This window comes from Xiphophorus maculatus, chromosome 4, assembly GCF_002775205.1.
Source record: "Xiphophorus maculatus strain JP 163 A chromosome 4, X_maculatus-5.0-male, whole genome shotgun sequence".
Taxonomy (NCBI): domain Eukaryota; kingdom Metazoa; phylum Chordata; class Actinopteri; order Cyprinodontiformes; family Poeciliidae; genus Xiphophorus; species Xiphophorus maculatus.
In genome coordinates, this window is record NC_036446.1 from 1,642,948 (window position 1) to 1,779,651 (window position 136,704).

At 41.4% G+C, this 136,704-nt stretch overlaps 2 protein-coding genes across 10 annotated transcripts; both read left to right on the forward strand.

The window, feature by feature from the left end:
- The first annotated feature begins 6,823 nt into the window (after positions 1–6,823).
- On the forward strand, positions 6,824–101,677 carry LOC102229383 (serine/threonine-protein kinase BRSK2-like). Of its 8 annotated transcripts, XM_023332331.1 has the most exons (22): positions 6,824–7,269; positions 58,053–58,147; positions 71,854–71,939; positions 74,134–74,274; positions 75,272–75,388; positions 77,998–78,031; positions 78,363–78,431; positions 80,410–80,556; positions 80,653–80,684; positions 81,412–81,576; positions 81,660–81,757; positions 82,297–82,450; positions 84,647–84,706; positions 87,762–87,822; positions 90,190–90,397; positions 90,950–90,998; positions 91,323–91,446; positions 92,337–92,517; positions 93,824–93,916; positions 95,798–95,836; positions 99,020–99,285; positions 99,513–101,677. In XM_023332331.1, the coding sequence occupies exons 1-21, from the start codon at positions 7,176–7,178 to the stop codon at positions 99,241–99,243; spliced, it is 2,271 nt and encodes a 756-aa protein (XP_023188099.1). In that variant the 5' UTR covers positions 6,824–7,175; the 3' UTR covers positions 99,244–99,285; positions 99,513–101,677. The 8 variants fall into 8 exon arrangements, with proteins under 8 accessions (XP_023188099.1, XP_023188098.1, XP_023188100.1 ...); XM_023332330.1 differs by having other exon boundaries at positions 99,020–101,677; XM_023332332.1 differs by lacking the exon at positions 95,798–95,836 and having other exon boundaries at positions 99,020–101,677.
- Positions 101,678–103,691: 2,014 nt separating this feature from the next.
- LOC111608475 (E3 ubiquitin-protein ligase TRIM21-like) lies at positions 103,692–106,247 on the forward strand. Of its 2 annotated transcripts, none has more exons than XM_023333014.1 (2): positions 103,692–103,699; positions 104,592–106,247. In XM_023333014.1, exon 2 carries the CDS (start codon positions 104,601–104,603, stop codon positions 106,245–106,247), a length of 1,647 nt encoding a protein of 548 aa, XP_023188782.1. In that variant the 5' UTR covers positions 103,692–103,699; positions 104,592–104,600. The 2 variants fall into 2 exon arrangements, with proteins under 2 accessions (XP_023188782.1, XP_023188783.1); XM_023333015.1 differs by lacking the exon at positions 103,692–103,699 and having other exon boundaries at positions 104,549–105,279; positions 105,340–106,247.
- The last annotated feature ends 30,457 nt before the right edge of the window (positions 106,248–136,704 follow it).

Sequence of the window (136,704 nt, forward strand, 5' to 3'; positions counted from 1 at the left end):
TTTTGTACCAGACAATATGTTTCTCAGGAAATCATTAAAGCAATTCCTTCTCAACGCTCTTCCTCCATTGCATAATCAAGAAACAGTTGTAAGTTCTCAAGGCTTATTACTTCTCTGTTTCTATGGTCCATGCTGAACTGGAAAAAAACTGCATTCGGTGGAAGACCTGTGAGTTGATCTCACAGGTCTTCCACAATTCTTTTTGCAAAATAATGTTGTAATTCCTGTAATATAATTTTTTCAGCTAAAATTAAGACTTATCCTAAATTTCTGGCTTTTAAAATAAGACAATTTCTGACTTTTTCTGGATATCTGGAACTTTTCTGATTGTTCTTGAAAATGTAGTGGTTGATTTTATTTTTTCTTTACCTTGTATTTCGTCTAATTCTTATTCTCGCAGCTTTTTGGATTCAGTTGAAGCAAACAAACAGATCAATACACTGAATAAAATAGAGAATAGGGTGAAATGACTACTTGATAGTAATGCTCTTCTGCAAAGTAACCACTAGATAGCAGCATCTTCCAGTTCTGCAGCAAACAAACAGGATTTTAGATTCATTTTACTTGAACAAGTGAGCACATTAGTTATTGTCTCCAGGTTTTGCTTTTTATTAAATGTATTCTAGTTTATGTTGCAACTTAACTAAATTTTACTGAATATATTTATCTAATAGCTATTATTATTTTATTAATACCAGCAGAAAAATGTCCAGAACCTCTTTAACATCAGAAGCATCACTGGATATTTGTTGTTTCCATGCAGTTTAGGAAGAGACTTAAAATATAAAGGCAGGTATTGGTGTTAAAAATTACATTTTTAAAGTATTGGTGTTTTTTTGCTTGTTTTTTTTTTTTTTAGATCTTTAGGTTCTGAGTTTAATGAAAACTCGTCCAGACCCGTTCTGATAAATAACTATTGGGCCTAGAAGGACAGTGGTTCTGCACCTTGTGAGTGTTGTTAGTAATTATAGCCCTTTGCCAGTTTAATTGCGGAGCTCTAATCTAAATAAGCTTACAGAGCAACGGTCTAATTTAGCAGTTTTATAATTACTACTGAACTGCATGCGTATCACTTCAGTCCCACTTAATTACCAACAATTTGCCTCTGGAAAATCTATTGTTGAGTTGCAGTAAAGCAGGAGGGAATTAGAACAATAGACTTTGTTTTTCCATTCATTGCTGCTGCAGCGTTCAGCCGAACATCAGCCACTCCTACTACCAACACCCAGAGAAAGACGGGCAAAAACCTCCAAATGAATTCATCTTTTACTGTTTCAACCTGAAATATTATTAAAACTCAACATTTAATAATCTGTGTGGTGGGATAACTGGTTTCAGCATCAGTTGGTTTTCCCCATCAGGATGTTTGACCCATCCTCTCTAGATGATCCAGTTTGTTTCCATCTCCTCTCCTCCAGCGGTTTTCATCATTATTTAGGTCTGAACTGAGACAGATGACGGTTGATTTGGTGTCTGATGAAGCATTACTGTGTTGATTTGGTCAAATGTTCTGGATCATTAACCTGCAGAACAACTCAATGATGAACCATGTTTTGTTTGTTATTTAGAGTCTGGTTATGTCTTAGTGTATGTACATGTTTGATCTGAAAATGGAGAAAATCCACAACAAAATACTTTAAAATGTTTTCAATGCTTCATTCTACCCTAGAAAACTGCAGAATTGACGACATTATTGCCGATGATGACAGATGGAAAAACAATGGAGAAATCATTTATCCTGTTCTGTTTTCACCACTGTTTGTTTGTCCTGCCACCTAATAGAGCCACTATAAATCATTTTTGGTTAACTCCAAACTTTTTAAATTTTAGAATGACAGTGGAATAATTTAGCACAAAAATGTTACTAATGAACTGATTTGCATTGAAATAATCTGGTGAAACACCCGGAGTTCAAATTTCAAACTGAATTTGTTCTTCACATTAATAAAACAAATCTAATTGAAATAGAGAAGATGAGCCAATCAGGTTCAAGTTAATTAAAACCAGCCTGGTTGTGGAAACAGAATGAGTTGGACTCCATCTTCTCTGATGAGTCTCAGCTGAAATATTGAGCCTCTTCATTTTTCTGCTGATGGAAAAAATATTCAAATCGTCGGCGCAGCCTGCATGGCGTCTCTGATTAATGTGTTGAGTGGAGACAGTCTGAGCAGCGCTGATGTTTCTGGGTAAAATCATTTCTCTAAAATAAACAGTTTCCTCCTGAAGTCAGAGACGGATCCTCGGACCTGGTGATTCATCGGCCGCCTGTCGGAGGAAAGGTTCTCCTGTTCGGTCCTGCTTCTCTCCAGCGCTGTGACTGAAGCGTTTGTGTGCGTCTGCATTATCCCGGCCTGTTGGCAGCAGCAGCCGCCGTAGCGCTGACTAATGCAGAAACAGACTGCAGGCTAAGCTTGTTTTTCCTGAAACGTCTTAAAAACTGAAGGCTGCGCTCTGTGGCCCGTTCCAATATTTATATCGCTGCTGCAGAAATGTTTCAGTGGCTCTGATGTGAAACTAATTATGAAAACATTTCATTTGATGATTTAATGCTCACATGTGGCACGCCCTGTTTGTTCTGCTGCTAATGGCTCCTTTAGATGCATCTCATTACGCCGAAGAGCTGAAAGAAACAGAATCAAAGGCAGCAGCAGACCTGATGATCAACAGACAGATCAATCTGTTAACAGAAAAATGCTAAATTACCATCATTAATTGTTTTAGTACTTGATATGAAAGGATGTTGAATTAAACTATTGTTCATAAATCAATCGCTCTCATAATTAGCCTCAAGGATTGCAGATTAAATTAAGAATCAGGAGATTTCTCTATACTTCTCTGGGTTGGTTCATTAAGAATCAACATTAAAATTAACCAACACATCAACTAAATAAGAAGAATAATGAGAACTATTCTGTCTCCACGACAACCAGTAGACCCAACATCCAAACTAGTTTCTTTTCTGTCCTACTATTACAAACATAAAGGGTGAATTTACTCTTCTCTACTGGGAATTTAATTGAGCTGCTGCTCCCACAGCGCCAAACTGGATGAAATGGAGGGGAGATGGACGGACGCACGGACGGATGGACGGGCGGGCGGGCGGGCGGGTGTATGGGTGGAGTGGGGTCAGTTGTTTGTTCAGCTCTTGAGAAATGACTTCCTGGAGGTGTGACCTCAGTTAAAGTTTTCAATTTTACCCAATTGCTAATGTTTTATAAGTAATGGGCCAAAGGAAGCTATGCTAAGAAGCTAACTGGAAACTGCATGCAGTGTGAGGTTTCACAGCCTCTACATATTTGTCAACAATAAAATGTCTTAAACATTCACAACCCACTGACGATTCATCGATTGGCCCGGTTGAAATTCATCCTGAGAAATTGAGCTTAATGGGAGAAATCGCAGACAGAGCAGTGAAGGTAGATGAGAATCGTGCAGAACTGAAGGCAATGGTCAGGTTACTTTTACTTCATCAATGACCTAAAACTATGTAAGTGAAAGTTTTAAAATGGTCCAAAAGACTAGTGAGTTGTGTTTTCTGTGCCAGAAACTGATTTAGTTTCTGTGCAGAACTAAAAATGCTCATAGATGGAAGGACAGGAACTAACAATCAGAGGAATCAAGAATCAAACTTATTGAACCGGAAGCAGATGTCAAATCACAGCAGTCGTCACAATATGTTTGTGCAGCAGGGCAGTCAGAAAGAACTTACTGGATGCATATTATGTTTCAAGTGTTGAGCATTTATACTCTGCAGATTTAAAACATTTTGATCACCTGGATTGACTCAAAATTTCCTTAATGTCTCCACCAGAGGTGAGATGTTGAGTCTCATGGAGGGATGAGCTTCACAGGACGCAATGCAACAGTAAAGAGCAGAGAAGTGTCTGTTTTAATAATCTATACCATCATTATGAGTTATGACAATAACATCACAATTCTGTAGTTTTCTTAAATCCTGAAGTTTGAAATCAGAGTATCAATCACCTGATATGTATTTAATGATTAAACTTACAAAACAAACAATGATTAGCAAACACAAAGATAATTACTCATCATTAAGACGAAAACAGGACAGATTTAAAGTTCTTCCACTTCCAGATGAAGCCCTCCATGTCGTCCTCCTGATCCTGGCCGATCAGCAGATTATTTCTCATGGAGCTGATCAGACGGTGTGGATTTACAGCCGCCCAGCAGCAGGAGATCAGATGGAGCAGATCTGATCCCACACAGCGGCACGAGGCGACCAGGAGGCGCAGGATGGATGTGAGGACGGAGGTCTTCCCCTCCTGAGCAGTTTCTGACGGAGGAGGGGCTCCGGTGGGCCCTCCATTAATTAACACCAACTAATATGAAGGAAATCTGTCCCACAGAGACCCCCACCACCCCGCTGCCTTTGTTAGAGGCCTGGCGGTATGTGTGTGTGTGTGGGTGGGAGTGTGTGTGTGTGTGTGCAGGGGGAGGACCAGGAGGGAGGCGGGGGAGGATGTGGGGGAGGCCATCTGCCGCTGAGCCTGCTGGGTCAGGAGGCTTTTGTTGTGAAGGAGTGATGAGGCTGATAGATGGTGGTTGTCACCTACTGCTGGTTTAATCAACTGAAAGTGTCCCAGCGTGTGACATGTTGGATTCTCCCACTGCAACACACACACACACACACACACACACACACACACACACACACACACACACACACACACACACACACACACACACACACACACACCTCCCACAGCGGCAAAAAACGATTCTCCACATTTACTGAATAATTTAAAGTTTGGATGAATAGATTGCAGCAGAAATGTAAAATCGATGAATGAGAAATGAGCAGCAGGATAAAGTTCTGGGTTTTATATTTGGGTTATTTTTAGATTTCCTAAAAAGAGCGGCATCCTTTCATCTCCCGCTGTCACCGCGACCCGAATTCAATCAGGGAAACAGAGAATACTGCGCATGCGCTTTAGCTAATTAAAGCTGCTGCGTCAAGCTGCATTGGAGGCGGAAATCAATAAAACTGACTTTCACAATAAAATCACTTTAATATCTATCTTTTAAAAAGCTTGAAGGCACAATTCAAAATCTCGATGACTTGTCACATCCAAGTCCTTCAACTTGAAATGAGCAGAATCAGAACATGAAATTAAAATTTTAGATAAAAACAATTGTTGAAATAATTTTAAAAAAAAATCTATTAAGGTAATGAGTTTCTTTTTGTTATAGTATGGGAATGTTTTGGTTTGAAATGAATTATTTATTAAATTCAATAAAAAATAAAGGCTTAGATGGTTTGCCTTTGGCAATTTGTTTTAAATAACACTTTGTGACAATATTTGTGACAGTATTTATTTTATTAATAAAAATTTAATTGAGTTGTTAACCTTGTAAGTTTGCATTAGAAAGCAGAACTTTGGCAATATTCTTGTTACAGTATATGTTTCTTCACATTTTTAAAATCAACTTGATTGTATCAAATTATATCTAACTGATTTTTCTCCTAAATAAACAGCCTTAAGTCTTGTTTAAATATTAAACAAGATATTAGATATTAGTGTCTTAGCTCTCACATGTCACACATAACGCCACCCATCAATCACTTAAATGGATTTGATAGCAATTAACCAATCAGCGATCACAATTTGTCCTGAAGTGCACGCCCCTTATCTGGAGGAACTGAACCTTCGTCATCATTGACAGGGTTCTTCATCGCTAACACTGCGGTCCAAGAGATTTCGAGGAAAATAATCGGAAGTACTGGTCCAATGTGTCAGTGGGGAACAGGTTATCCTGACAGCCTTTACCCAGAGCATTTAGAGAGCGGAATACAATTTATTACATTTTGAAAACCCAAACAGAATACTGCAAGAAAAGCATCAACGGCAACTTCCACATGTTCATCTACTCGAATGTAACTGGTAGTAAACATCCTGTTTTTGTCATAACAACACTTCTTGATAAGAGACGGTAGTTATGGTTGATTTTATGTGTAAATTCCAACGGTAGCATTGAAAACAAGTGCTGCAGTAACTGCGGTATTTACATTTAAGCACCTTTTTATGCTAATGTTTATTTTTAAACATTTTCCTGAAGGCAGATTTTTATTAGCCGTTATTATTTAAGTGGTTACTGACCTGTTTTGTACGTGAAAAATGCTTCAGACAGCTTTGAGACTCGCATCCAAAGAGATGCGCCTCATTGTTCCTCTGGCTGAGAAACACTTTGGCTTGAATGTTGATTTCTCCCGTTGTTTCTCCTGATTTAGGACTCGGAGAATTTTCTAGCTCGTCTTTGACTCAGTGTTGGCTGATAAGGCAAAAAATTATTTTAAAAATGTATTGAGTTCTATTACCTCTGCCATTATAACACTTGTTTGTTTGTTGAAGGTTTACTCCACTTCCGCATGGGGGCGCACCAACGTCATGTCAATTAATTGACTACTGAAGTTTACTTCAAGGTAAACAGCAATTAGAATATTGATGTAATAATAATACAAGAAGTAGATTTTTAAAATTATCATCATAACATATAACATACTTTTATATTGATTAGACCAAATGCTAAATATTATATTAATACAATAAAATAAATAATAAATATACTGAATATTACAAAATAATTAATTTGTAGTAGAAATAATGTAATCGAAAAAGAAATATTGCAAAATTAGCCATCAATAAATAACACTGATATTATAGATTAAAAATAAAGATAAAAAATAAAAGAATATTTCAGCTTCAGACAGACTACACATTTATTTCATCACCATTAAAAAAGCAGAGGAGCTGGTCGAGGCGTTTTATTTTGAAAGGATTCCCGGAAGTGTCTGTAATTAGAGAGTTGGAGCAGTTGGAGGCAGCTGGACCGGCGGCAGCAGTAGGTGCTGTCCCATCATCAGATCACACCCAACGGGGCCGCAGCGCACCGCTCCTCCGGCCGAACACCATGACACCCGGATCCAGGACCGCAGCCTGAGCCGCACCGAGGACCGAACCTCCGGAGGACCGCGGGCACACGCACACAGCCGCGCTCACACGCACGCTCACGCGCGGGTCAGCGGCGCCGAAGATCGCAGCGACCCACCGGCAGATTGACGGAGGGAGCCGCGGAGCTGCCGCTGCGGAGACGCGTCCCGCGACAGAATCCGGTCCGCGCGAGTTATTTCACGCCCACGCAGATTTTAAAACATGTCATCTTCGGGGAAGGACGCCAACAGCGGGCATTACGCCAACTATGTGGGACCGTACCGGCTGGAGAAGACGCTGGGAAAAGGACAGACAGGTTAGTGAAAACCGCACCTGCTCCGCACACATCACGCGTCCTGCTAACTGGCCCCAGTTTGGTGCTGCGTGTCCTGAATGTGCTGATGGATGCGGGAGATGCCTCCTAAATGCGGATACAGACTGCAGAGAGAGGAGCTGCTCTGCTCATGATGCTGCTGCTGATGCTGCTGCTGATGGTGATGATGATGGTGATGGTGATGATGGTGCGCCTTTAATCCTTGTTGTCAGGCAGACAGAGCGGGGTGATAATGGGCCCTTGTGAGGTTTGCGTGTCTTTTAGTTTCATCCATCTGTCACTGGGGCCTCTGCAGAAGAGGCAAAGCAGTGATGCTGCAGCTCAGGGTGATGCTGCAGCTTACGCTCCAATGCAGCACACTTCAGCTCTGTGTCTGCACTGGAACAGCAAGTTATCTTCAGGTTCTGATCCAGGCCCGCTCTGTTCGGGGACGGTCAGAACTCAGAGAGGACTTTCAGGTTTAGGATGGGCTCAGACACAGAAATCCTTTTCTGAAGTGGTAGAACCTGGATTCTCTGCATGTCTCCAGTAGAAATGAGCTGAATCAGGTCCTTTTACCGCCGAATGACATCAAACTTAGAGGATGCAGAGAGAAGCTGGAGCTTATTGGTCAGTTTTTAGATTTTTATTCATATTAACAGCATTTAAAAAGATTCACAAGAACCTTTGGAGACCTGATTAAATCATACTGGAGGATCTTTTTGACTTTTCAGCAATTCAAACAGTGCAACCTTCTTTTTATTGTTGAATTTTTAGAATTAAACTCATTAACTCATCAATATTAGGGAGAATCTGACTCATTGACATAGAAATGTAAATCATAAACAGGGTCGAAGGTCATACCAGCACAGATTTATTCATCATTATTCGGCCTGATGCTTTAAGAATCCCAGACTTAATAAAGTTAACCACACATTTATAAAACCATCACTAGATAACCTGTGTGTGTTCTGCATACGGTACGTCTGGAAGGCTGAGACAGGACAAGTGGAAATAAAAACTAAAATAATCATATCTGTCGTAGGAGAGGTTGTAACGGACGATGTAAATATTGGAAGAAGAGCGTTCTAAGAAGGGAGCCTTGAGGAACCCCGCATCGGATCGTTGCTGAGATTTTTAATTGCCAAATGACACAAAGACAACGTTCACAAAGCAGGCGAATGCCAACCACAGCTCAATTCCAACTTTCTACTGTAAAAAAACTTCATATGTGGAATTAAATCAGATATGAAGCCGATTCTTTTCAAAACATCTCCAGTCAGAACGGTCAGGTCACATTTTTCTAACTGTTACCTCATTGATGTGAGACGTGCATCATAACTCTGCAGCAGAAGAAGCCAGATGTGGATGTAAACAATGAGAGAAGCTGACTTATTAAAATCAGTTTCCTTTTAGTTTTGCTCTTGTGATGATGCTGTCAGTTCCTCAAGAACTTTAAAATCTATCCATAGACGGTAAAATGTGTGATGCTTCTGTGGATTCTGGTCACTGTGGGCCGTAAAATGTTCACACAGAACCCTGATTGCCGTCACATTTAATTAGTAGTATGGATAATCATGTAAAAAGTTGGATTTCAACAAAAAAATCAGAATTGAGCATCAATAATTCTTACGTGGATGTTGCCAAAGTTGTAACAGGCAGTGAGTTAAAGTGGCCCAAGAACGGAGCCCTGAGGAACCCCACATGTCATCTTTGGTGAGATTTTTAAATTACCATATGACCCAAAGTATTCTGAATCAACTTAACATTACAAACTGGTCTCCCTCTCCGATCAGCCAATCAGCATCCTGTAATCAGTTGAACGTTTCACTTGATGCAGAAGATTTTAGAACATTAGTCCAGTCGGCTCTCGCTCTGTTTTCTGTTGTTTTACAGGTTTAATCCTCTGCTCTCTTCTTTAAACTAACCATAAAACCACAGCTGGTTCTAAACTCCAGATCTTTATATTCTGGATTCTCTCTGGTAGTCAAACAGCAGCTGAGAGGTTCTGTTACGGCTCGGTTGGCTGAGTCCAGGTTCTGTTTTGGATGCTCCACCATCTGTGATCACACACGGCCAAGAATAATCAGGTCCAGCAGGTAAAAGTGATTCTCAGCTCTCTTCCTCTGCGGGTGAATAATTCATAGCCAGCCAATTAGCTCGTCTGCAGGCTCAGAGTTGGAGCTTTGCAGAACGTGTTGCCGCCATATTCATCACAGTTTCTCTGTTACTTCTTTGTTCTTCTGCAGAGAAACGGAGCACGACTAAAGGTTCATTTATTTTTAAACCTCCTCTGTTTAGACTGACTGAAGTTTCTGATCAGTTGCTCTCAAACACAGATCCAGGTGTAGCTGTTCCTTCATCCTCATGCTCTGTGTGGAGAGGAAGCAGCGATGCAGAACATCTGGAGTTCAGTTCCAGATGTTCCTCACAGCATCCAGAACCTGTTCTGGTTCTCCAGAAACGGGTTCAGTCTGTCTCTGTAGTTTATGGTCATGAGATAAAAGAACCGCAGATCATTAAATAATCATTTCTGGACCTGAAAAGTTACAAAAGTTAGAAGATGAAACCCAAGTGCAAATTTTCCTCCTGTAAGAATATTATTTGTGAATAATTCAGATAATAAAAATCTCTTTGATCTGCACGTCTTCAGATGACTCCACAGGCTTTAGAAGCTCATGCCTCAGCAGAAAGTGACGTCAGCTGCATGTTGGAGGAAGAATGAAGAGAAATCAGTTTCTACAGCTGAAGCTCAGCAGGACTAAATTCATCTCAGTTTCTCCTGTTTGAGACGCAGCGCCGCTGCAGACCAAACGCCTCGCAGCATCATCGCTCACTTTAATGCTGCAGTTTCTGTCCTCCTGCTGGATGATGGTGTGATTATGGATCCATAGAAGGTGCATTGATGCAGAAATGTGTCCGTGCTGCAGACTGAGGGAGGCGGTTAGCTTGCTGATGTTTTCATGCAAACCCAAAGAATCTGGTGCTGAGCTGTCAGACTGGGAACTCCGGGTATCATCAAACCTCCTACACGAGTTCAGGCTGAGCTCTCGCTGCTCTCGCTCTGCTCTCTCGCTGCTCTCGCTCTGCTCTCTCGCTGCTCTCGCTCTGCTCTCTCGCAGCTCTCGCTGCTTGTGGGAAACACTTGTCTGCTCTGTTAGCTGCTGCTTTATTCAGATGTTTGAGATTCTCTGCATTTTTTAGATATGAAAGGAAAGAAATGTTGCGATTGTTGGGGTCTTACAAGGTCAGATCTTTAAAAATGAAATACTTTGGGGACTTTTTCTGAAAAACCTTTTGCTTGAATAAAATCGTCTCTGATTCTCTGAATCTACATATGTTGCAGTTTTGCATTATTTTGTTTTATAAAACCACAAACCAGTTATTCTGTAGCACTTCTACATGACAAAACACTTTATATTCTGCTTGCATATCTCCTGTTAATTGTAGATATCAGTCCATGCTGTTATTGTAGGATCCGCTGTAAGCTTGATGAACTGAACAGAAGTTTGGGTCTGGAGGGCCCGGCCCGAGTTCTGCAGGTTTTCAGTGCATCTCTGCGTCATCACAGCTGATTCAGATCTGCTAATAAAGGCAGGAACTTTCCACGGAAGCATCAGTTCAATCAGAGGGAGAAAACAGGAGCAGGAATAAAATGTGCAGAACTTTTAGAACAGAAGTTGTGAACACAAAGTGACACATTTTCTCTTTTTGGTGCCAGAACTAAACAGAAATTTGCTTTTCTGAATTAAATTTGTTGTTAGTATTCTCTGAAATTATCTTCCCAGACATGTTCTACTTGGAGAGGAAATGAAACCTTTTAATTCTGAAAACTCACCATAATTAGCTTTGGATGTGACGTTAACGTTAGCTTGCTTGGTTAAGTCAGACTGCTGTATTCTTCATCAGCTGTATTTTCTGATTTAGTGTTCTCTTATTCTACTGCTGATGGATCACAAATTTATTGTAAATTTAATGTTCACCAATGGTTGTTAGCTTTGAATTTAATGATTTCATAAACAAGTATTTTTGCTTTCCAATATGCCTGACTAATCTCTGACTTGTGCTTTATGTTAATGATTCATTCTTTATGTTTATGATTCATTCTTTGCGTTAATATTTTGCCAAAGACGCCCACTTTGTAGTTTGGAGAGTCGGCCATGTTGGAAATGTGAATCTTCTTGCTGTACAGCAGAAGCTGCTTTTCCTCTTCAGTTTTTACTTTTAGCATATTTTCAATTACAGACTGAAATGCTTCAGTAAAAATTCCCAGCTGTAAATGAGCTCAGATGAATCTAATTTAAGTGCCACAGTTTTTAAAAGTTCCCCCTCTGAGCGAGGAACAATGGCTTCATGGTGTTGGTCCTGCGGAGTGTGAGGCAGCGCCGACTCTGAACAATTAGTTTGTGTTTGTGTGTGTGATTGTGTGTGTGGAGAGGGGCGTTATGGTAAGGAAGTCTTTTAAAGCGGTGCTGTAGCAGGCTTCACGCAGCGCTCATTCTCCAAATGTTGGCTAACAGTTTGGATGGTTGTCATGGTTTCAGCTCTCCTCCAATCAGAGCCTCCAATCTTCTTTCTGTCTTCACTGTCAGACTGCCGACTGCCAATGTTTTCCTCTTTTTGTTGTTTCTCCCCAGCCTCCCTGATCTGCTCTGAGTCGCTGTTGACGTGTTTTTATCCGATTTATTGTTTTTCTCCTGCAGCCGAACAATTTGAACAGGACATGTGAAAATATAAATGTTTAACTGTGGTCGGTATCTGCTTTTATTTAAACGTAATCAGCAAATAGTGGAGGTTTTTGATACTGGGCCTTGTGGGCGGTTGCCCAGGGTGGCATCTCGAAGGGGGCGCACATCCACCAGATGGATATAAATTCAAATACATTGGATTTTATTCTGTATTGTAACTGGTTGGAGGAACCATGAAGAACCGTCACTGTAAACACCAAGGTGAGAAACAAGTGAACAAGATTCACTGTTTTCTGTTTTTTGGTTGATTGCTTCAGTTTTAGATTTTAAGATTTGAACCTTTTGGTCACTAAATGAACACAGTCAGCTTGTTGGGGATTCGCTGCAGATTCTAAGCTGGTTTTGCAACCAGCAGCAATGATTCATCCTATGAGTTCAGGAGCTTTTAAATGAACAACTGAAAGATAGATGATGGGTCAGAGTTTGTGACTTTACTGAGAAAATACATCTCTGATAATTACTGACAGAAAGAAACAGGAAGTATTATTAAAAGAAGATAAAGGATGTTAATGTACACAGATGTCAAAGATAATGGAGGGAAAAAGTTTTTTATAGCTTTTAAACCAAACGGCAACTCTGAGACTTTCTAAAAGAATCCCCATTATTACTGGCAATGAAATCCAGTGGTGGCAGCATCATGCTGGTGGATAAAATTACAGTTACAAAAACCCGACAGTTTGACCAAAACCTTCAGTAGTTTGTTGGAAAGTGGAGATGAACGAGTCCAAACATGGATGCCGTCCCCAGAAGAGAAGTTTCCTCACGATCTGAGAGATTTGGAGAAGTTTTAGAAAGTGCAGCTTTTCTTTCTCACCTGAAGGTTCTCATCTAGACGCGGCTGCTGCTGCTGCTGCTGCTGCATGCAGGCGGTTCCTTCGCCTCCCGTCAGTCTGAGGATAACGACGCCGGCGAGACGACAGCGTTTAGTTTTATTTGTCATAACCTGTCGTCGGCTGTGTGCCCCAGCGTGCGCTCTAATGAAAGTGTCATGTTATTGACGGGACGGTCCTAAACGCCGCGGTCCCTCGGCCCCTGTAGCAGAGTGATGATGATGATGCTGAGGAAGGGGCAGCAGATGGCTGCCTGCCTTCAGGTGGCTGAAATACGGCTTCATTATCAGCAGGTTGCAGGTGGAGAGGCTCCCAGCAGGCTCAGCGCCATGCATTCATGTCTCTGTGTGTGTGTGGGTGTGTGTGTGTGTGTTTGTTCTTCTGGGTCGTCACCGTGTTTTATTAGACTTTGCTTCATTATGCTGCATTAAATGTAAAACTGCTCACATTAAATTTGCGGCGCTTCATTTGCATTCAGACGATAAAAGCTGGAAAACACCTGAAGTGTTTCTGGGTCTGAATCCATCATGAGTCCAAATCAGCTCACAGCCAAAGAAACACAAACTTCAGTCCAATTTTACTGGATTACAATATTTTATAAGAACAAAAACATGATTTTTAATACAGAAATATGTGTGTAGTTAAAGTCCTTGCCTGAATTACTGCGTTAGTGTGGCGTAGCACGGAGGAGCTCAGCCTGCGGTTCTGTTCGGTTCAGGAAGTCCAGTTTGTGTCCTTCAGCTCTTCTTCGTTGGTTCTGCTGTCTTTCCTCTTTCCAACAGCGTCCCAGAGATTTTCTTTGTTGTTGAATTTGTTTTATTTTAAAATCCTCTCCTCCAGTTATCTCCTTTGCTTGCTACACGTTTTTCTTCCGCTGAACTTTCTGTTAATATGCCAGGCTGCAGAACTCCAGATCCTTTTAACTGTGATGTTTGTGGACTCTTTAGATGATTTTCTGCTGGATCAGTGTCTTCCTGATCGTATCTGAACTAAAATCCTGTTTTCTTTATTTTTGATGTCTGGGAAACTAAAGTTTTGTTTTCCATCAGCTGTAAGTCAGAATGATTCAAATAAAAGCTTGAAATAAATCACTCTGTGACATCAGTTTGACTTTTTGAGTTTCTGTATTTTGTATCATTACTGCATTAGTAACGTGTTTAACATGGAACCTCTGCAACGTTTGGTCTGGTTGAGTTTTCACACGCTGCTGATTTTGGGTTTTTGCTGAACTTCATTTCATTTTCTCCTAAATGTTTGTGTTTAATAATTTGGAAAATAAAAACGGACCTCTATGTTGTTCTGGATAAGTTCTAGTTTAATGTGATTCAGACTGAAGGAATTCATCTGTTGTCATTTTAAAAGGTTAAAACAATCTTGCATGTTGACTCATTTCAGGTTTTCAAGCTTTTATTGTGAAACTTCAACATTTTGTTTTGTGGGCCACTGTTGCTATGCAACATGAGGGGCTATAGTTGCCTGATTATGTGTAAAATTAATTATTTTAAGAGTTATAACAAACTCTTTCTGATGCTTGAAAACAAACAGCTCAGGAAACCTGGTGGACGTCGAGGCCTAAGAAATTATTTCACTTATTTCTTTTTGTTGTTAGTTTTTCAGCTGATTTAACAGTTAAAAGTTAAATTTAGTCGTCAGTCACTGGGATGCAGACTGTGGTGAGGTTTGCATGTTGCTGGTTTCATGTCTGCAGATTTCATCTGTGATATCATGAGAAGTTTGATCTGATTTACGGTAAGACAGATTCAGCGCCGATATAACTCTTAGAAAACTGAGTTTCTTTATTTCCGTCTTCATGGACGTAAACTGACTGACTGAGGAGATTAAACTCACAAAATGACTTTATGAGGTTTTAAACCAACCCTGCGGTGAAGGACCGGGGACTAAAACTGAGCAGTTATGTCTAATATTTCTGATTTATTTTCTATGTAGAGAGAAAGAAGTGAGTCTGTGAATGTGTTGGTCTGCAGGTTGGTTTTAAAACGTGGCTGTAACTTTCTGCTCTGTTCAGGCTCCATGTCTTCAGTTTCATAATGAAGCTTCTACTAATGTCAAATAAACTTGATAATGGATCGTTTTTCTCCACTTCCTGTTTTATTTCCTGCAGGTTGCGTCATTTTTGAGAAGCTTGTTGTCTTTATAAAAGTTTCCTTCATTTTCTGTCTTCAGTTGGTTTCATCTGCCGGCTGTTTAAACCCGGCTGATAGCCGGTACTGATCCAAACCGGCCCGGGTCAGAGACTCACTCATGTTTTATATCTTCATCTCTATGTTTGCATTTATCTACATTTTCTCTTCCCTGTTTTGGCTGAAGTTTGACTTTTTCTTTTTCAATAATGTGTGTAAAAAGTTTCCATCAAGCTGCTGCAGCTGGAAGTCGATTTGAAACGGCATTTTCTAATTCAGTGTCTATTTTCCATCAGAGCCTCACATCAGCATGTTTACATGCAATTATATGAATATGATCCAATTGTGGTGCATTTAGTGACAGTCAGAAAATTAGAATTTCCCCTCCTATAGCTAGGAAAACCCCTGAACTCAGAGCAGAAGATGTTATTCTAATTTTTACATTAAATGCTCCTCTGAAGTTTTTTCTTTTTGTTCTCAAGTTGAGTGAAATATTTAAAGTCTCTCTGAGCGCCATGGACTCTCTAATCTGTTTGGCTGCAGAGGGAATCCATCCAACAGCCTGAACATCTTATTGCCATGCAGAATGTGTTTTTATGACACTAAGAATATGTCAACCAACAGATATCGCTTTGTAAACCGTCCTTAGGGGTATTATGATGATATATTTAATATATTCTGTTCCCTCCCTGTAACCAGCCTCAGTTTTATAGATTTATGAAGCTGTTTGTAGATGTTTCTGGATTCTGTGGATAAAGTGCTCCAGGTGTCAGCTGTCCTTTTCTGTCTGGGATTTTAGTCTTAGAATAATAAGAGCACGAATAGAAACGTCCAACTACCTGAAGAATTAACAGTCGATAGCTAAATTATTCAAAACAGATCAATAAATCAGTACTTAGGAATTTATCTGGAAAATTTTAACGGCGCTAAAGGAAAAATTAGTTCTGTTATTAGTTCATTAGCGTATTTGTGCCCATCTCTGGTTCTTGGTTTGCAGGACTTTAAAGTGTTTGTAAAGTATTAAAATAAAGTTTACATGTACACAACTGAAAAGCAGAAGGCCAAGTATCTAACCCTGAGGTACACCGATGTTGAGATGTTTCAGAAAACTGGTTGAACTTGTTGTTTTCTTTCAGTTTATTATAACTGATTTTATATTAATCAGGTTTGAACCTCATGATTAATATAAAATGTTTCCTTCAGGTCAGGAAATATAAGAAAACATTTTAGTTTTCTAACTTATAAATCCATATTTTTTGTAATCCAGATGTTTTTGCATCATAACCAACGTTCCCATGTTGCTCTGGTTTCTCTCAGCTTCATGGTTTTGGCACAAAAATAAAAACAAATCAGAGTTTTTAATTAGCTCAGAGGAGGAGGAGGAGGAGGAGGAGGAGGAGGAGGAGGAGGAGGAGGAGAGCTGCTGGGGGACTAAAAACCTGTTTCACTCTGCAGGGGGAGGGAGGGGGTAAGAGAGGTAACAGGGGGGTAAGAGCGGGAGCAGGGGGGTAAGAGAGGTATTTAAAATTTTGTCTGGTGTCAAACAGCCTCATTCTCCTCGTCCTCTGCCTCTCTTTTTTATCCACTTCATCCCTTTGGTTTGTCTCTTTACCCCCCACTCCATGCAGAGGGTCTCGGTTACCACGGTAACCGGCTGGTTGGAGGTATCCTCGCTCTTCATCATCCATCAGTCCCAGAAGGGGGGAGGTGGGTCTTTAGCTCGAGCCATTAAACAACGAGTGAGAAAGAAATCCCCCATCGCTGGCGCTCCGTCTCTCTACTGCCCCCCCACCCCCACCCCACCCCCCACCATCATCATCATCCTCAGAGTCTTCCTCGGTCTGTCTGAATTCCTGTCATTTCCATGAATCGTTATGGAGGCGACACGGTTCTCATCTCCTGATGTCGCTCCGTCCAGCAGGTTATCCACAGCTTCATCCAGCGACCTGAGCCCCCATTACCCCCCCATCCCCTACATACCCCCATAACCCCCCCCCAGGGCTCCCCGCCCCCCTCTGACCTCCCCAAACACCCTCCAGTCGGTCTCATGGAGAGGAGGAGGCAGGGAGAAAGCCGAGGGAAGTTGTTGAAGTTGGTGAAAGGAGCGAACGTCTGGCTGCTCCGTCTCTGTTGGAAGTTGATGTTTGTTTTCCCGTCGCCATGCAGACGGTTTGGAGGAGAAACTCTCCAAGTTCTCACTCAGTTAATGAAGAAGAGCAGCAGCTTTCAGATCAGATGAAACAGAAAGTCTGAAGTTGTGGGAACAAACGATGTCTGTGGTATGATTGGATGATCTGGAGCCATGTTTGTGTCAGACTAACGAGGCGCTTCAGGACTTCGTCCTCATCAGAGTCCAGAAATCCAGACAAACTGGCTTTTCTTTAATGGGGTTAGAGAATATAAATATATTGATATCATATAAAAGCATTTTTACAGCTGATCAGAGCTTCTCATCAGTAACTCGTGGCACCAAGGCCTCGTTCCTCGGCTCATGAATTATGTGCAGCGTTTCGTTGCTCACCTGTTGCCTTGACAGCAGGGCCGGCCCAAACCTTTTTGGGGCCGGGCCCAGAAAGGGGCCTGAAGTTGCTGGTTGGGAACATTAAGGATTTTATTTTTTCTCTGAAACTGTCGCACATAAAGTTCATCTGTAGGTTTAAACACGTCTACAGTAGTTTAGCCAGTTTTTGTCTTTCTAACGTTGATATTCATTTCTTCTACTGCCTGGATCACATGACCAAACATGCAAATTAGGTGATGACATCATGTAGCGACTTTCCTTTGCATCAGTGCTGGATCTTCCCAGAAAGAATCTGGGGAGCGTCACTAGAGAGAGGACTCTGGATTAACAGACAGACAGACAGACAGACAGACAGACAGACAGACAGACAGACAGACAGACAGACAGACAGACAGACAGACAGACAGACAGACAGACAGACAGACAGACAGACAGACAGACAGACAGACAGACAGACAGACAGACAGACAGACAGACAGACAGACAGACAGACAGACAGACAGACAGACAGACAGACAGACAGACAGACAGACAGACAGACAGACAGACAGACAGACAGACAGACAGACAGACAGACAGACAGACAGACAGACAGACGTTTGTCTCTCCTCCCGTCCTGCAGACAGGTTGTCCCTCTTTGTCCCTCTTTGTCTCTGCTCTCAGACTAAATGATGTTCGCTGCGTCTCCAGGGATTCCTCCCGTCTCTCTGAGCTCCATTAGCTCTGCTGTATGTACAGAGTCGTGTCCTGAATTTGTCTTCAGTCAATTATGTTTATAATGTGGAGTTTAATGAACTCCTCCAGCCTGTGTGCTGTTAGCAATGTAGCTGCAGCTGATTGTTGTAATGTTGTCTGTAAATCTTCAGGGGAAGTCGTGTGTGTGGTGTGTGTGTGTGTGTCCATGTTTCCTGCTGGTTAACGCAGCGTCGATGCGTTTCTCTCCGCTGGAAGGAAACGGGTCTGGAGGTCCTGCTGGGCGGCGCCATCAGTCGGCGTCAGAAACGCGGCTGGATGTTTGCTGCACCTGGAAACGCTGAGAGGAAAGAGGAGCAGCTGAAACACATCCACACTGTCAGATAAAATGGATCGTAGATAAAAACATTTTTTAACCAAACAGGACTGGAAACGTTCAGCTGAGACCTGCAGCCTCACTGAAACTTTCTCTGCCTGGATGAGCTGCTGCTGCTTTTCACAGTTAGATTTTAATCCCAATCTGGAAGCTTTTAAATCTGACACAAAGAAAAATGAAACTTCTTTATAAAGAATTGCTATAATTAAAGTCTACTCAGATGATTTAAACACATTTGTGTCTGACTGTTGGATATCCTGGTCAGCATTCGTCCACTGACTCGTCGCTGAGTTATTTTAACCTCTAGATTTCAGGTAGTTGAGGATTTGACTGAGCCGTTTAAATCTCTCTGAGCTCCACAGACGTCTCCTCTGCTGTAAACGGTCCCGCCCTTTTATTGCCACCTCAGATCACTGGACTTGACGTTCTGCTGTTTTTTATCAGACAGGTTTGAAGGTTCGGTCAATAGGCGGTAATCGGACAGGGACGGGTTCTGGCGCCATATAAGCCCGTCACCAACCTGCAGGCTTCTTCCTGCGGCCAAAAACTTAATGAAATTGAACATAAATCCTCCTCCTTTCACGCTCCCTCTCTCTAAAAAGTCACTTTCATCCTCTTCCAAAAGCAATCTGGACTTTTCCCCTGAGTCAGCAGTCGGATGAAGCCGGGGGAAATTATCCATTCAGGCTCTCTGATCCGGACTCTCGCCCACGCTCCGGCCCGCTTCGTTTCGGACCAAAATGAACTTTGAGGATTCTCATATGAGATAGATAAATCCTCCTGCCTTCGTCCCCTAAAAGGCCTGACTGCTGCATGTTGGGAATCGGACTCCGTCACGGATGGGAAGTCCGGTCCGGGTCAGAACCCAGAATGAAGTCAACGTTTTCCTGCTCATCAGTGCATGGAGAACCGGCTGTGGACGGAGATAGAGACGCAGCAGCGTCATCACAGCTGCAGGGTGAAACTTTATAAAGAAAATGATTTTACATTTTTATTAAAACTGTCACCGCTCTGATCCACAACCAATGAGAGCCAGGAGGCGGAGCTTAGTACTGTCAATCATCCTCATGTATTCACTGCTGAATGTGTTAATGGCGGAGAAGCTTATTATTACAGGAAAACTGTTAATGGCTATGCTAACTAGCCCTAGCATTCATGACAGTCTGTGCTAGCTGGAGCATAGCAGAGAGCAAAGGGCAGGATGAGCAGCGCCGCATGACTGACAGCGCTAAGTCCCGCCTCCTGGCTCTGATTGGTTGTTTCTCGTTAGCAGAGCAGAGAGAGGATCAGTTTCATATCATCCTGTCACCAAATTCTGACATTTCAACAAATATGTAATAAAATAATTTTATAAAGTTTCATTCTGCAGCTTTAAGTAACTGAACCGTACTGAGGATCTCTGGGTGTTTGAGGTGACGTGAACTTTGACCTTCCTGTTAGCGACGCCAGCGTTGCGCTCTCCTCTGGTCCAGATGCTCTGACAGATGTTCTGGCTCCGCTCCACCCAGATTATGCATCAGCACCAGATTATGCAGACGATGCCGCCTGCGGCTGCAGCCACAGCCAAGCATCCAATCATGTGGCAAAATCAGATTAAGGTGGGAGGGGGGTGAGAAACTCCATTAAACTGGTTTTACTGGTGTCACTGGCAGGTATCTGCTGTCAGCCTGGGAGCGTGTCAGGGTTACAAACGAGCCGAGATCTGGAGAGAGCGAACACACACATTTCACCACAGGGTGTGTGTGTGTGTGTGTGTGTGTGTGTGTGTGTGTGTGTGTGTGTGTGTGTTGTGCTGCAGAATACCCAAGGTGTGCTCGGTCTCTGGAACAGTAAAGCTGTTGCTGCAATACAGCAAAGGCTGGCTGCAGCCTCACTGCAGTAAAAACACACACACACACACCTGTGTGTTTCAGGTAGCTGAAGGGCTTTAAATCTGAAGCTCCTCCTGGAAGATGCTGCTGATCTCTGGGAGTCGATGCAAAGAGTCTGAATATTAGTTATACCTGAGAAAACGAGGTTGACTGAGCGGAAAGTTTCTGCTCTTGACAAAATCATTTTGATTATTTAGGACGATTAAAACCAAATTCAAATACACAATTACTCAAGATTTAAAACACTCAAGCAGAAGACTGGTGGGAGCTTCCTCCATAAAAACAGGACTTCCTCCTCAAAATCTAAAGTTTGACTCGTGTAACTTTGGTAAAATTAGACTGAGGTGGCAGGATTCTGCAGCAGCTGCAGCAGAGGCGGCACAGACAGGAGGAGTGGCCGGATATAAATCAAAAGTTTTTAGGTCTGTTAAATAAATCATACACTTGGATGTATTTAGGATTCTGTTTCATATTTAAAACCTGCATCAAATAAAAAGTCAAGATGTTGTAGTTTTGTAAGTGATATGGACTCAAACATCAGGGTTTTATGTTTTTCTCTCATTTAAATTCAAGAAGTTTGTTCCCATCCAGTCCAAGTTGTGCCGTGAAACTGGAATATCTGATTTTATCAGGAGAGCCGCGTGTCGTCTGCATAGCGGTGGGATGTAACTGTAAGCTGCAGGTTGTCAGAATGTCACTGATCTGGTTTGGAACCATAATATGCTGGACAAACTCCAGGCTTCTGTAAACCGTCAGATATAATCCGTTTATCAGAATTATTTTCAGTGTGATGATGAGGTTTCAGTCTGATAATGAGGTTCACTGTGATGATGAGGTTTGATTGTGATGATGAGGTTTCAGTCTGATGATGAGGTTTCATTGTGGAAAAGCATCAGAATGGAAATGATCCTGATCAATCCTGTAAATGATCAAACTTTGCGTTGTCTTGTTTTCTCGGCGCTCCTGGTGTTTTTGTTGTGGTGAAGAACGCTCCGTTTGCTGCTCTTGTTAAAATGTCAGCTCCGTAATGAGAATGAGGCGGGGTGACAGGAGGTCGTGACCCTCATTATCCCCCCTGACAGATGGTGTTACACCATGCCAAGTGTGTGTGTGTGTGTGCGTGTGCGTGTGCGTGTGTGTGTGTGTGTGTGTGTGTGTGGATGAGCTTTCACATGAACACAGGCGAGGTGATGTCACGGTGAAATACTCCAGCAGTGAGGAAGAGCCACAAAGCCTTGGTCTGCTCAGCACCAGTTAGCCACTGGTTTTACTGGTTTCACTTGATGACGTTAAAGAGGATTGGAGGAGGAAGATTCATATTTCATATTAACGATGTGTTTTGGTGATTGAAGAGAATGAAAGGTGTCCAAATGTTGGAGCTGGAAGAGCCATTTTTGGGGGTTTCCATGCCAACAGTTTGATTTACCAATTAAAAATGAATCTATTTTAACCCGAAACGGCTTTCGTCTTGAAACTCATCATCATGTTTCTGTCCCTCACCCCGTCCTCTGTCCTCAGGGACGAAACCTGAGCAGTGGGGCGGGTAATGGGGGCGGGACAGAGGTGGACAGATAAACCGAGTCCAGTTGACCCTCATGATGGCGGCGGGTTTAAAACGTGATTTCTGAGCAGCTGCATCGTCTCTTTACCTGATCAAAGCAGGAAGGAGCTTCAGGTCCAACATGTTTCATAACTAAACACAAACCGTCTGTGTAGGAAGCATCAGCAACTTGGTACGTTATTCATAGTGTTCAGAAAGATCCAGTCACTAATCAATAATCATGTTGAGTCTTTAAATCTGAACATTTAGATCCAGTTTGAATCTTTAGCGCCGACACCGACTCTGATTCAGGATTCTAATTATCATCTTTCTGACAGGAAGTGAGTCGAGCATCGATCAAAAATGAAAACGGTTTATTCTCCTCTTAATAATGAATGGAAATATATAATATATATAACTGTTTGAATGTTTCCTCTGGTATTTTGATCATTTATGCATCAGGATGAACTTAAAGTCTTTGAGGTGAAAGTTCTCGTTAACATCGAGGTAATCTTTAGCTGTAATCTTCACTGACTGTCCAATCAGATTCATGTCAGAATGCTAACTGAGCCGCGGCCGAACGTTTTTATGGCTTCCAGAACAAATAAACATGTTTTATAATCAATCACTTTAAACCAAAATCTATCAGGGGGTCCAATAGCTTTTGGTATAACCTGAAATTGTAAGCTAATGCCCAGTAGCATAACAACATGCTATGATAACATAATGTGTCTTAGCATAGTTTGGCACAGTTTCTTTGAGAACAGGTCATGAAATCCTGCAGCAGAGCAGCATCTGAGTGACACCATGTATTCTGAAAATGTTCCCTGCTGAGCCCTTTGCACATGTTGCAGCAACGACCTGATGACCCAGTTGTAGAAACACACAGACAGAACTCAGCTTTCCCCAGAACATGCCTCTCATTTTCTTCCTTCGTTACATTCGCTGGAGATGGCCTGAGGTTTTCCCTTCTGGAAGGTTCCTGAATCCTCCATCTGCTGGCATCAGATCTGAAACGTTCAGGTTCTGAACCTTCATCGACTCAGAGCTGCTGCTGTTTAAAACCACCTTAAACAACCACAGCTTCTAGTTTTCATTCTCCTAAAGTGGAAGCAGAGATGTTGGTCAGGAATTCAGAGAACAAGTTGCAATAAGAAACATTTCTGTTTTGAAACCAGCCTGCAGCTCCAGAGCTGCTTGTGACTCACTTTGGTTGGTCTTGGTGATTTTTTGACTTCGTTTTCTGCAACATTTTATGTTAGTTTGATAATTTTCTGGGTATTAAGACCTAAAAACAAAAGTGAAACAGTTGCTCTTTAGTTCAAAAACTGAAACAGATTTTGAATAATAGATGTTGTAAAAAATAAACTCATATGATATTTTGTGGCGTTAAACTAGTTTTGCTCAGAGCAGAAAATCTCTCTGTGTTGTAAAAGTTGCTGATGTTTGCAAAGTTCACCAATCAGAATGGACCAGTTAAATACCAGTTAAATACCAGTTAAACATTTAGTTGTTTTTAGTTTATAGAACATTAAAGCCTGGGACCAAAATGTGACGGTTTTTATTTGGATCAGAGCGACCGAACCATTACATCTGCCCTGCAGGTAGTGAACCTGTCTGGATAAACTGGACATTTCCCAGTGCTGCTTGTTTTCTCACCAGTAGCCGCGCTGGTGGTGTTGGGGCTGAGCGCCGAGGTCTGCAGCAGCGGGTCAGCCGGCGCCCCCGGGCCCTCTGAGGAGGAAACCCGGCTGAAAATCCGCCGTAAACCGGGCCTGCTTCCAGCCCGGCTCATCACAACCACAGCCACACGGGACGCAGACAAAGGCAGCGCCGCCAGCGGATCTGGGAGGAAGGAGGCGGGTGGGCGGAGCGCAGGGCTGGATGGAGAGAGAGGAGGGGGGGGATGAGGCGGAGGATGAATAGGAGCCGCGGGGGGAGGGGAAGGAGCGGAAAGAAGGGATGGAGGAGGGGAAGAAACACAGAGCTTTCTGGGAAAAACGAAGAAAACAAGCAGAACAAATGTGAAAGGTCGACAACAGAAGCTGGGATGTTAAAATGAAAGATGGAAAACGGAGTTCTGGATGAGCCGCTGAGTCCCAGCGGCGTCCAACTCAAACATCATCCAGCGATGATGTCATCACTTCCAACTGCTCACAACCGCTCAGTACGGGTTGGTTGGCGCCGTGGCACAGCCAATCAGACGGCAGGATGGGACAAAGGCGGCGAGCGGTGCCTAGTCCCGTCCTGTCAGGGAACACTGCAGGGAACTACTGGGAACGCTGGAGGGAACTACTGGGAACGCTGGAGGGAACTACTGGGAACACTGGAGGGAACTACTGGGAACGCTGGAGGGAACTACTGGGAACACTGGAGGAAACTACTGGGAACGCTGGAGGGAACTACTGGGAACACTGGAGGGACCTACTGGGAACGCTGGAGGGAACCCAGCACACTCCGGACCGCCATGCGGCTGCAGCTCCTGTATCAGTGCGAAAGTCGCCACATGCAACCAGGACAATTGTTTTGTGTCCAACTAAAACCACATTTTCCTAATCTGGTTTAAGATGTTCCCACTGGTTAAAATCAGACCATTTAGGATCCAGATCTACATTAATCTTCGTTTTTGTTTGCAGTTTTGTCCGACAGTTTAACACTAAAACGATTAAAGCAGAAAATATGCAGAGAATCTGAAACTGCTGAGGCCGACAGAAACTCCTCAGTGACCCAAATTCACTTTCAGCAGCCTGAGCCGCCGCTGAACATTTAGCTTATCGTCGTCGTCTTCTGGTTTTATCCCAGTAAAATGTCTGGACTCTGAACACGTTACTGGGTGATTCCTGTTCACATCAGAAACCAGAAGAGGTTTAATATAGAAACTGTTTTAACTGTAACAGATGAATCTGTCTGAAACACATTTTAATAATATTAAGACATAAAATTAGAGATGTGGAATCCATTCATTAACTAGCAGTTTGACTATTGTAAACAAAAGCTGAAGCTGCTAATTGTCTTGTTGACAATTATTGTCTTTTTTTCTTTAATAACTCACAGGACTTTGAATATGCTTTTGCAAAATGTTACTTACTGGTAAATAACAGTTATTAACATCCTAATTATTGATATTTTCTCTTAATTCATTCGTTAACCTTTACTTTTATTTTTACGTTTACGATCTTGGATCACTTGCTTAGTTTTAGGTTGCATTCACACCAGCTCTGTTCAGTCTGCTTTAATCTGACTCCAGAAAGTCCGGTTTGGTTGTGGATGTGTGAACGTTAATCGAACTCTGGTCCTTCAAACCTCGATTTGGGTTCGGCTGAAGTGAACTCTGGTTCAGTTTGAATGCATATGTGAACGCCAAGCGGACCAGAAACCGCCCCAAAGGAAGGAAGTGAACTACAGCACACGGCACTCTGGGTAAATACAACCAAAACAAGCATGCTAGCCTAGCGCTAGCAGGAGAAATGACTTGTGCATTTTAGCCAAAAACAGAAGAGAAATCCTCAAACCGCTAAAATCTGACGCTAAGCCATTTTAGTTTAAGTTTGTTGAATAAGGAAGATGTCTCAGTATCCTGTTTGGAGGTTTTCTTGTTTGCTTCAGTGGTTCCTGGCGCAGCGCCCCCACAGGTGTGGAGGGGAACATGTTGCTCAAAGGGTTTGGTTGGTTTGACTCAGCAGACAGAGAGAACCACGGCAGCTGGAGATGGAGCAGATGGGGAAGTTTTGAGAATCAAAGTTGCAACATTAGGCATAAAGTGTTTTTGGTTCACACCAATACTTGGAATACATTTCCTAAAATGTTGGTTTAAATCCATAAATGCTTCAGTTTTAATACAAGTGAAGTTAATTAATGTTGGTATTTCTGTCATATCATTTGATGAAATATTGCTGCATCTGTTAAATCTGTTGTTAAATATTGTTGATGTATTGTTTTTCTGGACCTGTGTGTTAAAGGCTGATTGATAGTGAAGCTTCCTGATAGTGACTGGCTGCTGAACCTCCTGACAGACGGGGTTTCCCTGAACTCCTCGTCCTCCTCAGTGATGAAGGACAACTGCATATGCTAACTGATGGCTGTTGGTTTTGTTAACTGTAATTGAGTAAAAGTAATGATGCCTGGTGACCAGATGGCAGCGATTATTTAAAGAGTGTTCAGTGGTGTGTTTGTTCTCCATCTGTCATCAGACCGTCGTCTCTTTGCTGCTGCGTTCGTTTCACCGCAGCCTGCAGAGACGCTGCTTTTCATTCGCTGGTGTGACTCAAAGTTGTGGCTCTTCTGGATAAATCTGTGGTTTGAGGCTGATTTCACCGTAACACATTACTGTGAAATGTGATGATGTAATTAGTTTCTGTTCTATCAGTGTTAATAACGTGGCTCTATTAAACAGTTTGATGTAAACATCAGTGCTGCAGGTTGAGTCACAGCGATATGACTGATGATGCAGAGATGATAATAGCAGAAATGTCTCACAAAACCAATAAAATATGCATCAGATCAGAAAGAAAACATCAGTTCTTCAACACAAAGATCAATAATTGGTGACTAGTCTGAACTCTGGTTCCTGTATGGCTGTGGTGCCTGAAGTGGGTCCTGGAGGCCCGGCAGCCTGCAGGTCTCCGTTCTCTCCCTGCTGGAAGTAACAACCTTTCAGCAGGTCGATGTTCTTCTTGGGCCTCTAATGATCCATCATTGGATCCTGGTGCGTTAAACTAAAAGATGCAGGACGCCGGGCCTCCAGGACCCACTTTGGGCCCCTCTGCTCTACGGCCTTAAAAGGTCTGGAGTATTTGATCATTTTCTGTCTAAATTAAGCAAAGAGAAAAGTTTGAATTGCCAGATTTTGTTTCCTAATGCCAGTAACTGAAAGATAAAAATCTGAATTTCTAACATAAATAAATAATTTTCTTTCTTTTTTTACATTGTTTCATTAATAGGTGTTTTTATGGCTCATTTTTGAGTGAAGGCGCTCTCTGTGTTTTTGTCTCAGATTTTGTTTCATCCTGTTCTTTTTAATCTGGCTCTGATTTAGATGTTGAATTTGTTAACTTTATTTTGTTTGAAAATAGTTATAAAAAATCCCAAACTCTCCTTTAAAGAATGAGATTTTAGTTTGGGACAAACCTGGCCAGGTATGTTGGTATCAAATGGATTTGGAAATAGTTGGTAACAAAATTTGAAATAGAAAACTCGGATTACCAGAAGGTTTTAACTGAAACACCTTCCAGTCTGAGCTGTTTTCTCTCTCTGCTCATTTTAAAAACAGAAGCCGGATATTTATGAGGGAATTTAAAAGATTAACGTTGCATCATTAAAATAAATGTGGACTTCAGGCTGAGACTGAAGAACCGGGCCGAACCTGTCAGGTTCCTGGGTGGCCGTCCTGCAGACACGTTCTGCCTCCAGCTCTTCATCCTGAGCGAAGACGCTGCAGAGAGATGTGATGAAGAGGTCGGTCTGCTGATGAAGAGAGACAGCCAGTTACAAATGGAGGACATTTCTCCAGACCCGTAGATTTGTCAGAGCGGAATCGGGACCGGAGGACGATGGATGTGACGGGGAGACGGGATCCGAGGAACGCCGACTTCATCTGCAGCTGTCAGGCTGATGGAGGAGCCTGAAAATGACGAAACAAAAATGGAGCCCAGGAATGAAACACACAGAACCTCGGGAGGTGACTAACTACTGGAGGCGACTAACTACTGGAGGCGACTAACTACTGGAGGCGACTAACTACTGGAGGCGACTAACTACTGGAGGCGACTAACTACTGGAGGCGACTAACTTCCCTTAGGCAGAGTGTGTGTGTGTGTGTGTGTTGTGTGTTTTGTTATGGACTGCTGACATGTTCAGATTGTCGCGATAAGCATTTAATCAATTAACTACATAGATTAAAACAACCAATCATTTCCATTTGAATGTTTTATTGTTTTTCTCTTTTCTTTCATAAACTGGATGATAAAGTTTCAATCTGGTGTTTTGCTCTCAAGTTCCTTTATTGAAGAACAATTTTGTTTACAGAGACTCCATAATTCATTTTATTTGTTGTTTTATTTATTTTGGTTATTTAAAATGTTTTCCGGTTCCATAGTTAAGTCTTCAATATAATTATTGGTCTTTGAGAATGTGATCTCGCATTATTTTGCCATTTTCATTATATTATTTGAAAATAATCTCAATACAACAATATTATTGTTTATCTCTCTGGGACGGTTTATCGTTCAGTATTGTCCTAGTCCAAGTGTCCTGCCGTCCCAGTAGGAACTTTGACTGTTTCGTCCAATCAGACGAAGGCGATGGCGGCCTCAGTCTGAAGCTTCCCTCCTGGATCAGACTCGTGTTTCCCTGGACATCCGTCTGTTTCCCTGGATCTGGTTGCTGATGCGTCTGCAGCTATAAAGAAACATGAGTTGGGAATCAGGAAGTTTTCCCCCAGTGCTCGTGTGTGTGTGTGTGGGTGTGTGTGTGTGTGTGTGTGTGTGTGTGTGTGTGTGTGTGTGTGTTCTAACAGAAAGCAGCTGCAGACACACACAGGTCCGTCTAATAGGATTTCTCCGTCTCATTCAGGCTTACCGCAGTCTGCCTCTCACTCTCTGTCCCAGTAAGCGGATCTGGATCTGGCAGCGCCGCAGACTGACGCGCCGCAGACACAAATATGTCGTTGTTTACAGTTGCAGGTTGATAATCGCTCTGCGGATGCACAGCGTCTGCAGCGGTCTCAGATTTCTGGGCCTCCAGCTGCTGTAAGCCCAGTTTGGGCCCCAATCATCACCGACACCAAACACTTTTCTGAGACGAAGAAACAACTGTTGGTTCGTTCACAGCTTCACGAAATCCTTTCTGTGTATCAGGATAAACTGGGAGCGGAAACTAAGTTCACCCTTTGCTGCTTCATTATAATATAACAGGAGAAGCAGCAGCTGGAATCTGCTGATCAAATGCATTGATTAACTGATCATGTTAGTTTTATGGGAGTTTGCAGGTGTGAAATACAGATGGGACCCAGGATTAGTGGATGATTATTTTTATTTTCTTAATGTTTCTCTGTTTGGAAAAATCTCCTCACTTCCAGGCTGAACTTTAATCGGCTCAAACTGCAGCTTCTTTCTTCTGCTGCTCATCTGTCCTTGGAGTCAAAATATGTTTATTTATTCACCAACTTTAGTCAAAGTCATTATTTTAGAGAGAGAGCTTGTCTTCCCAGGAGTGGACGTTCCAGCTGATCTACCTCAGGATCAGACCAGATGTTTGTTTAGACGTATTTCCACATGTTGGACGTTTAGTTCTGGCGTTCAGGACGCAGAGCGCCCCCTGTGGCTCAGTTCTGCCTGACGCCGGTGATTTAGGAGCAGCCATTAGGAGCAAAGTGGCGTTAATCCATCCACCAGGGCTGACCGATAACAGTCTCATTAAACCATCCATCAGCTGCTGGAGGAGGAAGAGGAGGAGGAGGAAGAACTGTGGTGTGTTTAAAGACCAAAAACATCAGAATCAAAATATTCTTAAAACATCTATAACTGCTTTCTTACAAATGTTTCATCCTCAGGACAATAATCTGATTCTTTTTGGTTTTTACACTGATTGATTAGGAAACGTTAAAACATTTCATGAATGTTTTCCGGCTTTTTATTGGAATATTTCTTGGCTTCATTAAACTTAATGGGAAGAAACAGATGCAACGATTCATTTATTCATCAGTTTATAAATGTTGAATGAAATATGAGGTAAAATCTGGATGGCCATCAATACCAGATGTCACAGTTTGCATCTGTTGGTGAAACAAAATGTTTTCGATAAAACCACATCAATTAATCAAGAAAATGAGATTTAAATTATTTAGTAATGAGGAATAATCATTTCATGCCCTCAAGTGCCAATAAATCATCAACTATTTATTCTATTTCCACATTTTTCCGTCCATGTTGGTTCTGTCTCGAACACCTGCTGGCTCCCGGACCTGTTGGCTGCTGAAGTGGTGAACGGATCGGGTCGGTGTGTGAAGGTCAGACCTGCTGCTGCAGCAGGAAAACGCTGAGTGAGCGTGGCGGCGGCGGCGGCGGCGGCGGCGGCGGCGTGTTGGAACAACCTAATGGGCGTTTATCCGCCTGCAGGCCGCCGGCAGACCCGCCGCCCCCCGCAGACTTTCTTCATTTCCTCTCAGCTGGAAGCTCTCCAAGCAGATACCAGAGCGCCCGGTGGAGGCCCGGCGCCGGTTCTGAACACACTTCACATGAATACAGATCATAGCAGAGGCTTTTCCAGCCAATCAGAGGACAGGAAGAGGCGAGTTCTGAGTTTAAACAACGAGGATTCATGCTGTTTGTAGATTCAATAAATCATTTACAACAAAATGATTTATTGATGCTTTTGGATCATTGTCTCAGAAAATAACCATTTTTAACACATGGTTCTATTGAGGCTGTACAGTAGTAAATATCTTGCCTCTCTTGGCGCCTTCACTTGATGGACATTGATTGAAATTGATTGTGAGCGGGTCTGAGGTGGAGGGACTTGGTGACAACAGGCTTTCAGCAGGTCTGAGTGAAACGTTTTGTAACAATATCCCAGTTTTATGATGAAGTTTTAAACATAAGCTAAAATTAATGGTTGATTTTAAAGTTCTTCACTTTTTCACCCTTTTCCTCTGCAGAATAATAAAAGTATATGAAGTTATTAGCAGGTTGTTTGTCAGGCTAACTAGCCTGCAGTCTGCTGCTGAACAGGTTTTAGATATTATCTACCTTTTCATCTTCTGGACTGGATTTAAAGAGGAGCAGCAAAAGCAAACGAGGTGGATTAGCAGAGCTGCCGACAGCTAAAGGTGTGATCCAGGATGTGTTACTGTGGAATATCGTCTCAGCTGCCTGGATAAGGATCTGTTAGCATCTGGAAATGTTGTCATACGAGTTATGAGATTTAATTTCCCTTTAGTGTTGAACTAAGATCATTTCCTGCTGCAGTAAATGATCGTTACTGAGTTCATTAGAACCAGGGGAATGTCACAGTCATGTTTAGTCTAGTCCAACTATTTCTTTGCATTATAGATATATTAGATCCAGTGATTTGATCATAAATTAGCGTTATAATCATGCAGTAGGGGTGTAGATGGGTACCAGTAACCAGCTCATTCCCAGTCCATTTAAACTGATGATACTGGTTTCTGACTGATGGAACTGTGAGGCAGTTTCCAGCGGTTTGCTCTCTACCTTCAGGAAGCCGTTAATCACAGGTTTAAAGCCGGATTCTGGTTGCTAATTAAACGTTTTGCCTTCAGGCGGCTGCTGGAGGTTTTTCACTCTTTAGATTTAAACCTCCATTATCTGTGGAAGCCTCATTTTTCCCCTCTAAACGCCGTCGTTTCATGAAGTTTCACCGTTTTTCTTCCTTTGTCTTGTATCAGATCACATTGCAGTGTTATTAAAATCCTCCGGCCTTCATCATCATCACAGACGCCCCGCGGGCCCAGCAGCCGTCCCACAGTCACGCGTCTCTGATGAATAAGTAATGTCTTATTCTCAGTCTGAGCGGTTTCCCCGGAGCTGCAGCGGCTGCATGCTGCATGTAGTATGCAGCAGGCTGCGTCCTGCATGCTGCGTCCTGCAGGCTCCCCACTCCCAGATCTCCAGCTGCTGATGTGCAGAAAGCCGCTTTATTTCTTGTTCTCTGATGGTTTCATCTTTAATCCCCAAACAACATGGAGGACACGCCGACCGGACCCGGTGTGGGCGGGTTCCTGCTTCAGGCAGCAATAAAGACGACGTCCACCTGAGATCCTGAATAAAATGAGATTACAGCCGAGTTCAGAATGAGACGAATAAATGATCATTATGAGGCTGCTGCTGGAAACCAGTCTGGGATTTAAAGTCATTTAGATGATTATGAAATAAACGGATTAGGGAGTTTTCATCCAGAAATCCGTTTCCAGCCGAGACTTCTCCAGAAAAATCCTCACAGGTGTGAAAAAATAATAAAATATTCTTTTATTAAAATAGAAACGTGTTTCACTCAGGACATTTTAAATAAACTGTTTGAACAGATTATTTTTGATTGATTCTAATTTAACAAAACTAATTAAAACATCAGTGATATTTATAATACAGCTATGAAATTAGAGCCTCCTGTTGACCTTTGACCCATAAACGCAGCGTCAGAGTGAGAAGATTATAAATGTTTGGTGAACAGAAACTGAACAAGAAGAGGGTTTTACTCAGGATGTAAAGGAACTCAGTGTTTCAGCTGTTCTTCAATTTTCTGGACGTTTGTTCCAGATTTGTGGTAAATAGAAGCTGAATGCTGCTTCTCCTTGTTTGGTTCTGGATGCAGAGCAGAACCAGAACCAGAACATGAGCGGTCTGGAAGGTTGATCCAGCTGCAGATCTTTAATCCATTCAGTGATTTATAAACTGCCATCTGTATTTAAAGTCTCTTCTCTCAGTCCAGGACTGTAGAACCGGGTGGTGTAGAACCAGGTGGTGTAGAACCGGGTGGTGTAGAACTGGGTGGTGTCTCTGTCTTCCTGGTTTTAGTCAGAACTCCAGCAGCAGCGTTCTGGATCAGAAGACGCTGCTGCAGGAATCAATGCCTCTAAAGATCAACACACTGATCTCATTGGGTCATTAGTCCTCTAATCTGAAAATGTTCTTCAGGTGACAGAAGGCCGACTTTGGAACCATCTTTATGTGGCTCTGAAGGTTCAGGTCAGAGGTCAGCCTGATCTCTAGTTTCCAGATGTAATAACTGAATCGGTTCATAACAGATTCTCAGCTGGCAGCAGGGAGGGAGGTGGTCCGACCGGTGGAACAGCTGCTGTGTTTTCAGCTGGCGGTGTGTGTTAGCATGCAGCGTGGCTGCAGGCTGTTAGCTCTCACAGCGGGGGGGCCCCTCAGCCCTCCACCTCCACCCAGACACATAAACCGGCTGCTAAAGGGGAACATGGCGCTGCTGTTCGCCTCGTTCTGCTCCTTCACTCCTGTTTTTTTTATTTTTTTATTTTTTTTATTAAATCTGCCGTTCCGCTTCGGGATTCTGTTCTGACGTCAGCGGCGCGTCTCCTGCAGTCCGAGGCTCGGATCTGTCACTTCACGTCAGCCCGACACACTCGTTAATATTCGTCTGGCCCGAATGACGGGCGCTGCAGTCATCGGAGGAAAACATCCAGCCTGATGTCTGGAGTTTGTCCAGAGTTCCATAAAAACATCTGAAACAAACGTCAGACCAATTAAAACTCCTCTGACTTTATGAATTATGGCCAGAGTCTAACTTTTTAAAGTTTTTGATTGATTTAATTTGGCTGCATCCATCCATCCATGGGCGGTTCTAAACAGGGGCCAAGAGGGGCCAGTGGCCCCTGTACTGACCAGAAAATGTTAAATCTAAAGATTGACCAGTTTAAATTTATTCTAACTTTGTATATCTGAATCTATCCAGGCTTCGGTTCTGCCTGGTTCTATTTTATTCACTGAAACAAATCCAAGCAAATCTCCAGTCTGTTCCGTGTTTTCCACTTTTTAACTTTTACAAAATGATCAAACAAAAAGATTCTTTCAAAGTAAAAGAAAAACATTTTTTATTTATTTTTCTTGATTGCAGTAAATCTAAAACATACAAACTGTAAATCGGTTTACCATTTCATCTCCTAATCCTGACTGATACCTTTACAGAAGGTTATTTTGACCCTTGGTGACTTTAAACATGATCAAAATAATCCTGAGCTTCTGAACAGACTGAATGCTGACGATTCACATTATGCAACCAGTTGATTGGAGATTTTTATTTTTCATGTTTTCATTTAGTAAATATGACAGGATGAAAAAATGTTAAAATAATTGATCAGCCTCATTTTCTTGCACCACAAAACTTTGCATTTCATCACTTTTATAATTTGGTTTTAAATATCTTCTGCAAAATGTTGGACTTTATATTAACATTTTGTGTGGAAATAAAACCATCAGTTGAAGCCGGAACTTTGACTGAGCCGATCTGCGGCTTTATTTTGAAGTTTATTTTTTAAACTGCTGAATGTTAAAAACAGTTTAAGTTAAACTGATGAAATTTGGATGTCTGTTGGAATGAAAACCTGATTAGCTCCAGGTAGAACCCGGTTTCTCATGTTCTGCATTAGGTTCTGGTTCTGGTTCTGGTGTCGCCTGGCAGACTGTTAGGGATCAACATCCATTCAGGTTGGAAAAGGAAATTTCTTTGCTGTGATATGAGAATATTCCCAGCAGACATCTCGGATGGATCAATCCCAGAATCATCTTCCTGACTGTTCTGCTCGGCTTTTCAGGGATTACCCGGGGGGGGGGGCAGCTGGGTACAGTTTGATCTGGGGGGTGAGGGGTGGGGGTAACTAAAGAGACCAGGATGGAGGATCTTTGTTTTTATTGAGGATTTGTTTTGTTTCAGCCTTTACACAAAGAGGGATTGGATTGGGATCAAGCCCCTCTAACCTTATTCCCGCTTCCCTTTTTCATCCAGCCGTTTATTCCCTGGCTGCTGGGATGTGGAGCAATGACAGCTTAACCCCCCTGGGCCCCTCCTGCCACCACCTCCACTGATGCATCTGCAGCGTCTGCAGCAGCAGCAGCTCTGAAAACTCCCCAAACCCCCTTCCTCATAAAGCCCCTCATCACGCTGCGAATGAACTCCTGCTCCACTTTCCCATCACTTCCTGCTCAGGCTTCAGGGAATCTCTTTGTCTCCTCTGGAAGTGGATTTTATTGAATTATGCAGAAACAAGCTGCATCTTCTCAGACATGAAATAAAATGCCCTTTTGGAAGCCTGCAGTGTAAAACCAAGACTTTTTGTAGCATTAAACTGATGAAAGTGAAGGGCTGCGGAGCATAAAGCAGATTAGCAGCGGTTGGTGTGTCCCACTTTTTTCCAGCTGAATTTCTCGCTCGTCAGTAGAAACCCAGTTATGTCAGCAGAACAACTGATGGCTGCTGAAGTTCCTCCAGTGCGTCTCCAGATCCGCGCTGCGGGTTTCAGACAGGTTTGCAGCGCTGCGTCTTTTGGAGAGCTTCTGGCGGCGAGCGGCTCCGTGTCAGTCAGCCACGGCGCGCCGAGCGCTTTGAAACTCTGAGCCGAACGGCGGCCCGTTACAACGGCTTCTGGACTCACTCCCACAGAGACGGCTTGGTGGAGAAAGCTCTCCTTATGCTGCTTCTAAACAGGGATGAAGGTGCAGACAGCAGCAGGAGATGGGAGGTTAGAGATTCTTCTTCTTTATGGCAGGATATATTAAACCACCTGAGTTGAGATGTAGGGGTGGGGGGATCACTCAGGTGTGTTTGGATAACTAAACTTAAGAGATGCTAGTTTAAATAAAACGCCGTCACCTGAGTTCTAGTCTGTAAAATCTGATTTTGGAGCCAGAACTGTGCAGAAGTTCTTCACATTAAGTTTGTATCAGTTCAGATGAACAGAGTTTAACTCTGCTGTTCAAAGTAAATCAGTTTTGAAGGACATGATAAAGTGATGCTCTGTTCCATTTCTTTTGTCTACAACAGTAAAATAATTCCAGAGGTTCCTGTTTCTCTCTCCCTTTCAGCCTCTGCTTTGGGTCGGTTCTGTTCTTTAATTTTAAATAAACGTCCATAAAAATGAAATCTGGGATTCCTCAAGGCTTCGTCCTCGGGCTACTTTCATCTTTACATTCTCCCACTCCTCAGTAAAACTTGCCACAGTAATACACTAATATTTCAGTATAACAGCATGACTATTATATAGTCTGTTATAGTGGTGTAGTATAATATCAGAGTGGATGTTTCATCCAGTTTAATGCAGTTTAAAGAGAATTTGTTATTTTGGGCCTTAAAAATACAGTCAGTAAAACTCTGATCCCTACAGGATGGAGGATAAAGATCAGAGGCCAGTCAGTTTATTTTTTATGAAGTTTTTTTTGTTGTTTTAAATTTGCTTATTATGCTTAAATATTTCTTGAGCTTGTATTTATTTCCTCTTTATTTTTGCTTTTTTCTGTGATTTGCGCAGAAAGGATATTGTATGGAAAAGTTGCCTTCTTAGAGCAACTAGAGGAGAAAATGTTTGAAAATGTGCTGGAGCTGCTGATCTTTCTGAGTTGGACTGGAGGAGACATTTGGGCCAAACGGTTCAGGGTCGTTTTGGTGTCATTAGTAGCGGTGGTTCTGGTTCTGGTCCTGCAGTGCAGCCGGAGCTGTCCGTGGTGCTGAAGCAGAACCGTCTGCAGGAACTGGGCCACATTCCCTCTCCTTTTCTAACCTTCAGCGCTCAGAAAGACGCTGGCGCCCGTGGCGGCGGCGCCACAGGAACGGCGGCGCCGCAGGAACGGCTCCTGATTTAACCGCTGAAATGACGGCGACCTGCAGCTCATCTGCATCGGGAATCCCAGGATCTCTTTGATCTGCTGGGAATCTCAGGAGCGCAGAACCCTGAACGGATCCGTCCGGAAACATACAGACGCGCGCCGTCCGCTTCAGCCTCCGAAACGAAACTCGTCTTCTGCGTTTCCTGTCCTTGGAGACGGCGGAGTGTTTATGTAGATTATTGCTGTAAAGTAGGTTAAGATGAATGTTGTGGCGCTCCATTATCTGCCTGTGAGTTGAATGAACGCTTTGAAAACCAATCAGTGCAGGGAGGCTGGGTACGAACAGGACGCCATGGGGTGTGTGTGTGTGTGTGTGTGTTTTCTGGGGGATGGGATGTTTCCTGGAGCCCATCTGTCCTTCGTTCACTGCTCTGCCTCCCATCATGGATTTGGATGAGCTTTTGTTTTTCCTTTCTAATGAGAGCAAAAAGAAACAAAACTTCATCTCCCAGAATCCCCCTTGCCCTCCCATCCTTTGTTTTTCAGCCAGTATTCAGCCATCAGAGGCTTTCCTCTGGATATTTGTTGGTTTCTTTCCACAGAGCCCAATAAAGCTCCTCTGAACACAGCAGAGCTCAACAAGCTGCTCGGTTTTAAATGTCAGAGTCTGGAGATTCAATTTGATTGAGACATTTAATAAAAAAGAAAAATAGCTCCGTGACCTTTGGATAACTTCTCTCCCAAATGAATTGAAGTGTTACAAGAGGACAGACTCACATAATCCAATATGTGCTGCTGTCTTTTATTTCTCTAAATGATGATTTGTTGGTAAATTTCAGTTCCTTTGAGGCTCGATGTTTATTACTGAGATGTGTGTTATCAGAAGGTTAAAAAGCTGCTGCTGCTCATCCTGAACGCTGTCATGGTTTATTATGAGGCCATAAACCCAGATGGAGTTCAAGAGTTCAACAAAAACAAAGAGAGAAATGTTACTTATTTACTGTCACAGTTCCCAAAAATGTTAAATCTCATTTACTTTGACTACGTCCCAAAATCAGTTTTTACAAATTCAACGCATTTTCTATTTGTAAGCCTAAAAGAGAGAAAGATCCAACTGGTCACATCTTTTTACCAAAAGTCCAGAAAAACAGAGTTTTACCGAGTTCAAGGTTTGGAAAATGACATTTAATCACTTCAGGAAACCACAGTCAAGGTTTCCATCAAATCGGTTTTACATGAAATTGTGAGGTTGTAAAATATTCCCAGCCACATTATTTACAAATGTAAGTAGTTTGTAGTGAACCAGAACCAGGCAGCAGCTCCAGGAGGGAACGGCTGCCGTCCTGCAGGCATCGCGCCTGGTCTGGTAAAGATGCTTATTGGTCCCCCAAAAAACAATAAAAACCCAAATATCATTAATTAATGAAATCCCCCAGACTGAACTGGAAAATTGGACGTTGTGCTGCTAACACTTAGCTTTCATCAGCAACTAGAACGCTGCGCAACATCAACAATGACCGTCCAGAACATGGTTCACTAAATAATAAAGCTTAACGAAACTTTGAGGCAGATAATTTTTCTCAAAGAATTTTAATAATCGAGGAACTCGAATCATTCAAGGAATCGTTAGAGTCTTGAAATAGTTTCCTCAATATTTATCTCTAATCAGTCGTATCCCAGACGATTCATGGTTCAGTATCAGCAGGTTTTTCCATGCAACGTGATTCCACGGAAAAAATGCCCCAAATTTGCTTTTCTCTATCGCATATCTAAAATATTTATTCACAGACTTGAACTATCTGGCAGCAACTGTGGAGCCACTGCACATATAAAACCACATCATCAGCAAACAGTCGGACCAGAACCAGAACATGAAGCTGGTCAATGATTCATGTCCAGACTAAAAAGAACCAGAACCGAGCCCTGAGGGACGCCTGTATTCATTTACTGAAAAGCTGATTTCTCATCATTAATAACACTTTTAAGATCAAATCTGAATAACAATAAAACTGAAAAACATTCAGGGTTGATCATTTCCTAAATAAGATTTTCAAGCTTTAAAATCTCACACCTACTTTACCCTAATGAATATGTAATTTGATCTGTTCAGTTAGGAAGAAAGTGTTCGAACAATGAAACAAATCATAAAGTATGTAAATATTCATGGACTTCTAAGAATCTTTTCCAGAACCTCAGAGAAAACTAACAGAGCAGCTCCAGATTTAAAACTTTGTCCTGTTTTATCTCCTGTTGTTATGGATCGATTATTGGCACGAGTTACAGGATTTATAGAGAAAAGATGGTTTGATGGCGTCTGTCAATGTCTGCCTGCTTTTCATCAAACCAGATCAAAATCATCAACAAGCATCACGATGTTTGTTGATGATTTTATAGACAGAAAAATGTTCGTTTTTAGTTTTGATGGCAGATTACCGACAGGACGGCCCGTTTTCAGTCATTAAGTTCTGGATGATCCGAACGTTATCAGCTGTTTGTGTTGTGACTAATGGAAACAGCCCAGCTGATTTAGTCTGGCTGATTTCAGTTCTGCACATTCATCTGGACTTTATGTTTTCACAAACGATCGTGTCGAGAAAATCTCTGAATCTTCTGCCTGTGCAGGAGGACAGCGCATCCAGCAGCCGGATCAGAACGTTTGTTCCCGTCGGCCGTCCTGATCGCCGCTAATGGCGATGAGTACAGGAGGAGGGGGTTCTTTTTTTAGGCCCGGATAATAAAGGTGGAAGCAGGAGGAAGAGGAGGAGGAAGAGGAGAGGGATGAGCTCATCGCTGCTCCAGTCGTCAGGCTTTGTTTCTCAGCTGGAGGCAGAGTTGACACTTTAAAGAAAACGTCTGCAGTCACATCGTTGTGTCTGCCGCAGGTTTCTGTTCCTGATTCTGACATTTTGTTTAATGAGTCGCTCTGATATCATCTGTTGTTTTGACTGAAAAGAGACAACAGACCTCAGGGTATGCTAACGTCCCTGGAAGACGAGGCGCTGAGGACGGAGACGAGCTTCGGCGTCCCGGCCGGCGCCGAGCTTTGATGTCTGGCCTCTGATTTGACATTTCCTGAGGACATGAAGGCATCATGATCATATTTAGTGTCTGCTGTCGACAACAAACGATGAAAATGTTTCTCCGTCCTTGAATACTTCTAGTTCCTGCTGAAAGCAACGGTGTTAAAGATATTTTATTAAACCAAAAAGTATTTACATGAAGAAAACACAACAATAAATCCACAACCTGCAGCACTTCCTGTTCACTTCCTGTTCATTTAATGTTCACTTCCTGTTCATTTAACGTTCACTTCCTGTTCATTTAATGTTCACTTCCTGTTCATTTAACGTTCACTTCCTGTGCCCTTGGTTCAGTTATATTCTGATTAAAACTCACTTCTTGTTGAACGTAATTTGGCGACATGAACAGAGTTTGTTTCCATCAGGCTGATGGTTTTTGTCGCCTCATTGTGTTTTTCTCTTTGTTCAGCAGCTTAAAGATAAAATGTGTTTATTTTTTTCCAATTTGACCAAAGAAAATGGATCCATTTATCATCCCAGCAAACAGAGAACAACAAGAACAAACGTAGAGCGACTCGCGACCTGTAAACTGTCCTAAACCCAGACAGATGGACAGACAGATCCGTTCAGGGTTCTGTTAGAGTTCATTGGATCCGTTCAGGGTTCTGTTAGAGTTTATTGGATCCGTTCAGGGTTCTGTTAGAGTTTATTGTTGCATGAATGTCAGTAATTTTGGATATTTTAATGATTCATTCGAACAGTTCTTTTTTCCAATGTTTTTTAAAACTTCACCAATCCGAGTTGAACGTCTGTTTGATGTTTTTCTAGTTTCCTTCCTGGTTGGATTCCTGGTTTGACTTTAGCTCTGAGGTCGGAGGTCGGAGCGTTGGGATCGTTGTCCTGTTGGGACACCAACTCTGTCCCAGTTTAACCAGTCAGCTGCTGGTTTGAGCTGAAGTTGAGGAATCTGGATTTAGTGATTCTTTAGTAAATCCGCCTCCCTGAGTTCGGATGATCCTGTGACTCACAGGTTTTATTTCTATCATCACTTTTATGAGATTAAATAAAATAATTAGACCTTCCTTTACCCTCCTCCTCCTTTCAGTCTTTATCCTCTTTCCTTTCTTTCCATCCCTTTAATCTTCCTCTTCTCTCCCAGAGGGAGCAGACAGGAATTATGGCTGAGGTCGTTCATTTGCATCCAGCGGTCAGTGAGCCTGGAGGAGGAAGATGATGGCAGCAAAATCTGTCACTCAGATTCCCACAGCTTTGAATTTTTATTTTCCTAAACCAGCAACAAAAAATATGTAATTTCAGATAAAAACTGATCATTTGGCAACTTTTTCTGTAGAAGAAGTAAAATCAGAGACACATTTCAGAGAAAAAACACGACAGGACTGAGTTTTTAGACTTTTGTGGGTGAATTTACTGCTTTTCTTTGTCTGCTGTTATTTTCAACTTTAATACTTTAGCAATACTTTATTATTATTATTATTATTATTTAAGTTAAGTTAAAGTTATCTGCATACAGTTTAATACCAAACAAACATCAAAATGGCAGGAAATAATCTGATTATTGTCCACCAGGCCTTCAAATCAAACCCAAACCTCAAACATAATCTTTAAATGATCATTTTTTATCTTTTTACAGTCGTAACCTGAAGAAGAATGCAGATCCGTCTCCGTTAGGCAGTAGAGGAAACATGTTCAGACTGCAGAGTCTCTGGGTCTCCTGCACTGGTTTGGTGTGGAGAGCTTCAGATAGTTTCTTAATCTTTTAATTTCCTCCACATGGATTTAAGATGCGAGTGTTTTCGTTTGGAAGAGTTAAAGTTATTGAAAGTTGGCTGTTAAAGAGGCGCAGGCCTTTCTCTCTCTGTTCCACATAACAGCTGTATTTTCTGTTAATGGAGAGTTAAAGCGACGGCGCTTTATGGTGATGGATTTCCTGTAGCAGTCAGTGCTGCATTAAGTCACAGGAGGCCTCTGACTGAAGGGGACGTCTTCATGAGCTAACAGCTCAGTATCCGCGCAGCAGAGACAATATTCCACAGCATCAGTGACATCATCATCATTAGCTAGCTCTGCTAATCCTCCTCCTTTGCTTTTGCTGCTCCTCCGTCTGTCAGAAAGATGTTGGATTCTGGGATAATGATCCTTACATGATGGATGGTCTCAGCTTCCTTCTCTCTGCTCCATGAAGCTCCATCACGTGATGCTAATCAGCCTCTCCCAGTTGCACAAACGATACCTTGTTGCCACGGTTACGCATTATAACATCTGTTTGAAAGAAAAAAGAGCAACAATCTTTATAGCTGCATAGCATCCAGAACCAGAGGAAACAAAAGTCCAGATATTCAATAATTTCACCAAAATAATAAACAAAGAAAAGAACCAATCAGAACCAACAGAGACACTCCCACATGCTGCCACCAGAGTGGCGCTGTTCTAGAGACTCTCTGCCTTCCTGTTGATTTCATCCGATCGTTTCCATCCTGGGAATCTTCCTGAGGAACGTCGGCCTGACGGAGCGCCGCTTATCGTTTCTGTTTTCAGTTTTCTGTCGACTCTGAAGACGATCCAGCAAAAAAATGTTTAAACGAAGCAAAACATGGATTTATTAAAGTCACTTCCACATAAATGGATGAGTTTACAAACACACATGCAGAGGCAGAAAGGATAAAAAATGTTTTTTTCCATCGATGTGACAAATAATCCTGGGAGGAAGTTTGTTTTTCTGCAGATTGAAGTGAATTATTTTGGTTTTCTGTGGAAACATTTTTCCTCCCAGAGTTTTAATCTCTCAGCTTCACCTTAGCAGATGTTTAGCGGCGCTGCGCATGCTAACAGCAGCTACTGCCTCCAGAGAACCAAAATAAAATGGTTTTATTGCTCTAATCTTCATCGTTGCCCCAGAACGACATTATTTAGCTGCATTAATTCAACAGCTCAACATTTCTGGCATAATCAGCAGTTTTATTATTAGTTGTACAGAAAATGTTGGTTATTTGCAGAATATTGTGCCTTTCATCCTCCTGCTCTCTGTAAACTAACATGCTGATGAATAAAACCTTCATGGCTAAAGTGGAGGTCGTTGTTCTCCAGCAGGTCCCAGGGAGCCTGCTGGAGGTTTTTATGGGGAACAACCCCGCAGCATGCTGCTGACCAGACCGACAGGCAGGATGTGATGTCACAGTTCCAGTGACACTCAGCTGACTCCGTATGGAGGAACTCTACCTGTTTCTCCTGACCTTTAAAAAAGACAGAACGACTACGTTCACAGATCTAACAAACGTTTTTATCTCCGTCTTGATCGTCTCACCCAGAAAACATATTAAGTTTTTATCACTTCAATATGTGGGACTAAATCAGACACCGTCTGCAGTCGGATCGGTCAGGTCGCGTTTTATCTGACTTTTGAATCGTTGATGTGAAACATGGTCATAATTCTGCACCAGAAGAAGTCAGACGGTAAATCTGGACTCAAACAATGACTGAAGCTCGATTCTTATGATCATGTGATCAGGCTGGCGGCTCCTGAAGAACTTTAAGATCCATCCATTGACGCGGCCGCCATTATTATTTCCATAAACGGAGCGCTGCTGTGACGTCAACGTTCTTCTTCTGCACATGCGGCTTGACTTGGTTTAGACAGAACTCTGATTGTGCCACATTTATTTAGCATTATGAAGGGAGAAAATAATAAAGGAAGAAGAATATAGACCTGCTGTGTGAAGGTAACGTTAGACCTGATGGATCTGGTCAACCTGAACTCATTACTCCTTCAGTCTGAGGCTGAAAACATCGTTTGAGTTTCTGGGAGAAAAAAGTTCTGGATCAGCTGCAGATGCTGCTGAGCTTCATCATTTTTATTGTTTATTTTTATCTGGAAGAAACGTGGACAGTTGGTTTAAAAAATCACCCTGGCCTCCAAACCGTTCAGCAACATGGACGTTTTTCTGCTGAACGAGAAGCGAAAGATTCCTGAGCCGCTCAGTGAAGACCAGGAAACGTTTGTGACTGAGAGAAAGAAGAGTGAAGGGATGTGACGATGGAGAAGAACCTCCAGCTGAGCTTTGGGTCTGAAAAGGAGAAACTGTGTGTGTGTGTGTGTGTGTGTGTGTGTGTGTGTGTGTGTGTGTGTGTGTGTGTGGACGTGTGTGTGCGTGTGTGTGTGTGTGTGTGTGTGTGTGTGTGTGGACGTGTGTGTGCGTGTGTGTGTGTGTGTGTGTGTGTGTGTGTGTGTGACATAGGAGATAAAAATAGCGGAGGGTTTCTGAAGACGGGATGAGGGAGCGGAGGAATCACCTCTGCAGCCTGCGGCAGGCACTAATGGAGGAGCGTGCTGCTGAATGGGGAGTGCTCTGCTGGGTCGTACTCCTCCATGCTGCCTTTTATTCCCTTCATGCACTCTGGGTTTTATGTCAGAACAAGCAGAGACGTCTTTAGAAACACAGGGTTGTTGCCTTTCTCTCCTTGATCCAGAATAAAATAAATATTTAAGATGAAAACGCGTCCAGCGTTTTGATCTGTATCGCTGTCGGTGAAAACGTTGATATGAAGAAGTGAGCTCAGAGTCGGGTTATATAAACGCAGCGTCTCCGCTCCCTAAAAGGTCAGAGCTGTCGGCTCACTTTTAAAAGATAAATGGCATCTATTCATAATTTACACAACGTATGCCTGATCCACTCAGAGCTGAGGCTGAGAAATGAACCCAGAGTCGTTACATAACCAAGATGAACAAGAACAGAAAAAGTTCTGTTGTCTTTAATCCTGCACCAGAATATGATCAGGATTATTAATCCTAGTTTCATCCACCTGATAAATCTGATAAAATATTTAATTTTACATGAAAAATCTTTCAGAAAGCAGAATTAATATCATGTTTTGCTGATTAAACCAGAGACAATCGAATCAGAGAAGAAGAAAGAAGTGTGAAGAGGCCAATCAGCTTCATCAGGTGGAGCTTTAGCCCCGCCCCCGGCTCCGCCCCCTGCTGCTGAATATGATTATTATTGATATAGTTTTGTTGTATTGATTGAGCTGTGTGTGCTGCTTGTCGACACACACCGCTGTCACACTGACAGTGTGTGTTTAAAGAGCTGCGCTGGTGTCGACTGTCACTTCAACACACACACACACACACACACCAACAAACACACACCAACACACACACACCTTCAGGAACAGGCTGGCCGAGCGCCGGACTCTGAACAGATGTTGGACTCAGCAGGTCTGTGGCCTTGGGGAGCTGCAGAGTGTCAACACAAACTCCACGCCTTTAATGGCCCCTGAGGGCGGTGTGTGTGTGTGTGTGTGTGTCGGTGTGTGTGTGTGTGTGTAGGTGTGTGTGCGTGTGTGTGTGTGTGTTCCCGTGCTCAGCATCCAGCCTGCTGGAAGCCCCGTGGTGGTGATGAGAGCCGAGTGGCCGGCTGAGCATCAGAAAATAAAACCCAAACTCGTTGCTCTTTAGGACGATTTCTCACCTGGACTTTGATCTGAATCGTTTTTTTTAACTTGAAACTTTTTTCTTTTTGCTCAGTTTCTCCTCACTGAAAACCAGAAGTGGAGTTTATCATTTATCACCAGATCACGTACTGAGTGCAGTAATTACTATTCGCTCTCGTCGGTCTGACTTCACGCTCAGGTTGGTGGGATAAACTCAGTTTTTGGAAAAGCTGTGAGCTGAAACACCAAACTGAGATCAGAACAGAAAACGGTGTTTGACTCTCAACCTGACTTGGAAATGTTGACACAGTTGGTTCAGTTTCTGTTAGTCTGTTTGAAACATGAAGCGATCCAGAACCGCATCGAGTCGTTTCGTTTATCGTTCTGCTTCCTCTCAACTCAACATTTCAGATCAGAACCGTCTCCATCCAAACGAGCCGACCCGGCCTCCAGTCAGCTCAGTGAAGCTCCTTCTCTCCTCAGGATGAACGCCGCCTCCCTCCGTTCCTCCTGCAGCCAATCAGGAGCAGCAGGTTGTATTTGGGTCACGGCAGCAGGATTCCTGCTGAGCTCAGTGAACCTCAGAGCTTCTGAGGATTCAGACGCTGAGAGAAAAACTTTCAGTCATGAGAACCTGGAAGAACCTTCTGGAAACCTAACAGTTCATTTTCACTCCAGATTTTCTGCTTCTAGTAAATTTCTTTGGGATTATTTTCTACTTCAGCAACAATCAGATTGAAGGTTTTTAATAAAACCTCCACTTTGGTTCCTGGAACCATTTTATGCATCATTAAGCAAAACGTTGCATAAAATCTGGGAACACTTGACAGCGTTTGTTGCATCTCTGTGCAGATGGTTCATAAACTGAATCTGTACATATCTGATCTTTGAGGCGGTGATATAAAGTGTTTATCATGTAGGAAGCAGCAGAGTAAACATGTTTCCTCCGGAGCATTTTGGACCACAAATCCTGATTCTAAGTTTTCCCATTCATGAGCCGTCTGCCAGGACGGTGCTGCAGTCGGTCAATATTTAGTTAATAATTCAGAAGAGAATATTAATTCTGTATCCAGTCAATACAAGCTGCTCCTCGTCTGTTACTAGAGTCAATCATCTTCACGGCGCTGAGAGCAAACATGTTTCATCTTCAAGCTCCTGCAGGAGGATTTCAGGAAAACTTTCTGTCCTTGTTTTCTGCTGAATTGCTGCAGATGTTTGATTATTTCAGTGGGATGTTGGCGCTAACAGACTGTTCCCTTACTGTTCCCTTACTGTTCCCTTGTTCCTGTGAGGCAGACCAGAGTCTGCAGAAGGAAAGCAGGAACACATTTTCACAGGACTGGGGGTGAATATTGTGAATATTGTGATCCCGACGCTGATCATCCGTTTGAGGAGAGGCTTTGCTACATGAACACGAACTTCCTCCAGATCCTGAGCTGAGCTTCTGCTCCTCAACAGTTAGGAGTCAGTTCAACCATCTAACCAGGATTCCTCAGGGCGCCCCCCTGTGGAGCGGAGTACCACAGGGACGAAACCGTGGACCCAGAACTTTCTGAGACTTTTCCTTCTGTGGAACATCCATCCTCCAGAATGAGATGGATGGATGATTAGTAGTTTATTGGTTTGATGGATGAATGAACAGTTGGATGATTTGTTTGTTGGATTGATGATTAAGTGGTTTGTTGGATGGATGGATGGATGGATGGATGGATGGATGATTAATTGGTTGGATGGTTGCATGGATGATTAATTGGTTGGATGGATGGATGGATGGATGATTAATTGGTTGGATGGATGATTAATTGGTTGGATGGTTGGATGATTAATTGGTTGGTTGGATGGAGGATTAATTGGTTGGATGATTGGATGGTTGATTAATTGGTTGGTTGGATGGATGATTAATTGGTTGGATGGATGATTAATTGGTTGGATGGATGGATGGATGATTAATTGGTTGGATGATTGGATGGATGATTGATTGGTTGGATGGTTGGTACTGGAGGCTGATATATTAGTCATGTGATGCTTGTTGCGTTTATATGTGATGGAAAAACTGCACAGTTAACAAAACGTATAAACTACTACTGCGAAATGTGTTTTTGGCAAATTATGAGAAACGAAGCAAAACTATGGTGAGTTGACTGATTGGTGCGTCTTGTTCTGAATGCCCCCTGGTGGAGACCAGCGGGCGGTGCAGCACTGCCTCTTCCTGTCAACTTGGGTTTTGATTTTAGAAACAAACGAGCCTCGTTTAAATATTCCAGTTGCCAACATGTTGGATGCGTCCCGACTGAAGCGGCGCTCCGGTTCCTCCTGGATCCAGAACGTTCTACGCCGTCGTTCACAGGTTCTGATTCCTGCTGCTCTGGTTTCCCTCGGCTTTCTGTTCCCAGAGAAAAACTTCCAGGCTCGTTAGCGTCTGGCAGGTTGGAGCGTTGCTGGATATTAATTTGCTCTGGAGCGTTGAGGGACTCAGGAAGTCAGACGTGGATCTGAGGGGAGCAGGGCGTTCAGCCGGCACTGACGATGCGTTCAGGGACTCATTAGGAAACTCAGACTGTAACTCTTCTGGCCAAAGGCCACCGATTGGATTTAAGAGCAGATAATCACGTTTACTGTTAGCGTTCAACTTTCCGGACTCATGACTGATTTAGATGAACTTTCTCTGCAGCTTCAGCCTGAATTTAAAACCTGAAAATGCAGATGTGGAGTTTTAGAGAACCTGCGGTTGAAGTTTAGTTTAGGTAAAAATTTAAATAGCAGTTCCTCTGTGACAGAGTGAGGGAGGACTGCAGCGTAGAAATATAACAAAAGTACAATAAATACATCTCTCTAAATGTCAACATCTGGAACCTGTTGGAATAAATAAACTTCAGTTTAATGATTTTCCTCTGAAAGAATCTTTTCTTGTTCAGGTTAAGCAGGTTCAGCTGAGTTCAGTTCACACCCAACCCGACCAGTAATCATCTGAAAATTGTTTTTTTACTTAAAATTAGTTTTCAACTCTAATAAAACTTGGTTTAGTTTCACAAAACAAAGTTTAATCGTGAGTCTGTGCTGGCTGGAGTTAGGGAAGGGGCAGCTGGTGTCTGCAGACCCCACACATGTTGGACACAAACGGTTTAGGCTTTTACCTGCAGGGCGGCGCCAGAGAAACAGTTATCACCTCCAGGCTGTGTCTCTGATAAAAACAATGAACATAAAACTAATGACACTTTTACAACCTGCTTGTTTCTGTTGTGTGTATGAATAAATATCTGTACATGCACTGATACACTTACTGTTGGTTTATCTTTTATTTTCTTTAAAGTTTATATATTTATACTTCAGGCTGTGAAGGCTGCTGCAGTTTTAAACAGTTTATTTCCTTTTTGCATCCTGGATTCTGACAGAAAACATCTGGATGGAAATTAGGACGTTGTTTTTCTGGAAACAGGATTTTCGGTGTTTGTAGAAAGTCTCAGGTTTGTGAATGAGCGTCGCTGAGGGAGGCTTGCTAATGAGAAAACAGGAAGTCATTAGTCTCGTCGAGTTCAAAGCAGCTTCACGCTGAGCTCCAGAGTTAATGATTCTTTTATTGTAGCTTTGAAACATGCAAGCGAAGCCGGTTCCTCCTGTTTAGCAGCAGGTTGGATCTGAGCGCTCAGTGGGGCCCCCTGCAGGCAGCAGGGAGACATGCGGGGCCACGCAGGAGCCACGCAGCAGAGAGGACCATCAGCTGACAAACTCACATCATTGAGTCACTAAAACAAATCAGCTTCTTCTTCCTGAACCGTGAAGGATTCTGGTTTTGAACTCCTGCCGGTCAGAGGAAGGTCACTCACTCTGTTCTGTTTCAACATCCAGGAGATGAAACAGTTTCACATTTTTACAGCCAGACTTTTATTTTATCTGTGAGACATGAGCAGAGTGGAGTAAAAGGACAAAAGCTGAGCTGGTTTTACTCTGATCGGTTCGGAGCTGTTGCGTCATCGGGCTGGGATTTGGGTCGGACCTCTCAGCGTCAGAATCTGTCCTCCTCCTGCTTTCCTCCGCTTTCATCATGTGGCTGAGTGAGGAGCATTTTTGCTCCTCTTCCCACTCGGCTGTGGATCTGTCCCACGTCGGCTGGCTGCGTCTCTCCAGCGGGTTCATTACTGCTTCCCCCTCACCGCCGCCGCCGAATCATTAAAGTTTTGTCTCCAGCGTGTCGGAGCCGGGAACGTCCTGCTCTTCAGATGCTCTTCATGTGGAGCCGCTGCAGTGACACTCATCTGCTCTTCATCAATAGTCGCGTTTCTAAGAGACTCAAAATGGATGAATCATTTTGTTTTTGACAAAAACAGTGAAGAGACTGAAAATATGAGAAAAATATGAAGAAACAGACATTATCTGTGAAAACTTAACTCTGATCTTATTTCTAAACTGAAGGAAAAATGGAAATAAAATGGTTTGACATTCTTCTGCTTTATGGTATCAATGTGGATGATATAATATAATATATATTATTATATGATATTTTAACGTTTATCATCTTTAAACTGCAGAAAAGCTTTTTGAAGCTGAAGGAACTGAATCCTCTGTTATTCTCAGTTTAATCAGTTTTACAGAGAAACATAATATGAAGCGGATGGAAGATGATTTATGGTATCCATCATTCTTTATTTAAGAATCTGAAAAGTGCGGCATGCATTCATATTTAGATCCACTGAGTTGTAGAAGAGCTGTTTATTGTAACTCCAGCTGCAGGTTTTCTACACCAAACTGCTCAGTTTTCAAGTTTTTCTGCAAATTCTCAGACAAATTTACATCTGGACTTTGACTAGGCCATTCTAACACATGAATATGCTTTAGTCTGAAACACTCTGCTGTATCTCTGACTGAATATTTACTCTAAACTGTTTTTTTTCTAGGAATGCCCTTCATTTATCTCCATTGGTTAACTCTGACTATATCCCACAGCATGATGCTGCCACCACCAGGCTCCACGGTGTGGCGATCATTTACTCATGAAATGAACTTTTCTTTGATAGTTCTTGTGAAATAAATCAGAAACCTATATGGTGAATTTTTAACATTTAAATAATTTATTTCTCAGTCAGTAGACAGGAAGTGTTTCAGCTCAGCCGCCATCAAACGCCGAACGCTGCACCAAACCTTTAGCTCCGCCTCTTCGTCCGCCTCCTGAGGCCTGACCTGCTTTCTTGGCCTTCCTCGTCTTCCTCTTCATCTTCCATGAGGAAACAGACAGAAAACATGCAGCTGGTTTATTAATCACCTCATTAAGGGGGAAGCAGAGCCGGTTTTGTCAGAATCTGGAGGAAGAGCGATGGAGGAAAAGATCGCAGTCGATAAATTGAGTGGGATTCCTGTGGTTGGGGGCGGGGCTAACCTTGACACAGAAACACTCAGAACCACTGGACGGATGTTGGTTCTCATGTGGGTCAGGATCAGAACGATTCCCACGTCAAAACAGGCTGAATTTGTCCTAATTAAAGCACAAACTTCTGTCATCTGTTACCGGGTAGATTTCTGGTTCCTAACCTAACCACTGCTCTCTCCTCATGCTCTCTGCTGATTGGACGGCTGCTTTCCGCTCACAATATACTGATTTGACAACACAGATAGATAGATAGATAGATAGATAGATAGATAGATAGATAGATAGATAGATAGATAGATAGATAGATAGATAGATAGATAGATAGCATTTATTGTCATTGAACAGAATTCAACGAAATTTCCATTGCAGCTCCCGTGCAAAAGGTCAAATATATACAGTATAAATAAGCAAACACACAATAATAATAATAACAATATATACAACTAAATTAACTAAAGGCACTCAACCACACCAAAGAAGAAGCAGCAGGTCCAATTATGGCAAAGTACAGATAATGTGACAGTGCAAAGTGCAGAACAATATGGCCGTGTGGGGGTGGGGGATATGTATGTGTGACTGCGAGGTTATGATATGTGTGGGAGGGGGGGGCGGCAGGGAGTAATGGCTCTGACGGCTGTGGGGAAGAAACTGTTTCTCAGTCTATTTGTTGTAGTCCGTATATTCCTGTACCGCTTGCCTGATGGCAGCGGCACAAACAGTCTGTGGCCCGGGTGGCTGGAATCCATGGCTATGGATAAGGTAAGGGCTTCTTATGTCTGTGTGTTTTAAAATTAGAACAGTAACATATCAGCTGAATTCTTCATATTTTTAAACCTTTTTCTATTAAATTTCAGTTAAAAATCTCTGAATTCATGAAAGTCTCCTCAGGTTTTCTATTACTTGCTTTAGTTATCTGTGATAATGGAAACATGATGACCTTTAATAAAACACCACAGGTCAAATCACAACAGATGGACTCATTTTATCTCAGACATTTATTTATTGTCATTTTGATACATGAAGTTAAACAAAAATACATAAAGATCATAGAGGAACTTATTGATAGGTTAAATATAATAGAGAAATAACCTGATTTATTTTTACTACTAGGACAACCAGAAGACGAGGTGGTCGATAGACTTACCATTAATTTTATTTTATGCAATATTAGAAATACATAAGGAAAAGCAAACAAATAGCTCAATATGTACAAATAAACGTTTTATTGCCTAAAAAAAAATCTAAAAAATCCTCCGCTACGTTGCGCTGCGTTACACTGACCCGCCCTGCTGGAACAGAACCGGTGCAGACGATGTGTTCGGGTTCAGCGTTGTGTTTGTCTGATTTATCGGGTTCCAGGGTGAAACTCTCCTCTGGGCGTTTCCTGGCGGTCCGGCCGTGTTCAGAACCCAAACAGAACTGGAGCTGATTTAACTAACAGCAGCTTTCAGCTTAAAGGCCAGATAAAGTTATTTTTAATATAAAGCAGGTCCAGGTTCGGTTCGGTTCTGATGTTTCCTAACGATGAGCCATAACTATCATCCAGTTTCATGGTATTAATTTGTTTCCTCTCTGGGAGGATTTCTGAGTTTCACCTGCAGTGAGATTAAAAACGTTTGAGGAAACCGTGCAGCTTGGCTTCAACCAGCTGCTGATTTCAGGAGGAGATGAAGAATTTGGAGGAAAACTTTCATTATCACATCCGTTTTGTGAAATGCAGTCCCATAGCATGATGCTGCCACCTCCATGTTGGATAGTTAAAGTGTTTTTAGTCTAAAAGCTTCGTCTCGACGCCATTGAATTTATTTCTTGTTTCACCATTAAGATTTTCTCCAGATGAGAAGCCTAAAGTGTTGCTGTGGTCAGGAAGGATCTCCAGTAGCAGTCAGTCTTGCAACGACTCTGAAGAAGCCTCTGACTGAAGACAGTTAGTGTATGACATCTCATGACTTTGACATGCTAACAGCTCATCCTCCAGGCAGCAGAGACGACATTTCACTGGATGACATCATCAGCTGTTGCTAGCACTGCTAATCATCACCCTTTGCTTTTGCCGCTCCTCTTTAGCCGGTTAGAAAGCCGGGCTGACGTCAATGTTTGCCCGTCATGACGGATTAAAGAGTTGGTTTAAACCTCCCGCTTCTCTGTGTTCGGCTCCTCTGGGATTTGGGGTCAGAGGTCAGGTATTATTTGAGCTTTTGAGATGCTAATCAGCTGCTCCCAGTAGTAGCAACACCTTGTTTCCACGGTTACGCATCCCAACTGCCTGAACATACGACAGTGGAAGGAGAGGAAATCATTTTTGACACTTTAAACGTCTCAACCAAAAAAATGGACAAAAGTCTAGAGAAGCCGGCAGCTGGTGTCCTGATCTGTTAGCTACATAATTATTAGAGAAGAAGAAGAAGAAGAAGAAGAGCTCACCTGGGGGTCAGACGCTTGTCTCTTCTCCCAGTCGACACATTCGTGATGAGCTAACGGCGGGCGACGCGCGGCCGCCGTCTCACACCTCGGAGGGAAACGTTGTGACACTTCCTGCTGCGGTTCTCAGCCGCGGCTGAAGGTCAGCAAGGAAAACTGCAAACGCTGATCGCTGCAGACGGACAAAACATTTATGGTTCCGGCGTTAGAGGTGGGAGCTGGCGCCTCCTACTGGTAGTCCTGAGCTCCAGTCATTTGTTTTTGTCTTGCAGCTACTGGCTAATTTGGTTCAGCTTTTATTATACAATATTATTTTATAATAAAATAAACAAATCTCACAGTTAAATTCAGTTTCTTTAAGAAGAGATAAAAAGTAAAAGTTGTTTATTTTAAAGGGATTCATGACGGAGGAACATGAGTTCAGCTGAATGAATCTGTGTTAAAGGATCTCCTGCTGGTTAAAGTTCAATTATTCTTTTATTGCAGCAACATTTCCACCATTTATTTCACTTCCAGGAAGATTCATTGCTCTCATTTACAGGCCGTCTTTCCCAGTAACGCAGCAGGAAGGATCAATCCATCCAGTCTGGACCTGGAACTGGACCCAACGCAGTGCAGGAAACGATGCAACTAAAAGTTAAAGGAAAGAGAAATAAACAGGTTTATCTATAGATAAAGCAGGTTTTAAACAGAAATAGTTAAATGAGATAACCAAACAGGGAGGCTGTTGGTCAAAACTCTGACATCATCATAATGGTTTAATTTCCACTATTTATTACAAAAACATAACCTGATGAAAATAATAGGATCCACCAGATCTGTTTGTTTCTAAGATGTCAGGATTCTGATTTTAAAATAAGCTCCCATATTTAGGAATTAGGAAATTTATTCCTAATTTTTTACTCCTAAAAAATTAGGAATAAATGAAATGATGAAAGAATTACTGTGGAAACAAATCTCTGAGAAATACATCAGTTTAATTCAATAATTTGAACCAATGTCCTTAAATACTTTAATTTTACAGAACTTATTTAAAATAACTGTATTTATCTTTTTATTAGTTCAAAAATTTCTTGCTAAATTTGTCACTAACCCGTTTCAGGGCAGAATCAGACTCGGTGCTGTGGATCTGTGAATACTTCCTGACTTTTCTGGTCCCGGTTCCAGTCGGCTGGAAACTTTTATTCAGGTTTCTCCAAACCTGAATAAAAGTTGACTGAGATCACAGCCCTGAGGAACTCCATGTGTTACGCTGGCAGATTTTCTTTAAGCCCAAACGGCACAAACTCATAAAACACAAATGAAAAACTGAAGGATTCGTTTTTTTGTAAGCATCAAAATAAAAACTTTTACATTTCGCGTCATTTCATTGGTTAGAAACTGATCTTATTTATTTTATTTTATTAATTTTTTCCAGAATTTGCTACCACATATTTTAACCAACCAGCTGTTATGATAAGAAGTTTATCCAAAGTCTTTAATATTCAGAAAACCTTAATTTCTCAGTAAGAAGCTGAGCTCCAGAGGATTTAAATTAAAATTGTTTTGTATTCATGACACGGCGTCTGAAAGCCGTGTCATTGAACGCAGCGTCCTGTGGGGCGTTCAGGTGAATCATGTTGCTTTACGTCCGCAGTGTTTCTGTTAGTCAAGTGTTTTCATTAAAGGAGATAAATGGAGTCTTTACGGGTCATTTTTTATCTCCGGGCTCAGAGCAGACAGGAAACACCTGGGAATGGATGAGAAACGAGTTCAGCCGGCAGAGGTCAGAGGTCGGGTGATATTGATCTGATTAGTGGAGAGGACTGATCTGATTTAGAGGAGAGAAATCAATAAAAGCCCGTGTGACTTCAGCTGCAGCCATGCATGGATTTTATCTTCCTGTGGCTCTGATATTTAATATTGAGCCGTTTAATACATCTGGATCAATTTACTCCTCTAATCCGGTTAACTCTGGTCACTTATTTGCTCGCTAAACTTATTGCTGTTTTCCTATAACGTCACATTAAGAGTTAATTACTTAGAACTGAAGTCTGAAGTACTTAAATACCAATAAACATGTTTCTGTTGGTCTCTGTAATAAACTGGATCATATTTAGTTCTAGAGTTCAGGTTTGACTCGATAAGTGGAAATTAAGTCGGTTCTGCGGCTGTAAAATGAGCCCAAATCACCAGCCCTCCTCCGCCGTGCCTGATGGTTGGTTATGTTTTCTGGAAGCATGCTGCTGCTGAGGTCTGTGGAGTTTGAGCCAGAGCAATTCAGGTGTTTATTTCCCAGATCTGGGGCTGAATTAGCCTTTTCTTTATCCAGAAGAAAATCATATTTTTCTCTGATGGACTTGAGATTGTTTTGAAATGGCAGCGAGTTGCTAACCTGGTTATAGCTTTGCACCTGGGAGACGTTCTCATTTCAGGTTCAGTTCAACTCTAATAAGATTGGAGGAGAACATACAAATGATGTCAGAAGGCTAGTCATAAACCTTAGCTTCGCTAGCGCTAACAATATTGAAACACAGCATTTAATGGAGGCTAATGCTAAAGCGCTAACTTCAATTCAAATGACATCTTCCCTGAACGACTACAATCCTCGAGCAGCAATTTAATTTAATTTAATTTAATTTAGTTCTTCACTGTCTTTGTCTTTTATTTTGTTCCTGCATGTTTTCTGTCTAAAATAAAAAAACAGAAAGTATTAACATAAATGTCTAACTATTGGAAGATTTATTAGCAGTCAATAAGCAAAACAATGTTGAACTTTATTCAACTGAAAGTCGCTAATTTACAGACAAATAAATTTACAGCTAAGTAAATTAGAGATTTCAAAATTATCCAGAAAAATTAATTTAGGGGAAGCTAAGTTCACTAAATATTTTCAAATGTAGCAAAAGAGCAGAAAAATGATCTCCTCTGTTGGAGCGTTAGCAGATTAGCAGAAGTGTGCCAACCACTGCTTGTACTGTTTAATTGCCTAATAGACATTTTGACACCAGATGTAACTGCCAGCTGTTTTTCCAGGCACTTTTCCTCTCTTACATTCTTTGTTGTTTGTCTATCAGGTGCAGGAATCACCAGACGACTGAAAAGTTGTTCCAAACAGTAAATGTCAGAGCTGAATAACGAGGCAGGGGGAAGCTAAGTAGATGTGAAAATGTCAGAGATTATCACTTTGGGCCCAGTTTGGAGCTTTGTGTTTGCAATAACTGGGAGGAAAAATGTCAAATCCAAACTGATTTTTATGGTTCTCATTCTGCACGAGATCAAAGCTGCGTCGCTCGTCTTCTGAGACAAAACCACACATTTACGTGTCAGGGGAGTAATCACGGGAGGCGGAAGATCTCTGCAGGTAATCATGAGATCATAAATGGGTTTTTAGTGGAAATAAGTCATGCGTGCGGCTCTCAGTGGACCCATGCTGCACTAACTTCCACCCTAAATACCGTCTTCTGTCTGTGTGGAAACATTCCCACACTAAACCCGGTCTGGGTTTATGTCTCTTAAATATCCATTTTAATTTGCTCCTTTAATTCAGTTTTATGAAGAACCTTGAATAATAAAACTCCTGTCATGTACTGATTATTGGGATTAATAAATTATTATAATCTATTTTTAAATGCAGAATCTGCTGAAATACTTCTGAGCAATTTGACCTTTACAATAAAATAATGTAAAAAAGGCTCTAAATTGTAAATAACTTATTTGAATTTATTGTTTGTCAGACTGAAACAATAATTGATGCATGACAGATGGATACATTTCAGAAATTATTCTAAATATTATGATGGGAGAGTCATGAGTTTATGAAAACCATGACTACAACCAATGAGGAAGAGAAGATACAAAATCTTCAGTTAGATTTTTGATGTAGTAAGAGGTTTTTGTTTGTTTTTAAATTAGATTAAATCTCTAGGGTTGTGACAGAGTATACCTCAAGTTTTAAATATGTCAATATATTTATTAAATCTCAGCTGTGATTGATACAAGTTGGTCAAATGATCCAAACGTCTTTAACTTTGTTTAAAATGTGTCTTGTTTTCTGTTATAGTTTTGTGTGAAAATCTGATGACCATGAAATCTTTGCAGTAACTCGGTTGTATTTAAGCTTTTCGGTGTTTGTCAGTGGAAACAAATGAAGCGTCTTCTTACCATGAGCTCCTACTCAGACCTCCGATGGTCGACCTGAAGAGACCAGATTGATCTTTACCAACTGGTTCTGAAAACAACACCTATGAAATCAGAAACTCTGTAACAGGAATAGTATAAGTACACTTTAGTAAACCTTTGGATTATGATTACTTTACGGAAGAAACTCATTCCGGCTGCTTGTATCCTCGATCTTGTTCTTTGGGTCTCTACAGTCGGCTGATTGACCTCTCGCTGCGTTTTCCCCTCATTCCTGAACAAAACCAGGTGTCTTCCTTCACTTCTCCTCCAGTACCGCTCGTTGTTGCCTGGGTGGTGGTGGGTGAACACAGGGAACCTTTAGGTTGCTCTCTTTGTCCTGACTGATGGTACGCAGATTAGCCATGCTGGCTCTTCTCCTCCACCAGATCAATGAAACCTGACCAGCACGGCTCCAGCTGCCATTTCAGATCTACCTGCCGACATGAAAGCGCCCCCAGGCTGCCGTGCTGGTCAAGACGCCCCCATTGTTCTCAGCTTTGCTCATTTCCCAGCGCCGCGCCTGCGGCGGAAAGCACCTTTCAGGCTGATGTCCCGTGAAACATGCGCGGTAATGAAGAGGTGCATATGCGCCGTGGCATTTCCTCCGCCGCCTGCAGACCTTCAGTACAAAGTGAGACACACAGTCTCTGGTGTCAAGGCTTTGATGGAGATGGATGGAGCCATTGTGGCCGCATTACGATAAAGGTATTGCTTGTTGACATTTGCGTTATGCTGCAACAGTTCCATCAGGTGAGCTCTCAGAGGTGCACAACAGAAAGGAGATCTGGGAGCTAAAGGACGCAGATTTATTACAGTTTCATCTGTCGAGGCTCCAGCAGCTCAACTCATTTATTCTGATCATAAACATCTAAGGTTTTCTTCTATGCACTTGTCTCATATTTGTGTCATATAGTGTTGTGTAAAGATAATCTGCTCTATATGTCTTAGAGTTTATTTGTAATTCAGACTTTATTTGAATCATTGAACGCAGCTTTTTCATTGACAGTCGAGACCAAACGTGTTTTACTAAGTTTTTCAGTTTTTGTGGTGACAAAGGAGAATAATTAGAGGTTGCAGCTTCTGATCATCGAAGAATCCATCAAGCTCCATGTTGGTCTCCTGTGTTCACACCGGAGTAGATGATGTTAACATCAGCAGCAGGTGATGCCAGGTGTAACATCTGGAAGCACCAGGACTGACTGGTGGTTGGGTCGCGGCTGGTTGGAGCGTTAGCTTGGTGGTTGGCTGGTTGGTTTGTTATCGCTGGTCTGTTCTCAAATGTGATGACTGAAATTTTAAAGTTTTTACCATTCAGATTGAGCCAGGTTGATGTGAATGTTGTTTGATGTCTGTGTTTCAGGTCTGGTGAAGCTGGGTCTCCACTGTGTCACAGGTCAAAAGGTCGCCATAAAGATCGTCAACAGAGAAAAGCTCAGCGAGTCCGTTCTAATGAAGGTAAGACTGATTCACCTCCAAACAGGGAGGAACATGATTCATCTTTCAGCCTGCCGCTGATCACTGTTATGCTGGACACTTCTGATGCAAGGATTTACTAAAGCACTTCTGAAAATGATTCATATTTTTACTGGGTGCTGGTAAGTGCATACAGGGAAACTTTAAGGTGTTCTCTTTGTCCTGACTGATGGTATGCAGCAAACGTTTCTGTTTGTAGAAGAGATTAGCTTTTCTGAAAATGAGCGATACATTTTTCCCTCTGGAAGAGAACCTACAGGTGCATCTAATCCAGAGACATAAAGTCATGCAGTCACTGTTTCCTAGCAGGAATTGTTTCTAGGAGCTTCCTAGCGTCGGTTTTGCAGAAACATTTGTGTTTCACTCCCACAGGAGCCAGAAATAGAGCAGAGAGTGATGCAGGTGCACTTTAGAGCTGTCACCGTGTCACCCACACGTATTGAACCGGCTACAGTCTCGTACAGCGCAGGTGTTCGGGCTCACACGGCGGACAGGCACCTGCTCTTTATCGCTCCTGTTATTACCGCCGTCCCTCCTACGCCCTAAGCAAACAGGTGGATGCGGCGAAGGCCGAGTGAGTCACGTGTGGCGCTCTGACTCACGTTCGCTGGACAACGCTTCGCTTCCTGCTGTGTGTGACGGGGTTGAACACTTTCCCGTTTCATAGTTTGGTCATTTCGCTCAGAAAAGTTCTGATTTCTGCTTTTTTTAAAACGCTGACACATTCAGAACATTCGTAACACATGAATAAATGTTACTTTTGTTTTAGTTCATGTAAAAAATGAAATTTAGCATAAAAAATAAATATGCTGCACATTTCTGTGATAAATTACAAGATTCTCCTCTGATGTGAATACAAAAGAATAAAACTAAATTTGTCCCTGAAAGTGGATTACTGAACAACTAGTGAGATTATTTCTGCTAAATTTCATCTTGCTGCAGAGTAAAACTGGAGGATTTGCCTGATTTTCCACTTTCCCTCCATCAGGAAGGGTTTCTGAGTCGACAGCCTTTAATTCAGCTCCCTGCCTCATTACGATCGGTCTCACTCAATCTCTGATGTTGAAATGTCAGAGTTTGTCTCAGCATTTACAGTCTTTTAATCTGCATTACTGGCACATAAAAAGTTACGTCTGGAAATCAGTCAGTCGTTCATCATCAGCAGAGCCAATTTTCTTCCAAAATGACTTTTTTCACCTCTTTCTGAGCCTCTGCTCCAGCATGAAGCGTCGTTATGAAACCGTGTGTGAGTGGAGAGGAGCCGGTGGAGGTCATGTGACCTCGCCACTTTCACCCTATTGGTCAGCGTGAGGAACTCTGTGGCTCTGCAGTTAATTAGCTGTCAACACGATGCTGAAGCGAAGTCTGGCGTTGAGTGAAGGAGTGTTTAGGTCACGATGTCAGGACGGCTTCAGCTGTGAGGTCACAGCGAGAGCTCGCTGCTGATTGGTTCCTGGCTGCAGCAATCAGATTGGAGGAGTTTGTGGTGAAATGCATTTGAAGGAGTTTTATATTTTCTACTAACTGAATGTGGAAACCTCCCGACTCTCAGGTCAAACATGCTTCATGTGGCAGGAGAGGCGAAAACATTTAATATCCAATAAATTGGAAACATTTAATCTACAGAACAGTTCAGAATGATTTGATTTAAACTTTTATTTCTGCACTGGATTCACAAAGCCAATTTCTAACCCTAACCCAAATAAAACCTCTGTTTTCTGTCTGTATTCTATGTAGAGAAATATGGGCAGGTTTCTCATAAATGCATCTATTTCACTCAGAAATACCTTTATTTATAACCTTTCTCCAGTTTAATGAAGGAGAAAATGAAACTGCAGTTTGGAAAATATCCAGATGAATCTGAAAAATTTACCACCTCAATCTGTGATACGTTTTGTTGCAAATGTCTGACTTTAAAATCTCAGTAAATTTAAGATTTTTCTTACAGATTTCTTCATTTATAATAATAAAGACTATCTTTGTTTTAATCTGCTAAATTTATGCCTTTTTAAGGGAAATTGTAATTCCCTTTTATTGCAAATTTACAACTTTTTGACATCAGCAAATTTCTTTGTTTCTTGAAAATGTGTGAAATTAATCTTTTGTCATCATCTGAATTCTTATAAACTGAAAGAATTGATTATTAATTCTGAAAGTGAAACAATGATCAGGGAAACATTTCCTTCATGTTTTTATCTCGGAGTCAGATGGACTGTGTTCTGTAGCGACCGGAAACGCATCGCTTTGATAGCGTTGCATCGTTAGCGTTGCTGCATCGTTAGCGTTGCTGCATCGTTAGCGTTGCTGCATCGTTAGCGTTGCATCGTTAGCGTTGCATCGTTAGCGTTGCTGAATAGTTAGTAATGCTGGTTAGCGTTGCTAAATAGTTAGCGTTTCATGGTTAGCATTGCATGGTTAGCGTTGCATCATTAGCGTTTCATGGTTAGCATTGCATGGTTAGCGTTTCATGGTTAGCGTTACAGCATGGTTAGCGTTGCATCGTTAGCGTTTCATGGTTAGCATTGCATCATTAGCGTTTCATGGTTAGCGTTGCATGGTTAGCGTTTCATGGTTAGCATTGCTGAATAGTTATCGTTGCTGCATGGTTAGCGTTGCATCGTTAGCGTTTCATGGTTAGCGTTGCATGCTTAGCGTTTCATGGTTAGCATTGCAGCTGCGTTTCTGTCTGCTGATCCTGCAGCCGGTTGTGGATCCAGTTACAGGCGACTATCGCTGCAGAGTTTCTGCTCCTCTGAGCTCTGCTGACGTCTTTCTGTTGATGAAAACCTTTCTCTCCCCTCGCGCCTGTCTGAGGGGTTCTACCCACAGGAGCAACCCCCCTGTTGTCATGGCAACAGTAACTTTTTATTTTGTTTTGTACCGAGTCCTGGCCGTGGTGAGCTCAGGCGAAGGAATCCAAGCAGCCGGCTGGAAATGTAGAAAACGTCGCCCTGCGTCTGCGAGGATTTCCTCACTTCGTTCCATCGTCTGTGACATTTAAAGACGTTTCTGCTGCTTTTTCTGCTGCAGCTTTTCTCGCTGAACTTTGTGGCGCGTTGAGCGTCGTTCTGAGGAGGTTTTGCATATGAATGTCTCCTTTTGTTCACACATTTACATTCCCCAGCAGAACCTGTCAAACTGTTGCTCTGTAAAGACAGATTGTTTTCTTTTGTTCGTCCCTCTCTACGCTGCTCTTTATCAAATCACTTTGATGGAGAAGAAAATATTTTTCATTGTGTTTCTTTGCTTCCATAGAAAAAACAGGCTGTTGTCATGAACACAGAGTTAAAGGGATTTACTGGACAAAACGAGACGATCGTTTTTGATCCTGAATGAAGAAATATTAGGAATTATTAGATCCTCTGGTTTAGGATGAATCTTCATCTCATTTTCACTAATATAATTATTTTTGGCCGGTTTCTCTGTTTCTACTGGGAACCAAACCTGCAATGTGAATAAAAACAACCAAAACAAACGTGCTAGCCTAGCGCTAGCAGAAGAAAAGGTTTGTGTTTTTTTTTTTTACCAGAGACTAAAGAGAAATCCTCCAACCTCTACAATCTGACGCCGCCATCTTGTTTCCATTTGGTGAAGAAGGAAGTTGTGCTCAGTGATTTCAGAGGTTTTAGTGTCGTTTCCTTCAGTGGTTCTTGGTGCAGCGCCCCCACAGGCCAGGAGGGGAACAGGTTGGTTTGACTCAGAGCCACAGCAGCTGGAGGTGGAGCAGATGGTGAAGCTCTGCTCCCTGATTGAACTGAATGTGCCGCACTATCAGGTGGAAAACATCCCGACAGCCTGGAGCCTCGACCAGGACTGGAGCACCTAGAGGTCACAGCAGTTTGTTCTCCAGGTCAAAGGATCTGAAGTTTTCTTGGTTTTTGTTGCTGAACGATGGAGGAGAGTATCTGACCTGCTCCCACGACTCACCCTGACCTTAAACCAAAGCGTCTCTGCAGATGATGCTTTCACACAGAGGAGAGGCTGCGAAGGCTGCGAAGGCTGCCGGCTTCATCTCCCTCATCATCAGACGCCTGAGATCTGGGCCGCTGCCCGGCCGTTTCCCAGCGGGGAGATTCTCCCTGCTGACGTGACGTTTCTCTGCAGACTTTTCCTCTGGAGCTTCCTCTTCACTTCTCATTGAACCTTTTATTCTTCTTTTCCTTCTTGATAAACCTTGATGGAAATTATTTGTGCAGCAACAAAAGGACCTAAACGATCACTGCCTAAAAAGCTCATTTATTTTCAATAAATGAAAATGTCGTCTGAAAGTTTATTTCAGTTCAAGAAAAAAGATTATTCAGTCTTACAGCTGATGAGACCCAAAATTCAGTTTCTCATACAAATAAAAAATGATTTTGATCAAAGATGACCTGCCTGTTCTTGTGTTGTAAAGTATTTACACTTAATATTTGGTTGGGGCTCATTTTGCATGGATTGCTGCATTAATTCATGCAGATTGAATTGAATTACTGAGTTAAATAATTTTTTGATGAGAACATTTGTTTTTCTAATACTTGATTTGTGTCTCCAAGTTTTCTTTAGAAGTGAATTTTAATTTATATTTTTAAGTTATTTCAATGCTTTCTCTTTCTCCTTCACTCTCTGCTTTATCTTTTTCCATTTTTCATCACAACCTTGATAGAAACCTGTTTAAAATAACAGATGAACGTTCTGCCTTTTTAAAACATTTGTCAAAAAAACTAAATTAAATTGATGTAATAAAACAATATGGAATAACTCAGAGTTGGGAAAACACTGCAGTATAAAGTAGGTCATTAGAGAGAAGAACCAGCTGAGTAAATACGACATCATCTGCATAAAAATGCACTTTAGCCAAAAACTGGGGATAAAATACAGCCTTTAATAAAAAAAACTGGACTGTTATCCATGTGGAAGAACAAACTCTGTCCACCAGAATGAAACAAATCACTGAGAGCAAACAGTCACACTGGAGATTATTGGTGGAAATTTGAGGAGGGAAAACAAAGCGGCGTGACGAAGGTCCGTCCTGCAGGACGATCCGTCAGCTGGAGCCTGACTGACGACGGAAATAGTTTTTCATCAGGGGAGTCCTGCGAGAATTAGAGCTCTGAGGAAAACCAGGCAACAAAACGCTGACCGAGAAGTTTTAGGTTTATAACTCGGCAATTTTTCCCCTCCACTGGATTTGAAAAAAAAAGAGATTCTGAGGAAGTAATTTCAACAATTTTATGCTACAAATCCAGAATTTGAGCTATTTGGTAGTGTTCCTGTTGTTTTCCAGTGGGACAGGTCCAGCACTTTTCAGCACCATTTCTTTCTTTCCCTCTTTCCTCCCGTTTCTCCTGTTTCCTGTTTTGTCTCGGAGCAGGCTGCTCCTCCTGTCGCCTCTGAATGGATTCGTGTTGCTCCATTAAGCGCCTGAATGCTCCGTGTCGTCTGTGGAGCCTCGCGTCTCGCTGTCTGATTGCGACTGGGCCGCGGACTGAGCCGGGCTCTCCTCTGGACGCCATGGCAACAGATGGCGGTTTGATTACCGAGCGGATGTTCCGATTTACGGCCCCCGTCGGCCCCCGGCCCTGCATCGTGTTTCAATTAAAGAGAGATTTGGAAGCGGCGCCGTAACCAGAGTCGGTCCTTGTAATTCATTAAGACGAGCTCTGACGCGAGGAGGCGTCGATCCCAGGAGGATGTTGGCTTTTGACACGATGCGGAGCTTCTCCGAGAAAATGGAGGAAAATATGTGTTGGCAGGTTTCAAACATGAAGCCAGCAGAGGGACGGATGATGATAAAATGAGATTTTAAAGTTAAGAGATTCTGGATTGTTGAACTTTTTAAATATTCTAAACTTTGATTTGGCTGACTGACAGCTGCAGGAAACCTTTCTTTATGTGATCTGACACTGAATCCTGAGTTGATCCTCATGTAAAGTTTCCTGTTGCTGTTTGTTTGTGTCAGAGGATCACAGTTTTCTGCCTTTTCTTGATGCATATGTACATATTATCTGGATATTTATTCTCTTTTGTGGAACCTTGAACAGGAATGTTGAGAGAAAATTTGTGAAAGAAATAAAAGTTTTGCACTTTGTGTGAAAAATAAAACCATTTCAAGTTGGAATGATGGAGGGCCAGTAGGGATTCTGGGTGTCTGATAGTCAAATCACCAAAATATTGTAAGACGATCATAAGAAAAATAGAAAAACATAAATTATATTAAATCTGAGAGTTATTTAATAAATTTAGTTTAATTGACAATAAGATCAAGTTAAAGAAAAGTGCAGCTAGAAGCAGCTTACAGTTTGTCATAGAGTAGAACAAACTGGATAAAGTTTGATATCATCTGCATAGAACTTCACTTTAGTTAAAAACACGTTCTAACTCATGTAAATGTTAGGGGCTGGACTTCAACAGGTTAATTTTGATTTCCTAAGTATGTCAACTTTTTAACGCAGTTCAATTTGTTTTTCTTTTTACTACAAACAATAGTTTGTATGTGTTTCTGGTACATCATAAATCTGACGCACAAGCGATTTCTGCTAACAACAGAGATGGACGAAGAAGCCGATTCTCTCGGCTCACTGGGGGTTAATTTCTGCTTCAAAAATAAAATTTGATGAGAAGGAAGAGACTATTGTTGTGTTCACGTTGTGCTAAAAGGAGTTAGCATGTTAGCCATTCTAGCCTATAATAGCATCTCAAAGCTAAACATGTAGCAGCTATGCTAATGTTACCGCCCACAGTTCGACCACTAACTTCAACACAGTGACTGCTTGTTTGTGGGGAAACGTCTTGCTAATGTTCCTTTCTTCTCTTTTGAATTGTTCACAACTTCTTCCTCATATTTTTTTATTCCATTTTCAAAATAAGAGTCTACCTGAGTCACAGATCGGGTGGTGGTGATGGAGGATTTCAGTGGGTACGGATGTGATTTCTGGTGTTACTTTGGGAATTAGAGGAGAGTGTCTAAACTTTTCTAATGTTGCCTCATGTGTTGCTCAGCAGCAGGAAAAGTGACAGAGTTACGCCTCGCTAAGAAATGAACCACATTAAGATGCTGGAAGCCCGGAGTTGAACCTGAAGTTGCCTCACTCTGATCCGGCCTTGTAGAGCAGCAGGATAATTGCTGAGAGTTTGGATTCTCGGTGTCGGGTCATCGGCAGGTTTGTGATAAGATCTTTGATCTTGTGCTTGGAGGTGAAGCTGAAACAGTCTGTAGCTGATAAAACCGACAAAGAAGGAGGATAAATGGTGTGGCAGCAGCGTCACAATTCATCAAACAGTTTGTGTGTTTGGCTGTGATAGAAGCAATTTTAAGCTTTTAACGTAAAAGAAGCAACTTTAAGTTTTAAGCAGCAGAAATGTCTAAAATTCTGTTGCATTTCATACTTTTGTTGTTAAAATCTCTGCTTTACTTTCACTGCTTCTGTTTGCATTGCTGTGATGGACAAACAGAAGAAATTATTGTGTTTCTCCAAATCCTTGCAGCAAGAAGATCCTGGGTTCAGATCCCGGTCTGCCGTCTTTCTACCAGGTGTTCGCAGGTTCTTCCTGTGCATTTCGGACTGTGGCTCCTGCCACACAGATACCTTTAGCCTGGCTGTGTTAGAGTCCAGACACCACTACAGATAGTGAAGGTTTGATCTGATGCTGAATGAGCTGAGAGGCAGAGAAGACGCTCTAACACTCGCCTGGGGATAAAGCGAATCAAAAAGCAGCAGAGGTTGAACTCTGGATGACCACGGCGTCCTCACGCTGACTTTTCATCTCACTTCATGAAAGAAACAGGAGCGTTCGCACTTGTAATGAGGTTCTCAGTCTGGAGATACTGGGCTGTGAAATGTCACACGTTTATTTCCATTCCTCCCATCACACTTGAACACAACCAGCACTAATTGCTTTGTATTAACATCCAGACGTCCAGGAGATAATTGAATTTAAAGCGGCTCTCCTTCGCCTGCGTCCTGCACAACCCGACTTATTAGAGTCTTAAACATCGTCACCTTTCTAAGCAGTTGACTCAACCAGGAAGCGGTTCTGCTGTCTCTGCTCTGCAGGGACGATGAGTAACCCAGAGTTTCACCTGCAACCTTCCACCAACCGTCACAGCGCACTTTATTACAGCACATTAAAAAACCATATGGGACATAATTGAGTCTAATAACCGTCAGTGTGGCAGTCAACCCGGGGGGCGCCAGGTTCAGAGCCTGCTTACCTTGTACATGTCTTTAATTAGCCTCTGCCAGGCTGCACTGTGTGAGCCGGCGGAGAACTGATGAAAACAGAGGCAACTGGATCTGATGTGTGAAGGCGGAGACACCGGGGACATTTACAGAGGATCACGTACCGACGCAACGCAGGCGAACCCAGAGAATGATGACGAACTGGAAAACCGGAGCAGGAAACTCCAGGGAAAACTCATGGAGGTAGTGAAGCAGGACATGAGAGTTGATTCAGTGGCTGAGTAGGAAGAGAAGACGGCCTGTGATCTGCTAAAAACAATAATAATGTGTGGTTTTATGGTCTTTCTTCTGCATAAGACCATCATAGAAAGCCATGAGGAGCACAAATAAAACTCTGAACGTTTAATTTTTTGTAACAATCCGTGAGCAGTTACTACTCTTGAATCCAATTCCAGTTTGTTTAGTTACAAAGTCCGGTTCGTTTGTGGAGGTGTGAATGCACAATTGGACCAAAAGAGTGAACTCTGGTCCACCTACAAACCTCTGTCTCTGTTTGGTTGAAGTGAACTCTGGAACAGACTGAATGCATATGGGAACGCCGAGCGGACTGGAGACCGCTCCAAAAGCAGGAAGTGGACTACAGAGCAGGGCATTCTGGGTAAATGGTTCATGGTTTTTTACCAAAGGCAAAAGTAAAATCCTCCAGTCGTTAAATTCTGATGCCATTCCTTTTTTTGTTTCCATTTGGTGAAGAAGTAAGTTGCGCTCAGTGAGGGTTTTGTGTCGTTTCCTTCAGTGGGTCTGGGTACAGCGCCCCCTCAGGCCAGGAGCTTCTCCATCAGCTGCTGTGACGCCGGTTCTGCAGGACACTGAGTCCAAAGATTAAAACCTGATTTCTTTTATAATTTATTTGCTGCCAGCCTCCGGCGCTGTCCTCAGTGACGGGGCTTTGAAGAGCGGCGGCTTTGATGGAAGTGAAATCTGATTTTCAGGGTCTTCTGTCCCGAGTCTGTCCGTTCTCAGTCACATCACCAGAGCGGAGTCCAGACGGTCAGGCGTTCTGGTGGAGAGGCAGAAGAAAGGACCATTAACGCAGCGACATGTTGACGTGTTTAAGTCTGATGAAGATCAGTGGGATGGATTTCCACTTATTCTATAAATATTGATGCTGTCTGGTCGTTGTGGACTCACCAGTTAGATGATGATCAAATCTTCATCATCAGACCTTTAGATCCTCCTCATCTTCTGGAATCTGACAGTCTGAGTCAGTATTGTCCAATTCATCAACTTTTTGTTACTTTTATGTTTCCAACCTCCTTCAGAACATGAAACGTTCCCAGAGGTGTGAGATGAAGAGACTTTTAATCATTTCTGCTGCCAGATGTTCCCACTAAACCCTTAATGCTGCATCAGCAAGCAGGCGCCTGCAAACACCGTGGAGATGCTCTGATTCTCCCACCTCACACAGAAGTTTTAGATTCATCTTAGCTTTTAAGATCATTTTAATAATTTTGTGGAACTCACGACCTGCCATTCATTATAATATTGAATGATTTAACACCACTGATAACGGCGGGTCAGTAAAATATTTGAGTCAGAGTATTTAGTTTAGGACTGATTCCAGACTCCTGGAGCCTGTCCGGTTTCTGGGTGAGGTGAAAATATTTCACAACAAGCTGGACGTCTGTGAAGATCTGCTGACAGAAACCAGGCTGCAAAAACCGGAGATGTCAGGAGTCTCAGTGTCTGTCACACCGCGGTTCTGGTGTGAGTTTTACTCCTCAGACTGGGTGGATTTTAACGCCTCAGTCACTGATCTGGCCAGGAAGTGGAGCCGGTAAAAAAACAGATAAAGTTCTGAATGGCCTGTTTGGAAAACTCGGCCAGCTGAACTAACCCTAACCCTAACCCTAACCCTAACTAACCCTAACCCTACCCCAGGTTTTAGATGTTTAGTAACATCAGAGTAAGAACTGCTGCCAGTTTGTTTCTGCAGCTCAGAGGTCCAGAACCGGCCCCACTCAGGTGCCAGCAGGCGGCAAATGGACTGAACAGCAGGTGGTCTTAATGCTGCTCAAGGCAGCGACTGTAAAAACATGAATGACTCTCAGGTGAAACTACTGCCAGTAAAAGCACTTCTGTCCTTTTTCAGACATTTTGCTGCAGATCTGCTGCTGTGTTTGGGATCATGGTTCTGCTGATGACCCAGCTGCAGCTTTTGGACTCATTTTGGAGATCTATCTTGGTGGCAATATTAACACAGACCTGACACAACTCACCAGTTTTTATAGAGCTGATGATCAGTTGGAGTTTATTTCATTAGCTCCATCTGGCCGCTGCTTTCCCCTTTAAGCTAAACTACAGATTTATTATATTAGCTACATTCTTGAAAAAATTACTACCAGAGGTGAAAATTAGCGCTCTCTAGTGGCTAAACTTTGGTAACGCGTGCACAGGGCGGGTTTGTAATAGAATGTAATTCTCTCAACTGACCTGTCGGGGGCAGTAATGCTCCTGATTAACCGTTCCTGTCATATTTCAGCGAAGAAAAAAAACTTCAAGCTCGATTTCTTTACAGAGCCGTTTAACGGCCACAGCGTGGAAATATTTTCACGAGAAAGTTTCTCATTATAACAAGAATTATGACAATAGACCCTTTTCACATGACGTCACACAACTTCCGTTTTGGCTCGAAGCTGTGTATCCTTAGTTCCGGTGTACATAGTAAGTAATGATAAAGTTGTCTATTTCATATATATATATATATATATATATATATATATATATATATATATATATATATATATATATATATATATATATATAGAGAGAGAGAGAGAGAGAGAGAGAGAGAGATGTATAAATCTGACAGCATATGTTGATCAGACAGATCACCGGAGCATGGAGTTTACACAGTCTCTAAAACATTTGCCTAAAATAAGATTTGAAGATATATCACGATTTGCAAACCAGTTCTCTCTGACAAAAAAATCTAAATTAGACAAAGGCTACAAATTCTTCACCGAACAATACCTGTTTGACTATGAAGGTAGGTATTTTTGTTTTGCGTAACCGTTAGCTTAGCATTAGTGAATTTTGTTAGCTAACTACGTGACATAACTGTTCCTTAACCAGACCTTTTTACTGTTTTTGAACTATAACGTTTTAGGCTCTAATCTTGATCAGATTATTAAATTATAGACTGGAGTTGCCACTCATCCCATAAAATAGGGATTTGTTTGTTATAAGCAGAGATGTCCGGTGCCGCCGCTGCTTTGTAATGTCTTTAATCGGACCACTTTTTCGGTAACGAATAATCTAACGAGTTCGTATTTCAAATCCAGTAATCAGATTAAAGTTATTTATCCAAATCATTGCACATTAATATTTTCTTGTGTATTTATTTTTATTCCTTCTTTGCGTCTTTGGGAGAGACTCTGTGACAGTTAGCAGTGACAGAAACATGAACAGTGCATGGAGATGCGCATTTTGTTGCTGGAAAAACAGAAATATCGTCAAGCCCAACTGTTATTTGTGGCTTTTGTCTTGTTTTTATTTTCCATTAATACAGAAAACGAACCTCTAAACGTTACATCACTGACAGGCGGCGGTGTATATGTTTCCTAACTGTGGCTAAAGCTGCTGCTAGCTGGTTTACTCATGATCGGAAGCTGGTTCCTTTGAATACAGTTGGAGAATGGTAAATTGACAATGACTGATAACGGTTATCTAACACGTAAACACCGTTTTATAAAACACAGAAAGTGAACCTCTAAACGTTACAGCGCTGACAGAGAGTATATTTTTCCTAAATGTGGCTAAAGCTGCTGCTAGGTGGTTTACTCTCCGATCGGAGGCTGTTTATTTTATACACAGATAGAGAATGGTGAATTTACAATGATTAGTAACAGCTATCTAACACTTAAATGCTGTTATTATTAAACTTACCTTTTATTATATCCTTAAGATTATGAGAATGCGGGAAGTTTTCAGCTTGGTTCCCAAGGCAAAATCACACCGGAAGTAAAGATACCCAGTTTTGAGTTATGGCGGCCATTGTCTGACGTCACTGTGAAAAGGGTCTATTATGACAAGAATGTTATGTAGTTTTAATGAGGAATGAGATTTAAAACTTGTCTCGATACGAGAAATGTTCCTGTTTTAACGAGTTTTGTTTCTTGTAATAATAAGAAACTTTCTTTATTATGGGATGGAGAAATACAGTTAATTTAAATGTTTCTGTAATTTTTGACTCAAAGAGAGAGAAATTGTAAGCTAGCGTTAGCCTGCCGTTTCTTCCAGCTGCAAAGATCCTCAGCAGAGTGAGATGCGCGTTTACTGCGATTTTTTATCTTTAGTCCCGTAGAAAAGAAACTTTGTGTTTTATGTAGTTTAACAAGCGAAAATGTCAAAATATTATCATTTTTTGAAAAAGAAAGAAACATTTTTGTTATTGATGAGTGACATAACCACAATACTATTCTAGCACTTCTCCATATGGTGTCATGTAGTTTGAATTTTAAACTCATATCCTTGTAATAGACGATCTCTGGGTTGTTTTTATTTCTAGATAACTGATGAGTGGGTTGTTAAGAATTTTTTTAAAATATATATATTGATCCAAATTTTTACAGAACTGGAAAAACTAATCCAAAATGTTTTTAAATAAAATTAAATGTAACTTTGTTACATATTTTTCTTTTTATTTCCCTGCTGCTTTTTTGCCCTTACCAGGTTGATGGGAATACAGGCGATGTTTCTTTAAGGCCATTGCTGACTACTTTCCAGCCTGGCGTTGTGCTAACACACACCTGTTTGCTCCAGAGCAGCAGCCTGACTGAACTGCTGCTGTTCAATCCTGTGGAAACAGAAAAGATGAGTGTTGGTTTCAGTCACTGAAACTTTCTCTCTTTAGTGTAAATTTTACTTCAGACTTTGGAGAATTTGATGTTTTATGAATGAAATGAACAAACTGCAGGCTGTTGGCTTCATTTATTCTGTAGTAGATCTGGATATTTACCTGTACAGCAGCATTTTTTTGTTTTTCTCTCTGTTTTCTGTTAACTGAGTGAATTTGGACTGTTTAGCCACACAGCGAGTGGTTCAGTTTTGTCGGGTTTTTTTCCTGCCAGCCTGAAGGAGACGATGTGAGAACTGAAATGATTTCTGTTTTCTGTCGCTGCAACAAGCAGCTTTCCTTGTTTCTGGTTGTCCAGGCGTGACCAGCTGGTCCCTGTAACACATTAGTGTTAAACTAAAGTGTCAGACTTTAAGCAGCAGATCAGCGGTGGGTACAGCTGAACCAACTGGGGTTAAAGTGTGAATTTCTGCTTCGGCTGCCTCCAAACAACATGGCTGTAAAACCCTGCAGGCCCACTTTGTCTGATTAAAGTGATGTAACGGAAAGATGCTGCGTGTCGGCTTTCATCAGAGGCTCTGGCTGCAGGTCCGGAGGTTTTTTACTCTCAGCTCAGCGCTCTGCTGCAGGCTTCAATGTTTTTTACTCATTTTGTGTGTTTCTGTCTGCAGGTGGAGCGGGAGATCGCCATCCTGAAACTCATCGAGCATCCTCACGTCCTGAAGCTGCACGACGTCTACGAAAACAAGAAATACCTGTAAGCTGCTTTTTGAAGGTCCATTTCAGCTTCTAGGTCTGGTTTTCTACTTCTGTGAAAACTGAGATTAGATTTTCTGGCTGGAAAAATAAAATCAAAAGGTTTGAGAGGAACCGTTCCTGACCAGGGAGAACATGCAGAGAGACTCCAGGCTGGGATTCAAACGAGATTATCACCTGAGTTCTGTCTGGATTAAAGTTTTCCTTAAACAACAAAGAGAAAAAGCATCATAACATCATAACATTATGATAACTTTGCAGTCAGAGATTGAAGTTTTAATACATTAATGCTCGATGCATCTGCTAACTTATCGGTTCTGGTCCAGTAAGTAAAACTGGGCTGATATTAACAACCGATGTTCATTTCCATCTTGTTGTTTCTGCTGGTTGGGAGGAGTTTGGTCATGTGACAGAAGCTGCGTTTCCATTGACCATAAAGTTGCGCAAATTGTAATTACAAAATAAAATTTGCTTTATGGAAATATGTCAATTTCAGGGTAAAAAATAGCTTTTCGATTGAAAAGTTTTTGTGTTTGGATGAGGAGATTTTTCAGCCGCATGGATCCACTGACCTCTGTGGGCAATCTGCTCCTTCCTATAGCTTTGCTTCATATATGTATATATCTATATATATATAGATATATACATATATATATCTATATATATATATATATATATATATATATATATATATATATATATATATATATATATATATATTCAGTCTGCAAAGAGAAGCTCCTGCAGCAGTCACTCACTCCGTCATGGTTTGATCAGATCTTGGTATCTGCCCACATTAAGCCGTTCATATCGGCTCAAAACCAGTTAAAGGTAGAATAAACTAGAAAGTAACTGAATGCAAGAAAATATATTTACCCTTTTTTTAAAATTAATTTTAATTCATCAAACTGAGGTTTTCACACTCAGAAACTCTTTCAGGCATGGTGGTGGCAGCATCATGACATTTTCCACCTGCTTCTTATTTTTTAGAATGATTGCTGCTGAAGAACCGTTGAGATAATCGCTTAGTATATTTCATGCCTCTAAGTGATAAAAGAGTCAGGAAGTAAAGTTCAAAGGTCAATGCTTGCTACTGAATGTTAAGTAATAAAGTAATTGAGCAGCTAATGTCTGGTTTCTTTAATAGAGACAAGAGGATCAGGTTGTTCTCTTGTTTTCTCATTAGGCCTGAATTGTTTCTCCATCAGTCCGACCTGCAGCAGCTGCAGCTTTTCCTTCCTTTATTGTTCGCATTAATCTGCTGCGAGTCGCAGCCGCGCTCTAGCGGCGACGCTTAACGCGCCGCTCAATAATTGATAAAGCCGCCGGCGTCAGATGGAGCCGGAATTTGTTTTCCTAATGTTGCGAGGACGGCGACGGACGGTCATCATGGATGCAAACAGAAAATCCCGCCTCACAAATCACAGCCGGCCGTGTTTCTAATTTAAACGGCTCTGACGGCGAAACGCTCCGGCGGATCCCTTAATCTGCTAATAAATCAGGCGGCGAGGACGGCGAGGACGGCGAGGCCGCGCGGCGATCAGGGATGTTCCTGAGATAAATCAGTCCTGGAGATGGATGAAACATTTTACAGCACAAACACGCAAAGCTGCAGATTTACTTCATACATCAACGTAAGGTTATAGCCGAACACGCTGTAGTTTACGACTGGATTAAATGATTAATGTCTCCTTCAGCAGGATGGAAGATGAAACAAAAGATTTCTGTTAAATCTGCGCTGACAGGAAACCATCTGGAGATGAATTATGAATCCAAATATTTGTCTTCTTCTGCTAGAAAAATGCTAAAACTGATTGAATTTCTTTAAAGTTCAGATAAGGATAAAACTCTGAGATCCAGAAACATAAAACAAAACCAGATTCTTCTGCTTATGTCAATTTATTGATGCAACATGAAACAGCAAAGTAAAAGTCTAACAGCCAAGAAGGATCAAATAAAAACAGTTAAATAATGTTTTATTTATAAACATTAACATTTCTCTGACAGTGATTGGTTCAACCAGGTGAAAATCAGTCCATCTGATAGCAGCAACGGTCTAGTCAAAGTCCTTTTATAAATCTAAAACTTTGGGAAAGATTTTACATTTTTTAGTATTTCCTGATAAATGAAACCGTAGATCTGACAGAGTGTGTTTGGATTCACCGTGACGGTGTGCTGACCTCTGACCTCTGCAGGTACCTGGTGCTGGAACACGTGTCCGGCGGGGAGCTGTTCGACTACCTGGTGAAGAAAGGCCGGCTGACGCCCAAAGAGGCCCGGAAGTTCTTCAGACAGATCATCTCAGCGCTGGACTTCTGCCACAGCCACTCCATCTGGTCCGTACTCTCACTGCGGTTCTGCTCCCGGTCCGATTCAGTTCTGCTCCCGGTCCGATTCAGTCTGCGGGTTCAGAACCAGCCTGCTGTCCTGCTGTTCTGCTGTTCTGCGGCCCGGACCAACAGAACCCGACTCGTCTCTGGGCTTTAGTTTAGAAGTGCAGAATATTCTCAGAATAATGTTGAGACGGTTCCTGAAGCGTTTGCTCCGTTTTCGGCGGTTTCGTCTCCTCGTCAGCCGTTGCCGGGGGCGACGGTAGAGGCGGCTCCTCTTGATCTCCTCTCATCTCCCTGAAACCTTTAGTTCCTCTGGCTGCAGCATCTGAAGTGCAACTGCACATCAAAGGCGCTCGGCGTTGGACGTCAAGTGTTTGGCTTTGAACGACTCGATTTCTTTCGCTCTGTGTGTTTTTACTGGATGAACCACAGAGGGAAAATCCTCAGCTGCAGGTTTTAACAAATGTTAGCTGTTTATGACCAAAAGCAGAAGTTGATTGTAAATGTTTGCAAAGAAAACTTTACGATTTCAAGGAAATGTTTCACTTTGGGCTAAATGACAAAAACTGTCAGTCTGTTTAATTCATCTGAAGCTGTAAGATCAGAAACTCAGTAAACACAAAATGTGACTTGAATGTGGAGATTTTACACCCAAAGATCTTCTTCACAGTTTAAACAGAAAATATCCACCTTAAATATCCACCTTAAATAAGGATTCAGGTTGGCCAGGAAAAGCCTCCATGGTTTGTTTAGCGCTTTATTGTTTTTGATAACTTTGAAAACATTTAGCTCCCTTAGCTTTCCCTCAATTTAAGACGCTAAATTGATTTGCAAACATTCAGTTGAATAAAGTTTGACATTTGTGTTGAAGTTTTGGTGACGAATGAAACTGATTCTGTCTCTCTGTCCCCTGTCTCTCTGTCTCTCTGTCCCCTGTCTCTCTGTCCCCTGTCTCTCCATCCCCCTGTCCCCTGTCTCTCTGTCTCTCTGTCCCCTGCAGCCACAGAGATCTGAAGCCAGAGAACTTGTTGTTGGATGAGAAGAACAACATCAGAATAGCGGACTTCGGCATGGCGTCTCTGCAGGTCGGGGACAGTCTGCTGGAGACCAGCTGTGGGTGAGCATCAACCTGCTGCCTCATTATTTTCCTTGTTTGAGTGGGACCTGTTCAGTGTTGACTGAACGGAGCAGCCGACCTGATGTGAGTGTTTGGGGTTTTCTGAGAGCACTGCAGAATATTAGCGGTTCCGACCCGTTCGGCCAGAGTCAGGCGTGTGGAACGGCTAAATCCACGTCGCTCCTAAACGCATCACGGAGCGCGGGAGATTGCAGCGTCGGAGGCTGAGCAGAAACTGTCGTTATCATGTAAGCAGCAGCTTCTGATGCGAAGGTTTCCTACCTGCTGCTCGGTTCTGAGGGTCCGGCTGAAACCGAACCGCATGCAGGAAGAACTGAACAGGTTTCTGGAAACTCCTGACCCGAAATAAACATCATGAGTTCATGCAGAGAAAAACATCTAGCTAAATGTGTTTAATCAAAACATTTCATTTATTTAAAAAATGGATTTAGTTTATTTATTTTTACTATATTTGTTTGAGAAATGATCTATTGAGGAGGAGATGCAAAGAGAAATGCTGAGACCTATCAGACTAGCATTCCAGCAGGGATTTAAAAGCTCTTCCTGGTGTGTGTGTTAGCATTGAGGCAGATAAACTTTATCACCCAAATGTTTCCATCAGTCTGTTGAGCAGCTGCTGTTTAAAACAAAGCTTTGGTGGATGGAAGCAGCTGAAAGTCTCAGTTTTCTCCACACAATCAAGCCTCGTTTTACCTGATGGAAAATAATTCAGAGCACAAAAAAGTCTGAACTTAGCTGCAGTAACATGTTTGGCATCAAAACGTTACGTTATGCTAACGCTGCATGTGGAGGGAAAGTCAGAATACTGAAGTCCAAATCTCTGCTGCAGCTGATCATTGTATGTAAAATCATGTAAGAGCGACGTTTAAAGGGAGAGCTGATTAATTTATTTACTACAAGGATCAGCAGCAGACTTCAAAATTAAAAACTAATTTCTTACCAGGGTAAATTCAGCCTGATGCCTGCAGTCACTCCTCGATTTTGGTGAAAAAATGATCAGATTTCAATCATTTGTCTCAGAAAACTGAACGATGCTCTTTCATCGCCCGTTTGTGGAACTTAATCTCTCGTAGTCTGAGTTTGGCCACTAGAGGGTCTCAGTGAGTCAGAACAGTGAATCTCTGGTTAATTATCTGCTGTTTAAACTGGTTTCTTGTCATCAGCTGCTGTAAAGTCGGATTTCTGGTCAGTTTGTAGAACCAGAAGCTGTAGATCAGCAGCAGCCATGTTTGTTTTCCTCCTGCAGCGACTGAAACTTTCTCAGATCAGAACCAGCCAGACGTCTCCTGCTCCACGCTCCGACGGGTTCGGGTCAGATCGACTCCACCAAGCGGCGTTAATGAAACCCAAACGAGCGGAGTCTGGCAGGAAGCTGTGATCGACGGCGCTCGGCGTGTTGTGACGTGTCCGAGTTCTGCCGGTCGACCCGCTTCACTTCCAGCTACATAATTAGGAATGTCATCAGCGGAGATGAAGTGTGTGTGTTTACACACTGCTGGGGGAACCGGGCTCTCCGCTTCGCTGGTTCTGATGAGGACCAGACGGAGGTTCTGCAGAACCGACCTGTCAGAAAAATACATGTTCATGTTATTTGTTACATTTAAGTTGAAATATTTATTAGCAGATGAATTGTTTCAGATCTGCTGCAGGATCTGTTACACACTGAAAAAACACCAAATCTAACCGAGATTAATTCACTGCAACCAAACATTTTCCCCGTGGCAAAAATGAAATAATCTGCCAGGGGAATGAGAGATTTTTATCAATATTAAGGAATTATTTATTTAAAACAAGATCCTATATCTTGATGAAAAGTTATTTTTAAGTTAACTCAGTTTTGCTTTAAGTGAACTAAAATATTTGTAGCAGCAACTTGACCAAAATTACTTGCTAATATTTTGTGTTTTTGCAGTGCAGGTTGATTGGTCGTCTCGTTTTATTTCCACTTTTCAAGCAGTTTTTCAAAATGTGAAGTAATGAATGTTTCTCACTGCCTGCAAATTAAACCACAGCAACGTTTCCCAACAGCAGGCAGGAAAAAACTTGAATCTGACTTTCTTCCTGTAGAATCACAACTGCAAGATATTAAATATGGAAATCCTCTTTTCCTTCAAAGTTTTTACATTTTTATAAAATGAACTATAAATGAAGCACCTCAGTTATGGCCGGATTTACTGAAGGATCTCACACAAGCTGAGAAGATTCAACTGATCAGAGTCTGATTAAAACTCTTTAAATGCATCTAAATGATTGATTTATGTTGAATTATTGATTGGAAACTTTTCCTGTTTATTCCTGTAGGGTCACTTTTTATTGAATAACATGTAAAAATTTACTTTTTATTTTTATCTTTATGTAAACTGACCCCAGGCATTAATAAGGAGCTGGATTCAGGGCTGCTGGTTTAAATCTGCTTCAGATCAACACCAGAATCCACCAGGAAAGAAAAACTGTTTTGTTTCTGTTTTTCTGTCTCGGTTTCTTCGTCTTCTCGCCGTTTTCTGTTTTTCTGTCTCGCTGGCTTTGTGTGACCGGGTTTCTTTCGGAGCATCTCCTCCAGACTAACGTCCGGTTTGCTCTGCTTTCAGATCTCCGCACTACGCCTGCCCGGAGGTCATCAGGGTGAGTGCTTTCTGCTTTCTCCTTTCTGTTCAGTAAGAGCTGCTCTTCCATCTCCGCTCTCTGCACTCTTCCTCCTCCTCTTCATCACGTCGCCTCCGAACTCAAATGCACTTTCTTTGTATTTCATCTTCTGAAACCTGTTAGAGTTTTAGTCCGTATTTCTGCTTAATGCATCTGAACCTCCATAACCTCTGCTGAGCTTTCAGTTAGTTTGACGTCAGTTTTCCATCTTTTTGCTGCAAAATCATTTTAATTTCTGAAATAATAACTGATGAACTTCATGTCTGAGTTCTGGTTGAATCTTTCATCGCTGCGTTTTGTCTTCATTCAGGGAGAGAAATACGACGGGAGGAAAGCAGACGCATGGAGCTGCGGAGTCATCCTGTTTGCACTTTTAGTGGTGAGTAACCCTGCAGCTGCTGCAGCATTACAGCACCTGCAGCATCTGCAGCATCACATGCAAACAGGCTGATGACTGGAACACAAAACTTTATCAGATTCTATTATTTTATTTTAAAGGAAGATGAGACTTTTCACCATCAGCGGCTCCTTAACTGAGAAAAAGTGAAGATAAAGAGCTAAAGAGTAACTACGGCAACCAAAACGAGACATAAAACCTCTACAGATTTAATGGGAACTACAAATTTCATCAGTTTAAATTTTCTTACAATCAGTTTATTCTGTTGGTTAAATTTCTGAGTATGTTTATTAGTTAGGTTCTGTAGCAAAAAACATCAAAAACTGAAATGACCACAGAAAAATAAACGTGTTTAATATTTTTATTAATATTGTAAAAATATCAACAAGTTTTAAATAATGACACATAAATTATGCAAAATGTTGCAGGATTTACTTTATTCATTTAATTTATTCCTGCTCATGAAATATAGAAAAAATAAAATAGTTCACCATAGAAGTTAAATATTAGAAATAAAATCTTTTATTTTCTGTTAAAATTTATGCAATTTTTGATTACTTATAAATTATTATAACAAGGTGAAAGAATATTTCTGGATGATGAGAAGCAAAATAAAAAATGAAAACATGATGCAGTAAAAATAAAATAAAATACAAACACTGAAGCAGGAATATTTTCTGTTATTGAAAAGTAAATTAATGTCAGGAGATTTTTCCTCTGGGAAGGAAAAACAAACTTTTCTATCTAAAAGAGTCAAAACCACAATCTGCTTTACAATTATATTTCCTTATTATTTTAATTAGTGCTAAAAATGAAGTTTATGACGTTAAACAACCAGGACTTTACCAAAGTTACCATGGTTACCCTTCTTCTTCCTGCAGCATCAGATTTCTCTCAGGTTTCCGTCTGAGCTGCTTTTAGTCCTGGAGATTAAAACCGATGAAAACAGAAGATTTCAGGTTTTAAACGAAGTTTTTTCAGATTAAATGAATCGAAGCTGCTGCAGAAATAATTCAGAAAACTGTGAGCTTCACTTTCCATCCAGACGGTGAGGAAGAGGAGGAAGAGGAGCTTCCCAAACGTCTTCCAACCTCTGGCGCTGCAAAACGCGACAGTGATGAGTGAGTCGCCACGGCAACGACTTGATTGCTGTTTGTTCGCTGTGTGAAGCGAAGCGTGGCGGCGTCTTGATTAAGGCGGAGCGGGAAGATGAATGTCCCGGCCCGCGTTGTTGTGACAACTCGTTGCCGTGTCGACGGCCATCTGGTGATGAAGCCGTCCTCCTCGCCTTGGACGGCTTCATCACTGCCATCGGGCCCACTTCCTGTCTGACGGGCCCACTTCCTGTCTGACGGACCCACTTCCTGTCTGACGGGCCCACTTCCTGTCTGACGGGCCCACCGGTTCTGTCAGCCAGGAACAAGTCCACGAACCGAGACAGAAAATGTTTCAAAGTGATGCCAGTTCTTCAGAACCCGAAGCCGTTCGGTTCTGAGAGATGAGACCACAGCACGGCGGTGGCAGCATCATGCTGATGGGAGATAAATCCAGAACAGTCCTGGAGGAAACCAGGACCTCTACTGGGATGGTTCAGATCAGGGGTGTCCAACGTGTGGGTCGGGGGCCATTTGCGGCCCTCTGAGTGATTTTGTTTGGCCCTTAATTACAATTAAAAAAACGGCTCAAACCTGATTTTCCAGCTCATGTTGGAGTTTTAAAATATTTCTAGATGAAATGAGAATATAGAGAAAAACAACACAGAATTTGAAACCTTTGAAAGTGGACAATGTGCCGAACATGTTTATGCATTAATTCAGAAAAGACCTGATGGTTTTGGTTAAATAGAGCTGATAATGTTACCTAATCCTAAAGTCTGCAGCTTTGTGTTCCTGCTGGTTAAGATTCAGATATTTGATTTCTCACCATCATCATCATCATCATCATGGCCTCTTCCTCTCAGGGCGCGCTGCCGTTCGACGACGACAACCTGAGGAACCTCCTGGAGAAGGTGAAGCTGGGAGTTTTCCACATGCCGCACTTCATCCCTCCGGACTGCCAGAACCTCCTGCGGGGGATGATCGAGGTGGACGCCGCCAAGCGTCTGACGGTACGCCGCCGACCGAAGAGCCACGCGTTAGAAAACGGGCAAATATTGTGAAATGATCTCAGACGAGTGTTTCCTGTCCTGTGGTTCCTCCTGCAGTTAGAGCAGATCCAGAAACACACCTGGTACCTGTAAGTACAAACCTGCTGGTCTCACCTGTGAGTGTTTCTCATTATGAGAGCTGAAAAGGATAAAACGCAGCAGCGGATGATGATGATCAAAGCTGTTTTTTTCCTTTCGAAGAAGTGCGTCCATTAGTCAGGAAGGAGAGCAGCTCCTCTGATCTTAATGGATTCACTGTTTCTGGTTCAGAAAAGCAGAAAATGTTGCTGATCAGAGGAAAACATCGACTCTCTGCGCAGAGTTTCTGCTGCTGCTCTAATTTACTAAGATGTGACTCCAAAATGGCTGCCACCAAAATATATTCAGCACTTTGGATGTTTTTCCATTTTCACTGCGTTTAAAATTCAGTCCTGATCAACAGTTTGTCAGGCGAAAGGAGATAAAATCAGATCCGTTTCTTTCCTTCTGCTTGTTTTTCCTCCAGTAATTTTATTCCAAGCAAGAAACAAAAAAAACAAACAGTAGAAGAAATAAACATAAATGCAGTATCTAAGGATATTATGGAACATGTAAATTATTATGCCTTGGTGTTAGCGTGACTAGCTAACGTAGCCCACCAGTGGTAAAATATATAAATGATAATCTGGGATTATGTTGACCTTTGTCCTGGTTGATCAGTGACTGATGGCTAACTGTGGCGTTAGCTAATGTCGGTTCTGTATTCATATTTAACTCCACCTTTTAGTTCCCACAATCCTCTGCTGCTCCTCAGCAGCTCTGCCGTTTGTGTTGCAGGGCTGGAAAAAACGAGCCGGAGCCGGAGCAGCCGGTTCCCAGGAAGGTGTCCATCAGGACGCTGGGCGCGCCGGAGGAGATCGACCCGGACGTCCTGGAGAGCATGCACTCCCTGGGCTGCTTCAGGGACAAGGACAAGCTGACCAAAGACCTGCTGTCTGAGGAGTGAGTGAGACCACCGACCGACCGACCGCCGTGGTGCAGCGGCTCTGCACCGCCAGGCGCTCAGATCCCTCTTCTCTCCTCAGTGACAACCAGGAGAAGATGATCTACTTCCTGCTGCTGGACCGGAAGGAGAGATACCCGAGCCAGGAGGACCAGAACTTGCCGCCGCGCAACGAGATCGGTACGTCCCTGCTGCTCCCTCAGCCGCCTGCTGGGGTTCAGGCAACCAGAGTACAAGGAAATATTTAAGTTTCTATTTCAGCTTCTGGTTACAGTTGTGGGAAAAATTAAAATCTTGTTGTAACAGAAGCAGGAAACAAATAAAATATAATTTCTTCCACCATAGTTTACTTCACACTTGATGCTGGCTGCTGGAAAACACAAGAGTTTAGTTGTTGACTCCAGAAACCACTTACTGCATTCTGGTTGGTTGTGCAGGAGGCTCCACTTCTGCTTTTCAAAAATGTACGGTTGTATAATTGAGCATCTGTTTGCAGCCGTTTTCAGGTGCGAGTGTAAACGTTGAGTTTGGGGGCGTGGCTTGTTTGGATTTAAAGTGACAGGCCCCTAAAACAGTTGAAGATGGGCAGAACTGATCAGACTGAAATCTCTAATAACATGTTTGTATCTCCTATAGACCCGTCCACCTGCTCAAGGAAGTGTAATGGGTGACCTTTAACCTTTGGGTCCTGAACTGTTGATCTTGTCGTCCCGTCTCAGCAGATCCTCCCAGGAAGCGCGTTGACTCGCCCATGCTGAGCCGCCACGGCAAGCGGCGACCAGAGAGGAAGTCCATGGAGGTTCTGACCGTCACAGAGGGCGGGTCGCCCGTCCCGGTGCGGCGAGCCATCGACATGGCAACCCATGGTCAGAGGTGAGGAGCGGCGGCATGCGCATGGTCCGACTTGTCTCTGGGTCAGATCAGATGTTTAAGGGATCATTTGGATCCACTGGGATCATTTTGATGTATTTGAACAGTTCATGAGAACCAGGAAGCGACTCTGAACTGCAGTTTAATAAATGATCCGCTGCGTCGGCCCTGACGTACGGCCCGGTCTCAGCGGGTTTGGTTCTGGTGCAGCGTGCCGTAGCATGGGTCGGATCTAGTTCAGGGTCTGGACCTGGACCTGGACCTGGACCTGGACCTGGACCTGGATCTGGATCTGGATCCGGACCTGGATCCGGGTCGGGTTCGGCGTGAGGAGGCGTGCATGCAGCCTGCTGTCCTGCAGCTCTGAGGATCTTTGTTTTGTTTCTGGGCAGAAATATTGAAAGTCAGGATGAATCAGGAGAAACTGGGAGGTTTGAGTCGTTTCATAACCATGAAGTTTATTTCTGTCTGATTCAAACCTCAAGATATTTGGGCTGCAAGTAACAATTATCCTAATTATCAACTATTCTGGTGATTAATCAGATAAAAAAGCCTTTTTATACATTATAAATACATTAAAAGATCCTAATAAACAAATAATTCAGTTTAGAGAAGAAAATGAACATTTGTCAGTAACAGGATTCATTTAGTTCGATCATTAATAGCGAAGGTTGGATCTGATCTCAGAGTTTCTGCTTCAGTACAAAAATAACTGGATAAAAAAGTTTAAATTTTTTTTTACAGACTTTATTCCAGGTGAAGCTAAAAATGCAACCAGAGGATTTCTGGGCAGAAAAATGTACAGACAATTTTTTTGTTTGTTTTAATCTTGAATATAAAATGTTTAATTATTTTTAGCTTTGTCTTAATTTCTACTCTAACTGCTCTTTGAGCCAATGACCTTTTTCTGAATCTATAACGATTCATCAATTATTTTAACAAACGATTCATCGTCATTAATACGATTAATTGCTTCAGACCTGCATGTGAGGCTCGTTTTTCTGTGATTTTGTTCTCCAGGTTTCTTTTTGTTTGCATGAACTGCAGCTTCAGAGTAAATGAACAAAAACCTTTTGATTCATCCTGGATGAATCCGCTTCCTGTTTCCATCCGCTGGACGAAATCCTCCTGAGTCCAGGATGAGTCCAAACAGGAAAAACTAAATTTCCAGCAGCTGAGATTCTAAAATCATCGATTGGTTGTAGCAGAACCACCGAGGCTCAGGTCCGAACTGGAAACTGCCGGAACACGACTGGTTCTGTCCACACTGGACCCAGTTTACCGTCAGCATGGACTGATGTGATAAAAATCCAGTTTTATAGATAAAGTAAAGGACAAAGTGCTGCACAATACAACAGGATAAAAGCACAAATTTAAAATAAAATACAACAACAACCATAAAACTGAAGTTCAGATCTGAAAGACCAGGAAGGAAAACAGATCCAATCATTTTAACTGGTTTGGCCACCAGTGGAAGGTTTTAAACCATCAGTGGTTCTGGTGCGTTTTGGGCCTCCTGCAGCAGAACCATTCATCCCTGCAGGATGCAGCTCGTTACCGTAGTCCAGTCCAGTGGAACCAGAGTTGGCATCAGAGTCCAGTTAAAGCGGATTGAACAGGCTGGTGTGAACGACCCATAAAACTCTGAAGGTTTCAGGATCAACCAGGAAAACCTGCGAACCGTCGGCGTCACGGAGGGAACGTTGAAAACTGGAGCAGAGAGGAAGCAGGGAAAGACCTGAGGAACTCCAGCTGGACCGCTCCAGAACTGCTCCAGTTCCGCTTCAGAACCGCATCAGAACCGCTCCAGAACCCTGCTCCAGAACCGCTCCAGAACCGCTCCAGAACCCTGCTCCATCCACCCGCTGAGATTAAAACTCCAAAATAATTTTTCTGTTGGCCTCAAATATTTAATATTTGAGGCCAACAGAAAAAGAAAAGTTCAACTAAACCAATCAATGACACGATGAATGGATGGAAACAGTTAGTGGAGTTTGACCTCTGACCTCTGAATGCATTTCCTCCTTTATTTCTCGACCTTTGCATGAGTATTTGAACCGTTTCTCTTTATTTGATAACGTTTCTGTTTCTCGTGATGCTGCATGCTGAACCTCTGTCCTCCTTTATGTGATCACCTTTTCTGTCTCTTCGTTTCCTTCCTGCCTCTTTGTTTTTTCTGTTTTTCTTTTTTTTTTTTAGCAAATCTGTTTTCAGTAAAAGCTTGGATATCACAAACGCTAACTGCAGCAAGGAGGAAAGGTACGGCTCGGCTCCGTTCCTCGTCTGTTGTCTCCGTTCAGCTTTTCTCTTTCGCTCCGTTATTTTCCCTCCCAAACGTTGAAGCTGCAGCAGAAACTGTTTCTATTTCCTGTAGTTTTTGTTCTTTGGGGGCAAAAATGTTCAAATCTGAAGACAGATTTTCTTCAAAATGAAACGTCTATGAAGAGATGATAAAAAAGGAAGCAAACTCCAAAAGGATAATAAACAGTTCAAGTGTTTGACAATAATTATTCAAAAATACAAAATGTGACTTTTTTTAAACTTTGAGTCCCAACAGATTTACTTAATTGGAAATCTAAGATTGTTCAGTTTCCAATGCAGAATGCTAATAAAGTATATAATCATAACTTCAGACTCAGTAAAACTTTAAACCACTTTATAAACGTTAAATAAAGTCCAACTCACCGTTTGAAGCCTCAGATAAACTGACAGAGCAGAACCACATCGAACAAAAATGGTCTTTTTACATCTAATGGGTCAAATTAAAATACTCTAATAAAACATTTAGTCTATAATTTAGTCTTTGGTCAATAATTCAATATAATTTGCTGCTGAAAACCTTTAAAATTTCCTTCAGACGTGTTCGTTTCCCACAGTTTTTTATTGAAACTTCAGTTTTTTAAGCGTTTGGGGTAAAAATTGGAGGAAATTTTATTAATAAATCCACAACACTGGAGTTAAATGTGAATGAATTTTAAACTCATCGCTTCCTTGTGTGACATCTGGGGGAAAAATCTAAAATAACTCAGACAAGGAATCAGGAACAGAACCACAGAACCTCCACGGTTCTGGTCCAGATCAGACGACAACAGGCCAGAATGAACCGCAGCCATGAGGCTCAGGAAGGAGTTCTGACCTCGACCCGCAGGTTCTGTTCAGAGATGAACGGGTTTTAATGAGAAATGTGAAGAAAACAGAAAATGTGACTGAAAATGAGAACAAGATGAGCTGGAGGGCCAGTCAGTGAGGAAACAGCCATCAGTGTAAAAGCAACATGAAAAACAGATTAACGATCTGATCTGTTAACGAGCGGCGCTACATTTGGAAAGTCTGATATGAAATACGAACCTGTTTCCTTCAGATCTGAGAGTTTGGACTCAAACTCTGTCAGCTTGACGCTGAGGATGATGCAGATGAACCAAACGGTGAAGTGAAATCCTGGATTCGTTTGTTTCCTGTCAGAGGAGCAGGAACTTCCTCCTCCACTGCGGAGCGGGGATGATGGTGCAGCTGTGAGGCGTTGGAGTCGGCAGGCAGACGCCATGTTTGCTGCGGCAGGAAAACCCCGTTAGCGAGTCGTTTGTGGGCCTGGATGCAGATTAGCATAAATTAATTGGCAGGAATGCAGATGGAGGACAAACAGCACTCAGCAGCCCGTTATCTCACTCATCGTCTAATTGGGGCGAAGCGTGGAAACGACGCCTGTTGCAGCAGCAGGAATTAATTTAGCCGCTGCGATGCGGAGAGCTGCCGGCGTCCGGACTGGACGGCCGTCACCAGTAATGAGTTTTATGTTAATGGAGCTCCTCATGTGAAGAGGCGGAGGCGTGGACAGAGTCCGGCTGCTGCTGCTGGATCAGGCGGTGATCCGCTCAGCCGATCGGGAAACAGGATGATGATGTCATCACAGATCCTTCACCACCGGTTTTATTAGGAATCAAACCCTTCACACAGTTGGACTTTTATTTTGAAGAGTATTTTAAAAGGTAGTCCAAATAAAAACCTGCAGAGTTCCTACAGGGTGAAAAAATCTGGATTTCAGTTATTATGAAGTCTGGAACATTTCTGCAGTAAAACCGAACAGTTTATCCTCCAACATCCTGGTTTTATCGCCTCCTTTTGTTTTCTGGACGTTTCTGTCGCCGTTTCTGCCTTTCAGGTCAAGAGCGTTTAATTATGATTTACTGCTTCCACTTTTTAATTTCCCACAAAGTGAAGCTGCAGCCAGACAACATCAGCAGCTCGGCGTGTTTCCACTTCCTGCTGCTGGTCTGAGGCGACGTCAGAGTGGAAAACAGGAAAATGAAAAGTTAATGAGACGAGAATGAAAAATGGAAAATGTGATGATGAGCAGAAAGAAGCAGCAGCGCTGATGAATAAAACGTTTGATGCGTGTCGGCGTGTTTAAAATGCTGACATGTTTTCATTGCAGCTCAAACTTCCTCCATTTACTTTAATAAATCCAATAAAATATCTGACATAATTACCATGACGTCACTTCATCACCAGCTGTGACTTTCATTGAGTCTCTGACTGTTAAACTGGTTCCAAAATAAAAACCTTTTGATTCAAGACATTTAAAACTCCAGACTTTATCGTCTAACATCAGTTTTAAAACTCAATAAAAACAATAAAAATCATTTTTTTAATGATTTCTGCAAGAAGAAAAACAAACTCCAGTATTTGTTGATCTTTAATATTATCAAACGATTCACTTTGTTTAAAGGTCAAAGGTCACCCAGGCCATAAAGCATTGTTCTCAGCTAAATATAGAAATGACTGTTTATAAACAGAATCAGTTTTTGATCTGTTATTAAATAAGTCAGTCCCTCCAGTTATAGACAGATTTAATGTTTATCATTTATAATCATGTTAAAATCAGTAAATTTGCTAAATATTACATAGTTCTAATAAACATCTGGTAAAAATGTGACAAAGAAAGTGTCTCTAAGTCATAACAGATTAGATAAAGTGGAATAAATCAGAATAAAATAAGATTTAATCAGCATGTCCAGCTGGTAAACTGGTTTTTCTCCCCAAAATGTTTAATCCCATATTTCTTTTTCTCTGGTTTTATGTATATTGTTGCACAGACAGTAGAGAAGAACAAACACAAACTACATTACAAAATTTTAAAATTGACAAATATGAAATGTTTGGTTTCGTCAAAACAGATGAGAAATTAGAAACGTGGGATAGGAAGAAAAACAAGTTCATTTCTTCAGTTGTAAATGAGTAAAAACTAAAGTTTGATTTCAGATGTTTTGTTGCTGAAATGTTCCTGCTGAATTCTAACCTGATGTTGCTGCTTCAGGTCGCGGTCGATCAGCGGAGCGTCCTCCGGTCTGTCCACCAGCCCCCTCAGCAGTCCCAGGGTAAGCCTTCGTCCTTCATCCCAGCTGGCTGGCTGGCTCTGCTGGCATGCTACACACACACACACACACACACACACACACACACACACTCCTCCACCTCAGACTGTCATCAGCAGCCACTTCAGACTTCATCCAGCCTGTTGGACGCAGAGCGTTTCCTGAATGTTGGGACTTTTCATGGTGAAGTCCTTCAGCTCTGGTGAGAGGAGATGATGATGATGATGATGGTAATGATGATGGTGATGAAGATGGACCAGCTGGCGTCACACAGAGCTTTAGATGAAGTGATTCTGGATCCATCTCAGATCCAGAATGTTCTTCCATACGTACTGACCACCAGAGAGAATCTGGACCGTTTGGTTCTGTCCTCATTAAATAAGTTTCTGATTTAATAAAATGACCTATTTTAATGCTGGGGATGCCACTGAAAAGGCCTGTTAATGTAATAAATTAGAAAATATAAGTAATAAAATTCAGAAGAAAGATTAATGTTTTTCTGGTGCTAATTTGTCTTGATTGATCTTAATATTTTCAGTCAGTCAGGTGAATTAAAAAGCCAGTTGGCCTTAATGTTGTTTTTATAGCACAGCTAATGTGCTAACTGTAAGAAGATATTAGTATAACTCATACATAACGCTTTATCGCTTTACAGCATTATTAAAATACTAACTCACCAAAACTGACAATAATCCACATGGTAACACACCTCAATGTTATCAACATTAATAATGTTCTAGCTGACCTTAATTACAACATTAGCATCCCAGTTAGCATGCCAACTGACCTTAATATTAGCATAATTTATATAAAATAATTGTAACCAAAAGTTAAGTTGAAATCAATTTACCAGATGACCTTAACGGAGATATTAGCATAGCTGAACTGCTAATTGATCAATATTTATTTATCCTTATACTCTATTTATCAATATACATATATCAATATATAAATAAACAGCTAAGTGATCCTGATTGTAATATTAGCATAATTAATGTGCTAACTGTAATTTTATGTCAGCATAGGTAACATTCTGAGCTTTAGCTCACACTAGCATCATTAAAACAAACAGTCTGTGAGAAAAAGGCAAAATTTCTGTAAATAACTTGGAGTTAAACAAAGAAAAATGAAATAGTGAATATGTGCAGATCCACTGTAATCCACCTCAATGACATAGCAGCAAAAATTACAAGCTAACTGACCTTTATTGCAATACTAGCATTTAGGCTAACATACTAACCTAGCCATAGCTGTCATACTTAATATGCTAACTAGCCTTTAGCGTGATATTAGACTTGTCAATATTTAGCAGATTATTTGACAAAAACGCCAGCTAATTCCTAATGAGTTAGCATCGTCATCATGCTAACTGTTAGCATGATGACGATGCTAACTGATGGTCTCCACTCTGAACTGGCTGCCTGGTCTCGTGTTTTTGGTCCACTGCGTTCTGTGGGTTCTGGCTGATCCGGCCCGATCGGATCAGTCATCCCCACGGCGTCCTGTCAGCACTGAGCATGCTCTCTGGCTGCTCTCCTGGCGGAGGGCTAAGCTACATCTGTTAGCTGGGTCACCAAGCTGCTAGTGTTGAGGGATGCACCGATGTTCCAGAAGATAAAGTTTTCTTTACTGTTGGGTGATTTTCAGGTCAAATGCTAAATGAGGATTAAAGCTACAGCTACATGGCTTTGAACTCGGTGCATCCCTTCGTGAATGCTTCACTGCTGCCTCCTGATTGGCTGATCACTCTGCTAATAGCATGTTCTGTTTTCTTTCTTTCTTGCACTCTCACCTCCTCCTGCCTGCTCCACTCCTCCCACCATTTTGTTCCTTTTCTGGCTGTTTTAATCTCATTTCTTCTGTATTGGATTGAACTTTTTTTGGGCTGTGGTGTTCTGGCTTTCTCATTGGCTGACGCTGCTGTCACGTGTCACGCTGCATGGCCAACCGCAGCCCCACCGCCGGTTTTTCGTCCCGCCCCAGTCCCCCGATCTCTGTCAGTCCCCGAACTGCAGCCCTACGCACCTGAACGGGGTGGGGCCCCGCGCGCCCTACCTGCCAAAGATGGGGTCCCCCCTCATGCACCCCCGCACGCAGACCCTCCCCGCCAAGCCCAAAGTGTCAGAGAAGCCCCTGCAGACCACCAGGTCCAACCCGCTGCCCCACACGGCCCAGACCCCCGGCGCCCCCAAACCCGAGCCGCCCACGGCGAGCCAGCCCCTGGCCCCCAGCAGCCCGCGGACCAGGCGCCACCCTCCCCTCACCGTCCCCCCCAAGCTGTCCATCCCGCTGTCCCCGGTGCCCCCCCTGTCCCCGCTCCGCCGCCACCTCCACCCTGACCACAACGCCAAATCTGTCCCCATCACGCAGGTAACCCCCCACCCCTCCCCCAGGGGGAGCCCCCTCCCCACCCCGAAGGGCACGCCGGTGCACACGCCCAAGGAGAGCCCGGCCGGCACGCCGAGCCCCACGCCGCCGCCGAGCCCGTCCATCGGCGGGATGCCCTGGAGGACGCGCCTCAACTCCATCAAGAACAGCTTCCTGGGATCGCCGCGCTTCCACCGCAGGAAAATGCAAGGTATGATGGGAAAACGCTGCGGTTTCACTTCATCTAATCCAAGTCATCCAAACAAACATTCATCGAAATGCAGCACAAAATCAAACCGCTCTGGTTTTACCTGCAGCAGCTGAAGGAGCCTGTTTAATTTAACACACATACAGTCACCTAAAAAATAAAGTAATGGTTAGAAAACGCCGCATATATGGAAAAACAATGTTTTATTTCTGTGATTTTGTTTTGAAAACCAAACATAGATTAATTATTATTTTATATTTCATCCATCTGGACTGACAGAGAACCATGGTGGTTCTGGAGCAGCTGCAGAGATTCACAGCTCAGGAATATAAAACTCTGGAAAAGCTGCTGCAGTTTGTTTGGTCCGTCGAATCCCAGATTAATAATAAGTTATGATTCATGCAAGATGGAAGGTGAAGAGTTTAAAGGAGTATTAATACTTTTACAACAGATTAGTTCCTTATAATCGTTTTAATGAATGTAGGAAAACTGAATGTGCTGATTGTTTATTAGGCAGGAGGAGGTGATGTAATCCAGATGTTTGTCTGTCTGCAGTTCCCACCCAGGAGGACATGTCCAGTCTGACCCCAGACTCGTCTCCAGAGTGAGTTCAGCTCTTCCTGTCGTCCGTTACATGAAACAAGTCAGTGAAGCTGAAGGAAAGGTGGGAATGTGACGGAGGAAAGCAGCTGGATGAGTCAGCTGACGCCACGTTGCTGCTACACCGTTATAAATAACTAACAGAAATAGAAAGGCTGGCGTCACCCAGCAGGGAATAAATCAGATTAATCTGAAGATTTATTCTCTGCTTGTCTCCTGAGGATCCTCAGGTCTACCTTTCCAGGAGTTTTCCAGGTTTTCCAGCATGTTGTTAGTGTGACGCTTGAACGATGTTTTTGTTTTGGTGACTCCTGATTGGTCCCTGCAGGCTGGCTAAGAAGTCGTGGTTTGGGAACTTCATCAACCTGGAGAAAGAGGAGCAGATCTTCATCGTGATCCGGGACAAACCTCTGAGCTCCATCAAGGCCGACATCGTTCACGCCTTCCTGTCCGTGAGTGGAACAGTCAAAGCCCGATCTGCTGACATTAGAGAGGGAATCAGCTGCTCATCTTCAGGTTCTGATCAGCTCCTCAGTCAGAGAACTAAATAGTTTGGAGTAAAAAACATTTCTGGAACATTTTAAATCAAATATTTTAATAAAAACATGTAAATATAAACTATAACTAGTCACAGTACATTAAAACAGAAGGCAAAGATCCTCAAAGTCAGATTTAGTTTTAAACTCAGATATTAAAGGCTCACTGTGTATGAACGGGGGACACCTAGTGGCAGCAGTGCAAACTGCAGCCAGTATTTAACTTGTCGGTCGTGTGAAACAGAAAGTTTCGGGTTCAACCCGTCAGACATTCGACACATCAGGAGGATTTCTCCACACTGCTGGGCGTAAACCGTTCCTCTGCTGCTGGAAATGATCGAACCAGAAGCTTATGAAGGGAGAAGCAGCAAGCAATATTTAGATTGGCCTAGTCAAAGTCTGGACTTAAATCCTTAAACATTAAGTTCATGCTGGAAAGGCTCCTAGTTTTCTCCCAGAGCTGCAGGTTGATTTGGATCATTTTTCTTCTCCTTAATAAATAGAATTTAATTATTTTTAAAAATGTATTCTGTTATCTGATGTTAGCTTCTTGTGTGTTGTTTCCTGTTTGTGCCAAAAAAAAAAATGTTTTTATTTCTCACTGGAAGCAAAACGTTTGTGTCAGTTTGAGTCTGATCTGAACCTGAAGCGAGCTTCAGATTGAGTGTGTCTGGTCGGCCAGACGCTGACGCTGCGCAACGCCTCGGCACGTTGAACCCGCCCCATCCGTCACGCCGCCGCTGTGTGTGTGTGTGTGTGTGTGTGTGTGTGTGTGTGTGTGTGTGTGTGCGTGTGTGTGTGTTCAGATCCCCAGCCTGAGCCACAGCGTCATTTCTCAGACCAGCTTCAGGGCCGAGTACAAATCCACGGCCGGTCCCACGGTTTTCCAGAAGCCGGTCAAGTTCCAGGTGGACATCACCTACACAGAGAGCAGCGGCGCCACCAAGGAGAACGGCATCTACTCCGTCACCTTCACCCTGCTGTCAGGTAAACACACACACACACACACACGCACACACACCCCACAGGTTAGCAATCACCCAAACTTACACTCAACTAAGAGTAGAATTACATCAACATATTTTTACTCAAGTAAAAATTAAAAGTCGCCTCCAAGAAACTAGTTAAGATTAAAAAGAATTTGGTAAAACCTTCCAGGTTCTCAGGTTCTGGTTCTGCTCTGCATCCTCAGAACCAGAACCAAACGAGGAGAAGCAGCTTTCAGGATCTATGCACCACAAACTTGGAACAAACTAAAAACCCACCTGCTTAGGATTGTATTTGAAATGTAATCAATTACAAATTTATTGATGGAACTTGACTTAATGTCATGTTTTGATTATTGATTCTATATTGCTTTGTGTTTCTGTGTTTGATATGATGTCAAGCACTTTGAAATGTCTTGCTGCTGAAATGTGCTATACAAATAAAATTTGATTTGATTTGATAAAAAGCGACTCAAGTACTGAACAAAACATTGACTGAATATTTTACATCTTACATCATCAGTCACTCAGGTGGTAATTTACAGATCAAACTGAAATAAATAATTACAAAATCAGTCAAAAGAAAAAACATTTCAAATAATTTTGTTTTTTCAGTCTAAAACTTCTGAAACTTTAATAGAAACTGGAGGTGTGTGTCTGTTTTTTTTAAACATGTTCATTCAGTGAAGTTACTCAGAGGAACAACACAGTTAAAATATTCATAAAAATATTTTTTTATAAAGAGTTACTCAAGTAAATGTAACTATTTGCTACATAACTCTTGTAATCAATAGCTGTTTCCAATCACCAAGTCATTTCATAATTTGACGTTTTAGTAAATTTGTCTGATGGAAAATCCAATTTTGAAAAAATTCTTTTTTTGATTCGTAACTTTGGCGCCAAGATGAGGTGATTTATTAATTAATAAAATTTTTTGGCCTTATTGAAATTGCAGTGAAAACACTTTGCTCATCACATGATCAACATGTTGCTACTGCCATAAACCACGAAGACGACGACAGGAAGTGGTTGGAGGCTCATGTTTAACTTCTTCACCTGTGATTTTAATTGCGTTTTATTTGCAATATTGTTTTTTTTTTTCCATTAGTGGAATATTGACAAAGTTTTGTACATTTGTAATGGAGACGCAGCTGTTCAGACTCATCTGGACTCTTGTTACTGATTTTAATTTTTGAAGACAGACGGTTGGACTGGATTAACTTTAGGAGAATCAGATTCTGTGAATCAGATTTAAATAATTTAAATATCTTGTTTCTAATCAGGTTTATGTTTGTTCTTCCTGTCAGGTCCAAGTCGGCGTTTTAAGCGCGTGGTGGAAACCATCCAGGCGCAGCTGCTCAGCTCCAACGACCAGCCGGGCATCCAGCCGCAGATATCCGGTAAGTCCAGCCCTTCCCAGCTCTTCCTCCTCCTCCTCTTCCTCAACCACAGCACCTCGGCTCGGCTCGGATCGGCTCGGCTCGGCACCGCTTTAGCACTCCCCATCTCCCGTGCATGCTCCGCTGCCCCGCCCCATCCCATGGCGCGCACGCCGACCTGTGCGGCTCCGCAGTTAGCCGGCGCCGTTTCTGGACGCTCAGCAGGCGTAGTTCAGCCTCCGGACAGCAGGGGTCTCACTCAGCGCTGCGCTCAGCAGAAAGCCGGGCCGTCCCGGTTCTGGTTCTGATCAGATAGACGCACTGAAGGGAAGAAAGAGTGACTGTGTTGTCCAGGTGTCTGTCTGTCCCTTTCCTCATGTCCTCACTGTGGTTGTTGGCTTGATAACGGCTCCCTCTTGTGGTGAAGAGCAGCAGCTACAAGCTGGGGACCCATTATCAGAACCCATCGCCCGTCCACGCCGCCCTGCTTCCCATCATGCACTGCTTCACTCCAAGCCCTCCTGATGCTCCATGGAAACCCAAACCCACACACGGCCAGACCGGACCGGACCGATCAGAACCGGATCGAACCGGGCTCCTGGGGCCTGGTCTGGGTTTGTGCTTTCTGGTTCTGGATGAGCCGCCATCTTGATCCATTAAGAAGGAACCTGCATGTCCAGCTGTCCTCATGTGACCCTGATGACCTTCTGTCCGTCCGTCCGTCCGTCTGTCTGCCGGTTTAATACTCAAACCGAATGTTAACCCCTTCATTCCACGTCAGCGTCTAGAGTTCAAAGTTCAAAAGGTTTGGAGAAACCATCATCATCATCATCATCATCACATTTTAACATTCAGAAGTTCTCACACCCTGTAAAAAAACACACTGTAAAAACACAAAATATTTTGGTCTAGTTTTTATCTTACAAAACTTGAATTAAGACAAAACTAGTTTTTCAGCTTAATATTGATTTAAAAAGTACGAGAACAATTAGTAGATTTTTTTCACTTATAATATGGGAAACAAATTAAAAGTGAAATAATTTGAGTGAAACTAGTAAACTTTTAATAAATATTAAGACGTTATTGACTTAAATCTAACTTGTTTCTTGCAGAAAAGTTGCTTGTAACTCAATCTTAATTCCAGTGTTGTAAGATTTTTGCAATAGAAACTAGATGAAAAATACTTGGTAAGATTTTGTGTTTTTGCAGTGAAATAATTTCAGAACCTTTAATGTGATTTTTATCCTGTCGAATTAATCCAGCAGAAAGACAAACATCTGCAGGAGGAAAACAGAAAAGAAAGACTTCCTGAGATCAGCATCAAACATCTGGAATTAAAGTTCTTCTAATCTGTCAGATTGTGAGAACATCTCTGATCCGCAGCCCAGATTTCCTGTCAGATTATTTCTGGGCTTTATTTACCCCAAAGGGAAATTAAAACTCGTCATCAGAATATCTCCAGAGTCGTTGTGGTGGTTAATGCTGTGGGCAGCAGGGATCTCCAATAGCAGTCAGTCTTCCAGTGAATCTGAAGAGGCCTCTGACTGAAGACTGCCATGATGTGCTAACATCTGAACTTCTGGGCACTGCTAATCCACCTCATTTGCTTTTGCTGCTCCTTCATGTTTTTAAATCACAGGATGTCTCTGATTTTCAGGAAAGGTTTTTCCAGATTCTCCATAAAAGGCATCAAATGACATTTATTTAGGCTCTAGATTTGAAGGGCTATTGATTGTTTTTCTGAGGATTTGGGTTTTTAACCTCTGATTAACGGTAAACTGGCCGTCATTAAACCGTGATTTAGCTGTAGAGGTGAAAAGAGGAAACGAGCCGAGCGTTGTGGTGGATGTTTGTCGCTCTGCTTCCGGTGATGAATGCTGGGTCTCTGTCCTCTCCTCCCAGACGTCTCCCAGCGCTCAGCCAGTAAATCCTCCAAACGCGGTAAGACCCAAACGGACTGGGAGCTCTGGTTACATTGGATCAACTTCTGGCTTCTAACACGTCACAGCAAACGTTGTGCGGCTTGTCACCAGCACCACCAGTCCGAACTAACACGTGTGTTTGAGAGAGTCGTGAAAATTCATCTTAACAGGTCATTTATGTTTAAAATCGTTTTTAATGGCAGAAAATTTGAGATAAAATTGTATTTTAATGAAAAAATATCCAAAATATTTTTAAAAAATTAGAGCTTTAGATATTTTCTAAATTATTCTTAGAACGAACTAAATTAAAGGCACTTTTTTCTGATCTTGGTTATGTGCATCACCATAATGAATATTAATGTATAGAACTGTATTTAAATATAAATTTAAAATGTTTTTCTTAATATATTAACTAACTTATATATAAAAAACGGCTTCATACGTTTCTGGTCAGTTTAAAAAAAAACTGTAACTGCAAACAGAAAATTTGAATTGATATTTTTTTTAATATACATATTTTTTAACAGGTTCAAAACTTAAAACTATGACATTAGATCTGTAAATAGCTTTGCTAAAAACTGTAAAAAATAAAAAAAAGTTTAATAATTTCATAAATTGATGTAAATAATGCTGAAAGATAAATCTAATATTTAACTCAGTAACATAAAAAGTTTATCTGAAACGTTTCATCCCAGATGAATAATTTCTGCTTCATGTGGATATTTTTTATTTTTCCTGTGAACGTGAAGGAGAAATGATTTGATAAGATGAATGTGGTTCTGTTGGACCTTGGCATGGTTTCACCTCACTGTGGGTCGGTCATCGTTCCACAAAACCGTTCTAGAACCAGGAAAATAAAAATCACTGGCACTAAATACCAACACTGATGTAAATATGTGATGTTGGAGAGGAGAAACGGTAAGTTGCTATGACGACGGCACATTTATCATGACCAAAGACCATCAGATCCCAAACACTGCTCTGCACTAACTTTGGCAGTAATGTGCGATGTTTGTTTTTATTGTTGCATGTTTATTATTGACTGTTTATTAACAATATCTGTTCAAACTAATGGATGCATTTTTGTGAGTTCAGTGATGGATGTTGACGATGATGTTGGGTTCAAAACGAGTTTTGGAAGACGCTGGAAATAAGAACCAGCAGATTCATCGCTAGGAAAATTTAGGCCGATATCATTAATATTGAGGTTATGGCTGATAGCCAACATTTTCATTACTAAACAGGCCATGTCCCTATCCTTACCTCTGTGCTACTAGTAATACTATTACTGCGATTTTTGGTCCATTTCCAATTTTCAACAACGTAGCTTTAGTTAGTAGTGCTACTAGCTAACTGTGGACTTTGATTTTACCTTTAACCACTGTGACATTTTATAGTTTTTACATTTTTCATTCAGATTTTATTTATTATGAGCTAAAAGCTATAAGACATCACACCTGGCATCAGCCAGATGAGTTTTAGTCTGAACTAAAATGAGATTCATTTGCCTTGTTTTAGTGTAGTTTATATAAATCTGTTATTTACATCAGTTATTGTCAATCTAATTGATTTTAGTTTTACCTACTTTTAGAAAAAGGCTGTATCTGTTTTCATTTAAAAGCAAATTTTAAGACATTTTCACCATAAAGTTGGTTATATAATAGATTAAACTGGATCTCCTTTGCAGAATCTCTGGTTCTGACCAACATGATGAAATGTCTTCCTGTGCTTTTTCTGGGCCCTTCATCACGCAGGAGAAACTGAGACTGAAGTTAAATATGAATAAATTACGACAGAACCATAAGAATTAAAACTGGGGATTTCAAATGAAACCCTCACATGATGACCAAACCAGTTTGGACGTCATGTGAGGGTTTTGCTTTATAAGGGGCCGGCAAACTGGAACTGGCACCAGAGGTCAGTATTTATATCACCAGGGTTACAGGCAGTCACCGAAGCATCCAACAGTCAATGAGTGAAGGTCATCAGACGCACCAATCAGAATGGTAACGATTTAATCAGCCCACAATGACTTTAGCTGATCCTTGAAATTACCAGCTTTTAAACAGTAGTAATGAGCGTTGCTGTGGTACGTCTAGGTGCTGACTGGGTCACTTGGCTTCTTCGCCATATTTGCAAAATGCCTTTTAATGAGAAAAACTTCGATATTCTGCACCAAAATGTCAAAATTCTGGTTTTGCACCCAAAACTTTAGGTACAAAACGACCAAAACTACAAACATGCAAAAAGATTTTTTGTTGCTGCTTGAAACATCAGATTCAAGCATCTTCCTCCGACTTCATCTCACTGAGACGGAAAACTTTGAGTTTTCTTCCTGTAGTAACAACTTCCACACTGAAGAGTGTTACAGTTAGCACAGCCCGTTGCACTTAGGTATGGTGCATTCACTGACTAGACAAAAATCAGCAATTTGGGTCTCTTCCAGTTGACTTTTAGCCACATTTAGTTCCAGCATCAGGCCTCTGAGGGAGCATCACACCAGCTCTGTTCTGTCAGGAAAGTCTGATGCATTTGGGGAGGTGGGAACGCGTAGTCGAGCTCTGGTCGCCTAAAATCTGACGCCACCCCATTTTTGTTTCCATTTGGTGAAGAAAAGTTGTGCTCCGTGTTTTCGTCGGAGGTTTTTGTCTCGTTACCTTCAGTGGTTCTTGGCGCAGCGCCCCCACAGGTCAGGAGGGGAACAGGTTGGTTAAAAGGTTTGGTTGGTTTGACTCAGAGCAGAGAGAAAGAGCTACAGCAGCTGGAGGTGAAAAGATGTTGCAACCTTGGATCCCAATCAAACCAAGTCTACTGGACAATCGGAAGGGAAAACGTCTTTAGAGATCGATGTACCACCTGGTTCTCATGCTGACCCGAAAGAAACACCATCAACCTCCAGAGAGCGCCACTGTGTCTGGAGGCCATCACTAACTGTAGGATGCTTCAGCAACCGCCTGATGTTTCATGACATACCTCTGGTATCTGCTGACCTGCCAGCTCAGTGATCAGATTATTTACATACAGGTAACGGTTTAAATCTGCTTCACTGTAAACCGTTTCCTGGCCCAGGAGTCGGTCTCCTTTTCTCCTGCTCCACTCCTCATCTCATCACCTCCTCTTCTTCTCCTCATGTTGACCCCATTGCTCATCTGTTGTTTGTTCTCTCTCTCCTTTTGTTTTTCTTTTCTTCCCGTCTGTGTAGGCAGCCCGTTGAGTAACTTCTTTGACGTAATTAAACAGCTTTTTTCAGACGAGAAGAACATCCAAGCGTCGCACTCCCCAGGCGCCCCTACCTCGACTAGCTCCCCCACCAAGCATGCCCCCGGCAGCAGGCCCAGCCAGAATCCGCCCAATGACTCGAAATGCCCCCCAGGCAAAGACAAAACAAAGATGGCCGCCAGCAACAGGACACAGGAACACCCTTAAGGAGCAGTAGCTGTGCATGACTAGATGAAAAGCAGGAATCAGGTCATTAAGAAGCAGAGAGCTGCTAACTTTACCCTTTAGCTCCGAGTGAAAGTAAAAAAAAATCTACTTTTTGCCTATAAATTTTGTACTGTATAATGGGAATGGCTCAGTTTAAAAGTCGATCAGTATTTTAAGAACTAGTAGCAAATGTAGCTTTGCTGTCCCTCCCTTGTGTCCCTCTGTGTCCTCCTCACATGTGTGATGGCTTGACTTGTCTCTGCCACCAGGGATCATCCATAATAGCTATTAACCTCGACGGCTCCTCAGCTGCAGCCCGCTCACGGCCCGCCACCGCCGCCGAACCGAGCCCGACGCTGAGGGAAAGGCGGAGCATCCCTTTTGATTCCACTTCGCCCAACATTACCAAACGCAGACCATCTCAGAAGAGTTGTAAAAAGGAAAAAAGGCCTTAAGACAGTGATGTTTGTCCTCCTCTTCATCCTTTCTCTTCCACTTTTCCCCACATGTACATACAAAAAACTACAAAACTGACTCCTTTATGGGATTTCCTGACTTGAATCGGAGGCGGACGGAGGGACGGACTCTGGTTTCTTTTTAAAGTTGAGTTTTTTGTGGCTGATTCTGGCAACCCAGGATAGTACAGGGCGTTCCGTGATGTTCTAAAGATGAATGATCTCTTCTGTTGTACAGGCCAGTTGATGATCTGTGTTGTGACATTAGGTTTTAAGTTGATTTGTATTTATGTTCAGGTGTGGTCACACCAGAAAGGGATTGATCCATTAGCTAATTCTGACAGCCTGCCATTCATTTCTGTGCCATCTTTCTCCTAATGTCTCAATTTAAGTTCTCCAACTTAAATAGAGAATTTAACTCAATTTATTAAATTGAGAACTTAAATGTCTCAATTTAAGTTCTCTAAGTCTGATGAGACGCAGAATCTTAAAATGAACAATTTGTTGGATGCAACGTTAACATCTCACCCTCAGTACTTCCAGTGGCTGTGGTTAGCATAGCCGTCGTCGCTCAGTCACATGCTAAGGACAGCCTGGCGTTTCTTTACGACCGATAGATACTGCAGCATGAATTTGAAAAACTTTTCTTCTTCTTTACTTACAAACAATGATTTTACTGATTATAGAAGAGAAATTTAAATTTCAAAGTAAAGATTTTTTTAAAAACTGGATTTATCTTTCATAAACTTTATTAAACTAGAGCCTAGAACCGTAAGGCTTATCTTTAGAGAAACATTAAGCTTCAGTGAACACATCCTTGATGCTAGCGCCACCTTCTGGTCCAATTATTAAAGTAGAAAAGGTGACATTCTGGGCCATTATTGGCTGTTTGACACTACATACATAAATGCACTGGATGAAATATTGTTCTTCTGTTAAAAATTGATTTTTTTTTGCAGCTGGCGCCCTCTGCTGTTGGTTCAGCAGATTACAACTCTAAGACACCATACAGTTTATATAATAATTTTTACAGTTTTTAATTTATTTTAGTTTTGAGTGATTCTGGTGTGACCACATTGTTAGTAAAATGTCTTTCTGTTATGTTGCACTTTCGACAGCACTTCGGTTACATTAAAGTGTTTTTTTTACATTTTGTTATTTTTTGTATTATCTGCAGGTTTCAGACGATACTGAACTGCTCTGAATATTTTTCTATTTTAATGCATTTTTCATGCGCTATTTATCAGTTATTTATATCAAAGATGTAGAGAATGTTCCTGAAATTGATTATTTAAAGATATTTTTGTCATTTTTAATTTATTTTTTCTTTTCCCTGTTTGTTTTTTTTGTTGTTTTTTTGAGGAGAGAAACTTTGTAATATATGTTTGAAACTGATTTGTTGTATTTAAGAATGTAGATTTAGCCTCTTTGGGAGGAAACCCCATCTGTTGGGCGAATGAAGACTCAAACATTCATCGTGTAAAGAAGCAGTTTTCCTGACGAGCTTATTTAAAAAACCAGGGGGATTCCTGATCTTAGCTTTGACCTTTGACCTCGTACGGTTGTTTGCATGTTCAGCATTCGTCTTTTCTTTGCATGTCGCTGTTGAAATGTTCACCCGTTCCCTTTTTGTGTCTAGGTTTTTATGCATTTTTTTATCTGAGCTTTCTCATTAATTTTACCTTCAGATTTGTTATTTTTGATATTAATTCATTCTTTTGCCAGCCTCTTCCTTCCTCCCCTTTATATCTGATTACTGTAAGCACACAGTAAACTTGCATCCTAATCACTCATGTTTCTCGGAGACGGACTCGGTTCAGAGGAAACCTAAAGCAATACCTTCCATCCTTCGCTTTTTCTACCGCGGGAATCCAGAGCACACTGAACGGACTCGGAGCAGGAGAACCACTGGCAATGTATTCCCTTGTGATGTTACTGTGAACAAATTCAGTGCTAAAGGAATAAATCTGTTGACTTTGGCAGGTTTCATACTTCATGTAGTTTATTTATTCAGAAATATTCAGTTTTAACTGAGTGCGTGAAAACGGCACGATGGGAAATTATGTCTAATAACTGGGATTGTTAACGATGTGATTGATCCCAACATTTAAAGTGTTAATATTATGTAGTAGTTTATTAATCTGCGCTTTGTGTAAAAGTAAACCTAATAACCAGCTGGGTCATCTTTCATGAACAATGATGATAATTCAGATTATTTAAAATACCAAACAGCAATAAATTCAAACTGGTGCAAAATCGTTGCAGCTGCAACTTTTCCATTCATGAACATGGAAAAGGAGCAGCTTGAATGGAAAATAAAGGTGAGAATTAAAATGTTTGGACGTAACAAGCAGAAGGAAACTTTACTGTAACAGTAGAGAGTCATTAGAGGACGGCTGGAGGTTTAACCGGGTTTTATGTTGTAGATATTTTACCGATCAGAACCTGCTTCAGATGAAACGCAGATGTGAAAAGTAGAGCCAGATGTTTGTTTGTGGTACCAACCAGAGACGATCCGGTCCATCCGGTCAGAACTTCTGCCCTCGACATGCAGCGTGCAGCTCAGAAAGTCTGTGGATCAGCGCCGCCTCCAGGCTCCTCAGAACCGGCAGGAGGTCCGGGTTCTGGTCCCGTCCCGACCCAGACGGCCCTCCCTTACTGGTGTTGCCTAGCAACAGCCGGTGGAAGTCCTCTCTGTCCAGCAGCCGGTCCAGATTCTGCAGGAAGAATCCCTCACAGAACCGGCAGAGCTCAGCCGCTGCGTGACGTTGCAGAGGCGCAGGGAGAACCAGAACCGGATCCATAGGAACAGGTTCAGAGAGAACACGTTTCACTGAGGTCCAGAAATAAAACGCCTCTTTGGTTTTGAGCAGAAGATCAAAGCTTCATCCAGTCAGCTTCAGAACATTCTGCTGCGGTTCTGGGGGGTTGGACTCGTGTTTCGGTACCATGGCGACCCGGTACACACTCACAGCGTCGCCTCGCAGCATCGCTGCAGACCGCCGAGCTGGAAGAAGGAGGCCGGCTGCAGCAGCTGCAGCACTTATTTAATTCTTATTTAATTATTAGAATGAACAACCATGCAGATAAAAAACTGAACTGAAAGACCTGCTGTGTGAACGCAGCCCTTGTTAAAGTTCAGAACCTTTCAAATCAGAACCTTTCAAATAAAAACCTCAAACTTTTTTCCAGACGTAAATCCAGTAGAAAACCAAACAAACCTTCATGGCTCCAGATGGAGCGATCTGCAGCCCTTCAGTTCCTCCGCAGCACAAACAGCTCATCATCATCATCATCTGCATGAACACAGGAACAAACCGCCTCCATCACCACCACACAAACCCGATCCAGACCCGGTTTGGTCGGGATCCACAGGCCCGTTCCCACCTGGAAGGTGCTGTGGGTCATGTGACTGATGTGGATGACGTCGTCTGGAGAATCGGCGAGGATCTACCGGAACCTGACGGGACCAAAAACAGCGATACGTTTCCTAAAACCGGGTCAGAACACGGCGTCTCAGCTCAGCTCTGCTGTCCGTCCAGCAGGACGCCACCTTCAACATCTGCACCGGCCTCCAGCAGCAGCTGCCAGAGACAAACAGAGACTAACATCATCATACTGCTTCATCCTGGCTCCAAACGGACTTAAAGAATGGAAAGACAAACTTCCACAGTGCCTCTAAAAGTAATCACTTCCTTGATGTTTTGGCCTTTCACTGCTTTAATAAATCAATCATGATGCACAACAAAATAAGTCAAAGTGAAAACCTATTTATACAAAATGACAAATATCGAACATAGACTGCATAAATATTCAGCCTTTAAAGTGACTGGCTTCTCCCTTCCTTTTACTTCAGGGAGGAGCAACAGAGTCAGGAGATTAAAACGTGGCTCTCCAGAAATGAAAATAAAAGTTGGTGAAAGCCTGAGCTGCTGTGGAGAAAAACCTCCCTGTTTCCTTCAAACTGAGTTTATGATTTTCTTCTCTACAGACTGATACTGGTGAGTTCAGCAGAAACTGGTTTACTGGGTTTCTACCAACAGAAATTATAAAATAAAAGACTTTTCTTGTGGATCTTGTGGATCATCTGAAGGGAAGCAGATAACAGTTTATAGTTGTTGAATTATTAATTCTTCCTGGTTGGTCTGTTTTCCTAAGTTATTCTGGTGTTTTTATTCCTGAATAGTTTCTGTTGTTTATTCTAGTTTAGTCTTTTTGTTTTCTGTCAGTTTTTTTACTCCTTCCTCACCAGGTTTTGCCAGTTTATGTTAAGTTTCAGTTTATTTTTCAGCCCTGATTATTAGTTTGTTCCTTTGTATTATTATTGCCATGTTCTTGGATCAATGTTTTGGTTTCTATTTTCATCCTAATTAGTTTCATTTATGATATTTATGTTTGCTGTTCATTTCTTTAAGTGTTGCTATGTTGATGGGGGAATTTGTATTTTCTTCTTTTAGATACATTTTTATATTTAAGTAAATATTAGTATTTAAAGTTTAATAGTTTTGATTTTCATTTTTGGGTGTTCAGTCAAACTTGGCTGTTATTTGTTAGTAATGGTATCATGTTTAGTTTCCCCTATTGTGTCTTAACTGGTCTGATCAGCCAGCTCACCCTGTGTGTCATTTCTTTGTTAGGTCAGTGATGTTTGTCTGTATTTTGCCTGAGTTCAGTTTTGTTTCATTGAACTCGTTTATAAGGTCAGAATATCTTTTTGTCATTTATAAACCTTTGGGTTAAAAATGAAAAAAAAAAAAACTATTTTTCTAATATTTCCTGTGACGACTCCTGTTTTCAACTCGGTCCATCAAAGTGCCTCTAAATCTCTAAATACTAAAATAAAAGCCCCTTAATCAACTTGTTTTAACTGAAGTTTCCCTGATTTGTCCTCAGAGTTCAGAAATGTCTTCTGGCAGCAACCTGCGGTCTAAAGATCAGTTTCTTTGCTCCATCTGTCTGGATGTGTTCACTGATCCAGTCAGCACACCATGTGGACACAACTTCTGCAAAACCTGCATCACTCAGCTCTGGGATATAAATGTTTCCTACAGGTGTCCTCTGTGCAACGAGCATTTCGTCTCCAGGCCTCAGCTGAGAGTCAACAGCTTCGTCAAAGAGATGGTTGATCAGTTCAGAGGTGAAGCTCAGCAGGAAGCCAGCAGCAGCTCAGAGCAACAAGCTGCCAAACCAGGAGAAGTTCCCTGTGACGTCTGCACTGGACCCAAACTGAAGGCCCTGAAGTCCTGCATGGTGTGTCTGCTCTCCTACTGCCAGACTCACCTGGAGCCTCACCTGACCGCTCCACGTCTGAAGAAACATCAGCTGATGGAGCCGGTGGAGAACCTGGAGGACAGGATGTGTCTGCAGCACGATAAACCTCTGGAGCTGTTCTGTAGGACAGACCAGACATGCATCTGCTTGGTCTGTCCTGTTTTAGACCACAAGAACCACAAGTTTGTTCCTCTGAGAGAAGAATCTGAAGGAAAGAAGGCAGAGCTGAGGAAGACGGAGGCTGAAGTTCAGGAGATGATCCAGAAGAGACGACTGAAGATCCAGGAGATCAGAGAGTCGGTGAAGATCAGTAAAGATGCTGCAGACAGAGAGAAAGCTGGAGGTGTTCAGATCTTCACGGCTCTGAAAGAGTCTGCTGAGAGAGGCCTGAAGGAGCTCCTCAAGGAGATCCAAGACAAACAGGAAACTACAGAGAAACAGGCTGAAGACTTCATCAGAGATCTGGAACAGGAGATCTCTGAGCTGAAGAAGAGGAGCTCTGAGGTCAAGCAGCTCTCACAGGATGAAGATCACCTCCACCTCCTCCAAAGCTTCTCCTCCCTGAAAGATGCTCCACCCACCAAGACCTGGACAGAGGTCAGAGTTCATCCACCATCATATGAGGGGACTGTGGTGAGAGCTGTGGCTCAGGTTGAGCAGAAGATCAGGGAGACGATGATGAAGAGGATGATGGAGGCTGAGATGAAGAGGATCCATCAGTTTGCTGTTGATGTGACTCTGGATCCTGATACAGCTCATCCTAACCTCATCCTGTCTGATGATGGAAAACAGGTGAAAAATGGAGACGAGAAGAAGAATCTTCCAGACAATCCAGAGAGATTTTCTAAGTATGCTATTGTTTTAGGACAGCAGAGTTTCTCTTCAGGCAAATTTTACTTTGAGGTTCAGGTTAAAGGAAAAACTAAATGGGATTTAGGAGTGGCCAGAGAATCCATCAACAGGAAGGGAGAAATCACACTGAGACCTCAGAACGGTTTCTGGACTGTTGTGCTGAGAAATGGAAATGAGTACAAAGCTCTTGCTGGACCTCCAGTCCGTCTCCATCTCCATCCTGGTCCTCAGAAGGTGGGGGTGTTTGTGGATTATGAGGAGGGTCTGGTCTCCTTTTATGATGTAGATGCTGCAGCTCTGATTTACTCCTTTACTGGCTGCTGCTTCAAGGAGAAACTCTACCCATACTTCTGTCCATGTCCTAATGATAGAGGTAAAAACTCTGATCCTCTGATCATCTGTCCTGTTAATCAGGCTGATCGTTGATCTGATGAAGATGATGAAGATGATGAAGATGAATCTGAGTGACTCTGCAGGTGAAGTCCTGCTGCTGGAGAGGAGAGTTTGGAAACATCCTCAGCAGGAAATCAGTTATTTTCTGCTTCTGATTAGTTATAAAGTCAAATCAAATTGTTTTATCTCAGAGTTTATTTCATTGTTTTACTGATTGTTTCATCTTGTTTCATTTTTCTTGTTTTATTGATGATCAGTTTTAAACCTGCATTCAATGTTTCAACCTGTTCATCAAATTAAACTGATTTCTAACAATAGTAACATTTAAATCTGGTTTTTCCTCATTAGTTCTGCTTCTTGGTGGTTTGGTCTGAACTTTTAATCAGAAGTGTAAATAAAACATGTGATGGATGAATAAAAATGTGAAATATGGAATCAACTGCTCCTTTATAAGGTTGTATCCATCTTAAAAGCTGCATGGCTGAATCAGGAAACTCCTTTTCTTCAGTGTTTGTTAGCTTCTTGGTGCAGCTCAGTGCTGCTGCCACTGGTAGTTTGACTGCAGGACCAGTTTGTTGTTACAGCAGCTGAAGGCCTTGCTGGGATCCACTTGTCAGGTTAAAGGTGTCTGGTTTTCAGATAGTTTATGTTTTACTGTAGATTTGTCTACATTTGCTTTGGCAGTGCTGTGGCCATGAGGCTGTTAAGTGACTCCATGGTTGGTCCGTATGGATTTGATTCAAAAAGCAACTTTATTCTTTATTCTTTGTATTTTCTGTGTATTAAAATTATTTATAGATCAATAGTTAGGTCTATATAAGGATAATATCCATGTTCCTGTCTCAGTTTGTATGACATTAAGAAAAGTACCAGAACTTGTTTTTCCACATAAAGCCCTGGTTTACACAGTAAATGCCTTGTGTCTTCACTCAAAGCTCCTAATCTAGAGTAAACTCGTACCCAGGACTTACTGGGTCAGGCGAGGAACCAGTAATAACTGCTTGCACTTCTAATGGTTTTTTTCTTATTTGTTTTTGTCCAAAGAGACAAATTTTGTTGGTCAGAACCGATTTGATAAATAAAAAGGCTAAAACATAAATGAGGGTGATTACTTCTTTTAACACTGTATGTTGTAGCTCCAATTGTGTCCAATTAACCTACAGAAGGTACTTACTCTGTAAGTCCCTTCATCTTTCCCAAACTTTATCACTGACATCTAATTCTGCAGTTATTAAAGTCTCTCAAGTGTTTAAAATTCATGTGTTCATATTTTAGGTTTCTGCTTGTGTGACATGTTTAGTTTTTGGGTCTAAATTTCCTGGAGAAAACAGCCCAACCTGGTGGTCCGTGGTGTTGACGCCGTCGGCTCCCAGCAGCTCTGCAGCCTGTCGGACCAGATCTGCTGGGCCACAGGAAAACATCCAGAAGCCCAAATCCAGCTGGAACTTTCCTGCAGCAGCTGCAGCATCCAGATGTTTGAAGGACTGGAAACAAAACTCTGATCTGAAGAGGAAAAATGAATATTTTTAAAATACTTTAAATGCATTCAGCGACTCCAGGTGACTCCAGGCTGCTGACTTTGGGAGGATTCCTGCCTGGCAGATCATTTCCTTTTATTCATTTCCTATTTTTTTATCATGACTGGGTTTTCTTTTTTAGACAGCAGAATATTTTTCCCAGGAATCATAAACAGAATTAATGTCCAAGGTAAAGCTTCAGGATGTAACTTTTACTAAATTATATTTTCTCCATATTTGTTATAAGTGTCACCATGTGGTCAAAGTGTAACAAGAGTCGTTAATCTGTGAAAACCTTCCTGAGCTACTATTGCTGTCTGAAGAAATGCACCACTACCGATCAGCAATAACCAATCAGAGCCAGGAGGAGGGGCTTAGTGCTGTCAATCAATGCTGCTCAATCTGCCAATGGCAGAGAAACAACGTACCATTCAGTTTCTAGGATACTAGAAATAGGAAGACTACTTATGCTATGAATTAATGAATGGAAATAGGGTATGATTATATAAGCTAAGCTTCATCAGCTTTCAGACTCACAGTCACCAAATAAATGGTGTATTTACATGTATTTGAGTATTTAAATTTGATAGTAAGGTATTGTATTTACACTGAGAAACATGAAAGTCTTTATTATCATTATGCTTGTTGGTGATATGTCTGTCTGAAATAAATGATCACATTTATACTTTTTAATCTTGTTGTTGAAGAAGACATTAAATCAACATCTATTAATTTTTTACTTTTGTTTTAACACTGAGTTACATAATGATGTGCAAAAGTGTTGAATCAGAACCAAACAGCTTTCAGCTTCTATGCACCACAAATCTGAACAAACTTTGACAAAAACTGAAAAACAGCTGAAACAGTGAGTTCCTTTAAATCTAGACTTAAAACTCACCTGTTTAAAGCTGCTTTTGAAAAGCAGGAACTGAAACATTGATCAACATGTTTGATATGATGGCAGTTGACAAAATGTTTGCTTGTTCCATAACTGATGACTGTATGATTTTATGATGTAAAACACGTTGAACTGCCTTGTCACTGAAATGTGAAACACAAATAAACTTGAACTTGAATAAATCCTTATTTCTATGTTCCTCCTAAGCAGCCAGTTTTTAATGGATCATTTAAAAGAAGTTCTGATCAGTAGATCTGCAAGTGTGAGTTTTTCTCTGGACTTTAGTTGCTTTCATAGACAAAGATAATATTGTTATTGCAAATGTTTAAGACGCTAAGGTTCTTTCTTCCCAATGGTGAAAAACTGAAACATTCAGTCTTTACAGTCATAATATCAATTTTTGAATTTCTGCTTTGTAGTTTCCACTTTCAATAAAACATTTAGCCTCTATAATGCATTCGAAAATCAAAACCGACAAAAAAAAAAAAACAATGTTAAAAATGTGGAAAATAAGATTGAAGTGAATTTGGAGAAACGTTGGTAAAATAAATGAGAATAAATATTAGGAAATCGAGACGAATCCCACCAAGTACTGAATGTTAAATCTAAAGATGCATCATTAATGTGAATTTGTGCTATTTTAGTGTTTAAATCTTTGTAACAAGATTTAAATTCACATCAGTTTGTGTAAATGTCGAGTGATGAGTTGGAACAAAGCAAAAATGCAAATTACTTTCAGGAAAAAACCTACCTTCTGGCCTGACGGTCAACGGCCACATTTACAATTCAAGAAGAATGCTAATTTGAGCCATCAGAGTCCTCAGTTTGGACTCAGGGCCTTTTGGCCCTGTATCAGTAAGTCTGGGGAGAAGTCGAAAACCTAGTACTCCTAGTTTAAATGTATTTTCACACATTTTAAAGAAACTAGATGCAAATATTTCATATTCCTTCACCTTTTTAAAACGTTTCCAAGTTAGAAGGGAATAAAAATACACTTTATGGTCCCACAGTCGGAGAACTGAAGTGTAGCAGCAGCAAAGTTTCAGGTAATGAAAACATGTAAAGACGAAAGAGTAAAAATATACAAAAAACCCCAAAAGAATAATATACTGTAGGGGCAAAATCACAACATAAAATACTGGGTGCATTAGAGGACAATCCAAGCAATGAAGTACAAGGAGTCACCTGTGCAAAGAAATTAAATTATACATCTAAATTGTACATCTGAATATGTTTCAGGTTTAAACATGTTTTTCTGCTACTTTTCTCCATAATCCATGAAATTATTTATCTAACGCTAAACTGATGTGCAACGGTTAAAACACAAAATGAGTTATTTCCAGGTAAAAAACATGAATTAGGGGAACAAAATTGTAGATTAAACGAATAGGAATAGACAATATCATAAGAGCAATATTTAAAATATTGAAAGAAAATGTTGCTGTTTACAGCAGTTTTCTAAAAAGGAGTCAGAATCACAACCAAAGCTACAAGGAAAAAGTACAAACAGGGAGATTCTGCACAGTCCAATTTAATAAAAATATACATTTATTTCAAATTTATCTGTGAATGTTGGAATTTAGGCAGTTTGATTCCAAGATCATGCAAAATAAACAGCAATATTACCCTGGTAGGAAGTAAAGTATAGTAAAATGTACGGTTAAGAGACAGATTTGAAGTAATTCAGAGGAAACGCTCAGACATGCTGACCCTCCACACGGCTTCACATTTTCCTCCTCATGTTTTAGAAGCAAACCCGTCGGCTGTCATGGCTTCCTTTAGGTTGAAAATGCAAACATTTCATAAAAAAGAGAAATCTCACGAGGAAGCAGAAAACCTGAAAGGCAGCGCTGGACGTAATTTCCTGCAGGAGACGCAGGTTTTCTGAAAACCAGAGGAAAATGATGTAAACAATCCAAGGAAGGAGAATCATTCATCATTACTATAAAATAATCTCAATTCATCATGGGAATTAAATAAAAGGTTTATAATCTACAGAAAACAACATTTCAAACACAGGAAATATTAAGGTCAGCTAAATGGACCTTACCAAGCTCCGCCCACAACCGACCCACCTGACCACAAGTCTCACAAACAAAGTTGTTTCTATGTAAACATGACAAGTTGTTTCTATGGAAACATGACAAGTTGTTTCTATGGAAACATGACAAGTTGTTTCTATGGAAACATGACAAGTTGTTTCTATGTAAACATGACAAGTTGTTTCTATGGAAACATGACAAGTTGTTTCTATGGAAACATGACTGATTAGTGAATCATTTCTATCGGATTTTCACAATATATCAGCTACTAAATGGACAGAGGAACTAACAGGTTCATGTCATCAACTGGGAGGAGGTTACTGGTTTCTCAGTCACAAGCTGGTTGCAAACCTGAGGCCAGCAGGTGTCAGTCAGTTATGGTAGATCTGAACTTTGACCTCAATATGAGAAGCTACAGACTGATAGGAGGAACCAAAGAGCTCTGTAAAGGTAAAGGCAAATCTTCTGAAGCTGGGATATAATTAATTTAATTTCACATAATTACCGCGGTAGAAGCCATTTGTTTGTTAAAATTTTATGAAATATATTTGTTCTATTTGATGTTTGTTGTGAATGACGTAAACTCACAAACTAACGAGGTAATTAGTCCAACGTTTAGAAACTACAGCGGCTGTAATGAGCCACAGCAAAGGGAAACAAAGGTAAAATAACCTGAACAGGTGATCAACTCAAAACCACTCCTACCTTTTTACTCTCTCTCTCTCTTTGTAGTTTAAGCTCACCTGTTACCGTGGCAACCGCCTGCGCCCTGCAAGACGAGCAAAGATTACGGTAAAAACAACATTCAGTTCGTTACGGTATCAAGTTTCCAGGCTTGATATTTATTTATCGATTATTAATCAGCGCTTCCCTGAACACAGCGATGGTTGACTGACTAGCTGTACTTGGTGCTAACGTGGCTAACAGAGTAACAGTTTAGTCCAAAGCCTTTTCTGCTAAAATAAAATCTTTAGTGTATGTCAGATACAGACACATTGCATATTGATCTGTTTAGCTAACGTCAGACTGTGTAGCAGACAGGCTTCAAGGTGTAGAAGTTGTATCAGTTCTGCCTTTATGCTGTACTTAGCTAACGGGAAGCTAAGTGTGTTTGTGAGACCAGGTAGAATGGGCATCAGCCAATGAAAAGCGGCCCTGTTATAAGGTCCATTGACCAACAAATCGGATGTATTGATGATTTCAATGATGACAAAATGTAATATTAGTTTCTGGTTCCTCAGTTGGTGACTATATGTTGTTTTTATGACTTAATTTTTGTTTTCAATTCAGTTCAAATGTAAAGATTTGAACTGAATTGTATATTAATTGTACAATTTAATTGTACATTAAACATATTTTTGTGTTTTTATTATTTAAAGCTCTTTAATCTGCCATTTTATTGATGAAATTTGCAAAACAAATAAACTTGATTGATTGATAGAATATTAAAGAGCAGCTTGTATTTAGATGTGAACATGCATGTAAATAGGAATCAAATTGTATTCAATAAGCACATTTCTATGTTTACATCCAAATTTTAAAGATTTTTACAGTGATATGCTGCAGTATATGCATTGGAAAATGGTCAAGTATTTAAAATAATCTCTCATATGCCAAACAGTCCATGTGACATTTTTGATGTTTGGATCAAATATCAAGGTCAAAATCAAGATACATCTTTGGTATTATTGTTCCATTTATTGCCACATTAATATACTTTCCTATAAAATATGATTTTTAAAAATCACTGGGACAGTCAGGTTATTTGTCATCCTCCCACATAAAGAATCGTTTCGTTTTGTTCGGCCTCCCCGTCTCGCTCTCTCTCAGCCGTATGTGTGGCAGGTGGATTTCCTGTCTTTGTAATTAGAACCAAATTAGGTTAAACTGCGTTTCTTCCCTCACCATCGTGTTTTTGTATGAAAAGATGCTAAGAACACAGACATAAAGTTTACAGCGCAGACACAGAGCCACGCTTGGCAACATGATTCTTTGTTCACAAAGATAAATCATTCTCACTGCTCACTCAACGCTCCTCTTCAAGCACAACTACATGTTATACCTGCAGTTCACATCGAGCTGCACAGCAGAGCAACGCAGTGGGGTTTCATCTTGACTCCTACCTTGATGCAGGAGGTCAGGGGGCTTATAATACCCTGGGGGAAACCCTGGATATATGTAAACACATCAGTGACTCCTGGATTCCTGGGCTTCTCACCCCGTCTCTAAGGGAGCCCAGAGACCCAACGGAGAAAAGCCCTCCAGTATAACAAGGCAGTTCCCAGGAGGGGCACTCTCCAGTACCCCCTCCAAGGACTTAAAAAGGTGGGTAAACAGTCAGAACCCGACCCAAACCCGTAGGGAGAGGGAGAGGCTATCCTCTTGTTCACCCCAACGTACAGGCACCAAGATGGAGGCAACAAGAAAGCCCACTCCTCTCACAAGGGGCAACTCCAGGGTGGGAGAACATCCAACCCCTTTCAAGGAGACCGGCTCCAGAACCAGAGCCATGCACTGCAGTGAGTCCGACTATTTCTAGCCGGAACCCATGGGCTCTTTTCGGGCTGAGCCCGGCCGGGCTCCATGGGTTAAAGCCCGGCCACCAGGGGCTCCCCAACGTGCCCCGCCCCCAGGCCTGGCTCCAGGGTGGGACCTCATGTAGGGGCGGGTACAACCACTGTTTCCAACGGTCGTATTCATCATAAGGGATCTTTGGGCTGCACTTGGTTCTGGTTCCTCACCTTGGACCTGTCTGCATTGGGTGGCCCAACCAGAGGCATGAAGCCCCGACAGCATAACTCCTAGGATCACTGGGACACTCAAACCCCCCCACCACGATAAGGTGGCAGCCCATGGAGGGGACGTGTAAATGTGTGTGTGTGTGTGTGTAAATATTAAGTAACCTATTAATTATGTAAGAAAGAGAGAAAATGAGAGAGAGGAAGAAAGTTGTTATTTAACACGAGGAAACGAGCACAATGTGGTGGGAAGCATATTCTGACTGTTGGTCCAGTTGTGAGGTGAAATGTATGTTTTAGTTTTTTAAAGTCTTTTAGGCTCGAATAAAGTTTTTTAGGTCGTAATTTAACAGGTTGAACAGGAAATTAGGAGGAGAGAGAAGGGAAAGACATGCAGCAGATTCTGCAGGACTGGGAATTGAACCCAGGTTGACAAACCAAACCTAGAAGTAACATCAGAAATAAAACACTTTTTCTTTTAACCAGCTATAAAGCTGGTTAAAAGAATAACTGGATTAGGCATTTCCTGCCCATTTTCTTCTCTTTTATACAAGCAGACAACACATAAGCTCAACAACACAAAAGCTTTATATTTATTACAAAATGTTCATCTAAGAATTGATTTCTTCCTGTGATGGAAATAATTTCTGATTAAGTTCTCTGTTTTCATACTTTCATGGATTGTTCTTCGTTTTACCTTTTCTACAGTTTTTCATGTTAAATTGCACTTTTTTGTTAAGTTTGTTAAACTATCTTGAATCTGTATTTCTAAATAAAGACTAACAGAAAGATCACAGTAACTTTTATTTATGATAAAACCTGTTTTTTCCTTATAACAAACAAACCAGATATAACAAGTTTGAGCTTCTTCATGGTCCGGAATATTAAATTATGATAACAATTATAATCTAATATTATGTACAGATTAACTCTAATCTTAATTTAACATCCTGGAACCTGAAGAATCCAAACCTGTTAAATCAGCTTTTTTATGTTTGGTATAAAAAGAAAAACAGGATTTATCAAAGAAAAAAGGTGAATGGACTGAACTTGTGTCGTGCCTTGCTAGTCATGTTGACCACTCAAAGCGCTTCACACTACAGTCACATTCACCCACACACACATTTACACCCACATGCAGGTCGGGGGGCAACTTGCCGCTAAGTGCCCCGCCCCGGGGCACCTCCACATGTGGCTCAGGAAGCTGGAATCGAACTTACAACCTTCTGGTCACAAGACGACCACTCTACCACCGAGCCACAGCCGCCCTAAAAAAGCCACTGCATGATACTTTTGCTAATCTTCTTTAAAATACAGATTTAAACAGAATAACGAGCTACAATTCAGTGCAATTCAATATAAAAAGTGAGTAGAAAAGGTAAACTAAGGGACAAACCATAAAAGCACAAGTACAGTGAAAATAAACAGAAATTATTACTATTAAAAGAAGAAATTTTAATTCTTAAATCCATACGTTGCTATTAATACTGAGCCTAGTTGCGGCACTGAGCCGCCTGCCACTAAACCAGCGAAGGGAAAAGGGCTAACGTTCGGCTAATTCAATTCATTTTACAGGTTTAACAATAATACTGGACATGGTTGGAGTTTCTTAAAGTGTTTTGGGGGCAATTTACAGTGACCAACTGACCTGACCTACATGTTTTAGGAGATGTGGGGGGAAACCGGAGCACCCGGAGAAAACCCACGCAAACACGGGGAGACCATGCAAACTCCACACAGATGGTCTCTGTGAAGATGCAGCGCTAACCGCTGCACCACCGTGCTGCCCACGTTTTTTCCAATCGGGTCGGGAAGGGATCTATTTTCTAGTTAGTCGATGGGAAAAACTTCATGGTTTTTAAATTTCCTCTTGACGGAGCGTGGCATGGCGCCCCGTTCACAGACCTCTCACGTCTTTCTCCTCTAAATATCCAAATCAAGAACATTAAACTTGTTCTTGATCGTCTTCAATCTTTTGGTTTTTTTGGCTTTTTCAATCGCAGAATGTTTTGGACTTTTTTCCAAATTGAAAATTTTGATTTTTTCTTTTGACCATCCTGCAGGGTTTTAGTGTCTGGATTGTTTAAATCCTCCAGGATGGTTTGTCCAGCAATCTCAGTTTCTCCTGTGGATTCTGGACCCTTGGAACAACTTGATGAGGTTTTTTCTGAGAGTTCCTCCTCCGAAGAAACCTCTGGACTGAAGACTTTAACCAGGTTGACTTGGTTCTGTGAGTCTTTCTCCTCTTTGAAAACTGGGACGTGTTTTTGATGGAGATCTTCTTCCTCAGCTGTCACAGTGTCGGGCAGCAGTACATCCTCTCTTTCTCTGTCCAAATCATTTATCGTACAACTCATCTCCTGCTGGTATTTTGCTGCTTCCTGTTTTAATGCAGTGACATCAGTTTCATACAGCCGGTTTAACTCCAGGTACAAACTCTTAATCTTCTCCAACTCAGCCTGGACACTCCTTTCCTTGTCCTGAAGGAATTGAATCTCAGTTGTTGTTTTATCTTGGAGGACGGCAAACTCAGCTCTCATATTGTCTAGACGCGCCATGTCCTCCTCTGATTTCTCCAGCTGAGCTTTTCTCTCCTGCTGGTACGTTTCAACCTGCTGCTGGATATCCATAATGTCTCTTTCATATTTACATTTTAGCTCCTCGTAGAAGAAGTTAACCTGATCCAGTTCATTTATCAGCTGCTTCTCTCTCTTTTGCAGAACTGTGATTTCTCTGGACATGTTTTGATAGAGCTCCTCCTTCTCAGCTCTCAGGTTCTCTAGATGCTCCTTGTCCTCCTCTGATTTCTCCAGATGATCTTTTCGCTCCTGATTTATCTGCAGCTGAAGGTTTTCTACTTGTTGTTGCAGCTCACAATTGTTTCTTTCATGCATTAACTTCTCTTTCTTTTCTCTGTTTGAAAGAGCAGTTTCCTCCTGGTTTATCTTCTTCTGGTATTTTTCACGGTGCTGCTGTATATCCATAATGCCTCTTTCATATTTACATTTTAGCTCCTCGTAGAAGAAGTTAAACTGGTCCAGTTTTATCATCTGCTTCTCTCTCTTTTGCAGAACTGTGATTTCTCTGGACATTTTATGGAAGAGCTCCATCTTCTCAGCTCTCAGATTGTTGATAAGCTGCAGATTTTCCTTCGTTCTTTCCATGTTGGCGTCTTTCTCATCTGTCGCCTCCTGCCGACATCTTTCCAAGTCTTGTTTTAGTGAAGAAACTTCGCTTTCATATTTGCAGGTCAGTTCATTATATGAACGTTTGATCAGATTTAATTCGTCCTGCAAAAGTTTCTCGCCGTCTTGCAGGAATGAAATCTTTTGGGACATTTCTTTAAACATGTCGTCCTTCTCAGTTCTCAAGTTCTCCAGCAGTCGTTGTTCCTCACTCAGCCTCGCTTCATAAAGCTTCTGTGTCTCGGCCTCCTGCCTCAGCAGAGCATCGGCTGCTTCATACTCAGAGCGCAGTTCCTCGTAGGAAGTCTGGAGTTTGTCCAGATCTTCTTGGAGTCCCTGACTTTTCTTCCTCTCAGCCTGTATTTCAGCCACAAATGCTTCCTGGCTGAGGAGGTGGGCCACCTTTAACTCCTCCAAGTCTTGTTGCAAGTTCTTCTTCTTCATGTACTTCACGTTGTTGTGAACCTTGGAAGCAATGACCGCAGCGTTACGGACTGCTGGATCACTGAACTTCTGTAGTCTCTCAAGTTCCCTCTTTGCGTCTTTGGCCTGGTTGATAAAAGTTTCTTTGAGAGCTTTCTGCTTTGTTAACTGGAGTTTGGTCTCTTCCAGCTCGGCCTCCAGGTGGGACAGTTTCTGGTTGTCTTCAAACCTCCCGGCTCTCTCCATTTCCAGAAGGTAACTCAGCCTGTGGATTTCCCCGTGTAAGGCATTCTGGTGTGCAGGAGGGAACCTGCCTTGGGGGTTTTGCTGGCCTCCCCTTCTCGCGTGGGGTCCCATCATCCCACTGTGGTATCTCGGCGTATAATGAGACATTTTCTCCTAAATACAATCAGTAAAATCCTCGATTGGTAAACTACCGGAAAGAGCTTTGCGTCTGAACTGGTCAGTGATATTGCAAGCAATGAAAAATATGCAGAATTGTGTTACATACAATCCTACAGTTGATGACATCACAGACTGAATCGCCAGTGACATCACAGAATCTTCCTTTGCTGGTGGAGTGACATCATTCCACCACCAAATATCTTCCTCTTTATTCTTGTTTACATTCTAAATAGTCCAGGATTCAGTCGTTTTTAATCAAATATCAGGGCATCAAACTCATTTCCATTTTGGGCCAAAATCTGAATGTTCATAAAGTTCCTGTTGCGCCGGATCGTATTGATAAAAACCAATTCAATTGTTAAAAGTGTTCCTTAAAATAACATCATATTGAACATCTTTTCACACTAATCAGTCCATCCAGGATTGTTTTTGTGGTTTTCTGCCATCAACATCACAGATTTCGTGGCACTAATTTAGAAATATTCGTAAGGAATTTTTACGATATTTGCTCTAATAAATTATGTTAAATGTGACCTTTTATTAATCGCTCTATCGGTCATGGACTATAACTTGACATCAGGTCAGGCTGAGACAGCGGTCACTTGAACCAAAATGTTTTTGGACAATTTTGAGAAAAACTTTTGATAAACTCAGAAAAATGTGGGGATCTGTTGATTTCTGTGTGAATTTTCCGGTTATTTGTGAAAAACTGGAGGGGCCTATTGCTGTAATTTGGAGTCTAGAGGGTGTCTGTTATTATGCAATAGCCAGCCCCGCCCTCTTCATCACAACTCCCTTGGGCTGCCTACTGACCAGTTCTCCGTCTAACAGGTCCGGAAAATCTCTGAGTCCTGGGTATTACCCTAAAAGTACTCTATGAGAGATAATCTGTTTAAACTGGTGGCGAAAGTGATTCGTCTAGCTCTAACTACCTCCAATCCAGAAGTTACGACCCTTTACAGTTAAGAAACAATCAGCTGAGTAGCCCTCGCAGCTGCATAATTCCAATAACCACTTCTGTTAACGGTAGCTCACTTTCTAAATTATAACTCGCTCTTGGAACCGGCTAGATTAAGTTTAGTGACTTAGATGTAAGTCCCAGGGTCATTATTTACACTCACCAAAGGAAATTATGAAGCCTCCTATTTTCTAGAATCATGTACTTTAGTTTTACCTCAATTAAATGAACGAAAAAATGATTAAATCACTCAATTAATTCCAATGTCCAACAACCTCAGTGGAATTTTATATTATAAATTTATTAAGCAAGCTTAAGCAGGGATATACGACATACAATCAATAATCAATAGTATATAATTCAAAAACAGTGCAATAGAATTCACATGTACAATCATACTACCCTGTCTCCTTTCCCTAACTTATGTCGCAAGTTCTAAGATAAATATTTAAGGGGCAGATGCAACTCACACCCAGTTGATGGTGAATCTTGGCAACAGAAAACATCCAAAATCCTTGGTCAGAGTCTTTGTCCTTGTGTGGAAAATCCTCCTTAGAATAGAACAAAGCAGAGTGGATCTAAATCCTTCGAAAACCCAGCTCTTTATCCCTGAGGGACCTTTGTCTTTCCTCCAAGTCTGTTGCAGAGGTTGAGAAAGTTGGGTGAGGCAGGACCGACGATCGAATCAGAACCCCGGGCTGTGGCGGTCGGATCTTGTCCCTTCTTGGCGGCGTGAAGTCTCAACTTTTCCCGTGGTTCCGAGGTGCGGTCCGTTGCTGTTTCTGGATCTGCTTCTACGTGTTGATTCTCTTCCAGCGCCGCAGACTAAGAACGGTTGCTTCCTCTTTTCAGCCTGTTTTTATACACTTCTCCACCATATGTGTGTATGTGGAGGTTTTGGTCTACGTGACTTCCTGAACATCTGCTGATTTTCACGGAAAACCCCGACGGCCCCTCCTGTCTGCTGAATAGTGTGGAAAGTCCCGTCTCCAGCGTGTTGATCTTAGCTAACCACACCGCACCACCCATCCTGTGCGTTCTGGCCATCTGTTCAGAACTGCTTGCGACAGCAGGAACTCACAAATTCCCCTTCTCTTTCTACTCACTATTTTATCTGTGACAGTCAACCTATATTAAAAACCATTTACATCGATTTTCAAATCATCACAACTTTGATATTCATTAAGAATTAATCACCTCTTTCACTTATTATAAATCATCACACATAATCATTTCATTGTTGTTACTGTTTCAGATCATTATTCAGAAATACAGTTCAGAACGTTATTCAGTGATTACTTATACTCATATTATACCTATATAATCAATTATTATTATAATCAAAGCACAAGATTGCTGTATCTCTCTCAGGCCTTTATGCACCTTTTCTGCGTGTACCTGGAAAGATCTCACAACCCCATGCCAGTTTTCTTGACAAGGGCCACATAGAAAGCTATGGCGGGCCAGATTTGGCCCTCGGGCCTTGAGTTTGACATTCTTGCCATATATGATAATCTGGAGAACTTTTTTCAATATCTATACTTTGGAAAGTTAATTTTGCTTGTTTAGTCAAACATTTATTTTGTTTTGTACAGAGGAAAAAGAGAGTGGGAAAGAAAATGTATAATAAATAGATGTAAACAACATGACAAAGTAAAAGATAAAAACTATAACTATTGATTTCTAAATCTTGTTGAAAGTTGAGTCGGATTGATTAAACCTCGTTTTTAATATCAGGCTTAATGACTCAAAAATTGTAAATGAGTAATAATTGTAATGTACTAGTATTGTTGTGGCTTGTTTATTGTTGCCATAGCAACTGCCTACCAAGATGGCTGTCAGTTAAAACAAAGAAAGTTGTAATCTGTATTTTCAGTTTGTTTTTGTTAGCTTTTTAAAGGCACCATGTAGTTCTTATTATAAATAGTTTTTCTCCATTAATTCCCGTTTTTACTTTTATCAGCAGAAATGTTTCAGTGTTATTTGTTACCTCTGTTACCTCCTGAAAATGGCATTAGCTACAGTTTATTAGCTCTAGCTAGCTTAGTGAACAAGCAGATCACCAGCTAATCACGTTAGCATGTTTCAGTAGATATCTTGTGTCTAACGGTTCATGGAAAGTTTGAGGAGTTTAGCTGAAACCAAACGTTTTGTGTTTTGAGAAACTCCTGCAACATTAGCCATGACTTATTATGTTTTGTTTATAGATTATAATCCACTATAATCTACCTGCTTCATCGGGCCAGCTAGGTGAAAAATATAACAAAGATATACAATTTCTGAGGTAAATATTAGTTTGTTGATGTCACAGAACAAAACTTAGTAATTACAGCATTTAAACCTGATTGAAGTCATTGGGTTTGTCTTTTTCTGCCAGGGTATGTAAACTTCTGAACTTCACACTTTGCTGGTAAAGAAGAAGCTTGTTCAGGTCGGAGGACCCAGGAAGCAATCGTCTTTCGAAAGGTGAGCTGCAGGAAAGCTGAGGAGGTTTTGGTACCTGAATAGGACGCCCCGCCCCCCGTCACGGTTGCTTAGAGACGGTTGCTATGCAGCCACGGTGAGCTGCTATCAACCCGCGTCTTTTAAATTGTCCACCCGATAAAACATCGTCCTTAAAGTAAAACCTCTGGCAAAAATACACGTTAGTGGGAAGAAACAGGCTAAACAACCACAGTGATGTTTAACAGGAGCATTTTAAAAATATGTGTATCAATATTCAGTGGGTTGTTTGATATCAGACAGAATGGATCAGGAGAGGAACCGCAGAACCTAAAGAACCTAAAGAACCAGACATCAGTCTCTTCATCCCTCAGTCATTTCCTGAAACCGAAAAATAATATAAATGGCCATTTAAAGAACAAATCATACAAATAGATTAATAAATAATTAATAAATATCGGTTAATGTTGAAAAACCGTTTATTTTTTCAACATTAAAACGTTTGTTAGGATTCCATCCATCCATCCATCTTCTTCCGCTTATCCGAGGTCGGGTCGCGGGGATAGCAGCTTCAGAAGGGAGGCCCAGACTTCCCTCTCCCCGGCCACTTCTTCTAGCTCTTCCGGGGGAATCCCGAGGCGTTCCCAGGCCAGCCGAGAGACATAGCCCCTCCAGCGTGTCCTGGGTCTTCCCCGGTTCCTCCTCCCGGTGGGACGTGCTCGGAACACCTCACCAGGGAGGCGTCCAGGAGGCATCCTGACCAGATGCTCCTCAACTGGCTCCTCTCGATGTGAAGGAGCAGCGGCTCTACTCTGAGTCCCTCCCGGATGACTGAGCTTCTCTCTCTAAGGGAGAGCCCCGCCACCCTACGGAGAAAACCCATTTCGGCCGCTTGTATCCGCGATCTCGTTCTTTCGGTCATGACCCAAAGCTCATGACCATAGATGAGGGTGGGAACGTAGATCGACCGGTAAATCGAGAGCTTCGCTTTTTGGCTCAGCTCTCTCTTCACCACGACGGACCGGTACAGCGCCCGCTTGACAGCAGACGCTGCGCCAATCCGCCTGTCGATCTCCCGCTCCCTTCTTCCCTCATTCGTGAACAAGATCCCGAGATACTTGAACTCCTCCACCTGGGGCAGGACACCCCCCCCCCGACCCGGAGAAGGCACTCTACCCTTTTCCGGCTCAAGACCATGGCCTCGGATTTGGAGGCACTGATCCTCATCCCGGCCGCTTCACACTCGGCTGTGAACCGCTCCAGCGAGAGCTGCAGATCATGACCTGATGAGGCCAGTAGGACCACATCGTCTACAAAAAGCAGAGACGAGATCCTAAGGCCACCAAATCGGATCCCCTCAACACCTTGGCTGATCTAGAGATTCTGTCCATGAAAGTGATGAACAGAATCGGTGACAAAGGGCAGCCCTGGCGGAGTTTGTTAGGATTGTGTAGGAAAAACTTTGATATCTTTCATAAATACAGTGTTTTGTGGTCAATATTATTTCACCGTTTTATTAATGTGGGTTGCCAGTTTGGATCAGGTTTCATATTGTTAAGGAAAATGATTATTTAATGCTAAAAATACACTTAATCTTACGACATGTGTAAAGGGATAGCCAACACTTTATTTGGAACAGTTTTCTGTGGAGCATGGGGGAAGTAGGGCCTTTTCCTCCCCCATTGACACAACAGAGCAATAAATTTGCATTCCAATGGGAGTGGGGGGCTACGGAGGTGTCTGTGAAATCTCATCTTAGGACGTTTGGCGCCAGGGATCTTCCGTATCAGGCAGCGATGGGCACGAAGTGGTCCGCCCTCTTACTTAGATAAAAAAAACAGACACCTTTGCCATGATGAGGGGACTGTCCAAGTTTTCTGAGTCCCTACGGAGTTTCTAATAGGTCAAAGAACGGAACGCCTTTTTTGCATATATTAAATAGGGAAACTCCTCTTCTGTTTAAAAATTCCAGGCCAGAAAACGGAGTTAGAGTTTTTTCATCTTTTCTCCACGTGGGCGCCTTTGTCTGTCTCTGTGTTTGTCTGTCTACCCCTTGTGTGTGTTTTTATTTTTATGAGAAAATGCATATCTCTGTTCCTCTGCAGCTTTGTTGTCGATTGCTTTGTATGAGATTAAACTCTGTGATCTGTGACGTCAACACGCTTTGTTGTTGTTTCGTTTTAGCAGCACGCGGTCGCTACACGTCGCTGCACGGAGAGCGTCACTCGCCAAGGACTCGGAAGATTAAAGAGGAAAAGAGCCAAACGTTTTGTCCAAAGCTAGCAATTAATTGATCCTCTTTTTTTTAATAATATCAAGCTAGAAGAATGATAGAAAACATGCTAACAAAAAGCCTCAGACCTGCAGACACAGGATAACAGACGAGGCTCTTTGGCTCAAACATATTAAATGATGAAATATTGCCCTGTTTTTTGTTTAATTGCCCTGTAGGCAGCAATTTATTCACATATATGTACATTTATTATTATTAATAGTTTAATTAAAGAGGAGTTGTACAAGTTTATGTCATGGGGGGGAAGCACATGTTTGCATTCACCTCAGAAAGTATTGCTAAGGAAAATGATTATTTAATGCTAAAATACACTTAATCTTACGACATGTGTAAAGGGATAGCCAACACTTTATTTGGAACAGTTTTCTGTGGAGCATGGGGGAAGCAGGGCCTTTTCTTCCCTATTGACACAACAGAGCAATAAATTTGCATTCCAATGGGAGTGGGGGCTACGCAGGTGTCTGTGAAATCTCATCTTAGGACGTTTGGCGCCAGGGATCTTCCGTATCAGGCAGAGATGACCACGGGGTAGTCCGCCCTCTGCTTAGATAAAAAACAGACACCTTTGCTATAAATCAGGAAGTCCCAACTTTCTTTGGGGGCCTGAGGGAGTTCTAATTGGTCGAAGAGCAGAACGCCTTCTTTGCATATATTAAATAGGGAAACACCCTTTTGGTTTATAGTTTCAGGTCATCACCGGAGAGGAGAGAGTTTTTTCATCTTTTCTCCACGTGGGCGCCTTTGTCTGTCTCTGTGTTTGTCTGTCTACCCCTTGTGTGTGTTTTTATTTTTATGAGAAAATGCATATCTCTGTTCCTCTGCAGTTTTGTTGTTCATTGCTTGGTATGGAATTAAACTCTGTGATCTGTGACGTCAACACGCTTTGTTGTTGTTTCGTTTTAGCAGCACGCGGTCGCTGCACTCGCCAAGGACTCGAGGAGAAAAGAGGAAAAGAGCCAAACGTTTTGTCCAAAGCTAGCAATTAATTGATCCTCTTTCTTAACAATTTGGTGGCTCGTTCGGTTACGGATTCTGAGCGGGTGGAGCTGTCACGCGTTGGCCTGGTTCGGCTCGGTGAGGTGAGATACTTTTGATTATTTTTTGTTGTTTGCACCGCCGTGTGCTGGAAAAAGGCGAGCTAGATTGTTGCGGCTGTATCCAGCCACGCGGAGTTCACGGAGCTGCACAGGTACAGAGATTGTGTTTATAAAAGAGTCGATGGTTGAGTGATTGGATTATAAATACACAAACAAGAGGACTGTAGCGGGTCCAGACGTAGGGCTAGCTTACCCTATTGTCAAAAGGCTGGGGTTTTCTTCGTTTTTGGTTCTTTTCCCCGGAGGGTTTATTCTTGTACCTCTGAATTTAAAAAGAATTTGAGAATTGTGTATCAATTTGGTAGTTTGGGCTTGTATTGGCCCGGAGACTGACTCATCTCCAGTAGACTTACAATTGGCTTAACAAGGCTGCATCGCCTGTCTTCAGTACAACGAAGTGCCTTAGCACGGCCAATCGTTTGTATTTAATAAGACGAAGTGACTGAGCTGGGTTGCGTCACACGTGGTGACGAATAGAAATGCATTTTTAAAGCCGGCATTTTATTTTATTTTTCCCCGTTGTCTCTTCCGTTTGTCCGACACCGTGTTTGTGTTTCTCTGTGTGTCGCGATGTGTGCTTGTTGCCGCGACACGAGGCTGTGTGCTCCAGAGCTTTGGGTGTGTGTATGTGTGTATGTGTGCATGTGTGTATCTGCGTGTGTATCTGTGTGGCCGTGTGTGTGCGCGTGCGCGAGTTCGGGCTGGCTGTGTGTTTGAGCAGAGTGTTAAGTTGTTTGCAAAGCGCTGTTTGCGTGAACGTGAGTTGCTTTTGCTGCGTTTTATTGTAAAGTTATTATGGACACTGAGTTGCGACACGTGCTATACGCTATTTTATGGTCGGGGTTGTCTTAACGGGGACAGTAGAACGATGGCGAAAACGTGGTCGTTTAGTTTAAAAAAAAATAAATAAATAAATAAATAAAAATAGGAGTTAAGTACATAAAAACTGGTACCAGAAAACAAAATTATTGGTTGTGGTTTGATTTTAACATAACTTTGAGATTTTTTTTTAAACGTGCACGGGGAATTAAAAGGTTCCTGACGATTGGAGTTTAAAATTAATTAAATTGACACATGAAAATATGTTAATAAAACATTGGACAATTCCTGAAGCTTCAGTAAATTTCATATAAACTTTAGTAAAATTGATATAAATTACAGTACAACTTTGATAAAATGATGACTGACTGAAAACTCTGACTGACTATAAAACCTGGCCAGATGTGTGTGTTTTGTGTTTTCTGTAACATGTTTTGTGTTTTTGTATTGTGTTGCAATTCATGTTGGTGTGAGAGAGTGTGTGATTGGAGATAAAATACCACTGGGTATTTCATGTCATATAGAATACAGAGCAATTTTTAGTGCTGTTATGTGGTGCAAAATTTCCAGTTTTTACAAACATCCTCTGTGTTAACTTGGACTAAATTATTAAATTAAGCAATAACAGCCGTAAAGTGTGACCTGCAGTGAACAGTTTGGAAGGTGATTAAAGGATAGAATCTTGATAAAATAAATCATCTGAACAAATTGAAAATAAATTATGGGTTCTAAGGTTAAATAAATGAATAAATAAATAAATAAATAAAATAAGAAAAAATGAGGTCACAGAGGATTCTAGAAATGCTGTCTTGGCAAATTAATAGTTAAATACATAAATATGGTGAATGGGTGAATAGATAAATACATAACTGATTAGGTACAGCAATGAAATAAATTAAATAAAAATTTATATAGACTTGAGAACTAAATAGTGGATATAATGTTAATTATTCCTTCTAAGGCTGTGAAGGTAGTAGGAAAATGGAATAACATACAATGAGTAAAATAGGACTTTTTTCATGAGTTGAGGATAAGAAAAAACGAAGATTTTTAGAGAAACAGGCTCTAACTGTAAGAGGTAATTGTTCAGATAACAACAAACTGCAATATGCAACTGACTCTAGATATTTTCACAATCAGTCTTTTTCAAACAGACCAAAACTTTAAGATAGATAAAATATTGTTAAATCTACGGGACTTACGGATAATTAGACAGGATAAATTAGAAGTCACTCTCTTGTTAAATAGAAATTGGTTGAATATAGAAAAGTTTGCTAAAATTTACAAGATTTGTTGTTGAAGGATAACATTAAGTTTGAAATAACTTATTGGTTAATAAAAAACATTATATGGAACTATTGTAGAGAATCAATATTAAATTGTAATAAGAGATGGTTAAATAGTGCCTATAGACAGACGAGAGGGCTGCAAATAAAATAAGAAAATTAAGAAAAATAAATAAATAGAACAAAACAAGAAGAAGCGACAAGTATGTTTATTTAGACATGAGACTAATGGAGCTCAAGGAGAAGTTATAACCCCATTCACAGAAGTTCAGCACGGGAGAACAAGCTACAGCTGTGCTGTAACTTCTACCCCCACTAGATTCAACTAATTAACATGTGCAGCCTCTTTGTATACCACTAATTTTAAGTGCGAAGCAACCTCTGCTCACAGAAGTTCAGCAAGGGAGCACCAGCAGCTGTAAGGCAAATTATACTCTCTCCCATCGTTTACAGTACTTCCTGACAAAATATCTGCATGTAAGTTCATTTTTAAAAGTAGAAGGAACTAAAACATATCTGATGATTCCAGTGCCAAAGCCTAATAAAGAATTAGGTGTTCCTCCTGAAATCCTTATCGGCTCTCTTCCTGCCATAAAATCAGCCCCTCCAAGAGGTGAGGGAGGGGTTTTATGGTGGGGTTATAGATTTGCTTTGTGCTCTGGCAGAAGAGGTTGCTTGGATAAGTGTAGTGACTTTAAAAATACAACTTGTAAAATTTAACAATACAAAAGGATTTAATTTTTCTTTTTCCTAAGGAACATAGAGATTGGCTGTTTAAATTTTAGGGTATTGTTTCACGTTATAGATTATAGGAAGGAGTAGAGAGTTTTTTCTCATCACATAAGACAGGATGTTTGATGCAGTTTGGTTTCCTAGCTTTAGTGAAACATTTTCTCTTTAAAGTAGATAGTTTAAACAAGCGAATACATAGTGAGTAAGGAATAATGTGGAAAATGTTAAATATAAGTTTTTAGCATCAAAACACTGAGTCAACTGTCACACGCTGACACTCTTGGTAATGATTTTCTGGTTTCCTTTCATATTACTTTATATAGTGAGTAGTGAGTAGTTTAGATTTTTATCTTTGAATTTGTTTTCATTAGTCTGACTCTTTAGTTGGCTATTTGTTCTGCACTCATTTAGTTAACTTTACGTGTCAGTTCTTCTATATTTTGTTAAATATCACGAATTCATTTTGAGTTACCAGTTTCCTCTTATTTTGTTCCGAAAGGGGGAGGGGGAAATTTGATCTTTAGTTTACTTTCTTTTCATTTGTAGATTTAGTGATATACTGACAAGTATTTTAGGATTTTGTGTTTAATTACCCCTTAGTGTGTTAATGGTCTGATCAGCCGTTATCTAAGTTCCCCTCATGTCTTGTTAGGTCAGTTTGTGCTTACGTCGTTCTGTTATTACCTGTGTTGTTTTTTGTCATGTTGATTTCAGTAGGGGCCCAATTTATTATTTTTGGATTTTCTTTGTTAACTGTGTTTGAATTTTTTTTCTTCAACGTCTCTCTGGTTCGTTTATGCAAAACCTTCGCAGAGTCTTAATTGGTACACATGCTTTGTCAAACACTGCTGAAAATTTTTGAGAAGTTTTCTACAACGAATTATTTGATAATCATGAGAGTAAAATTGAATACTGGGTTTTAAAACTGTAATGTGAAATGTTTTTTGAAAATAGCAATCTTGAAGGTTTAAAGTATGCTATAATAAATTGTTCTGTTTGTTTTGAAATGTTTGCCTGTTAGGACGGGGGCAGCATTGAATATGGTGGATTTTTTTTCAGCTAAAATAATAACCCTGTTTCATCAACATCGTTATTTCACATACTAAAAATAGTGATACATTAGTCAGTAATGTATCAAAGGGGGAGAAGATGTATGGGTTCATCTTTTATAATACTTAAACAAATTTTTGAAGAACATGTCTGATCTGTGCTACACATAAAAGTGAAAGGAAAGATATTGTCTGGTGAAGTATGTGCTTATTTTAAATGGATTTGAGTTGTTCTCCATTAAAAGATTTTCTGACAATGGGCTAACATATTGTGAGAAAATAGATAAATTTATAGTGATAATGAAGCATATTTTGGTTAATTAACTTGGGAAAATAATTATAGAAATTAGAAATATTATTGTGTCAGCCATTTTCAGAGCATTGATTTAATGGAGCATGAATGTTTTAGGAAATGTTTTGAAGAATCTGTTCTTGATTAAAATTATCACTAATCAGTAAAAGTACACAGGTGGGATTATAATGATTTTTCTAAACTTGATTTTGATTTTTTGATTTACATCCATTTAAAACGATTTTGAATAAAACTTTAAATTCGACGACAAGTAAAAGCCTAGGTAAAATTGGTATATTTTGAATATGTCTGGATTTGTTACATTATAATTTCTCCAGCTCTAACTCTTTTGAATTTTGTTTAAGGAACGCATGTAAAATGATTTAGACAAATAACCAGTAAGATCTAGTTTGTTCTATAAAAGTAATTTGACCTGGACTGTTTAATTCACATTGTTATTAATTTTGGTGGTAAATGTAAGCTTTACAACTACATTTTTGAGTTTTTGTGTTTGTTTTGGTTCGTTTGTTTGATCCTATTTTTACAAGATTGGTTTAAGAAAAGATCTGCATTTGTTTGATATTCCGGCAAAACGTTACTTTGGAAACATGTCTTTTGAAGCAAATGATTACAGGGTTTTGGTATTTTTCATCGGTTGGTGATATAGTATATAATAATAGCAACGTACATTGAAGGGATCACATCCACCATTTGATGAGCAGAATTGGACAAACTAGGAGATAAGGTTTCAAGTGATGAGTTGCTCATGATTTTACACGCAGACTGCCCTGGAGTTCCGAGCTCCAGGTGGGACTTTGGACTCTGTCACGCAAGCTGTTGTCATGCGAGGCGGGGGTGGGGCTGCTTGGAGAAGCGGCTTCACACTTATTTCGAAGATAGCAGCCACAGAGTCACGAGCGGTGGAGGATTCACTCTGACACGGGGTGACTTTAAGATGTTTGTGTTGAATACACAAAATGAATGATGCTTTTGGAAAATCTGATCTCTGTTTGTCGTTTCAGTTTGCAGCCATTTTCCTGGTGCCCTGTGGATGTGGTCTCATTCAAAATCTGCGTTCTTTTGATAAAAAGGATTAAAATAATTTCCCTGGATGGAAGATAACAAAACAAATTTATTTTTAGGTGAAACCATCGTTTGATTATGCTGACAGTAATGAAGATGATATTACAGAATGTTGTAATTGTGTTTCTGATGCTAATGAAATTCATGTTGCAACGAAATGTCTGTTTAATAACCTGTGACAGGTCGCTTCACGAGATTTAGTTTCCTCACGAGGAGATTTCATTTTCTCCTTGACATCTCTCTGTAATATTGGCATAATAATCCAATTTTCAGTGAGCAACGGACGCTCAGGTGGAAGCCTGAGGTTTTCGACCGAAGAAGATCAAGCTGCAAGAGGATCATCATAAACTTTTATTGCGTGTTTTTTTCGTTCGTTGTGAACTCTGAAACGGAATGTCGTTTTGTTTTTTGCGCGCATTTTTTGAACAATTCCTGACGAAGACTTCATATTTTTTGAGAGACTGTCGATGGACATTTAAAAAAAAAAAAAAAAACAGAAAAGACGTGCAGCAGATTGTAATTTTGTGTTTCTTGTTTCGACGGTTTGTAATTTTGTGATGAATGTTGTCTTTGAAGTTGCAGAGCATTTCTTACTAGTTTTTTATATGTATGTCCCTGCTTTATTTTTTATTGTATACTTTGGGTTTTTGGTTTGTCTTGTGTTTTGGTTGTATTGTGATACTTTTGTTTATGATTTTACATTTTTCAGGATAAATCTTTCTACACCTTGGGTTTTGTTTCAAAGGGGGATTGTATGTAATTAGGGTACGTCACTCTTTTGTCTTTTTATTTTTCGGTTTTTTCGTTTTTTCATACATAGTTTTGGTTCGGTATTAGAAGGCTTACTCAATTTTTATTGAGGTCTTTTTAAAAAGACCTCAAAAGGGGGATTGCTAAGGAAAATGATTATTTAATGCTAAAATACACTTAATCTTACGACATGTGTAAAGGGATAGCCAACACTTTATTTGGAACAGTTTTCTGTGGAGCATGGGGGAAGCAGGGCCTTTTCTTCCCTATTGACACAACAGAGCAATAAATTTGCATTCCAATGGGAGTGGGGGCTACGCAGGTGTCTGTGAAATCTCATCTTAGGACGTTTGGCGCCAGGGATCTTCCGTATCAGGCAGAGATGACCACGGGGTAGTCCGCCCTCTGCTTAGATAAAAAACAGACACCTTTGCTATAAATCAGGAAGTCCCAACTTTCTTTGGGGGCATGAGGGAGTTCTAATTGGTCGAAGAGCAGAACGCCTTCTTTGCATATATTAAATAGGGAAACACCCTTTTGGTTTATAGTTTCAGGTCATCACCGGAGAGGAGAGAGTTTTTTCATCTTTTCTCCACGTGGGCGCCTTTGTCTGTCTCTGTGTTTGTCTGTCTACCCCTTGTGTGTGTTTTTATTTTTATGAGAAAATGCATATCTCTGTTCCTCTGCAGTTTTGTTGTTCATTGCTTGGTATGGAATTAAACTCTGTGATCTGTGACGTCAACACGCTTTGTTGTTGTTTCGTTTTAGCAGCACGCGGTCGCTGCACTCGCCAAGGACTCGAGGAGAAAAGAGGAAAAGAGCCAAACGTTTTGTCCAAAGCTAGCAATTAATTGATCCTCTTTCTTAACAGTATGTAGTTGCCCTGCGCTGTAGTCCACTTCCTGCTTTTGGAGCGGTCTCCGGTCCGGTTGGCGTTCACATTCAAACTGCAGCAGAGTTCACTTCAGCCAAACAGAGACAGAGGTTTGTAGGATCAGAGTTCGCTCTTTTAATCCCATCAGAGTTTGATTACTCATTCACATCTCCTCAAACGAACCGGAGTTGGATTAAAATGGACTAAAACAAAACACAAACATGCTCCATATAAAAATATACTTTTTCCCACTGCTCTTCCTTATCTTTGCTTTCTGTGAAACCCTGCAGTGAGGCTCCCTTATTGTCAGTGTACATTTGTAACCTCTGGAAACATCTTTAGGGAATATTCCACATGTGTACTGACAGAACCGGCGGTGAAGATTGGGGCTGAAATCAGGCCTGGAAACACAATTACTTTCAAAAGCATTGTATCAGTCTTCAAAGCAGAACACAAGTATTGAACGCTAACCCATAAGCTACCATAGATACTGTATGTTTTCTTTATAATGTCGGAGCTTCAAACGGCCGACAGGCGAAATTTCCATCACAGCTCCCACTGAAAATACTGCAGAGAAAAATCAACGGTAATGAAACAGGAAACAGACATAAAGTTCCCACTTATTAAAGGTAGTGAACGTTTTATGTTTATCTGCAGAGAGGATATTTGGTCATTTATAAGTTTTTAAATGTATTTTCACACATTTTAAAGAAACTAGATGCAAATATTTCATATTCCTTCACCTTTTTAAAACGTTTCCAAGTTAGAAGGGAATAAAAATACACTTTATGGTCCCACAGTTGGAGAACTGAAGTGTAGAAGCAGCAAAGTTTCAGGTAATGAAAACATGTAAAGACGAAAGAGTAAAAATATACAAAAAACCCCAAAAGAATAATATACTGTAGGGGCAAAATCACAACATAAAATACTGGGTGCATTAGAGGACAATCCAAGCAATGAAGTACAAGGAGTCACCTGTGCATAGAAATTAAATTATACATCTAAATTATTCATCTGAACATGTTTCAGGTTTAAACATGTTTTTCTGCTACTTTTCTCCATAATCCATGAAATTATTTATCTAACGCTAAACTGATGTGCAACGGTTAAAACACAAAATGAGTTATTTCCAGGTAAAAAACATGAATTAGGGGAACAAAATTGTAGATTAAACGAATAGGAATAGACAATATCATAAGAGCAATATTTAAAATATTGAAAGAAAATGTTGCTGTTTACAGCAGTTTTCTAAAAAGGAGTCAGAATCACAACCAAAGCTACAAGGAAAAAGTACAAACAGGGAGATTCTGCACAGTCCAATTTAATAAAAATATACATTTATTTCAAATTTATCTGTGAATGTTGGAATTTAGGCAGTTTGATTCCAAGATCATGCAAAATAAACAGCAATATTACCCTGGTAGGAAGTAAAGTATAGTAAAATGTACGGTTAAGAGACAGATTTGAAGTAATTCAGAGGAAACGCTCAGACATGCTGACCCTCCACACGGCTTCACATTTTCCTCCTCATGTTTTAGAAGCAAACCCGTCGGCTGTCATGGCTTCCTTTAGGTTGAAAATGCAAACATTTCATAAAAAAGAGAAATCTCACGAGGAAGCAGAAAACCTGAAAGGCAGCGCTGGACGTAATTTCCTGCAGGAGACGCAGGTTTTCTGAAAACCAGAGGAAAATGATGTAAACAATCCAAGGAAGGAGAATCATTCATCATTACTATAAAATAATCTCAATTCATCATGGGAATTAAATAAAAGGTTTATAATCTACAGAAAACAACATTTCAAACACAGGAAATATTAAGGTCAGCTAAATGGACCTTACCAAGCTCCGCCCACAACCGACCCACCTGACCACAAGTCTCACAAACAAAGTTGTTTCTATGTAAACATGACAAGTTGTTTCTATGGAAACATGACAAGTTGTTTCTATGGAAACATGACAAGTTGTTTCTATGTAAACATGACAAGTTGTTTCTATGGAAACATGACTGATTAGTGAATCATTTCTACTGGATTTTCACAATATATCAGCTACTAAATGGACAGAGGAACTAACAGGTTCATGTCATCAACTGGGAGGAGGTTACTGGTTTCTCAGTCACAAGCTGGTTGCAAACCTGAGGCCAGCAGGTGTCAGTCAGTTATGGTAGATCTGAACTTTGACCTCAATATGAGAAGCTACAGACTGATAGGAGGAACCAAAGAGCTCTGTAAAGGTAAAGGCAAATCTTCTGAAGCTGGGATATAATTAATTTAATTTCACATAATTACCGCGGTAGAAGCCATTTGTTTGTTAAAATTTTATGAAATATATTTGTTCTGTTTGATGTTTGTTGTGAATGACGTAAACTCACAAACTAACGAGGTAATTAGTCCAACGTTTAGAAACTACAGCGGCTGTAATGAGCCACAGCAAAGGGAAACAAAGGTAAAATAACCTGAACAGGTGATCAACTCAAAACCACTCCTACCTTTTTACTCTCTCTCTCTTTGTAGTTTAAGCACATCTGTTACCGTGGCAACCGCCTGCGCCCCGCAAGACGAGCAAAGATTACGGTAAAAACAACATTCAGTTCGTTACGGTATCAAGTTTCCAGGCTTGATATTTATTTCTCGATTATTAATCAGCGCTTCCCTGAACACAGCGATGGTTGACTGACTAGCTGTACTTGGTGCTAACGTGGCTAACAGAGTAACAGTTTAGTCCAAAGCCTTTTCTGCTAAAATAAAATCTTTAGTGTATGTCAGATACAGACACATTGCATATTGATCTGTTTAGCTAACGTCAGACTGTGTAGCAGACAGGCTTCAAGGTGTAGAAGTTGTATCAGTTCTGCCATTATGCTGTACTTAGCTAACGGGAAGCTAAGTGTGTTTGTGAGACCAGGTAGAATGGGCATCAGCCAATGAAAAGCGGCCCTGTTATAACGTCCATAAACCAACTTATCGGATGTATTGATGATTTCAATGATGACAAAATGTAATATTAGTTTCTGGTTCCTCAGTTGGTGACTATATGTTGTTTTTATGACTTAATTTTTGTTTTCAATTCAGTTCAAATGTAAAGATTTGAAATGAATTGTATATTAATTGTAGAATTTAATTGTACATTAAACATATTTTTGTGTTTTTATTATTTAAAGCCCTTTAATCTGCCATTTTGTTGATGAAATTTGCAAAACAAATAAACTTGATTGATTGATAGAATATTAAAGAGCAGCTTGTATTTAGATGTGAACATGCATGTAAATAGGAATCAAATTGTATTCAATAAGTACATTTCTATGTTTACATCCAAATTTTAAAGATTTTTACAGTGATATGCTGCAGTATATGCATTGGAAAATGGTCAAGTATTTAAAATAATCTCTCATATGCCAAACAGTCCATGTGACATTTTTGATGTTTGGATCAAATATCAAGGTCAAAATCAAGATACATCTTTGGTATTATTGTTCCATTTATTGCCACATTAATATACTTTCCTATAAAATATGATTTTTAAAAATCACTGGGACAGTCAGGTTATTTGTCATCCTCCCACATAAAGAATCGTTTCGTTTTGTTCGGCCTCCCCGTCTCGCTCTCTCTCAGCCGTATGTGTGGCAGGTGGATTTCCTGTCTTTGTAATTAGAACCAAATTAGGTTAAACTGCGTTTCTTCCCTCACCATCGTGTTTTTGTATGAAAAGATGCTAAGAACACAGACATAAAGTTTACAGCGCAGACACAGAGCCACGCTTGGCAACATGATTCTTTGTTCACAAAGATAAATCATTCTCACTGCTCACTCAACGCTCCTCTTCAAGCACAACTACATGTTATACCTGCAGTTCACATCGAGCTGCACAGCAGAGCAACGCAGTGGGGTTTCATCTTGACTCCTACCTTGATGCAGGAGGTCAGGGGGCTTATAATACCCTGGGGGAAACCCTGGATATATGTAAACACATCAGTGACTCCTGGATTCCTGGGCTTCTCACCCCGTCTCTAAGGGAGCCCAGAGACCCAACGGAGAAAAGCCCTCCAGTATAACAAGGCAGTTCCCAGGAGGGGCACTCTCCAGTACCCCCTCCAAGGACTTAAAAAGGTGGGTAAACAGTCAGAACCCGACCCAAACCCGTAGGGAGAGGGAGAGGCTATCCTCTTGTTCACCCCAACGTACAGGCACCAAGATGGAGGCAACAAGAAAGCCCACTCCTCTCACAAGGGGCAACTCCAGGGTGGGAGAACATCCAACCCCTTTCAAGGAGACCGGCTCCAGAACCAGAGCCATGCACTGCAGTGAGTCCGACTATTTCTAGCCGGAACCCATGGGCTCTTTTCGGGCTGAGCCCGGCCGGGCTCCATGGGTTAAAGCCCGGCCACCAGGGGCTCCCCAACGTGCCCCGCCCCCAGGCCTGGCTCCAGGGTGGGACCTCATGTAGGGGCGGGTACAACCACTGTTTCCAATGGTCGTATTCATCATAAGGGATCTTTGGGCTGCACTTGGTTCTGGTTCCTCACCTTGGACCTGTCTGCATTGGGTGGCCCAACCAGAGGCATGAAGCCCCGACAGCATAACTCCTAGGATCACTGGGACACTCAAACCCCCCCACCACGATAAGGTGGCAGCCCATGGAGGGGACGTGTAAATGTGTGTGTGTGTGTGTGTGTGTAAATATTAAGTAACCTATTAATTATGTAAGAAAGAGAGAAAATGAGAGAGAGGAAGAAAGTTGTTATTTAACACGAGGAAACGAGCACAATGTGGTGGGAAGCATATTCTGACTGTTGGTCCAGTTGTGAGGTGAAATGTATGTTTTAGTTTTTTAAAGTCTTTTAGGCTCGAATAAAGTTTTTTAGGTCGTAATTTAACAGGTTGAACAGGAAATTAGGAGGAGAGAGAAGGGAAAGACATGCAGCAGATTCTGCAGGACTGGGAATTGAACCCAGGTTGACAAACCAAACCTAGAAGTAACATCAGAAATAAAACACTTTTTCTTTTAACCAGCTATAAAGCTGGTTAAAAGAATAACTGGATTAGGCATTTCCTGCCCATTTTCTTCTCTTTTATACAAGCAGACAACACATAAGCTCAACAACACAAAAGCTTTATATTTATTACAAAATGTTCATCTAAGAATTTATTTCTTCCTGTGATGGAAATAATTTCTGATTAAGTTTTCTGTTTTCATACTTTCATGGATTGTTCTTCTTTTTACCTTTTCTACAGTTTTTCATGTTAAATTGCACTTTTTTGTTAAGTTTGTTAAACTATCTTGAATCTGTATTTCTAAATAAAGACTAACAGAAAGATCACAGTAACTTTTATTTATGATAAAACCTGTTTTTTCCTTATAACAAACAAACCAGATATAACAAGTTTGAGCTTCTTCATGGTCCGGAATATTAAATTATGATAACAATTATAATCTAATATTATGTACAGATTAACTCTAATCTTAATTTAACATCCTGGAACCTGAAGAATCCAAACCTGTTAAATCAGCTTTTTTATGTTTGGTATAAAAAGAAAAACAGGATTTATCAAAGAAAAAAGGTGAATGGACTGAACTTGTGTCGTGCCTTGCTAGTCATGTTGACCACT

What these genes read in the sequence shown, in the direction of transcription:
- LOC102229383 (XM_023332328.1), top strand. Translation starts at nt 7,176, where the DNA reads ATGTCATCTTCGGGGAAGGACGCCAACAGCGGGCATTACGCCAACTAT. An exon ending in TACGAAAACAAGAAATACCT is followed by an intron (nt 71,940 to 74,133) that starts GTAAGCTGCTTT and finishes TGACCTCTGCAG; the next exon opens with GTACCTGGTGCTGGAACACG. An exon ending in AACTGCAGCAAGGAGGAAAG is followed by an intron (nt 84,707 to 87,761) that starts GTACGGCTCGGC and finishes TTGCTGCTTCAG; the next exon opens with GTCGCGGTCGATCAGCGGAG.
- LOC111608475 (XM_023333014.1), top strand. Translation starts at nt 104,601, where the DNA reads ATGTCTTCTGGCAGCAACCTGCGGTCTAAAGATCAGTTTCTTTGCTCC.